Source organism: Manacus candei, unplaced genomic scaffold (genome assembly GCF_025592945.1).
Source record: "Manacus candei isolate 608988 ecotype Guabito, Panama unplaced genomic scaffold, ASM2559294v1 h1tg000017l, whole genome shotgun sequence".
Classification (NCBI taxonomy): Eukaryota; Metazoa; Chordata; class Aves; order Passeriformes; family Pipridae; genus Manacus; species Manacus candei.
Window position 1 is genome coordinate 951,071 of NW_026138065.1, and position 138,291 is coordinate 1,089,361.

Consider the following 138,291-nt stretch of genomic DNA (forward strand, 5'->3'; position numbering starts at 1 on the left):
GCTGAGGGCCCAGAACTGGACACAGTACTCCAGGTGTGGCCCCACCAGTGCTGAGTCCAGGGGAAGAATCACTTCCCTGGACCTGTTTGCCACACTGTTCCTGATCCAGGCCAGGATGCCATTGGCCTTCTTGGCCACCTGGGCACACTGCTGGCTCATGTTCAGCTTCCTGTCAGTCCAAACTCCCAGGTCCCTTTCTGCCTGGCTGCTCTCCAACCACTCTGTGCCCAGCCTGTAGTGCTACATGGAGTTGTTGTGGCCAAAGTGCAGGACCCGGCACTTGGCCTTGTTGAACCTCATCCCGTTGGAATCAGCCCAATTCCCCAGCCTGTCCAGGTCCCTCTGCAGAGCCCTCCTGCCTTCCAGCAGATCCACACTTCCCCCCAGCTTAGTGTCATCTGCAAATTTGCTGATGGTGGACTCAATCCCCTCATCTAAATCATCGATAAAGGTATTAAGCAGAACTGGGCCCAACACTGATCCCTGGGGGACACCACTAGTGACTGGTCACCAATGGGATGCAGCACTGTTCATCACCACTCTTTGGGCCTGGCCATCTGGCCAGTTCCTAACCCAGCACAGAGTGCCCCTGTCCAAGCTGTGGGCTGCCAGCTTTTCCAGGAGTATGCTGTGGGAGACGGTGTCAAAGGCTTTGCTGAAGTCCAGGTAGACCCCATCCACAGCTTTCCCTTTATCCACCGGGCAGGTCACCTGATCATAAAAGGAGATCAGGTTGGTCAGACATGACCTGCCCTTCCTAAACCCGTGCTGGCTGGGTGGGGGGGAGGGGGGAGCACCCGCTGGGTACTTGAATCAGAAAGATGGCTACTGAGAGGACTTCTAGGGCTGTGTGAAAGATAACACTGCTGGTAAATGCAGCAATGTGTTCTGTGGCTGCTAGCCACCAGTCCGAAGGGATATGATTTTCATAGTCCACTGAGTCCCTGGAGTCCCTGGGAGGGGCTTTCCAAGCTGCATGACAAGTTAACAGCCTGTGAATACAGTGCCAAACCTGCCCCAACAGAATTTGGAGAGGCATCCACCACATAAAACCTGGCTGACCTCAGGTGCCTGCTAGAGGAACAAGGTTCTGCATCACGCTTTACACCAACTCCATGCCTACCCCCCTTCACCACCTTCTGAAGACCTCATCTAGGGAGGAGACCATGTCCCAGCCAAATAAGGTTTAGGGCTGTTCAGTCTCTTGTGTGGAGCCCAGTGAGCTGCAGGAGCAGGATGCGCCTTGTGCATGCCCTGGTTTACTACTGAGTGACACGACACAACAGTCCTCTGGGAAGAGCCACAGCCAACCCCTTCTCTCCTCAGTGCAGAGCAGAGGTGAGCACCAGCATGGACAGGCACTGATCACAACCTTACAGGAAAGCCACTGGAGGATGGTGCTGTTTTCCCTTTAGGGCTTCCCACCTCCCCTGGGAGAGGGGGAGAGATGGGATAGGCCTTATCAGCATCCAGTTTTTCTCTTTCCCTGCCTCCTGCTTGTGGCCACGCTGTACAGCACAGTGCTTTGGCCTTGATGTGCAGTGCTCCTGCTGCTCCAGCCCTGAACAAAGACAGCCATTCAGTCCAGACTGTGCAATGGCTTAGTGCTACAGATGAACATCTACCATTGTTGCCAGCACTGCAGCCCAGAGAAATTAAATGCAAATTGTCTTTGTTCCCGAACACAGACACCCATTTCTTCAGCCCCAGCAGCCAAACAAACACCCTCTGTGCTCCCCATTTTTTCCCTGCGTATCACCTGCTTGTCAGCTAATACCCGGCTAGGCTGCAGGATTTAGCCTTGGGCACAGCCTGCTCATGTGCAACAGCATACAGATAATCTTCTAGGGCTGTAGCTGCGCATATATCTTGTATGGTGGGATGTGTCTCAAAATAAAAACATCAAAGGTCAGACAGGGGTCAGCAAGCAACACATCTAAAAGGCAGCAGGTTTCCTGCTCGTAGGGGAAAAGCATCACTGTTTCGAAAACTGGCCATCCACAAGTCCACAGCTGGGGCAACAGTAGTATCATGCCTCCAAACCTTGATGCAAGAAATCATACTTCTCCTGCCATTGTCCCTTGTATCCAGCAATAAGAGGATAAAATTCAGCCAATGAAAGTCAGGCTTGAGATCAAAGAAAAATTCCCATGACATTAATCTTTAAAGGTAGGAAATAACTTCCCGAGGACACTGAGAAAGCCCCGGTTTTGCAGTGTTTAATCCTATGACAGAAGAAAACAAACAGCATACAAAAAACCCCAACTTTTGACACAATAGGTGACACACCATACAATTTAAAGAGCTTGGTTTGCCAAAACATTTCTAACATAACAGAGGCACTCATCCTGTGAGACCCCTGAATACACAAATCCCTGGATCCCCACTACAAACAACTGGATTTCTGGCAAACACAGTCTAAACCCCTGCCTACTGCAGCTCTGTCTCCTTGGGACTGGATCCCAAATACTATTGAGACAGTTCAGTCTCATGATAACAACAATGTGGCCCTCCTCTCACAGTTCAGATACTTGATTAGTTGCTACAGTTCAAGAAGATGCTGCTTATCTGCCAAGCTGCAGCAGCAGACTGCACACACACTTAGCCTACCACAAAAGTGAGATAAAAATGTATTTGCTTAAATCTTTTTCATTGTGGCTTACACAAGCATGCTTTACCTCATGTTTGGTCACAGTGCTCTTGCCTGCCTGAGCCTCCAGCTCATAGCAGGTTGTGCTTTTAGATCCACAAATCACAGGTTCAAGCCTGGGTGATGATGATGATGATGATTAGGCCTAAGGCCATGATGTTATAACAGTGAACACAAGATCTGCACAGAGCTGACAGCAAGACTAAGGTTTGGATTTTATATCAGGCTTATCACCATGGTATCTGATCAGCTCTATCCACTACCAACTATCACCTCTGTATAGGAACAACATTCAGGTCACCAGCTTTGCAATTTGTGAGCAATGAGGCAGACACATCTCTAGAACAGATGAACATCCAAATGGCTGATGCATAAAATGGGAAGCTTTATTTAAAACAGCCAAATATGAGTTTTCCCCTCACATTCAGAAATCTTCATCACCTGCACATTAGCTCACTGGCTTCTTTAAACACACACAGATATTTTCTCTCACAATGCATCAAGGGAAAACTCCTTTTCCATGAGTCAGCTCCTGGTAGAGAGCACAGAAAGCTGGATAGTCATCTGCCAAGAGGAAATGATTAAAGCAAAAATCAGCCAAAACCATACAGTGACAAAACGTTGGGGTTCCCCTCCCTCCTCATAAGGGCAGGGCAGAGTTCTTGCAGACATTGAGAATCTTTCCTTGGCTACCAAAATGCAGATTAGTACATTTGATTAATTCTTAGTTGTGGAAATACCCAGTCCAAGACAGAAGAAGCAAAAGGACGAACACAGTAGCATGGCTTAATGCAGATGGCATACCATTAGACTGGCAAATGGCAGGGCTTACAATTTTCATGCTGTTGCAGAAGACCCCCAGAAGCTGTTGTCAGCAGAATAAGAGAAAAAGAAGGTATTTTGGAAGGTGCACATTGAAAACAAGAGCTGAAAAGAGAGAAGGTGAAGCTGCTCAGTGGTCTGCTATAGAGGCTGGCTTCCCCTCAAGAGGTCTTACATTCATTTTTCAGACAGTTTAAGCTCTCAGAAGCCTGAGAGTCATGGACATAGGTACCACATCTGGCTGGGGGAATATTTACATGCTCAGTACTGAGCTGCAGCTTTGCTTGTATTTAACAATCACAATAACAGCCTGCCTTTCTGGAACCCAAGGAATGCTGTCATGCAGGCAAAAATTATTTCGGTCATCACTATGCAAACAGAGGAAGTGCATGAAGGGGTGAAATACTGTACATGCTGGGACAGAGCCCTTAGCAAGGAGGATAAGATGCCTGACAGAGATGACCTGGTCCAGCACCAAAGATTAGAACCTAGGCAAGATGAAGGCTCATGAGCCGAGGTATCCACAAAAGCTGAGCACAAATCCACCTCAGCCTTTGATCAGTCAAAGAGCAGTGGAAGACATCACCTTTAATAAAGTCTACAACACAAGGAGCACACACTTAACATTCCAGCTTATGCTGCCACAGTTGCATGGGGCTCACATTCAGTGCTAAACACTTCAACAGGGAAAAGTAGCACATCCTGTAGGAATCCAAAGCAAGAAGAATGGAACCACCCACACTGTAACACATTCCACAAAATCTTCAAGACCTGCTTTTCAAAGCTCTGGAAATCCACCACTCCAGCTAACATCAGCTGCAAGAAGTTAGTCTCATTGTGGCCTTGCTCACCTGCAGCCTACATTGGCTCCAAAATTAAAAGATGACAGGGCTACTATAGCTTTTTTGTCTTAACCCATCCCGTTCCATACTGCAATTTCTATCCCAGCTGTCTCTTGGAAAAACAAAATAAACACATTCTTGAAGTAATACAAATAGAAGCAGCGGGGCAGACCTTGCTTTGAACTGAGCTGGACTGAAGATTTTTTTTGCGAATTGGTCTTTTGACTTGAACAATTCCTATGAGCTTTGAAACAAAATGCTGAAGTAGACTTGCATCTGAACTTGTGAATGTTTCCTTTTAAGATTGTCCAAAAAGGATGGACTCCCAAGCTGCTTGGTTTGAGACAACAGGGGTGTTATCACTGTACCTTAAAGTAATAAAGCCTTAGTAGTTCATCTCATTCAATGACCCGGGCTTAAAACTCAGTTCTAGCTATGGAGAGGAAACTGCGTCACAAGCCCTGCAACCATAAACTTAATTTTGCTCCAGCCCAGTTTCACTCCCTCCTTTCTCTCCTGCAGCAGAGTCTGAACAATTCCCATGCTGCTCTAAGAAAGAGAATCCACTCTTGTGCTGAAGTCCAAGGCAAGGCTTTGAAGCCAAGGAACGCATGTTTGCTTTGCCATTAGAGGCGTAACTGCAGTGCTTCTGGCTATGCTTTGGCCAGCTTTAAAGAAGGTATTTGTGATGGCAGCATCTGTGGTGCCAGGGTAACAAGGGCTAAAGGGAAGACAGCACCCCCCACACCTTCAAGGCAATTAGTGACCAGGATTGAAACATCACTTTTGAGCTTTGGCAGCTGTGGGAAACCAGTTGAGAGATAGCTTGACTGCTGGTGCTGTGAGTGCCTCCATCTGCAGCACAGACATGATACAGGGCAGAGTGGGAGGTCTGTGACAGGGCTGAGCTCCACTCTGAGTGTGCGGGATCTGGGATTTCCAAGGCAGCTCCTCTTAGTTGCATTGCCCTAGCTGCATCCCTTTCAGATACCCCCTTAAGTTTCATCAGCCATGGTTGTCCTGCCTATGTGCCAAAAACCACTGCCCCACAGCAGGGACCAGAGAGAGCAGAAGCGTGTTACATTCTCTGCAATTCAGCATTTTATTTTTAACCATTGTCCCCAGGGGTTTGGGGTAATGGCTCAGGCTCAGAGCTGCAGGGTCTGAGGCAAGACCACAGCTCTGCTCCACTGATGCTGCTGTGGGGGAAGTAGCCTCCAACAGGGTGCAGTGAGATTGACACAGCCCAGCACCCCTTGGGTTAAACCAGCTGAAGCTCCTCCAACTGCCAGTGGAGGGAAGGGGGGGGGGGCACCATTCCTGTCAAAGTAAATAAACTCCGGTCACTTCTCAGTGCATGTGTTCATCTCACCCTGTCCCTTCGCAGCCTACAGGCAGTCCACGGCAAATTCTAGACAGCCAAAGGGAGCAAGGGGAAGAGATGAGCTCCTCTGACAACCGGGCAGGTGGTTAGGAAGGATCCTTGCATTCCTATCACCCTGTCCTGTCACAAACACTTCTATTTTAAGTCAAGGTTTTATTCCTTCTAGACTTCAGACTGGGTTAGCTCTCCCAGTAAAAGAGGATGCTGACAAACATCTCCCTGGTCTGACAGAGTTTGAAAAAAGCTGTGGGAGTGTCAAATCCACATTAGCTGAAAGAATTCTTACAAAAAACCCCAACATGCTCCATTTGGCAAGCCACTTTCCATCAAAGTGGCACAGGTAGACTACTTGATCTTTAATTTAGGAATTAAGAGATATAAGAATGGGCTGATTCTCCATGTTTAATAAGATCTACATTTGAGAGTCATACCATTTGTCCTATATGCCATCAGCAGTAACATTTTACTCCCTTACTGCTGTATGGAGATCAACTTACTGCCAATCTGCACTGCTGGAGCACAGCTTCTACCTATGCTGGGGTTCTTTTGTTACAACCTCCTCTGCTGCATTGATGAGCCTTCCCAGTATCTGGTCTGTTGCCCTGAAAAAGTGCATACCAGAATTGAAAAGCCACCACTTAGTCTCCTTTCTGAAGGTTACAGTTCATATATAGTGGCTGGCTTCACAGTCAAAAAAGAAAAAGGAAAACAAAAACAACTTCACAAGCTTAACCTATAAAATATTAATAGATTTTATTGTAAGAAACATTACATTCCCTTGTTGTTGGTTTTTTTTGGTGTTGAAATTGGTTTAATAACACTGCTGAGAAGCTCCACTTAAAGCATGGACAGAATACAACTCCTGCCCTGAAGAGCTTAATGTCAAAAATTTGGCTTCGTGGAAGATGTGTTGCAACTACCCACAGGTTACTGGGTTCTCTACAGCAGTAAGTATATCACACTCAATGGACTGTGATGTGATACACTAGAGGTCTGGCAAGATGATCTAGTAGTCCCTCCTGGTCTTAAGCTCGTGAATCTAAATAAACAAGACAGGAAGAAGACAGAGGTGAAATCACTTGGCAAATGGCAGAGCACTGCAAAAATCACTAAATTCACGGTGCAGCATCACAGCCACTAAGTCACCAAGTCTCAGAACTGTTTTGGGGGCATGTCCTTGTTCAGAGAAAATCTTTTATGTCCTTCCACCAACATTAACTGAGAGAGTACAATCAAAATTGCATCTGTATGATGTATTTGTGTGTACTTTGAGGGCATGACAGGTAACGGTTGAAGGGTAAAGATGGAGAAGGAAAGCAAGATTTCATTTGCTTTAGATGACAGTTTTCAACACCTTAAACTCCCTTACATAGTCTTCCATGACCTTCCTTCACCCCTGCAACTTACCTACTGTGAAAAAATCTGCTAGATTATATTGGTTCTTATAAAAACACCTAAGACATAAGCATATGTAAAAGTCAAACATTCATATAGGCTTTTTCCACCTTGCAACTGCAAGCTATTTTCATGTTCTCCTTTCCAGCAGATCCAAGTCATCCATGACCTCCTTTTTTGCATTTGTGTGTGTGCTAGCATAAATGTTACATAGATGTGCAATTCCATGTAGGTTAGGGGAGATGGAAGCAAGAAAGGCTGCACAGCTTTCAGCTGGGAATTGCAAGGGTAGGTGGAGTTACACCTATAATGAAATTGCTTCGCACCTTTCATAGCAAAGCTTTATTTGCCTTGGTCTTCTGTTCTCATCATCCCTGTTCCCTTTCATGTCTTTGCTATTAAAGTTATTAGGAAAATTATTCATTCAATTGCTTGTAGAAGATAAACACATTCAGCTTAATAAACCTTGTTAGCAGGATAGAAGGGGAGAATGCCTAATTAATGTATTAATAATTATAATCCACTTTGAAGATGAAAAGTGCTGGGAGCTCTAAGGACAAGTTTCTGCCCTCCAAAGTCCCTAGGAATCATGTGCAGAAGCTAATTCTAAACATTACCACTGCTACAGTGTGGCAGGCAAAAAGATGCCCATACCACAACTACTCCTCAACACCGTAGGTCTGGATGCAGAGGTTAACTTACCTTCCAGATACTGCCAGTGTTCAGACCAGACAGCTACATATTGTCCTCCAAAACCAGGAACAAAGGAGTAGTACTATTGCAGGGAAAGGGCATGTGGGTCAAAAGAAGTTTCCAGATGGTGAAGTTTCCATGGCTCAGGAACAAAAGTATTTCACCTCCCCAGGTTTCTCCTTGTCAAGACAATAAAGCACAGGCTGAGATCTGAAGAATAGATTTACCTCTTGCTGCAGTAAGAAATCTTCCTTTACAGCAAGGGAAAATAAGTTACTTAGAAAGTCTCTTAGATGTCACTGCACAAACAAAATACGAGCTGCTAATAACAGGCTTCTTAGTCCCACTTCCTTTGCATATGGTACCAGGAGGCACATACTGTAGGCTCTCAGTATTATGGGCTTAGGTTATGAACATATTTTAGATTTCAGTCTGAAGAAATCAGGTACTAGCAGCTCACATTTGCATGGCTGCCTCCTAAAAACATTGAACAATTTCAATAAATCCTAGAAAAGAAAGTAAAATGCACATTAAACAGTAGCAAGTTTCACGTATATCTGGTGAGAAGACAAAAGGAGCAGAAATTATGCTGTCAGTCAATGTATTTTCTGGTTATCACTGGGGATACTGTGAATCAACTAAGCAATGTTGTATCACTCACCTCTGTAGCTGTTAAAAAAAAAAAAAAATCTCAGTTCACTCAGGTACCCGTAGAGCATTAAACATTTTGCAAACTGCACAGATCCCTTACAGGGAAGACTCCTGTCGGTGTCAAAGGCCAAAAAATGTAAGTGCTCAGCAAACAAAGCCACAGGTGACCCACAGCAGATGCAAGACCAAAGCCCCAAGCTTTACTCCCAGCCATTGGGTTCTCAAAATCAGCTGCACTCCTGAGCCTTGAGAACAGGAACAAGCAGCAGCCACTTGCACTCGGACAGACCAGCTGTGCTCAAGTGGCAGTGTTTTTTTTCCAGTCTAAAATCAGCATATGTTTGTTCTAGTGTCTCTCCTCAAGTGATAAGCAAGGATAGCTACTTTCTCTCCAGGGGATTATGGGCTGACAATTACTGGATGAAGAGTAATAAATCAGCCTTCCCTCCATGAGCTAATACACTCTCTGATAAAGCTGAGGCTTTGTTTGCGCTGACCACATAATTTACCGGTGGCAGTATTGACCAAATTGTCTATTATGGATTTGTCTGCTTGTGACCCAACAAGAAAGTTTGATATTTTTTTTGTAACATGGTCCTTTACTCTTCCTTTCTTTTCCTGAGACATTAACAAACCCCAAACCCAAGAATACTTTTCCCTGAGGTTACTGGAGGGAACTCCCACGTCCTGCTCTAAAACTGGCGTGAAAAACTAAACACAAATCAATCACTTCTTCCTACAATGTTGTTTCTTCTCCCACCCACCGTCTCTCACACCTGGCAGTGTGTTAGGACAGCGAGTGCCTGCTCACAGTTCACTCTGCTGCACACATGGTGGCCCATCGCCCAGAGAGGTTTCTAGGTGCTTGCAGCACATCAGATAAAGCAATGTGTGTTTAAGATGCACTGAAAATCAGGGACAGCCTGGTTTTCCAAACTGCTTTGCTTTCAGTAAGCTGCTGATGCCCAAAATCAAATAATTAACAAAGTCATCTCACCAGCAAGGAGCCCTGGAAATAGTCTGACTGCATCCCAGACCTCCATTCCTGCTCTTTTTCTTCTCTCCCTTCCTACAGCAGAAGCAGTCCATCATCATCATCCTTAGGACAGCAACGTGTCAGCTTTGTGCATACTCCTGAGCAGCCCCAGCACAGCTCTGTAAAAGCTTGGAGAACCAATCCCTCAAGAGGCGGCTGTAAAAATAAAAGTAGGGGTTCCTGAACCTAACAGCAGACTCAGATGGATGAATTAACAGGGGACCTGTCCCCAGTTTTTCTCTCCTTTTACTCTTTACTTGCTTTCCAAACCCTCTGTTCCACCTATCAGCAGAAACACTCCTGTCCTCTCGTTGTGGGGAAGAACTGAAAAGGCATTACAATGACTTCCTAGCTGGAAAAAGAGGGCCAGGGCTCTGCAGCAGTCTCCAAAAGAAGATGTCTAGCTCAGAGCAGATCATCTGTGGAACTTCTTTCAAGAAGCAATTCTGAATCCAACATCTACAAAAAGTAATCAAAATAATTACAATTGCTTTGGGGCAGACATTGGTCTACATCAATCCTAAGAGAGAAGCCTCAGAATCACATGTCAAAACAAGGCTCTCCTGACATAACCAACTCTACACCTAGAAAGGACCAAGCAGCCACCAGTGGAAAGTCATTGCAGGCCTGTACCTCTTGCCACTCTATGCTTGCATTAAAAGATGGCTAAAAAGACAAAATGGATTTTTAATTTTCGTTTGTTACCATCTTTAGAAATAGGTACAAAATGTCAGCATCCTTCTTTGGAAGGACAGGTTAACAATACAGCTTGGGCACTTGGTGTGCATTTATTTATTCTTCCCAAATTCTCTCAAAGAACAGTCAATAAGTTTGCTAGAGGGCTGTCCTAGACTAAAAGCTTTGAGAAGGTCACAGGGACACACTTTCTTTCACAAATTTTCCAGACTTCAAAGTCAATTAAAGAACAAAAAACCTCCTTTCATATTTAAAAAACCAAAACAACATATGTGACTACAAATCAGTACTGCTCCGTAGCAAGTCAGGTTTCACTTCCAATTGCCTGTGACATAAACATTACATCATAGGTACAATAAGAAAAAAGGAGCATCTTCCTTTTTGGAAACTTTAACCACTTGCAGAATATGTCACTGATCATTCAGCAGCAAATGTCAGCACTGCCAGCAATGATACAATGGCACTTTTGTATGTTTCTCATTGAAAAAACTCAAGCAGTCATTTTGCTGGGAAAAAAAAATATTAAAAAATTGTCCAATGTTGAAAAACCCACTGCTTCCCTGGGGAGATTACTCCAATGGCCAATTGTTCTCACTGTGAAAAATTTTCCTCGTGTCCAATCGGAATGTCCCTAGGAGTAACTTCTACCATTACTCTTTGTCTTTTTTATGTGAATCCTTGTAAAAAGGGAGTTTCATCTTCTTTGTAGCCACCCTTTAAATACAGGTACACAGCGATAAGGTCTCCCCCCAAAGCTTATTTTCTCAAAGCTGAACAAGCTAAGTTCTCTCAGCCTTTCCTCCCTTGGAAAGCTTCCCAGTCCTTTGATCATCACTGTGGCCCTTCCTTGGACCCTTTCCAGCCTGTCCACATCTTTTTTGCATAGCCGGGACCAAAACTGAACACAGTATTACAGGTGTGGCCTGAGAAGCACCGAGTAGAGTGGGATAATGACTTCTGTATCTCTGCTAGTGATGCCCTTGATGGGATGGTGTATCCCATTGGCTTTCTTTGCCACAGCAGCACTTCTGTTCACTCATACTGAGCTTGTTGTTCATTGCAACCCCAGGTCCCTTTCCACAGAGCTGCACCCCAGACGGGCACATCCCAGCCTGTGCTGCACTCCTGGATTATGTTTTCCCAGGTGCAAGATCTTATGCTTGTCCTTGTTGAACTTCACAAGGGTTTTTTTTCAGCCTATCCAGGTCTTCTTACAGCTTGGCAAGTGTTCACTTCCCCATTCAGTTTGGTATTTATCAGCAAACTATTATCACTGTAGACATTTAATGGAACAGTAAATAATAGTAAAGAAATCTCTCAAAGTACTCCATTATCCATACTATTATGTTTTAACCCATAAAGGAAGCTTTGGAAGGAGCCTTTCCTTATCCAGAAGCCCCAGAGCTGCATCAAGAAGTAAACAAATAGGAACTTTCTGGTTCATTTCAAACGCAAAGGAAAGTACTCGGTACATTGTCTCCTCCCAGCAGGTATGAACAGGAAAAATAACTTTCTAAACTAGCAAAATGATTTCTACCATATCACACCATCATGTTTTTTGACATTTCTATCCACAACAAGAAGATAAATCAAGCATCAAGCCCCAGGTAAGTAGAAAAATCAGCTGATTTTCACAGCAGTTACACAAAATAAGGAGTAAATAAAACCAGAGATATTTTTTTTTATCTTGACTGTCTTTCTTGCCCTTCCTATTTCTTACTTGATATTTGAGCTAGTTTTGGCACAGCAGACTTGGACACTGCCCATGCACGAGTAACAGACACCACACACAGAGTCACAGGCTGAGCCAGTGGCACAGCCAGCAGGACCCTGATAATCCCAGCCTGTGAGCTCTGCCTACAGGAGGCATTTCTGTTCATGCAGCAGCAAGAAAAGCCCTCACAAGAGAGGCGCTGCATCAACAGCTGGAAATCTGGCCAAGAGTAACTGTTGCAGAAGCCTGTAAGGCTTTTAGGTTCACTTACACAAAGCTAATGCTCAAACTAAAAAAAGGTCGCAATCCTGTCCTTTATCCCTGAGACAGTGCTTCTTCCAAACCCTTTACCTTCCTGATGTTCAAAGCTCATAGACTAACCCAGCATATGAGGAAGGGCTCCAAAAATGATTTCAGATGGTGCTTTGTACCCTTGCAGGATGGCCCCATCGTGTGACAGCAGAGGAACACTGCACTCACTGGGATTGTACTCAGGAACACAAAGCTGGCTTTCTCAGCAGGTGGTCCTCTGCCAGTGACTTAATTTATTCTTGCTAAAAAAACCTCCGGAGCAGTTCTTGGACAAAGACCTGGGATTAGCAAATGAAATACAGCCTTCTTTTTAACCCCTTTGTCACTTCTACACAGAAACGCTGCTTTGTGCTTCAGAACTCCGCTGCTTTGCCTGGAGAAGGAGGAGGGCTGTGGGATAAGTGGCAGTCACACAGCACGTTTGAAATAAAGGTTTAACTGTGACAGGGTTTCAAGTTTTCATTCATTCAAGCACTGCATTCTTTTTATAGTAGGAATTTGTTATTTCCATCACCCCTGCCCATGTAAGTCGGTTACAGGTTTTCATTTCCAAACCAAGAAGTTAAATTTGGTAACATTTAAAAAATTAGCATTAATGCAAAAAAACTCATCTCAACTCAACTAGTTTACCGTCTTTAAAGCGATAGCTAAGATGTTATTTACTCTGTGGTCTGCACTCGGAAGCTTCTGAGCTATGTGTGTGGCTTGCAACCATATGACTACATCAGGGGAGCCTTGACACTTACACACCAGAGATGCTACCTCACTTCCTTCCTCCCCCACTCCAAACCTAGCTCATTTTTTCACTGTTCTTGCTGTTCTTTCCATATCCTCCCCCAGGGTTCATAACCTTCCTTCACTTAACTGACGCATTAATTGTCTTCACCCTGCAGAACTCCCCACTTTGGTGCTCATTTGGCTGCCCCCAGCTCATACATGTTTCCTTTTTGGGACCTACGTCACTGTCCCACTGCCTGGTGGGGCAGCAGTAACTGCCCCTCCCATCACTGGCCCACATCAGCTTTTCAGCTCTGAAATAAAATACAGAAGTGGCACAGTGGAGCACAGGGTCCAGCTTGGATGGCGTTAACTTGCATTGTGGCAGCCCAGAAGGTGCTGTGGTTTGCATTTGTGGCTAGAACAGTGTTGATAACATACCACTATTACTACTTCTGAGTAGTGCTTGCACAGTATCAAAGCTCTCCAAGATGCTTTTTCAGGATGATTAGAGTCATCTTCAGTCCAAAGGATGAAGTTTAGGCAGCCTTCCTCACCTCCCTCATCTGAGCCATGTGGAATTTCCTGCCCCGGACAAACTTCATCCTTTGGACCTTGCCATGAGGCAGATGGACCCAGTAAAAGTGGTAAGCCACATTCCAGTCTTCCCCTGCCCACCCCCTACCTATGGATTAAAGCAGATAGTCATGTGAGAGTACTGAGCTCTTTCTACTAACTCCATGTATCTGTGAAGACTGTTTTACCACTTATACAGAAATTTAGATCTTCAGTCTCTATCATTTTCAAGCAAATAAATTTCTGTAGTTTAGCTAATGAAAGGGAGTTATTTGATAAAGCTTCTTAAAGGCTCAAATGTGATTAGTTTACTACAGCTTATTAAATTATTGTCAGCTGAGCTGCAATAAGTCTAGGGCTTGCTCTTAACCTAGAGTGAATGCAAAGCAACAAGGCTCAGCTTAGACCAAAAAGGTCTCAGATAGTAACAGTAGTAATTAGCATTTGTCACAAACTAAAAATGTACATTCACAGGGACCACAGCTCAGATGACTAAGTGTAATTGCTTAATAACAGTAAATCAACCAGACCTCTAAGCAGTCAGTCTTTTTGATTATCATGAGATCACAGGATAATACATTTGGGAAGGAAATTCAATAGGTCAGATCAGGTTGCCCAGGGCTGGGCTCAAAAGTAAAATCAATGACACAAAGAGATACAAACTTTCATATTTTTTACTGTTATTTCCACAGTTTTGCACAGTAACCTACTGCACAGCTGTGTAACACTCACAGATTTCTTCAGTAACAAAATGTAAAATAACAGGTTACAAAAATAAGCACTTTAACTGCTTTAATTCTGCTTACCATGTAAGTGAAAGCAGGGTTATATCCCTCGCTGGCTTTTACACCAGACTATTGCTTCCACCGTGATGTGGCAAAGGCTGAAGCCTGCCATCTGCTGCCAAAGAGCAGTGAGCTCCCCAGCGCTCCCAGAGAGTTCATCAGGGGGCCAGCACAGGCACAGTAGTTCTGCCACTTGTGGCACACAGCAGGACCAGACCAAACAGCACATCCTCCCTCCCCGTACCCTCTTCCTCATTATGAAGCCAGGCAGTATAGAGATAAAGGCAATGTTTATGACCCTCTTCAGATTTGGTCTTACTAGTCATCCCAAACCAAACAACGGCTGACGATGTTCTGAGCGCTGCAAGGTCAATTCATGACTGGTCACGCAGCACCAGACAGGATTCATCATGCAGTGTACTTTTCCTCCCCCTGCTTTTTTGCTTTGTGGTAGTGGTTGTAATCATTATACAGATCCTTAAAGACCTCCCTTACGCCTGCTGGTAATGATGCATTTAAGAATTTGATGTCCCGTTCAATGCAAAGGTCAAGGATGTGATATATTCCTTCTGTGAGATGTGTCTTCACAGCTGGGTGCAAAGTCACCTATAAGAAGAACAAATTGCATAAAAATTGAAGACAAAAAAGGCAAGAAAACACCATTTCCACAGTCAGTATATACTAAATGCTGAAAACAATTTATTCAGTGCATCAGACCATCTGGAACACCACCTTAGATAAAATCCAAGATTTTGACTTGTGCAGTATTGTCCTGATTTTTGCAAACATGTTTTGCAGAACAAGCACAGCCCTTGCAATAAAATCTATGAGAGTACTACTATATACATTGCCAGAGGCAAAGACATATCCTGGAATCAAAATTAAAAAAACCTACAATACTTGCCCTGATTACACATTTCAGTAGAGCCTGTATGTCTCATACAGGCTGTATGCTTCTAAGTCTCAGTTTCAAATGAGCACTTCCTTTAGGCTGCCCTATCATTTACATTGAGTAGTCAAACAATTTTAACTTATCACTTAATAATTTGATACTTATCTAAAAATTTTTATCTGAAGACTTCAGTGTACAAGCCTTAATAAAAGAAGCTTTCCAAAAGCTCAGGAGATGTACATTTCCTTAATCTGTTTTAACACTGGGAATCAGGCATCTTGTCTGAAGTCATGCAGAAAGTTGAAGGAATACAAAAAATGACTCAAGATTCCGTGCCCTGCTCCTGACATTACCCCTGCTCAACCCCACAACCAGCAGAACTGCCACTAAAACCAGGAACATCAGTGCTGACTCTGGAGTCCTCTGGTGCTCCAGGCTAATTGAAATTTGTCCTGTGCTCACAAATCACTTCCTAAATACTTCACTGCCTGAGACAGTGCTGGCCTCTGGCATAATCACGTTATTTTTGCTGCAGAACCATGTCTTATCTTTGCTGAATCCCAAAATTAGCTTTATGCCTCCAGATGTAAGCCTCTTCACTCCAGGCCTAATGAAAATTACATAAAAAGCTGTCATTAAAATTCAGGGTTCTTTCTTCCTTAGGCAACTAATAAACTTTCTGCTAATGAAGTGCACTCCTAATCACTGTGACAGGCTCCTGCTCTCTTTCTGCCCTAAATGTGGAACAGCTAATATATTTTATTAGGCCCACTAACATAGCTAGGAAAAACATATAGCAGGCATTAAGGCATATAAGCCTTTCTTTGGATCTGTGACCCTGAAGAGTTTGCAATCTAAAAGGTTGTAATTTTTTTTGCCTCTCTATCAGTTGATCAATTGGTTGGTTTATAACAAATGTTATTTCTCCCTACACCATGCTTAAAGTAAGAGAACAGTTGAGCATCACAGCTCCCAGTGAATGCACTAGGCTGGACTCTCCCCTCCCAGGGCAGAGAAACGACTGCAGTGAAAAAGGACATGAAAACCCACAGCTATTGACAATATGGACCAGATGGCCCCCTTGGGATACAGAGCTACCTCAGAGCTGCAGTTAATGGAACTGCATCCCTCAGATCACAAATTCATCTGGATCCATGCCTTATTTGGGCCATTCTCACTTTGCAGTTTCCTATAAACACCAATAACACCATGGGAAGCAGAGCTAAAGATTTAAACAGCTGCCACTACTGGCTGGCAGTTAATTATACTTGTAAGAGGTTTATGGTCTAAATAGTTAGCACAACCAATTTGTCAAGCATTACAGAGCTCTTGATGTGAGACATTAAATGTGTGAAGAGGTATTTCACTATTGCTGAATTAAGCAACAGCTCATAGGCAACAAGCGAAAAGCACTGTCAACAGTATGAAAGAGATGCCACCCACTCCAGCAAGGAATCTTTCTAGATTAATACAAAATAATTCATGATATAAAGAGGAAGCACTGAGGGAGCCGTTACACAACCACTTTAGGAGTAAGTGACTATTTAGGCCAGTAGCTTTCATCAGTTCTAGTTTGCAGACCCTTAAAATGGTTCCAGTAAGTGTGAAGATGCCCATATAGAGACTTAAATCTACAAACATGTTTTCTCAGTTATCTTTGATGGACCCCCCAGGATCTTCAGATCACAGGCAGAAAGCCACAGATCCAGTCTCAGAAGACATGAATAGTTGAATGAGTTTTTTTCTCCCTCTGCAGAGCAACATGAAAGATGTGTACATGCCCCACTTAAGACAGGCTGAGGCTTCCCCTTCCTCTGATATTCATCAATTCTCACCAGTCTAACGAGCAAATAATATATATCATCAATAAATCATCACCTACTTGTGATCTATCTGCTCTGTCAGACAGAAAACACTCCTTTGTCACAGCATCTAATGGCTCACTACACTAATTCCCCTTTACACGCCCAAAGGTTCCACTGCATACATTACTGATCTGTGGTTTCACCTATCATCCATCACTTTCCATTTCCCAATGAAAGTATTGCACAGAACTTTCCTAGAACTCTCATGAGACTTTGTACTCCTGTTAATACTGAGGCAAGTGTCCTTTCAACTTAAAAAGGTCATTTGACGTACACTCAATGATGAACAGATTACATAGTTCAGAGATGGTTAAGGAGAGCAGTAGTAGTCTCAACAGCAATCTCCCCCTTTGCTAAACTACCATGTTCACTATGTAAACAGTAACCAACTTATCAGGAACACTACATAACATAGCTAAAAACTGACATCTCCAATTGTTTTGCTCCCAAACCTTGGAAAAAAGATAAGCAATAAAAAAGGCAAACAAGTTTAACTTCTGTAATAACCTTTATGGTTAGTTACACTGGTTACACCATAATCCTTCAGAAACATAGCACCAGTTGGAATATATTTTTTGCAAGAGGGCGTAAAAACAAAGACTAATATTCCTTTCTGTATTTCAGCCCATGCCCAGGCTGAAGCCACAAATAATCAATTTGCAGGTACTTGCACCACAAGCAGCATTCAAACCCTGGTGAAATCTAAATCCATCAGGCTGAAGAAAATTGCAAGCTGAACTTAGGTCTGAATGTGAGAAACTACTGACCTGGCTCTGGCATCCATAGTAGCAGTAGTAGTTGCTTTCAGTAAGAATTGCAGTGATAGCTTTGGTATAGAAGGAGAATTACTGAAAAGCTAACAATTCTTGGCTTGGTAACATTTTTTCCACTCACTTAATCATTTAGATCAGAATAAAAGATATTTTCCACGAGAATTTTCCACCATTACTTTACCAGATGGGCCCCTAACTGCTATCAATCCTGCACAAATAAGACTAACCGGGAAATAAATTTAACTACCAGATGTATAAAGAAGCCATGGTTAAATTCTGGAACAGGCGGCCCAGAGAGGTAGTGGATACCTCATCCCTGGAAACATTCAAGGCCAAATCAGATGGGGCTCTGAGCAACCTGATCTAGTTGAAGATGTCCCTGCTCGTTGTAGGAGGTTTAGACTAGATGACCTTTAAAGGTCATCTTTCAGCCTTTCAACCCAAGCCATTCTATGATTCTGTGAAGAAAGAGCAACATCCAAAGCAGTTCTGTAACTGGGCATTGCATTGTTTAACCTTAAAAAAACCCCACAGTCCACACCTTTAGAAAGTTTTCAGGAGTTTGGTAAGAAAGATTCTCAGGAACTCGTGCTCAAAATAACAGTCTGGATCAAACCTATATCTCCATGAACCAAAGCAACTTTTGTAACTTCACAAATTTTACAAAATTTAACACAGTTGCCTTTGGAATAGGAATGCCAAAGCCAGCACAACACTGTGGCACTTTCAAGATGGATGAGAACATACCTTCTGCAGTTCAGTCACATACTGAGCCACCATGAAAGCAGAAAACACAGTAAAGTCCTCCATTTCTGCGGCAATATGAGTATACATCCGTTCCACCAAGTGTGCACATTGCAGTATAACTTCAAACTCATCTGTGTTGCCTAAAACAGAAAGTGAGATGCAGCCTGGCATTTGAGGCTTAAAAACACTAGAAAAAAACCCTTGAAGAATCACCCACTCTTCCATGATTCTTGAACTACATGAGGCCAAGGACAGCTTGCCATTTTATCTTCTTTTCTCATGAAGCCACAGATACAAGGCGTCCCACAACACACAGTACACATCTCTCAAAATGGCTATTTTGTAAGAGCACACTAATTTTAAGTCTATGTGCACTGCAAGGCAAAAACTATTTGTTATAGATGTTAAAGTGCTAAAAGCAGTAGTTATGGTCCCATCCATGATTCAGTCCCAACTAGCACTGTGGAGGAGAGAAAAGGAGACAGGAAAATTATATTCTCTACCTACGGAAAATCAGAAGACATCTCTCAGAAAGAGCATATTAGGAAAGCTTTCTGATGAGATCTATTACGTGGCATATAGCAGCAGAAGCCACATCACTGAAGATATTTAAAGTGAGACTGGTGAGATCAGCTGAGAATTTACTCAGTAGGCAGTGAATGAAGAGAGCCAACACAAATAAGGGAGAAGGGAAATCCAGAAATTACTTTCATGTTATCTCTTACAAAAACAGAAAAATCCTGCAAAGGTAAACAGCACGTTTTTCAACTTGACAATGCTGCATATCTGTAAATTTCCTGTGATCCTTGCCTTATGCAAACATATCGCAGAAGCAAGCAAATTCTCAAAGTTTGGCACCAGTTTAACATACCTTTTCCTTTATCACTGAGCCTTTGCTACTATATTCTTCCATGACAAATACATACACTTACATTTGCCCACAACTGTGGGCAACATATCAGCTGGGATAAACCTGAACATGGCATAGGCTGTGGGACACCAGTGGAAAGCCAGGATACAATCAGTTTCAGGCCATGAAGTCAACTTGTCTCAGCAACTCACCACTATTAATGGCAGGGTATTTGTGTCCTGACCAGTATAAAGCACAGAATGATTACCTAAATCACTGTGAACATCTTTGACTTGGCTACTTTAATATCTTTTTTTTTCCTTCCTTTTGGGATATTTAACTACATTAATTCCAAGTCCTTAACCGTACAGATATATCATCTAACCCCAACTGATGCTTCAGATATGTATAATGTTCTGGCTTCATACTTAGCACAGAATGGTGACAATTCAGGTCTGTAGTAAACATAGTTGCAGTCTTAAGAAACTCCACTTAGTAGGATCGATTTGGGATTATAACTCACAAATAATAGCATGCATCACCAGAGTTCACAGCCACCATGCTTTCAGGCACAGGGGTTGATCGGAAGAGCAGAAACTGGGCACAGCAGCCTTACTGGTTCCTGTCTACTTGCCAGCCAGTCAGTGAAGAATAACTTATTCACCAAAAGCAGTACTGCTGGCATGCAGTTCCGCAGGAGCCCCAGTTTTCTTCATAAGCCCATGACACCACAAAGCTCATCTTCATTTTAAAAAAAAAGGACGGACAGGGCTCATAGTTTCAATGCCACAGCTAGGCTTTGAGGACTTTGATTCTGATGTGCCCTGTTTGGCATCTCCCAGTCCAGAACACATAAAATTACAGTGTATATATGTATCATAAAGGTGGAAAAAATAAAGTACCTCTGTCTCCTTTCTGACGTCCTTCATGCATGACAGAAACAACCAGACGATGGAAACTGTTCAGAAAAGATGGTGCTGCTTTCAACAGCACCTGCAAAAGACATGTAATAAAACCATCAGATTACATATTAAAGGGAGTGAGAGAGTAGAGGTAGACACTATCTTTTCATTCTGCATCCATAGAGTGTTTAGCACATGAGAATCCAGGAGTAGGACCACATTCCTAGCCATAATCAAATATAAATAGCAACATCATATTAGAGTTACTTCAGCTCTCCAAGGCAGCATTTCATTTAACAGCCTAATGTCTAGGGCATTTGTCCTTGCTGGCAGAGAACCTGCATAGCCAGACAGATTGACAGAACATGGGTTCCAGTAACAATACAGATCACTGTGTGAAAACAGCCTGGATAGGCAGCTTTCTACCACGGGGTTTTTGTAAGGGCATTTTAGCAATGCATACTGCCTTGCTTTTAGAATGTGCCACTTCCCCATCTTTAACTTTCCCCACTCTCAGTCCTAATACAAATGCATGAGGCCCCTTTCCTTTTTTTTTCATCTCTGCCTACATATTCCATGTAGGAGTATCTCCATCCCCGTGCAACTCCTGACACATCTTCCCTTTCCCATGCCAGAAGGCTGACAAGAATACCAGGATGGTACAACATTTGAAGGTCTAAGCCTTGTTTTCAGAGCACTGCAGAATCTTGACCTCCAGTGAGAATGAGGTCCCAGAGCCTGAACCATTTGTGCTTCTAGAAACCAATCATAGAAAAAGGAAGTTTTATTCTAATACCTTGTTAGATGTTGATGAGAAATGCACTGCCAAAGAACAACACAGGCATAAGCAAAGTAGAAGAGTGACTGAAATTATGTGATTTTGAGATTCCCAGCCTTTTAAATAAGAAGTGGTACAATGTACTTTTATACTATCAGGACAAAATATTTCAAAACAACTATTAAAAAAATTCTTATTACTGTTATGTGGGTTGGTTTTTGGATTTTTTAGGCCTTCCTTAGCAACGGGAGTCAGAAATCTAAGGAAGTATTCCATATCATCCTTTAGCGTAACACAATATAGAAACAAGGTGGAGATAAGAGAGCTTGCGCTTTTCTCTCTTCTGGTGGCTGAAGATGACAGGTCTCTCTGCAGACGGTCTTTGCTTGTATGGGCCAAGGCCTGCCTGCTCAGACCTGCCATTATCTCCAGTCCCTCTGGGAGGCGTGGAGGAGTTGGTTGGTGCTTCGCACGGTTCTGCTGTCTCGTTCAGGGAAGTATTTAATTCGGGTTTTTTTTATTTATTCACTAGCTCTCTATTAACGGTGTGTATTTGGAGGATATTTGTTTTGGGGTTTTTTAACCCTGTTTTCCCCCTCCCTTTTCCCTTTTTTCCCCTCGGGAGCTCCCTATTGTGTGTACAATATATTCAAATTGTATATATAATTGTAAATATATGTAAATATATATTTTTGATATAATCCTGTTTCGTTAGGGCTTCTTTCAGTTTTTCTGTGCTTTGGTTTTTTTTCCTCACTTGAAAGAGCAGGAGGTGGGAGGGGACAGCTTAGACTTGGCAAGAAAGCCAGGCCAAACTGATACCATACCTTTTTCCTCTCCTCCCATCCCCTCACAGACATACCTTTGGATGACACTGCACAATAGAGAAGAGCACTTCATGGACTCCCAGGAAGACACCACTATAGTCTTGTAACTTCAGATGATCCAGAGGGATTGTTAAGAGAATGCTGAATGCCAACGACACATGATGTGGATTCACAAGAACCCCTTCTCCTTGCCTTAGCAGAGCTGCTACAGTCTCTAGAATAGGTACAACTATGATGGAAATCAGTGATGGGTCCTGACAGGCCTCTTTGGTTTGCATCTACAAGAAGAAGAAACAGATAAGGAGGAGAACATCAGCCACCTATATCAGTGTTCGAACACCAGAGAACCGTAATGCTCTGACTGGAGCCAAAGGAACTAGACTGGTGCAAGCTGGACTGGCAGGCAGACTCCTGCACCTGAGCCATTTTCGTCCAACTGCACCCTGGGCAAGGATGCCTGTGATGCACTTCAAACTAACACTGCAGTGTAACTGGAATTGCAACTATTCTCCAGTCCCTTGACCAACTAGCACCTCTTTGCACCTCCTTAAACAAATGCACTGACGCAGTTCAGTCCTTTACAAGCATGCAGACCTATCAAAAAAAGGGCAGACACTGCATGCTCATGATTCCCATGCATTGCAGAGCCAACCTCTGATAAATTCTGGTCTAGAAACATCATCACCACAAGAGGAGAAAAACCTGCATCCCTAGGTTTATATGCTGTACAAATGAAAGACAGGAAACTTGGGTTTGATTACTTTCCATCAAGTTTTCCTTTCATAATTCAGTGAATTATTTTTTTTTTGTATGAGCACTTCTTTATTTTGTTTTGCTGCTGTTGGCTTCTGCTGCAACACATGGCTGACAGTTACCTTCTCCTTTGGACAGGAAGAAGTTCAAGACACTCAGACTGTCTACTCTGCAGTCTAACAAGTTTCTCCCAAGCTCCATATTATATGGTGCAGATCCATAGAATTACTGTGTATAAGAAGTTAATGACCTACACACTGCACTTACAGGAGATTTACTTGAGGGAGGCAGAGACATGGATTTGTTCAGTATCCACAATGTTTTTGCTCTTGTGTGCCTCTGTGTACGGTACATATAACCGCTACAGACTCTAACAAAGGAATAGGTAATTAAGTTACAATGAAGAGATACTTACCGCTAAAGCTGTGATTATCTGTGGGCTGGTAAACCAGAAAGCTTTCACTTTGTCTCCACTTAATGGGCAGTTAAGCAACAATTTAGTTAGGGTAACAGCTGACAATACTTCCTGCAGAAAGCAGAGGATCAGTCACTGGTACTAGGCGCACTGGCTCCTTTCAAGCACAGAAGAGCCTTTTCAAGGCCAGTGGCACTTTTGAGCATTACCAGAGCCTTGACACATGAAAGTCCTCCCACCAGTACATCTCTTTGGAAATTGTGAAGTAAGCAGCAGTTCAACAAAATTCAATATGCTGAGCAGCACTGGCCCAAATGTACTTCATGGCACATTTATTTCAGAATTAACTTGCTGTATAAAAAGGCTTGCGTGATTTTTAAAAAATGAAAGCCTTCTCATACAACTGCCACTAGATAACAGAGGGAGGCAGAGGGAATACAGGGATACCAGTCTACTATAGACTAAGAACATTGCATTTGGTAGCAGGGCTTTTTTTACTTGCTAGTTGTTTATACAGACTGATAAAAGAAGCATATTGCAAGCTATACTCAGGTGGCAGGAATTATATGCACAGTACAGAAATTCTAGATACACTTTGAAAAAGATATATCAAGAATTGAAGCAGTATATTTGTGTCTCTTTCTGACAAATAAGACAGAGCCAGACAACCCCCCCAGGTATAATCCAGGTTTCATTCTCAAGTCACTGAGCTTTCTACAGAGCATACAGCTGGTGTTTTTGCCAAAAGTGTTTCACAAGTCACCACTGCTGCTTAAGCTGCTCTGAAGAAAGGCACAGAGCTTATAAAGCTACTGAGTGGTATCTGATTGTTACTGAGTAGTCTTTAGAGACAACTAACAAAAGCATAGGGGTAGTTTTGTTTTTACTGAAAAATGCCAGCATTTCTAAAAGTGCCTTTAATCTTGTTAGGAAGATCCACTGACTGCTAGTATCTGTTGTGCAAGAACTTGGAGCAGAAAGTAGAAAAGAGCTTTCAGCATGGCCTGTAACATCACAGCTGTGTGATTTCTGTTGACAGTACATGGAATTAAGACTGCAGAGTCCTTAAACTGGACAGAAAATTTTTCAGGTAGGTTTCCATGATCTTTCCACCTCCCTCAATTTATATCCATAACGTATTTCAGCAGTCACCAAGCTCTTATCCATACAAATTAATATGTCCTGATTACTGAACATAAAGCAGGAAGAGGAAAAAATATTTATCAAATGTCATTCAGCCAACAGGTTTTTTTCAAGGTACAGCACACTGAAGAAGGAAGCTGACAATATAGTAAGCTCGTGCCTTACTTTAGCCTTCTGTTGCCAAACATTCCTCAGTTCCAGTCCCTGTAGCACCAGCCTCATTATGGCATAAAACTCCTCAACAGAGCAGTTTCCCAGCAGCTGGACAAGCACCTCTGTCAACTCCATCTCCATGCTTTGGATCACCTGGGTTGTGATTGCAGGATCTGCATATTCAAGAGACAAAAGAAATCAATTCCCAACACATAGACTTCCACAGGTAAGAATAGGGCAAATTGAAAATAAAACAGCTCTATGGGTACCTTTTTAACACTCAGATTCACAGAGGGCTCCCCACTTTACCTCTTTCCCCACTAGTGCAACGATTTGCTGACCTCAATTATTTCCTACCCTCGGGTTCACAGAGCAGCCATCATTCCAATAAAAAAGCCTTCAGCAGTACAGAAATACCGCACTAACGCAGGTGCACAAGCCAAGGGAGCAGGCTAAACAAGCTGCAGGGCTTTACTAGATGGTGGCCAGAAATCCATCACAAATCACAAAAACATTAAGCTGACAAAGTTAGGTCTCTGCTGAGCCTAACTCACACTCCCCACTTACTCAATTACTACTACATAGACAGTCTTAGACTAGCTCATAAGTCAACTGATTTTGACGGTTTGTTCTTTAGTTCTGCAAGTATCCACAGGATCTGTGGCAACGCCAAAAATCTTCTTCAACAGGAATTAATATTTCATTTTATTGAATACTCTACTTATTCAATGGAAATTATTACAGTTTTTTGCAGTGATTCATTATGTCTCCAAGCTAAAGAACTTTACCAATCTTACACTAATAATATGAGGCACAGAATGAGACAGAGAAAAATCAGCAGAAAAATTACAAAAGTCAACACATCCTCATCTCCATTCCATGGAAAGCCGTGCTCTGTTCTTAACTACTTAATGCCAATATAAACACTGAGATCACAACTGTAGTTCACTTCGACAGTAGCCTCCCCACTAGGGTGCACTCCCTCAGGGTGTCTATGAGACAATTCATTGGGATGTGGGAATTATAAATAGAGTATCTTTAATAAAGCATTAAAAATAGTGTTTATTTCATCTTTGTCTCATGCTTTTTATACTCTTTCTATGTGTATGTTTTGCAATGTACATAGTATACCACTAGAGCAGTATGTGTATATAATTTATAAGTAAATATATAGAGGCTGCATGCTCAATCTTTAATTTTAATGATAGGTATGCACAATCAAAAATGTTTGGAGCATGACACTAGAGCATGTCAGTAACAAGTCGGATAAATTCCGACAGCTTGAAGAAGTCAAAGAGAACAGTTACACCTGTGCTGTGTTCAGCTCTCTTTCTGAAAGAGACACTATAAAGGAGTCATTAGCTCCCACAGCCGGCAGAAGAGGTTTTTCATGTAATTTCTAGCCCTGGCTCTTTATTTAATGAGGATAAAGGGACAGACCTGCCAATCTCCCACAGACTTTATCAGAATTATGGGCATTCAACATCCATAGCAGTTAGGTAACTTCCACTATTCTATAACCTCACCTACCAAAGTAGATGAGGATTTTACTGTAAGATCCCCAGATAGGACATTTCTGATCCCCAGATAGGACATTTCTGATCTGACCTGGGGCACATCAGCTGCTTCAGTGGTGTCTACTACATCGACTACACAAGCAGGACACTGCATCTTCAGCCCTACATCCAGAAGTGTTATCATGTTCCAGTTACTGTCAAAATGCTCTACAGGGATAAGTAATTCAGGACCTGAACTTTAATAAGATGTTTACATCTTTCAGAAGATCATGATCAAATTAGATGGTGGCTGTGGTCCATGTACCACAACATTGTCTCCTTGTAAAGCTTCCTGTTATGCATTTATAAAAGGACAGCCTGCTGCTTTAGCACGAGTAAACAAATCTGGACTTTTCAAAAAGCTGTATGCTTTGCTAAATGGCTTTTAACTCGCCTCTGCACTGCAAAATTAGCAAAGGAACTGGAGAAAGAAAGTTTTCATACCAGAAAGAAGTTTTTTTATGGTAAAACCAACCATGACCGCAGTTTCTTTTCCAGGATACAGCTCTGGCACTGAGCAGAAGACCGTTAGGAACTGCAATGCAGGCTGAAGGAACTGCAGATTATGTCCTGCACAGGGCAGCTCTCTCAGTATCTGAGAGTAAAACTCTTGGTACAGTTTAATACGAGGTTGCTCCAAAAACTCACTGGGCTCCTTCTGCCAGCCCCTCCTGACCGGATGGCTCAGATCTGCTTTGAGGAGAGTAGTGACAGATGGTATGAATGCTACAGGCAAAAGCTGGTTTGGGGTGCTACTCTGAAGACCATGTTCAACAGTTCTGACCATCTGCAGAACTACGGGCTCCAACAGAGCAGACAGCACATCTGCAGAATGTAGCTTCTTTTCTGGTAGCTGCTGAAGGTAGAGCGTGACAACGTGACATAGTGTGGTGAACGTCGTGAGCAGTAACTGCTCAGCTGCAGGATTCCAGTTTTTCCGGTCTTTGCTTTTGGCTGCACCGGTGTCTGGTTTGCAGCTTACCAGGAAAGATATGAACTTTTCCAAGTTGAGCCTCACACTTTGTCGTCTTTCAATTACCATCTGAAGAAAGTCTTCCAGAAAAGCTTGGAATTCCTGGAGATACTGTGCCCAAAGAGGAACAGTCAAAATATCAGAGAAGAATTTGCTCGCTGTAAACTGGGAGGTCATGACAGCCTCAAGAACATCACTGGCATGTAACACCTTAAAAACAGAGTTGGCATTCCTGCCAGCTTGCAGGCACCTCAGGAGGTGGAGGCAAGTACTTAAAAACTTCAGCAATAACAATTTGCTGCAAGAGACACTAGCCCTGGTATTGGCTAGCAGGGACAGCAGCACCAGAAAACACCGAGTACAGTCAGAGGGAAGAAAACTGTCTAGTTTCAGAAGAGAAAAAATGTCTAGCAAACCCAGGCAGCTTTCTAGCTGACTTTCTTTCAGGGTGACAGGGCAGCCACTTTTTGCTAACTGTACTATACATTGGGCAACTTTCTCCAAAGTTTTCCAAGACAAGCTGAGCTCATCCTTCGGCAGTTTGGTTTCTGATGGTACTTCCAACAGGTCAAGAGTTTTGCAAGGAGCCAGGATTTCTTCATGCCAAGGGATATTACTTGCAAACAGCTGCTGAAGTGGCAGACCTACCGGATCCCTGGTAGCAGTGGGCAGCACCGTAGAAAACTTAATAATAAGTCTGGTCAGAAAAGTACAGTGTAGGATCTTCATTTCTGGAAGAAAGGAGCTGTGCATCAAGCCAAGAGATATCTTTTCAGTGCTGATGGAAGGCTCCTGGTCCATGGCAGCCTCCTGAGCTTTGGCCAGCATTAATGTCTCTAGAAGCACATTTGCAACATACTCTACATCTTCTAAGGAAATATACGGCAACAGGATAGTCAGGTTGGACACGACAAGGTGCCAGTGTGCTGTGGGGTAAGTAAGATCACTTATCACACTGATATCTCCATCCCATGGTTCAGATTCTCCTCTGCTCATGGTGGATCTCCCAGACTCCAGGATGAAAGCTGCAGCATGCTGCAAGGCCTGTAGGTCAGCTTTGGCCTGCATTAAGATCATCTTCATTTTCTGAAGTGTGAGAAGTTCTAAGCAATATTTACTAGGGGAGGCAAAACTATTTGCAATTTCCATAACTCTCTCCCAAGACTGTTCCCTCAAACCAGGGAGGAAAGCTGAAATGCTAAAATGCCCCTGCCTTGCAGCAGGTTCAGTAACAGCACCAGCAATTTCAGCTGTTGGAGACACATATTTACTGCAGCTAACACCAAAGAGAGTGTCTACCTCAACCCAAGTGTAAACAAGGAGGAGAGCAGTGTCACTGGCCTTTCTTAGCCAAAGGTCTGACTTCTCTTCCTCTCTTCTAGGAACCTGCAGTAGCTTCATCAGTGGCTGAATTATTCCCTTCTGTATCTTTGCCAACAGATTCTGAGTGCGAAGCACCACAGGGAAAGGAGTGACATCATCTAGGCTCCTCATGTTGAACAGAAAAGCATGCAGCACTGAGCACACTGCCATCAGCTTCAAGGCCATGTCAGCTGACCCTTCAACTGCAGGAATGATAAGGGTCTGGCATTTCTCCACAAAGAGACACAAAATGTCCAGAATCTGGTTGGGTGGAAGTTCAAGGAGGCACTCACGAAGCTTTACTGTCAGGCCAGCAGAGAAGATGGGTGGCCTCAGTTCATCAACAGCTGGGCGGCAAATGACTGTCAGCACCTCCTCAAAGAGCCGTGGGAACTGTCGCAGCTTGGAGTAAGTCTGAAACATGGTGTTGATGAGAGTCTCCTGGGGCTTCTTCGTACGTGGCTCAGAGGCCTCAGCATCAATCCAAGCTGACGACACTAAGTCATCCAGGTCTGGGTCTACTATAAGGTGGTTTAATGATATCAAGAGTTTGAGACACCTGAACCAAGCGGGGATGGAAGCTTGGGAGTGTGTCAGCAACATCTGCGCCAGCTTGCGATAAAACCCAAACTGCACCTCCTTGTGCCGGATACGGTCACTGGCGACATTATAGATATCACTGCTGAGCACCAAGCTCAGAAGCTGCTCCAAAGCAAGCAGCTCTGTGCTCCAGTCCACAGGTGAGAGCATATCTTCCCTCCCTCCCTGTTGTAGGTCAGAGAGCCTGAGACAGCCAAAAAGCCTGCTGAACATGTGGAAACACACAAGGTGGTTTTCTGCCTTACAGTATGAGTCCAGAAAGAGCTTATATAGCAGGGACACAGAACCAGCCACAACCGCTCCATGGAGAGCAAGTTCACAAAAGTCACTGCTCAGATTGGTCTGCACTGTGTTGACTGGTAGCAAAAGACTTTTAAAAGCTCCTTTCTTCTTCTCCTGGACTTCCTGTTCTGGCAGCAGCTCCTCTTTGTAGGATGAGAAAAGCTCAGCCTGGAACAACCCAGCCTGCAGCAAAGTTTCTATTTGGTTTCGGATTTCCCTGCTCAGGTGCTGACGCACATGGTTATCATCTGCTTGTGTCCAAGCCCTCACAGTCAGCAAGTGCCTCAGGAGCAGACATGGCTGGAGCAAGTGACCTGTCACTTGTCCAAACACACGATTTGGGTTGGTTTGCTGCCTCTGTATCAGGAGGTACTGAGCAAAGGTAAGCTGGAGGACGCTGAACAACTGACAGCCCACAGCATTGTCAGAAGACAGCTGCTGACATGCCAGCTTGCACAGCTTGCTGAGGAGATCAACCAAAAGCTCACACTTTGCTGTGTAAATGATGCACAGTGAAGGAGTAGAAAGGATGCCACTGCAGCAGTTCAGCACTGTGCCAATGTTCTGCTGTGTTTTTTGAGAACAAGCCTCCGATAACCTTTCGTTTATGACCTGAAGTTGGGAAAAAAGAGACAAAAACAAAACCAAAACACCAGTCAATTTTGCATACAAAGATCATAATGAACCAACAACATCTTCCATGAGCTCTGGCTGCAACAAAGAAGCACCAGGGACTTGCCACAAGCTGCTCCTGTGCCTCTCACATCACAAGTTCCAAACCACAAGCTCTGCTGTCCCTGCATTTGTTTGCAGCACCAGATGAGGAAGGAAGCCCTCACTTGGTATGTCTGCTACTGGCAACAGCATAAGACTATCCATACTGGTTCTTATAGTTGATCCTGCAGAAATGGAGTAAGGATAAATTTCTGGCCTTCTTAAATGCTGCCAAAAATTATGCTTCAAACAAACAACAACAAACCCACACACAGTACAGGTCCCCCCTCTGATCCAGGTAGCTTATTCAGGAAGAATGTCCATGACTAAATATCATCTTTATATTTCAAAAAGAGAATTTCCTGTCCTGATATCTGGAATGCAAAGGACTGTTCTCTTTTCCCTTTGAGGGATACAGAGTTCTAAAGAAATAATGTTTACTTAAACTTGCATTTCTCTTCCTTTTTTCAAACTTTGTGTTGATTTCCCTATTGTTTTCTCCTTTGATCCCCTTTTTATTTTCTCCCTTTTCTCACCTCCAGATAATCTTGTCTGTGAACTAATTCAGTAGCAATTTACAAATCTGTGTCTATTTCAGTTAAAAAACTCACCTGCCTCCTTGGACCTTACTGTGGATGGTTCATCTCCTCAGCTGAAAACCCACTGGACTAGAACAGATCAATAAATTCTTTCCACTGGACCCTCTAACACCTCTGTCCTTGGTCTTTAGGGAACCCTGTCCTGTACCTCTGATCTAATCTTCAACCAGAAACCAGGTTTTAATACCCAGACCATGTTTAAATTTGGCACACTTTCTGCATAACATCTCTGAAGCACAGATTCATCCAACCATTTCTCTGTACTTCACAATTCAATTTCTGCAGGTAAAGACAATCTTCTCTTGCTTCATTTCAACCTGATCACAACTAAAAGGGTCCTTTTCCAGTTATTTTCACTGCTTTTGCAGCCATTCACTATTTCTGCTATTTCTTTAACCAAAAAGCCAAAAAAGAAGTGTTTAGTTCAGTTCTAAACTGTAACTGAAGTCACCTCCATTCACTTTCAGCTGAGGCTAAAATAATTATATGATTAAGATGCATAATGATTCAGTGCCACCACCATTCAGAGTCATCATAAGAAGCTGCAGGGTCTGCTGAACAACACATCACAGTGCACAAATACTCAAGCCAAACACATGATGAGCCCTACAGTGAGAGAAAATCTGTCTCTCCCTAAACTCCCAAGCAAAATGGTATTACAAGCAGTAAGTAATACAGAAGAGCAACATACGAAAGTGAGCCTTTATTTATCTATTTAAATACTTAAAGCAGTTCACTCTGCTAGTCTGAAGAAGTTAAGATAGAGAGGAAGATTATTATTAGGACGCTCTACCATTTTTAGCCTTAGTGCTGCACTAATATAAAACTGTATTGCAGGACAGAAATAGAGGAACTTTTAGTAGAGGTCCTGCAAGCCATCAGATTAACTATTATATATTTCAAGTAATACCTGAAACTGTGAGGAAGAGTCATGTACTGTAGAAGATACACACTGCTACCCAGTATATTACCAAATATCCACAGTTTTAGTTACCTGTGCAATTGAAAAACTGAGACCAATCGTTTTCCCACTCTTTAGGAGATCCTGTAGTCTTCTACTATGGATAACATTGTCTAGGTATGTCCAGAGTTTCTCAACAACTTCATCGTTCAGTTCCAGTTTTTTGTTGTAATTTGAAACCAATGTATGGCTTACCCAATCGAGTAATACCTGTAAACAGAAGGGAAGTAACGTTTAATAACCCCCATACAAAAACAAAAGTAGTACTTTTTCACAGCTACAGCGTTTGTGTCTTGAGAACTGTGCTACTTCCAAGCAGAACAGGCTCTGAACGAGCAGAGAAGTCTACCCCTGTAGCTTTCAGTTCCTGAGAGCTTTCATTCTAAACCTAATGTTGATCCTGTGCTCCCCTGCACCACTTCAAAATAACCTTCAGGAGTCAACATCCTAAGGTCCTTTCATCAGGGTATAATTCTGACAAGTGATAGCAGTTAGCAAGCGTAGTCTTTTCAATCAAAGCTTAGAGAATCAGACGGTTTTCACTTCCTGACAATTGCTATTCTGTTCACATCCTCCTCTTTATATGTCTGAATTCACCATCTAGAAATTCAGGCCTAGGAATTTAGATATGTGCAAACTGGAAAAGGTTGAAACCTACTAATTTAAATTACCGATTTAAAAACAAAAGGATAGTATGTGGCTAGGTTTAATACTCTATGTAACTGAAATAACAAGAACCCAAAACGCAGGTCTCAGACAGTGCAAACCCTAGACCCCGCAATACTACCAGGGCTGGAGGAGCAGGACAAGATATCCTTCACTTGAGGAAACACGGCACAGACCTTCGGTAAACAGAGGCTTAAGGGGACAGGGTGGGTTCCATGAAGAGAACACCAAATTACCTTACAAGGTGAACCCCAAGAATCCACTGTGTGCTCTTTGCTCACGCACAGGTTCAGAGCACCAGAGACCACACATCTAACTACAGTCAGTTCTCCCACTCTGAACTTCTTGTTCTTAACTATGATCAGAAGCATCTGACTTTGGAGTGTCCTGTACTGGATGTAATAACCAGTGGCAATGACAGTTCTGAAGACATCGATTTCTCATCTTTCCGGGAGATAGAACACACAGACCACCCTCTCTATGCGAAAGCCTCTTTCATCCTGCACTAATACAGGTCTTTTTGCTGAGGCTACTTGAAAGATGATGTTATAAAACACATTTCATATAACCACAGAGAAATCAAGAGCTGCCACAATCGCAAATCAGAGCTGTATTTGCACTACTGTCTATGGTCAAAAGCTAGATCCGGGTTTTATGAGTTGATTCGCTATCGAGGTTTTCTTCTTTCACTGTCTACCATTAAAAAGTACTCACTTGCTCCTTATTAGGCAGGAAGCACTGGTGAGAAATCCACGCGAAACGAGCCAGCTTGAGTTTGTCTTCCCAAGAAGTCTTGGCGCTTTTCAGCTTCAAGTAAATCCCGGAATAGATCGCGGCCATGGCGGGGACACGTGGGACAGGCGGACAGACAGACACACCACTGGAAGAAGAAACGCGGACCCAGGAGAGGCGGTAAGGTGGGCAGAGGCGGCCCCGCACCCCGGCACCCACTCACGCACCCACACACGTGGCGCCGCTCGGGGCCCAGCCGCCGCCACAACCACCAGCCCGCCGCCCGCCCCGGCTCCCCAGCGCCCACTTCACCCTCACCAGCCCCCCGGTGGCACTCGCCTCTCCCTCCCCTCGCAGGGCCCTCGCCGGCCGCTCCGCGCCCTCCCGGTCCGGCCGATCCCTCCCACCGCCCCCCGGTCCCGCCAAGCCGCGCCAGCCGAGCGCCGAGCGCGGGAGGCGGCGCTGGGGGAACCCGCGCCCATTGGCGGCCCGAGGGCGCCTGCGCGGCCCCGGCCCCGCTCCCGCCCGCCCCGGCGTGTGTCAGCCGGGCCATGGAGCGGCCGCCGCCGCCCGCCGGGCCCCGGGCAGCACCGGCCGCGCCACCGGCACCGGCCCGCAGGGGATGCGGCAGCGGCGGCGCGCTCATCGGCAGCGCCTGGCGCCGCTGGGCGCAGTGACAGCGCCCTCCCGGCCGCGCCGGCCCCCGCCTCCCTCCCGCCGCCTCCCGCCGCCTGCGATGCTCAGTGAGTGGGGACCGGCCCGAGGCCGCGGCCCGGGGCCCGGGGCCCGCGCGGGGGGTCGCGGGAGGCGGTGCCGGCGGCGGGAGCGGGGCCCGGGCGTCCCGCGGCCGCCTCGTGGCGGAGGCCCCGCAGGCCCGGCCCGGCCCGGCCGGGGCTCCCGGGAAGCCGACGGGGGCACCCCGGACACGGGCGCGGCCCTGGGGGCAGCCCCGGGTGCGGACGGGGCCGGGCGCCTGCCCTGCGCCCGGAGGTCGCTGGGGGGGCTCTGTTCCTCATGCTCTTCTTTCCCTTGGAAAGTGCGTGGGTTTAATGAGCAGCTTCTTATCGCGCCGTCTCTCTTCCCTTTTCTTTTTTTTCCTCTTTTTTTTTTTTTTTTTTTCATCCTGACAGGGGAAGGCTTTCACTTTTCGCGTCCCTCCAGCGAGCGCACTTCGGCCGGCAGAGCAGCCCCGGGGGGGGCGAGGGGCCCGGCAGGCTCCCGGCCCCGGTGTCCGCCCGCGGGACCCACATGTCCGGCAGCTCCGCTCGGCCGGGGAAGGGCTGGGTGGTGGAGCTGAGCCCAAGGTGGTGTGAAGTGGGCTGGAGTAAAGCGCCCTGCCCGGGTCGCGCAGAGGAGATCGGACCGGTGAAGCCAGGCGTTCTTGGGCACCGTCTTTGAAGCGGGGGGAAAATAGTGGAATGGGCAAAGCTAAATTCATGGACGGCGAGCTACGTCTACGTCTAAATGCAAATGGATTCTTCTAAAATCACAGCTATTCCTTCTCTGCCTCTTCACGAGTGCCACTGCTCAGGCAAAAGCTTTCTCCGTAGTTCCCGCTATCCTGTTTTCCTCTTTTGCACCATTCCTATGCTGTGTCTCCAAATTAACTTGTCATGTTTACTTGCCCGTTTTTTCTGAATTGCAGCCACTGCATGTGCAACATCCCTTGGCTCTAAGTTTGTGGTTATCTTCGTATTAGTTTATCCTTATCGTGTTTACGCTGAAAATTTTGTAAATCTCAGATTACCCTAATGCCATAAAGTTAAAAATTTGGAGTTAATATTGTTGGTAGGCCCCAAATTTCACCTGTAGTAGTAAAGGATAAAAGATTGTACTTCCCCATCCACAACTGAGGCCTGAGACACAGTTCTCGTTGGAGAATAATCAAAAGCTGCTTCTGTTGTTTTATTTTTTATTGTTTGGGTTTTGATGGGGTTTTTTGGGGTTTTTTTTGGTTTTGTTTTTTTTTTTTTAGATTGCTTGTCCTTGGCTCTCTGTTCACAGGTCTTTCCACAGTCTGTTGGAAGAAGTCTGTCTGCTGTCCCAGACTCACAACAGGAGTACAGAGTCTTTAAAAGCGGCATTTCCAATGCTATTTTTCAAGCTCTTTTTGTAGAGTCCGTACTGGGATTTTTCCAAGCCATGGAATCTGCCTAAACGTGTACCTGAAATGTAGCATAGGCAGGAAATTTATTTCCTTGGCCCGATGTTTAGTTCATTTCCAGATTTTTTAGGAAGGAGGAACTTGTGATGTATTTTGTACGATTAGCCTCTGCTCTGCTTCGGTGGTTTTGATTCCTCAAAAAAAATTACCTTAATATCCTTTTTTTCTGTGCTCCAATTTGCAGTATTGCAGAAGATGCTGCCTTGTAGCTGTGCAAAGTCACAATGTGATCTTTCCTCTCTTTCCTTGTGTATTTTGCTTATCAGTAAAAACAGTTAATGTGATTAGTATTTGTTGTTCTCTCTGGCTGTTTGAGAGAAATGAGGCAGCTGAGACTTTAGAACAATTGTTTCAAACTTTCTGCATTTCATGGACACAGAACTCTATACACTTTCAGTTTTCATGTGCTTTTCATATTTTGGAGATTATCTTCAGTGATGAGAAGAAGAGTCTTAAAATTGATGGGAAGTTAAAACAGCAGGCTTGTCCTTTTATGCCTATAAATTCTGCATCATTGACCTGTTGTGAATTGGCTCAGCTTGAACCCAGCTGAAGGCATTTTGGCAAGCTGTGCATATATTTACTTCATGATATATTCTACTTTTGATGAAGGGCTTGATACAGAATATTTGCAGGAATGTTGATTTTGCTCTTGCACTTTTCATTAATACTTTTTCTGCTTGGGTGACATTGTTCTTTGTAATGCTGAGGGTGCGGTATAAAGGCAAAGTGAATGAAGAAGCCAAGACTGAAATTAAACTAGAGGTGATAGTGTGTCTGATGCCAACGGGTGTTTCTTGGTGAAGATGCATTTCTTGTAAAGTAGTTCCTGTGCTATCGTCTGAGAATAGGGAAAGAGATCTCCATGAGATACTGCTGGTAACATGCACTACTGTGACTGCAGGGCAAGAAACTATACAGATTGCATAATTCAGCAGCAAACACCACCTTGCTAGTCTTGACTGAGGAAACTGGGGCTTCCCTGTTTTTCCCAAAGCTCCAAAGAAGCTTGGATTTGAATCAGCTGCCAGCAGCTGCTCCTTTCTCAGGCTCTTCTCTGTTGCTGCTAAAATATCTGATCCTGATGTTAGAATTTGAGACTACTGGGTAACCTACTGCTTTTTTGCCTATCATTTAAAATTTGCCATTTTCTCTGTTGGTCATTGCTCGTTCAGCAGCTTGAAAATGCTGATCACGGTGCTCTTCTTGTTTGTCACTGTCATTTCAAAGGGTCTTCTGGAGTTCTGCATCTTTCACCAGTTTTTAGTTTCTCCAATCCATTACGAGTTTGGGGTATCATCTGTACATGTATGCTGTGCCATAATGAATAAGGGTTTTCTTACCAAATCTAACCTAGCCTAAATCGATCCTGTAACTGAAACAAAAACACTATAGGCAAGGATATTTCTAAATGCTCCCTCTTTGCATTTGAATCACTGGCCTGAGGCTATTTGCACAGTTCTGACTGGCCAAAACTGCTTCAGAAACATTAAGTTGATTCTGTCCTGTGCCATTTTCCTTTGGATTATAAGATAAATACAACAATCTGGATGCAAACTTTCCAAAACAGTTTCTAGACCTAAAATAAACGTTTAGGAGAGCATCTCAAATACAATTAAGTTCCTACCCAATTCTAAACTGAATGCCAGAGTGCATGTGGAGGCATTTACTTGCACCTGGGCAAGTCATTTGCACATGAGTCTGAGCTGCTGGCTGAAATGCAGGATGGTAACGTAATACATTGTGAACTTTAGTTAAGAGTGGGTTTAGATGGTCCATCCTTGTCTCCATCTTTCTTCATGGCCTTCATTAGAATTCTGTCTTTGTCACAGTTTTGTGCAGCAGAAAAGATGTTATATTTGAGACAGTGTCTCAGATATAATTTCTTTAGTTTCAGGGAAGATGAAAAGGAAATTTATTTTTGGAGTGGAAAAAGGTGTGGTTGAAACTCTATTTTATTGGGTCTATCTGGAAATGCTTTGAGAACTCCACACTTGTTGATGACTCCACCCTCAACAGTTACTTAACCTCTGAGAACAAATGGGAACCTTTTTAAGGTTTTCACCAAAGCATATGGGCTTGCAATTCCATGTATCTGTTGGAAGTAACTTTTGCTGAAACCTTGCATCCCCATCCACTTGGAACTAACTTCACAGAAGGCTTATTGTTCTAACAACTGGGATAAGCACTAAAGTGTGCATGGGTATTAGCAAAGCCTCATTTATGATCATATTTTTAAAGCTGTCCTTTTGTTAGGAATATGGTTCTTACAAGGAGGGAAGGGCATCTTTGTCTATCTCTCTCAAAAGGCTGTTTCATCAGATTTAGCTGCCTAAACCAGAAAGCATGTGCACTTGTGAAACACATGCAGGTCATTGGTAGCGAGACTGTAAGGTGTTGAACTCTATCAAGGTAGGCTTTACCTAGTAGTGTGACAGAAAAAAATCCCTGTTGTTTAGTTCTGCTTTATTTGAAGCCTTTTAGGTAATCTAAACTTCTGTGTAAAATCGATGGCTATTGTGAAGGATTGGTGGCAGTCAGGGACTACTCAAATGGCAAGGGAGCTATTGCATTCATCTTACTGAGGTTCCTTTATTACAAGCCAGGGGCTAAAAGCCAGCAGTGAACTCCTTTTGCTTTTGAGATACTAAAAGTGGTGTTTGTGAGGATGGCTTTCAAAATATATATATAAGATAAACCTTCAAAAGATTCTTTTTTCTTTTTGACCTTTGTAGGACGTAAGCCTAGATAGATGGAGCCAGGTGACAAAGGCAGAAGGTTCTGCTTTTGTTGTTATTTCCCTGGGGTTTTTTTGGGGGGACTTAACCTGAGCAAAGTGCCAAAAGTTTGGCTCTAACCTTTAAGTTCAGATGATAAGCTATTGCTTCCTGGACTACACAAATAGGTTTGGTATTAAAAGCATTATGTTTATGATATTTTCTTCTTTGTATGTTAGTTTCTCATTCCCCTCTATCTTCTGGAGTTGTTTTGTTGATTGGTCAAGCAAAAGAACCAGAAAATGATTGAAGAATACTTAAACTGCTACTGTAAAAACACGAGGAGGAAAAACATTCCCTTTTTATGAGCTATTTTTAACAAAAACAAATGCTTCAGCTCACCACTGCAGTTTTAGTCCAGAATCCTGTTTTTGATTCCTCAGTGAAATTAGCAGAATTAGGCAGCAAAACATCTTCAGGGATCTGATACAAAGTCTCTAGGTATGCCTTAGTACTGAGAGGCAAATGCCGGAAGGTTCTGTTTCATACTTCAGTAATGAAGTTGTTTGACTTCAGCAATGAAAATACTGGGCTGTTTGTTTTCTATCAGTATTAATACAACTGTGGTGTAAGTTGATCTTAGCTTATGGTTGCACAGTAAGAGCCTCATCATCTCTTCCTTTTCTTTTGAGGTCATGAAACGCGTACGCACAGAACAGATTCAGATGGCAGTGTCCTGCTACCTCAAGCGCCGTCAGTATGTGGACTCAGAAGGTCCCCTAAAACAAGGGCTGAGGCTGTGTCAGACTGCTGAAGAGATGGCAGCTAATCTCACAGGTAATTCTGTCAAATCTTCCACGGGTACTTGGCAGAGTTGTGTGTATATTGGCAACTGTGTGAATTTGTCTGCGCATATGGACAGCTCTCCTTTTGAAATAAAGAAATTTCTCAGTGTGAAGTTGGCCTGAGTTATGAACTTTTGAATAATGAAAATGTGGATGAAAGTGTAACAAGGTGACATTCATAGTCAGTGAAAGAGCAGGCTGAAATACCAGGTTAGGGTAGTGGAAAATACACATGTTGTATCCCAAAGAACATGAAGTCTGGTGAGTACTGCTGCTTTGGGACAGAGGTGAGAAGAACCTAGATGAAGAATTAAGTAGAAGCAGGAAAATCTGTTGTACCTTTGTTATATCATGTGAAGTGGAAGAGATAAGGCTGTGTCTTTTTCTGGACTAGTCAGCTTTGTAGTGGTGAAAGCACTACTCTGTCACTTGGGGTAAAAAAATCTAAAACCTTCAGTGGAGAGACAGTTTATTTCCCTGCATGCCCTTTCTCCTCTTTCTTAAAGGCTCTTGAATCCTGCCACACCACCTGCTTTTCAAATTGTGTCTGTGACAGTCTGTGTTGTAGTTATTATTTTTGTTACAAGAAATTCTGCTGCTTGAGCACATACAAGTACCAGAAGGATGCAAGCAATGTGGAGGTTATAGAAATTAAATTTACTAGTAAAAGTAATAGAAAGTGCTGGGATAACCTTTGAGTGAAAATGTTTTCTGTTAATGAAACTGCTTAGATTGTGACAGTATCCTAGGCTAAACAGAGTGGTGGAGACCTTAGTTACTTGTGGTACAACTTGTTTTGACAAAACATAAGTTGCTGTATAGCTCTCTTCTTGTGGCTATGTAAGATTGGATGCCAAAATAGCTTTTCCCACCTCTAGACTATTTTACCATAGTTAACAATCCAAAGATAAGTGACTTGTGGGTAAATGTTCAGGCTGACTCTCTCAGGGGCCTGAAGGAAATTTGGTAGTATTTCGTTATTTAGAAGTGACTTAGGTCTTACTAATACTTTTCATTTCCTCGCTTTTTTCAGTGTAACTATCAGAAGTTTGTTGCAACTCCGTGAAAAAGTACTGGGGGAAATGGGGAAGGAATGAAACCAAAGTAAAATGCGGACTTGTTTTTTTAGTGGGAGATTTTATGTGAGAAGTGGGTAGAAAGGTCAGTGTTGAAATGGGCTTAGAATGTGATACCAACCATACCAGGTGGCATCATGCAGAAAAAAAGTTTCCATAAAGAGTGTGAATGAGTGTGTGTTTGGGTTTTGTCTTTTTACTATCTTCCACCAAATGTTATTACTAGATTTCATATTAGTCGGTATCCTCTAGCCAGGGTGCGGGTTTTGTGGATGGTGATTCAGAATTTAGTCATCAGTTTTCAATAGAACTGAAAATGGTCTGCTCTCATGTATTCAGCTGCTTACTACTTCTTGTCAAACATGCTCATAATTAGCTGTCAGCGAGCATGCTGCAGTTCCATGAATGACTGTTGAAAAAGCAAAACCCAGCTTCTTATGCTGACAACAGAGGCAGAAAATACTTTTTGCTGCAGTCATCTTAGTTTTGCAAACTGACTAAAAACTGAGCAGACTGTAAAGCCTGCATTGCTTTATTTTGGGGACAGCGATCAAATATGTTTTTCTGAAAATGTTTTTGGTTTTTCCATAAGAAAACTCACCTTGCTTTTTGTGTTCAGGTCTTTTGTTTGACTTTTAAATTAACTAGCCTGTATAAATGGGAGAGTTGCTTACTTCAGGCTTCAGTTCTGTGATTTCTCTTTCACAGTGTAAAGTGTCCTCAGTTTTGGAAGTAGCTTTGTTTTTCAATTTTACTTCCACATTTCTTCCTCAGTCTCTTCAGTTCAGCCCTTCTTCAGTTCTTCATATGTTTGCTATATCTGTACAGCTGTTTTCACAGAATCACAGAGCAGCCCAGGTTGGAAGGAACCTCAGAAGATCATCTGGCCCAAGTTTTTTTGTGGGAGAGGTAGCCCAGAAGAGATTATCTAGGACCCTGCCCAATCACATCTGCAGCACAGAGCTTCCTTGTGACTATCCTATATTTCTGTGGAAAAGTAGAATAATATTTGAGGACAGAATGAGTGACCAAGGAACAGGTTCCTCTAATATTGCCCATAGGACTGTCTGAAATAATATAAAATTATACATCATCACACTCACTCAAAAGACAAATCAGTTGCTGTTCAACTGCATTTACAGTAGCCACACATTTGTTAGCTGAAAGCAAATCTGGTAGCAAACACACAAAACCAGGAGGGTACTGTCTGTATCCCTGAGTTAGGAGTGAGTTCCTTTCAATCTGCTATCAGGTCACATAGCTGGCTCCACTTACTGGAAGTGAAGTAAAGGAGCAGATGTTTCCAATAGATGTTCCTGTGACCACTGGAGAAGATGAAAAAGAAGCTATGGTAGGTTTATTAATGTATGAGAAGGATATAGCCAGTGTTTTATTTCTACCAGGAAGAAAATATGCTTGAAATTTTACTCTTGTTTTGGAATCAATTGAGCTCTTGATCCTTTTTGCAATTCTGGTTGGTGCAAAGTTTTGGGAAGGCAAAGACTTGGAATGTAACTTGTTACAACTGTCTGGTATGTAGGGCTTCATTTACCATTTGCTGGATGGAAATGAGCTCTAGCATTGTTACTGAAAGAATAGGGCATAATGATTGTCCAGTCAGACTATTTCAGGATAGGTAACCAAAGATGGTATTTCGCTTTCTGAAGCATCAAGTACAGCTTCATTTTGGAATTAAGTTGCTTATGCAGAGAAAGTTGTGACACGGAGGGAACACTTCATAAAGCCAAGGCCAATGAATTGTGCTTTCATGGAGTGAGCAAGGTGTCAAGTCATTCCCATTCCTGCTGAAATGAGACCACCAGAACTCTGAGGAGTTGACCCTTGTATATAATCCTGTGACACAGCATGAGATAGGCTGCCATATTTCTGTTTTTCTTTGCTTTTATAGTGAATAGTATGAGTGAAATTGAAAATTGACACTAAGCATTCTTGAGTTACTACATGTGCATGCCGTTTACTTTTTCATGCTAAATATTGATTATATTAAATTTTAAGTCCAAATAGCAGAGCTTTTTACTTTAGCTGTTAAGTACTACAAATATGTGAGGCTGGAGTTCTTACCAACTTTGAGTTTCAGAAGCAGACAGGCTGTAGAAAGCTCATTGTAGCTGTATCTTTCAGCAAGTTATATTTATTTATTTCCAAACTAATTTAAGATACAGTAGGGTATTGGTGCTGGAATCTGTTTGGGGTTTTTTCCCAAGAGGGAATGATGAGCACAGCCCAGCTCTCTGTTTCAAAAGCTGAACTCGGCTTGCCCTTGAGAGTTGGTAAACACACCTCCTATGTTTACATAAGCTGAAGGAAGATAGACCTGTGTCTTACCAGAGAGAGAGGGGGAAGAGAATAGCAACAGGCTGCCCCTGTATACCATGTGCTGATCTCTTTCTAATTAGAAGCATTGAGATGAGCTGGAGGCTGGCCTATCTCTCTTTAGCATGTGAACATTTGATTATGTTGTTTATAGACTTCCAGGGATGTCAGAGCTGTGCCTGTGTGCATGAGCCAAATGCTGGAATAAAAAAAAACCCCAATTGCTCAGAAGTAGAAAGACAAAGAGAGAGGATGGAAAGTGGTACAGGCCAGGGGAAACTGAAAGAAATTGAAGTGAAAGTAATAAAAATAGTTTGTGGAGCGAAAAATAGTTACGAATTGAAAAAAAAATATGAAAGGAAAATAGTGAAACTGCTTACCCTCTTGTGCTCTTGAAGGGAGGAACTTGTGTTTCTAATCACCGGTATTTCCATATGCTTGGGGTATGTTCATGCATGTCTGTAGACTTGCACAAAGTCCCCTGTTGGATTCCAGGCAGTTAGCAGAACAGCAAAGGTTTACTGCCAGAGAAGGAGAAGCCAATTCCATTTCTAAATAGTTCAGAACCACTTTTACCAGAGTCAATACTGGTTCTGAAAAACAGTTTAGCACCATCTCAGGAGACCACACCAACTGGGTTTGTGGTCAGTAACCAGCTACCCTTTAATCTAAAATCGTCAGGGAGGAGGGCACGTTTTGATTAAAAACTACTAAGTGTTTGCTTAAAAATTCAGTGCATTTTTACCACCATATCCATGAGACTTAGTAAATTATACTGACTATAATTTGTTGTAAACTATAATGACTGGGACAAGGAATTTGAGAATCTGAGGTAGTGTCACTGGAAACCTTCTGTTTAGGACAGTTGGTGGGACCCACTGATTAAGAAACTATGTTTTGGAGAAACATAGATTGTAGATTGCTTTCCTCATCTTTTTTGAGTGCAAAGTAGTAAAACTACCGAGTTGTAAAACTGTTAAAGGATCTGTGATGGTGTTAGTCTGAATTTCATGGGAACTTAAGGTTGTATTTGAAAAGTTTAAAAGGTATTCTGGGTGGAGTGCATGAGTTGCTGAGATTTTTGGGAGGTGGGGTTTAGCTTTCATTATACTTTCTCATTCATGATCTGTGTAGGTTGTTAATGCCACATTTAGATGGTTTGGACTATGTCATACCTGGGTGGTTTCAAATATGAAATGTCATCTGAGTGGCTGCGTATCTTGAATTTTATGAGAAGCTTTCTTTCCAGACACACATACAAAACTCCTTAAATCCCCATTTAATTTTTACTTATTTTATTTCACAGTCCAGTCTGAGTCTGGTTGTGCCAACGTTGTGTCTGCAGCTCCCTGCCTGGCAGAGCCACAGCAATATGAAGTACAATTTGGACGATTACGCAATTTTCTCACAGGTAAATATGAGGAAACAAGGAAGAGGACAATAGCTGATTTTTTTTTGTCATTTCAGTGAGTAAATATAATAAAATTCAAAATCATGTCTCTAACAATGTTCTGACTTCTAGTTTTGATATTTCAGTTACTACAAATAGAAATGTTTGATTTTTTCGTATTTTGGCTGTTGTCTGTGTGCTGAGTAGCCTTGAATTTTGTAGATGTCTGCTCTTTCTTGTTCAAAGATTTGGCCTTTTAGATCTTCTAGACAACAGCATACATACACAGGACAAGAAGGAAGATTAGTGTTTTATGTGAAAGGCAGGTAACTTAGAAATGAGTGTAGTTCTCTGCTGTCTCCTAATTTAGGAGTTTTAATTTTATCCATAATTAGCTTATTTTTATGGTGGTCTGGATTTTTAAGGGAGAATTTGTTCCCTTAAATTTGTACTGGCTTTGAGACTGGAGGGATATGACAAAGTAAAAAAAATTCTCACTCTGTGGTGATGCCCAAAACAATAATAATTTTTATTTTTTATTATTATTCACTCTTTTTTTTGAAAAGGTTCTCTTGGGAATCTCCTTATTCTTCTACAAGTCTCCAATATGGGAAGAAGAAAGTAGGCAGAATTTTTAGAGAATAATACCAAGGAAAGTGAGGTTGTCACTCCTCCTGCCTTTGGGCACATCAACATTTGTCCAGTGTAGGGATTTGATCCCACTGTGCATAACATCAGGATTAATATTTCTGATAGTTGTTGAAGGGAAGAGAAGCACGCAGGCAGGAAGGCAGAGGCAGAAAATAATGAAGTCTTAGAGCCTTGCTGCCTGCAGCAGTTACACACCTTTGCACTTGAATATTTGAGGTAAATCCCTGTGGTTTAATAGATTTTTTGAGAAGTATGGTGGCTCTGTTCGGTCACTTAATTGCTTGAGGAAGTGCTAGGCATGGTTTTGGTGTTCAGGTTGGCTGTTTTCATCTTTTTTGTTGTCCCTCTTGCTCTGTTTTGATATCTAACATGTATGAGCTACTTCTTTCTTCATGGGAGTAACTTGCCAGCCAGCCACCAGGCAGAGCAGGACACTTCCCATTTCTGTGATGCCTGCGCCACCGAGGAGTGGGCAGGGGATTAGGGTCACTGAAGAACTAAACTAACTAGTCTCTAGTTCAACCAACCGCTCAAAGAAGGGCAGGATGAGAGTTTGATCAGGTTGCTCAGAGCCTTTTCCAGTCAGGTTTAGAATATCAAAAGAAGGTACATATTGCTCTGCACCTCTGGGACCCGGCTGCAGGGCTGAGCAATTTGATGAGAATTTCCCTTGCAGCAGCTTGCCTAATGTCCTTCCACTGAGCACCTCCGAGGAGAGGCAGGCTCCTTTTCCTGTGTAGTGTCCCACTCTGTACTGAAGGCAGCAATTGGATACCCCCTTGGTCTTCTCCAGACTAGACAGACCCAGCTCCTGTAACATTTCTTCATATGTTCCTAGGGAATGTTTTCTTCATTCCTTTTTCTGCCAACTTCCCATCTTTTCCCTTTTGTCCCCACTGCAGAATGAGATCCTTCCTCTTGTTGCATTTTTGGACTAGTGCACCTAGAGAGAAAAGACCACCTGCTGGCTGCTTAGAGGTTTTACTACATCCTGACCACTGTTTTCACTGGCTTTGTCCCAGTTTCAGTGGGACAGGAAGGAGAATGATGCTTAAGTATACAAGCATGCCAGACCTACTCTATATTTGCTCATAGAAATGAGAGAGAGAGAGGCACAGTATGGACCAGAGAAAGTCTGGAAGAGTGCTCAGCACAGAGGAAAAATAACCTAATGGAAACGGGGGGAAAAAGGGTATGCATTGGTGAGCGGCAGGAGAGACGAAAAAGCTGAAAAGCAGCAATGCTTTTTCCATTTTAAGAATCGGCAATGCCTATTTGTTTTCCAGTAATTTGGACCATTTGCTCCTCTGGTAGTAACTCATTGCGGCCCTGTATGTTGCCATGGTGTTCTGCTGCAGGGCTCTGCCTCCTCACAGCTTCCTGTAGCTGGCAAACAGCCCCAAGAAGCTGGTGAAGGAAGGGTGGAGCTGTTGCACAGATCAGTCTCTGCAAGGTACAGCACGGCCTAATCGGGGGTTTGTTACGCTGTGTACTAGGAATTACTGCTGGGATTTGCCTTGGCAGAGAGAGAGAAAGCGTGTACATGGGCAGACACAGAAATAAAACAAGAGCATAGCATATTGCAGTACATTTTGGAAACTGTAGCTTCTTTTCCCCTGAGGACAAATTAGTTCCATCCGAAGTACCACATGCAAGTTTTATTGAAGCTAAGAGAAAAAAAGCCAACAAAGCTGAGGCCTTAGCAAGCTAGGTAAATAATTTTGACTTAAACACTTAAATACTATTTTAAATATAATGAATAAATTTTCCAGTTCCTTTATCGCAATAAACAAAGGGCATAGTTTTTTCCTCTTAAATAAATGGGGGAAATTCAACTGTCATGTGTTTTATGAGGTGGTATATTATTAGGTATCCCACACCTAAAAAGAGTTATGAAATCTCTGAATTTTGTTCTGACAAGGTACCTCACTGACTTGACAATCTCTATTGAGGTCTGTAATAGGTACTGTACCGCCTTTAGGTGACAGAAAAGGTTTATTTGGATGTGCCAACAAAAGTCTCCTTTTGCTTGCTCTCTGATGCCACTGTCAAGGCTTTCTCAGTAATCATCCTTGCTCTGTTTTATTCCCAGTAGAAAGAGGATTGAGAAATCATTCAAAGTTTGTTGCTGTTTTTTATATAGATTCAGATTCTCAGCACAGCCATGAAGTGATGCCTCTTCTATATCCCCTCTTCGTCTACCTCCATCTGAACATGGTCCAGAATGGCCTAAAAAGCACAGTGGACAGTTTTTACAGCCGCTTCCATGGCATGTTCTTGCAGAATGCCAGCCAGAAGGATATCATTGAACAGTTGCAGACTACCATGACTATTCAAGATATCCTGTCCAACTTGAAGCTCCGGGCTTTTCTGGACAACAAGTATGTCATCCGCCTTCAAGAGGACAGCTACAACTACCTTCTTCGCTACCTCCAAAGTGACAACAACAATGCCCTGTGCAAAGTTCTGACCTTGCACATTCACCTGGATGTGCAGCCTGCCAAGAGGACTGACTACCAGCTCTATGCTGGTGGGAGCTCCTCGCGCAGCGAGAGCAACGGCCTGGAACCCAGCGATGTGCCAGCTTCCATTCTGCAGAATGAGGCAGCGCTGGATTTATTGCAGGACAGCATTAAACGTGTCAAGGACGGGCCCCCTTCCTTAACGACCATCTGCTTCTATGCCTTCTATAACACAGAGCAGTTGCTGAACACTGCAGAGATTTCACCAAACAGCAAGCTGCTCGCTGCTGGGTTCGATAACTCGTGTGTGAAGCTGTGGAGCCTGCGTTCCAGGAAGTTAAAATCTGAGCCCCACCTTGTTGATGTGTCCCGCATCCGTCTGGCTTGTGACATCCTGGATGAGGAGGTCTGGATGCCCTTTTGTTTTTCCCCTTCTACCCCTTTTGCTGGGCTATTTTGTATGAGCGTTGTGAAGTATCTCGTAATGTCTTAGGAGACTATGAGGCTGTTCCACAACCTGTCTGCCTTGCTGATGCACAAATTTTATAGCCTAGTCTTGTCCTTATTCTTTCCTGGAGTGGTTGTAAATGCTGCACTAAGGTGCAGTGAGTTTGTGCATGGGTCATAGTTGGCTAGTCCTGGGTGTTATCTTCCTCCTCCAGCTGTCCTTGAACAGATGACAGTAGACAAGCAGCTAAGTAAGGACAGGTGACTAGAGAAGGCTCCCTTTCCTTAGGAGCATGGAGCCTTCTTAGGGGTGGGAAGACGAGTCAAGGAGATATGGACAATAAAAACACAGCACTGAATGAAAACTAGAAGGAAAATAGCTCAGAACAACCAGGCAGAAGGGTGGAGACACAGGAAGAGGAAAATAAAGACAAAGTAAGGAAAGAGCCAAAAGAGTCTGCTCCAGTGCCTAAGTGCAAAACTGCATTTGAGGCATCACCTTAACCAGAGGTGAAGAGTTATCATGGAAAAAATATGCAGAATGTTAAGGAATCCAAAGTGTAGAAACTTGAGAGGCTTTCTACTCTGGAGTGCTGGAGACAAGGTCAGGGATGTGTATACCTTCACTTTCGAGGCCAGATAGCATCTTCTAATTTGCTTTTTTTTTGCCTTCTAGTTACGCCCTTCCTCCCCTCTTGACACAGCTGCCTAAGTAGCATCTTATATCTGGTTAGAGATCAAAATTTGTGACTCTTCTGTTTTTTAATCACTCCCCTCTTGAAAAAAAAAGAAAAGCCTCATTTGTTCTTGTGTTGAGCATTTAGCAGTAGAAACAGCTTTTTTTCCACTGTTTTTTCTTCTCCTAAAAATACTTAGTGTCAGGGTTCTGTTTATTTTGGAAGAGTGCAGAGAGCTTGGTGTATGCCTGTATGCAGAGATATGTGATTAGGGATTGCTTTGTTAGTCAGCTTGAGAACAGGAGGCAGGTACTGAGGTGAGACAGCACAGCAGCATGTTTGCTGCTTCCCAGGTTAACCCTTTCTGCAAAGTGAGCAGGTAAGTGGGCCAGACTAAACCAAGGTGGGACTATGGATTTGTTTTCATTATAACCTGCAAGAGTTCGCAGGACATGTGGCTATTGTCTGTCTTGGAAACCAAATGTCAATAGCCAGCAACAGAGGAGAATTTGTCTGATAAATCAGTGGGTCACCTTTGGCTCTAGACTATAGAATGAGATAATGCCAGGTTATCGAGAGTGTGTGTATTAGGTTTTTTTGGTACGTAGGCACATACTTGGGTATTGTACCTGTATTATGAAACAGCCATGGAAGCTTGAGTGCAAATGGCTTTTGTTGGCTATTTGATATTTCATGTATCCTGCAGATTTTGTGCACAGATCTAAAATCAAAAACTGGTTGAAGACCAGCAGGGGTCAAAGTCATCATTGCCCTGAGTAACTTCCACCACTAACAAAACAAATAGTGACCTGAGCAGGACTTGAAAGTTAAGGACGGATACCAGCCTGAACACACTGCTGGTTACCAAATGCAAATGAAACCCCTTTGACTACAAAGGAAATAAATTCCATTGTCTGGGAGCCCTAAATGAAAATACAGAGGCACCCATAGGATTGCAGTTGGGGACAGACCAGTACTTGCTTGGGTGCCATGGGAGTGGAAGCCACAGATACTAAGACCAAACCAGACCACCTCAACTGGGCTGCAGTTATCAGTCATGCAGCTCAGTGTGAGCAGGGGCTGTGTTTCAGACTGTCACTGCAGTCTGATTAGCAGCAATTCAGAGGGATAAATCTGATGAAAACTTTGACAAAGAACAAAAATCTTGAATGTGCTTTGACATTACTTTAGTGAGTTCTATAGAACAACTTGTGAGGATGTTAAAATTTGGTTTGGTTGACTTCTGTGTTGTTTAATTAGCTTTGGATATTGTATTTAAATAGTAATGCATGAAATAATTAGTCTTTATCTTGGTTTCTGTTTGCTGCAAACAAATAGGTCCTTCTGTTTATGAAATTATAAAGGTCTAAAATTATGGTAGTTACAGTGGATCTTGTTCAGGCTGGCACTAAAGCTATACCATTGGGTTTAGTTTATTAACTCTTTTTCTATATGTGTGTATACACACATGCACATATGTGAGGTCGAGACTTGGCAAAAGTGTTAAGAGAACAACATTTTTTCCTAGTCCATGTAGAGCCTTTGTGTCACTAAGGTCAAAATCATTTTCTAGGCATAGTTTTAGTGAATTTTACTCAGTGTGATGCTGCACTGTACTTCACCAGTGTTGTCTTTCCTCTCGGAAACAGATGAGGCTTACTATTTTGGGATACAGTAATTCTGTTTTCTTTATAGTAGCATCTCACAAATGCCACTTTTTAGTCTCTTACTTAAGGTCCAGTATAAAAATGTAGTTTTGCAGCTGTCCAAATGGATTTATTGTCTATCTCTGCAATTTTGCCATGCTCATCGCTGGTACTACATAACAGCAGAAAATAATGCTCGGTTCCAAGCCCCAAGAGTGGCATCCTTTAAATCCCGTGAATATTTAAGACTTGACCCTTTTTAGCTCTGCTTTTAAGGTTTTGCTTTTAAGTGGCAGTGGTCCTTCAAGTGGTAATGAGCGGGGATGATGCTGACACCTTGTTCAGTGGCAGATGGGAGGGAATTCTGGAAGGAGCAGTAAGAAATGTCTTGCAATGAGAGCCATCCTTCCCCATCTTTTCCTGCTAGGAGATCTCTACTGTAGGCAGGTAAGAAATCTTCCCTTTTGACATCTTAAGAGCACTGGAGGATGAGAAAGAAAAAAAGGGAGTGGTGTGAGATTTTGTTTTGGGTTTTTTTTTGAGGATGTCACTGTTGTTTTTTGAGGCTTACTCATTCCTTTGAGGCTTATGCTGGGTGGAAGACCAAGATAATTTTTGTCAGCTAGATAATGTTTGCTGCTTACATGGTTAAATGTATTAACTATAAATTTTTCTAGGTCCAAGTGCAAAATCCATTACTGATTTAAGCAATAGCTGAGGATTTGGGCAGTTTGTCCATAGGTATGTCATTTAGAAGGTGCTCTGTGTAACAAAACATGCCAACATTTTTGCTCTTTTCAGTTTCTTATTAATATAATTTTTTGGAGTCTTACACTTGCTCAGGAACATTTTCTGTTCAGTGTTTAAACAGTAAATTTTTTAGCTCACTTCAGTAGTGTGGGTAGGCTTTCCAGTTATATCCTGTTACTTAAAATCTGTTTTGATAGTTCTTTTCAAAATAGGTAGTTCAACTAATAAAATGTAGCTGTTTGTGTGTGTGTATGTGTGTCTGTAGGTTATTGATTAACATAGACTTATTTAATTTAATTTCTTGTCCATTCCAAGGAAATACAAATAGTTCATGCTAACCTGCAGCAGCAGCCACTTCAGAAGGAGCTGATGGGATCTGGGTATGCCCAGTTGTTTATTATATCCAGGAAACACATTCAAGGTGTGAAATTGAAATCCTGAAAAAATATTATGAAGAGGGATTCCCTGCCTCCCTGTTGATTTATAACACAGATTGCAATCTTTCTATAGCTGCTGCAAATGCACACCACAATGGTGGTAGTAGCTGTGGGATGCAAGCGTGATTGATCTGGTGAAGAAACGTAGCTTGGTTTTGCAAGGAAGTAAATTAGTGGCTGCACTTGCAGCTGCTTTTGTTAATAGGGTCAGCAGATTAACTTGAGTAGGGAGGAAACAGAAAAATGTAGTGACTCAGAAGCACTATAGGTGTACTGTCTTCAGTGAGCAGTGTGCAGTTGTTGTGCTAAGTGGGTGTCAAACAGAAGTCAAAGATTTGCTGCCTGTGACCATATAGGAATGTGGGTTTGAATGCTGCAGGAGGTGTTGTCAAATCAGCTGCTACTGTAATACAAGGAAAGAAGAGGAAGTGCGAGTAAGAGAGAAAGAGTATATGCTTGCAGACAGCCTGAGTAGCCTTGTATTACTTCAAATGCATAAAATTAAGTACCCGGACTTGCAAAATTTACAGAAACTGTAGTGCAGTATAGGTAATGGGCTTCCACCGGTAACTCGTCAGGAATCTTATGGTCATAATTAAATAGGCTGATACCTGCAGCATTTTATACTTTCTCCTTTAATGTTCTCCTTTAATAGCCTAGAGATGCTGTAGATTCCAGCAAGCAATGCTCTATCTGAGGTAGAAAAAGCAATTTGAATATGAATGGGGCTTTGCATGCTGGAGCCTGCAGTTTATCTCTGCCTCACCTCCATAGCAAAGATGAAGTTGGCTTCCAGCCACCTCATAAAACTCCCATGGGCACTGACTGCTCTGAAGAGAATTAGTATTGCTAAATGCTGCTTGCTGCCTACTATGTAACATGCCACTGAAATGGAGAAAGACAAGGAGGTAGCTCAGTCAGAGTTTGTTCACTTTTGACGTGAAGTCTGAAGCCAAAACTGTCTGTGGGTCCTGAGGTCAGAGGGATGGGAGCTGCTCACAACATGTTGACTTCTGCTGGTCAACTGCAGTCCAGCAGCCCTGGGGAACTGAGTTTCCTCTCGGGGCAGGAAGTGCTCCTTCTGCAGGAAACAGGCCAGTTCACTCTGATAATAGTTAAAGGGGCTGCTCACAAACAAAAGGGCATTGTGTTGAATTTGATGTGCAGAGATTCTGTCAATGAGTGTTACTGGTTCAGTACTGAGAAAAAGTGCCTGCCTGACAGCCCTGAGGAAAGGTGGTCTCAACCTACTACACAGGTACACCCCGAGCCATGGTTATCTTGCACTGTCAGTGAGACCACAGCTTGTCAGGCAAGGACACTCTCTTGAGATTTGTTGAAACTTTTGTAGTTTGTAGCCTTTGAGCGTCAAGAGGTGCTACCTGAGTAGGCTTTCAGAGGCTCTTACCCATCATGTGGAGATTATCTTAGCATAGCTCACTGAACAGTCTTTAAACATGAAAGCCTTTACTTACCTGCCCTGGTACTTGAATTAGAGAATAACAGGATAAAAAGGTTTCCAGTGCCATCATTTTTGTGATTATTCATCTTTTCCTAACCCAAAATGGATACATTGACCTAAATAAGCTGCACACATTTGCAATTCTTGAAGGGTGTTCTTGAATGGTGAGGATGTGAAAGTATCCTGATGGAGCTTGCACAGGGAAATAAATGTTACAGCCTTACTGGGTTTCTATTCACATGTGGGTTTAAGAAAGAATGTCCAACTTGTCAAATACGCTTTGTCTTGCCATATCCTGCCTTTTGTTTAAGACATCTGTGATTATTTCCCTCTACTGTGAGATTCACTTCCAATAATGACTGCACCAAAAGAGTAGATGCCAAGATCTGTTTCAACATCTTAGCCAAATGTTTAGTATAGCATGAATAGGGACTATGCATATGTTTTTAGCAAAAGGAAAAATGTCATTAAATAGTTATTTTTTCCCTATTTACATGCAGTCCCAGGTAAGATGCCTTCTGGATTGAGCATGAGACCACCCAAAATGAAGATAATGCCATTATAGAAAGTCTTGTCTCACCATCTCTTCCAGCATTCACTTAGATACAGCAAATGCACCAGAAATGTTTGTGTCTCAGAGTTGCACAAACTGTGTGTGCCATGTCTAAAATAACTCCTTCTGTATTAACACCCACCTGTTTTCCTGATGGTGATTCCTGTAGTTGTTGAACAGATAAACATGCTTTCCTTTCTTGTTCCTTTTTCTCCTCCATGACCAGGAGGAAGAGGATGACAGCACAGGCACAGAAATGAAGATCCTGAGAGGACATTGTGGACCTGTGTATAGCACAAGGTTCCTTTCAGACAGTTCAGGACTCTTATCTTGTTCTGAGGACATGTCCATCAGATACTGGGACCTTGGGAGTTTTACAAACACTGTGTTGTACCAAGGGCATGCCTATCCTGTGTGGGATTTGGATATTAGCCCCTGCAGCCTGTACTTTGCCAGTGGTTCCCACGATCGCACTGCGAGGCTCTGGTCGTTTGATCGGACGTACCCACTGCGAATATATGCAGGCCATTTGGCAGACGTAGACTGCGTCAAGTTCCACCCCAATTCCAACTACTTGGCGACGGGCTCCACAGACAAAACTGTGCGCTTGTGGAGCACTCAGCAGGGCAATTCGGTGCGTCTTTTCACCGGGCACCGTGGCCCTGTGCTGGCGCTTGCGTTCTCTCCCAACGGTAAGTATCTGGCATCAGCAGGCGAAGACCAGCGGCTAAAGCTGTGGGATTTGGCATCAGGAACTCTTTACAAAGAACTGAGGGGGCACACGGACAACATAACCAGCCTTACTTTTAGCCCTGACAGTAGTTTGATTGCTTCAGCGTCAATGGACAATTCAGTTCGGGTCTGGGACATTCGGAACACGTACTGCAATGCCCCTGCGGATGGGTCTTCCAGTGAACTGGTTGGTGTATATACCGGGCAAATGAATAATGTACTGAGCGTACAGTTTATGGCCTGTAATCTTCTTCTAGTGACTGGAATTGCACAAGAAAATCAGGAACATTAATTTTTTTTTTTTTTTTTAGGGAAGTGGGTGGGTGTATTGAATGTCAGAGTCCATTGCAAGCTGAGATTACTGACTGTGAAACACTTTTCTTCCTTTACCCCTTGAAAGGCATGTTCAGAGTAATGCAGATGCTTTAAGATGTCACGAAAAGGCCTGTGCTGTTGAACAGAATAAGGAAAAAAGGAGAAGTGATGAAAATACGTATACGTTCTAATCTTGTACTTGTAGGAACGAGAAAAAGGGGAGTAAATCCAGTAGCTTGGGGAAACCAAAAGCTTGGTCCAGACAAGTGAAACTGCCAACCAGATAAGCTGCTGACCTGCACTTAAATATCCTGCGTTGATTGATGGGCACATGTTACCTACTGTTAACTGAGGCTCAAGTGTGTGGAGAACTACTGGCCCAGTGTTTTTTGTTTTGCTTTTGTTTTCCCGGTATTGCAGAGGACCAGCATTTTTAAGACCCTTCTATTAAAAGAACATTGTGTATATTCTACAGTGATAGTAGTCCTAAATACTACAGCTCCTTATAGCACTTCTGGAATATTTTGGACTAAGTAAGTAGAAAATACGATTGTTCTTTTTTGTAAGGGGATGAAAATCTGACCTCAGTTGGGGCCCATCTCTGCATTGTCATTTGGGTTTGATTCCTGATACTAGCTGTGATATTTGTATTTATGTTCCATTAATTAGGAAATTTTCTGACTCTGGTTGCACTGTGTTTTGAGGATGGGAGGACAGTGGGGGCACAGCAGTGGCTTTAAGGGTAATAAACAACTTGCCTTGTCTGGAGGGAGGGCACACTAGAAATAAAGTGGCTAAGTTTGGACTCCTATTGGAAACAGGGCATGTCAATCCACCACTGCACCTCACAGAAATATTTCCATAAATGGAAGTTGGCAGTCTAGGGAGAGGGGGATGAAGAGAGACACACAAAGTGACATGGGAAAAAATAGTCTTACTAAATTATTGTGTGTACACAGAGGCAGCTCTGCCAGTGTTGGATTCTTCTCAGATGTTGCAATACCGGTTTCATGAACACTTTGTGAGATAAATCATCAGCATTTACAACAAGGATCTGCGGAAAAAGCACGTTCTAGTTTGTCATTTGGAGAGATTAAATATTTCTGCTTTCTGGAAAGAGTTATTTTGTATTTTGTTTTCTATTAAAAGCATTTAGTTTAAAAAGAAAAATAAAAATGGTTTGGTCCCTTTCTGGGAAGTTCACTCCAACTTGCATGGGAAGAAAGCAGCAGCATGTTTCTACACTGCTTGAGCCAGAACCCAGTTGGCACTTGGAGGCTGAATCTGGTGGTCTCGCTCACTTGGTGCATGCTGTTTTGATGTCCCCCTACTGGCTTTCCACAGAGCTGATGTGACAGATCACAGAATAGAGTGTTGTAGGTTGGCTGAAATGCACATGTACAGCTTTACAGGTTGGCTGAAACCCACATGGAAGATCTAGGTACCCCTTGAGGTTGACACTATGCACCAGTACTGCTGCATGACCTTTACTTTGATGTTTTAAAGTGCCTCTTTTGAGCAAATGTCTTCTAGACAGGCTGTTAGTATTAAATGGGAATTCCCTTCAGCTTCCCTCAAATCTTCTGGATTTTCATGAGAAAATTCTCTTGCGAACACCTAAACAATCTGAGAGTTTGGACTACAACTCACAGTTGCTTTTTTTTTTTTATTTTATTGTGTACTTATGCATTGGCAAACCAAAATATTTTATCAGAAAAGTGTTTGACCTTTCTGAGATTAATAACAGCATGAGCTGTGGCACAACTCTGGGAGCACTAGAAACCCCTCTGTACACTTGGAGATAAATGGCACTGCTAATCTCCTGACAGCTGCACATCAAAAGTGTCAAGCAGCTTAACAATCCCAGACCAGCACCAGGAGTTTTGAGGGGGAAAAAAAAGGGTCATGGTTGTATTTCTGGTTCTTCGTGCTATGCACGTCTCCAGAGAGACCTTCTTCTTCAGCTCTGTTGAGCCAATACTGCTCTCCAGACCAGACACATGGTATTCTTCAATCTGCAGTAATCTTTCCAGTTCTTTTGAGTAGTTTTACTTTGTATCCCAAAGGTTTCATTGTGAAATTACTCTTGGCTGAATGCCCATGTGAATACCTAGGTAGGATGTGGCTCATGAGTGCTCTCTGGAAGTCATTTTGCTGTTTGTTGCCAAATGTCCAGAGCAGTGTTTAGATTTAGAGCAACGAGACTTTCAGTCCTGAAGTAGAGCAAACAGAAACCTGTAGTAGAGCAAAAAGGGGGGGAGTAGGGGTGGAAAGAGACGGAAATAAGAGTGAGATGGGCAGAGAACAAAGTTTCTCTTTAACGTCTTACTTTTCCAGTAGAATTGGGCTTTTTATTACTTGGATTACTGTGAAGTATTTTGCATACAGAAATGACAAGAGTAAAGATGCTTGGGAAGAAAATCCTGTTATATGTACATAGGCTGAAAGATGTAAAAGTGATTTCTGAGGTGTTGGAAAAAATCACTAATTATGAGCTTCAAGCCTGTAAATTTCTATGTACAGTGTGGAGAGTTTTTTTGGTGCTTGTGAAACATAAATGTTTGAAGGAAGGAAGCCAGGAAATAATCTAGGCTATTAAGAAATGTTTGCAGTTGATTGACAAGCTGAATTTTAAGGCAGAACTCAGAGAAAAGTATGAATGGGAGGAATACCGTTAAGTCTAGGAAAATTTGGACTGTAGCCTCTATTAACTATCTAGCAAGCGCAGTTGTGTGGAACACTTCCTTATTCTATTTTAAATGTATATCAAAAACCACAAAAGCATTTAAGCTGACGTAGTTAAGCACTCAAATATAAGTAAGCATCATAGCAGGGATCTTGCAGCTTGTGTGTCTGTGCATAATGCTTTCTCTGTCGCTGACTGGGTCCTCCTTCCCCTGTAAAGCTCTGTTCACTTCATGTGCCTCCTGGACAATGCCCAGTGCACCGGGCACTGCATGGTATCAGCCAGTGGCTATCAGTAGATGCTGAGAAAAAGAGGACAGTGGACAGCAGTCCTTCCTTGGTTTACACATTCCTGTGTTCTCACAGTTATGGTTTGTTGAGTTTTGGGATTTGTTATTATAGTAGACCACCAGAACTGCAGCCTGTGTGTCTTTAATAGCTGCTGATGGATTTAGTTTCATCTAAATTAGTCTCATCTCTTTTATTAATCAGCTATATACTTGTACTTTCCACAGTTTGGTGCAGCAAGAAGTTCTGCACCTTGTTTTTATGAGGGGGAAAAATATTTCCTTGTTCTTGACATTCGTTATCTGATAATTTTGTTCTGTTCCCTAACCTCTTGAATTGATAAAGACAACAAAGAGTAAAACACCCTTTCAAAAGGTGTCAGGTAGTCCAGGCCACAGTAAATACAGACAAAGCTGAGGTAAAAGTCTATTTTTAGTCACTGAATACTGATGAAAGGAAAGGGTATTTGCTCTAATAAATTGCTACACCCATTCACAGGTCTGTACTGAAGTTTCCCTTCTCACTTTCAACACTGGCATCTCCCGTGCAGTATGCTGCCATACTGCTCAGTCAAATGTCTTAATTTCCCAAATGGTAAAGTTCATCCTATTCCTCCCCATTCTGGTTCCATTGTGAAAAGACTATCTTTTACAAGACTGTCTCTTAAAAGTGTCTTTTAAGTCTAAAAACATTTAAAAGAAATGGTATTACCATTAACAGATCCTTCAGGTTTGCCAAGAAAAATAAAAAGGATTTTGGGCCATTTTGTTAACCTTGTTTCAACACTTGCTGACTTTTGTTAGACCTGTGGGCTCAGTGGGTTCTTCAAGAAACTCCTGAAATGGCCTTTCTTCTGAGTGGTGTCTAGTCATTTGTGATGAGCCAGGCTCTAAAACTGTACCGTTACAAGATGCCAACGTGACAGTTAAATTAACTGCCTGGATGTCCCTTGCCAAAGACTATCCTGTCATGCTGCACATTAGCTATGGGCTTTTTGTTAAGGTACTGAATAGGAACCAAAACTGACTTAAATAACTCAACAATGTTCTCCATGCTTAAGATATTTCAAGTACAAAATATTGATAAAATTTGTCTTTGGACTAGTAATCTTTTTTAACAGTTTCAGGCGTATCTGACTTTCTGTTTCATGGACACTGCTATACAACTGCACCAATCAGCATGTGTACAGAGATGTTATGTTATATACAGGGATATCTTGAACACCCTGCCTCTACCTTGGAAGATGGCAGATTAGACTCCACTTTTACACTTGGGTAAGTGGGCTGCCTAGACAGCAGTGAGTGAGCGCTGTGGGTCTGTTTGGAGGTGCAGCAATACTGCTGCTGAAGCATCCAAAGGCTGGGTTGCACGTGAGTCTCAGGAAGTTTCTAAAAGTGATGGATAGAGGAGAAGCAGGTGGACACTAAGTGGAGCAAGGCTGCTAGATAACTAACTACTCCTGCCAGAAGGAGTTTCTTGTTCTCTGGACAGCAGTGATAGTACCTGTCCTCTGATGTCTGCCTTAGACCAGCTCCGGGCCTGGCTCTGCAATAGCTACTGAAGCTTTGCAGTTCATGGAGAGGGACAGGGCAAATAAGGGCAGAAACTCCTGCATGCTCATTGCAGTGATAAACTGAGGTCATGCTGTAAGACAACCCCAGACAAACAAGTGCCAACTGCATGTGGAGAATGGCCATTTGTCTGGCATCCAGAAAAGCATAGCAAAACTTGTGTACTGACAATTTGCCCTTTAGAACTAGCACAGATCCTTCCAGAGCTGCATGTACTTCAACACTAGGAATCGGCCAAGCCCTAAACATTTGTTCCTTAGGACTGGAGTTGTGAGTGCACATGTGACTTTGTAGTTAGATTAACACATCACAACTTCAGCACAGATTTTGTTCTTTTTTTTTTCTTTTTTTTTTTTTTTTTTTTAGATATGTGCAGGACTGCTGTTTTTGCCGTTTTTGCTTAAGGCAATAGCAGAGTAATCTGCACGTGAGAGACTGGAAAAGAATAGCCAGAATTGTATGCACTCTCTTCCCTCCTGGCAACTCCACTCCACTGGTTCAAATATTTCATGACCACTTAGGATGACTGTATAACCATATGTGAGTTTGGCGGTGGCTGTGTTTTTATATGTTATTTTTTCCCCAGAAGCAAAGCCTAAACCAAAGTGGAGCGTCAAGTTCTGCTGCATCTAAATTTTCCGGCACCTTTGCCAGTCAGATCTCCTTGTCCTGATGAAGGTAGGGGGTGCGTGGCTTTCTCTGTTCTTCTTAAAATTATTTATCCATAATTCTTACTTCTCCAAAGTCTCTTCAAAAGAAAACATCCTGTGTTCTCAAAAGCCCTTATCCTGCAGCCAGCACAGGAAAGACACAAGCACTGAGAACCTGCCTTCCTGAAGCACTGTTTGTGTCTCCATAGATTGTTTTATTGCATCAAGAGGTTACTTCACAGATCTCAGTGACATCTACGTGCAGAGATGCCAGAGCCCCACCCTGCATACCTCACTGCTCAGGTGCACCTGGCAGTGGGAACTGTATGCTTCAGTCAGGTTTAATTTCACAATGTTTCATTTTCCTCCAAATAGCACTGTGGAAGAATGTGTATTGTGGGATTTCAATGCTCTATGTTGCTTTTGTACTGCTTGCTTTGCCCCACGCAAGGACTTTTGTCCTGCAGTGCCTGGCTTTTTTCTCCCTGAAGACAGGCTACAAAACTATTTCAGTATCACACAATAACTAAAGAGAAATTTAGTATTTGCTTTTTAATCTACAGCTTGTAACACCATCAGCTTTTATGCACCCAGTCAGATAACATGGGGACAGCACAGCTTGGCCAGGACAACCTGCAGCACCTGAAGCTTCACTAGAAGACATAAACTCACATCTCTGCAAACTTTCCTGAGTATGCCACTCTTGCCATGCTTTCTCCTGTATTCACTGGGTTTCTCCTCTGCACCTTCCAGGATCCTGCAGGAGCAGGGGTCCAGCACTGTGGCAGGTTTGGCAAGACCCTGGCCCTCAGTACTGCACCCAGGCTGGAGGTTTGCTCTCTGTCCTCTCTCAGACCCTAATTAATCCCCAGCCTCTGGAAACGGGGTGGCCAGCCAGGGGCTGGTGTGGGGAAGGTGATGCTGACTCCTGGGGTGCACTGTGGCACAGACTGCAGTGGCATGAAGCTCCTTGGGCCACAACAGCCTAAACTAACCACCACGCTTATTTAAAAGTGCTATTTAATTAAGTGTTTCTCCCCTCTCATAGGCTGTCTTGTGTCATCATCATGACTAGGGTTCACGAGTGAAGATTTGGGATTTGGGATATCTTGTGTAGTGTTGCTGCAAAACTACACTAGTAGTTTGCGTATTAGTGTTTTCCAAAACCAGGTTGTTTAGGCTGGAGAAGAGGAAGCCCAGGGGTGACCTTATCATTCTCTACAAGTACCTGAAAGGAGGTTGTAGCCAGGTAGGGATCGGTCTCTTCTCTCAGGCAACCAGAGACAGGATGAGAGGATGTAGTCTAAAGCTGCAGGGAAGGTTTACAATGGATATTAAGAAGAATTTCTTCACAGAGGGGCTGATTAGACATTGGAATGGGCTGCCCAAGGAGATGGATGAGTCACCGTCCCTGGAGGTATTTAAGGAAAGACCGTATGTGGCTCTGAGTGCCATGGTCTAGTTGACGTGGTAGTGTTCGGTCAAAGGTTGGACTCGATGATCCTAGAGGTTTTTTCCAACCTTTATGATTCTGTGATTTTGTGAAAACGCTCCCGTTTTTCCAGGAAAGGCGGGACCGGTCGGTGCGATCCCGCCGAAGGGCGCTCCCCCGGCCCTCCCCTGGCCCGTGGGAGATGGCCGCGCGCTGCGCTGTATTTTCCAACGGGACACAATTACCCAAAAAACGACCCTAACACTGGGCACGAGGCGAGTGCGGGTCAACTTCCACACACGAACTCCGCCTCTCACAGGGCGGGCGGCCCGCCCCGTCCCGCTCCTTGCCCGAGGGATCGATTGGTCGCGCCTCTGTTCCGACGCAGCCCGGGAGGAGGCGAGCGCCACAAAGCGCACCCGCCCCGGGTGCTCTGCGCGGGGAAGCGGCGCGAAAACACGGCCCTGGCCCGGCGCGGCGCGGGGCTGGGCCCTGCCCCCTGGCGGCACCCCGGCCCCGGCGCTCCGCAATCCCAGAGGCTGTGGCTCCGTGAGGCACCTCGAGCGCTGGGAAAAGGTCACGGGATTTCCATTGCAGAGACGGCTGAGAGGGGACCTCATCGATGTGTATAAATATCTAAAGGCAGGGTGCCAGGAGGATGGAGCCAGGTTCTTCTCGGTGGTGCCAAGCAATAGGACAAGAGGCAGTGGGCAGCAACTGATGCACAGGAAGTTCCACCTGGATATGAGGAAGAACTTCTTTACTGTTCAGGTGACCATGCACTGGAACAGGTTGTCCAGAGAGGTTGTGAAGTCTCCCTCACCTGGAGATATTCATGAACCATCTGGATGCAATCCTGTGCCATGTGCTCTAGGATGACCCTACAGGGAGGTTGGACTAGATGGCCCACTGTGGTCCCTTCCAACCTGACCGATTCTGTGATTAAGTATATGGTATATATATCATATCCTCCTGCAGTGCCCAAGGGCGGCATTGGAGAGGGCAAGGAGGCTTCCTGTGGGAAAGGAGGAAACCCAGGCACCAGGGTGAGGTTGCTGTGCTGTCTCCAAACATTCCCGCATCACCTGAGGGCTTTGAGGAAGGTTTATGCTAATTCACTCAAATATCAAGGGAAAGGGCTCTAGTGGTTTTCCCAGGATGAGCCTCCATCCCTCAGCATGCTCACTGGGTGTGCTAACCCCTCAATTTCCCTAAATGCTGGGAATTTGGCTATATGATTTGCAGTAGCAAAAGGCTGTTCAGGTTTTCTTGTGATCTTTTAATACAAGTTTATTCATTTACAGTCTTTAAAGCACGGTTGTTCAAACCATTCTGGCAAACTAAATCTCACAAACTGATTTTAACTAATTCACAGAGAAGCTTGACCCAAAAATTTAAAATTGAAGTGTAGGTATCCCTATACTGAGCACTCCAGTGGGGGAAACAGGTCAGTGGGGTCAGTTCCATGCTCTGGCTCCCAGTACTGTGTGGCCTCAGAAAAGCTGTGGCTCCATTTCCTTTTCTTAAATCAGGGTTAGGGGCAGCAGATTGTTTGGAAAATGGCTCATACCCCAAGAAGTAATATGTGAAGAAAATAGTAACAATGAAAAGCTGTTCATATGGATCATAGAATCATAGATTGTTAAGGGTTGGAAGGGACCTTAAAGATCATCTCTTTCCAAACGCCCCCTGCCATGGGCAGGGACACCTTCTACTATATCAGGTTGTTCAGTGCTCCATCCAAACTAGCCTTAAACACTTCCAGGGATGGGACAGGCAGAACTTCTCTGGGCAACCTGTTGCAGTACTTCACCCCTCTCACAGTAAAGAATTTCTTACTAATATCTAACCTAAATTTCCCCTCTTTCAGTTTTTACCCATTACTCATTGTAATCCTGTAGGCTCTAGCCCGAACATGGGCACAGATCCCGCAGCCACCAGCCTGAGCACGGGGTCGGGCATCTGGTGTCCCTGAAAGACAGCTCTCCAGTGGCTGGAGGTTTTCCCTTGTTCAGACCACGACCAAAACCATGGACAGGCAGGATGCGCTGTGGACACGGGGGGCTAGTCTGAGATGGTCTTCCCTGGCGTGACCCTAGCGGATCTGGGACGGAGGAACCGGGGAAGGGGCGGAGTCCCTCCCTCTTTATCCCGGCTGCCTCAGGCCCCGGTCCCGCCCGAGGCGGGAGTCTGCCGGCGCTGGGCAGGCCAGGCTCACAGAATCCCAGACTTGTTAGGGTTAAATGGGACCGCTGGAGATCATCTTAGTCCAAGCCCCCTGCCAAGGCAGGGTTACCCAGAGCAGGTGACACAGAAACGCTTCCAGGTGGGCTCCCTCTCCCTCCAGACAAGGCGACTCCACGACCTCCCTGGGCAGCCTGTTCCAGTGCTCCGCCACCCTCAATGTAAAGTTCTTCCTTATGTTGAGGTGGAACTTCTTGTGTTTTAGTTTATGGCCACTGCTGCTCGCCCTGTCGCTGGGCACCACCGAAAAGAGCCTGGCACCATCCTCTTGGCACCCGCCTTTGAGATATTTATATGCATTAATGAGATCCCCTCTCAGTCTCCTCGGGCGCCATTTCAGCAGGCCGCGTTCCCTTCCCCAGGCCGGGCGGCGGCAGAGGGCGCTGGCCGGGGAGGCCGGGAGGAGGCCGGCAGCCGCAGTCTTATCAGCGTGCCGCAGGCCGGGCCGGGCCCGGGCGGCCGCGGGTGCCCGGCCGCCGGCCCATGGGCGGCGGCGGTGGCTCGCAGGCGCCTCCTCCTCCTCCTCCCGCCGCAGACCCGGGCTGCGGGGACCGGCGGCAGCAGCAGCTCGGGTGTCGCGCCGGCCGCATGGCGGGCTACGCGCCGCGCCTGCCCTGGCTGCTGCCGCTGCTGCGGCGGGCGGCGCCGCCCCCCTGGGCTCGGGCGGCCGCCGGGGCCGCCGCGCTCCGCGTCCCGCCGCGGCCGCTCGGCAGGTGCGGGGCGGTCCCGCCGCCGCTGCTGCTGCCGCTGGGCTCCCCGTCCTGCCGCCGCCTCCTCCTGCCCGTCCCAGCGCGCTCGCTGAGCACCGCGGCGGGCACGGAGCCGCCGGGGAGGGCTCCGGGCCCCCCGCCGCGCTTCGAGGCTCGGAGGCTGCTGGCCCTGGCGCACCCCGAGCGCTGGAGACTGACAGGTACCGGGGGCCGCCCCGGGGCTCGGTCCGAGCGGGAGGGGGCGGCGGGCGCCCCGCCCGGAGGGGCTGCCGGGGCCGGGGAGCGCGGCAGGGTGCGCCCCCCGAGCGGCCGCCGCCGGGGCGAAGGGAAGGTCGTGTGTCCCTCGCGAACCGGCATCCGAGCACAGCGTGGAACCTCCGAGCGAGCGTTCCGTACCTGTGAAAAGCTAAAGACATGCCTTCTCCCCGCCTCCTCCCCTTGCCATCTCTTGATCTGTTGGTTTTTGAAGGGAAAGTAAAAACTTTTGGAAGTTACAGAACTCGGTTCCGTTTGTTTAATGCCTCTGTGCGTGTTCAGCATTGGCTTCACAATCAGCCTGCAATAAATTCGGGCCCAACACTCTCTGGAGTCAAGTAAAAATGGGAATCCGAACTTTTTTTAAAAAATTAATTAAAATTCTGTTTCCCAATAATTTTTTTGTTTAAAGCTTTTGTAAGGTGTTCTGAAAGCTATTTATTTTTAGTGACTATACGGTGAAGTCAAACACAGTGGTCGTGTAAATTGCACCCTTAGCACTGATATTATGAACAAAGAGTAGAAATGAACTTTTCTTAACATTGCTTCTTGTGGGGTTGATAGGATAATAGCTGATAGTAAGGAAACAATATTAAATTATTATGTGGTTTGGTTTTTTTAAGTAATCTTTTTTGGTGGACAGCATGTGCACTATCATGGCTGTGTGAGGCCTGTAGTCCTTTGCAGAAACTTGGGTAGTTCCTATGGAATGGGTTAATGGTGTTTGAGAGAAGAGAGGCGAGATAGACTTATATAAAGAGATGGTTTGTGAGATGCAAAATACTTTGCACAAGGTTTATTCACAGGGGATATTTACACAGTTTCATTACATGTTGGTACTACATAGCCAAAATAATTTGGATCCAAATGAATTTTTATGAAGTTTAGACTACCTGCTGATTTTGCAATGATCTTCTGTGGTTTTCTCATTTCGATTTAGTTAAGTAAATAAATCAGTTATTTGAAGGGTGGCTTTTAGGACCCAAGGCTCCTAACTGAGAATTTAATTTAGTTCCTTTAACTGGGCACTTGCTGTCAGCTTGTTTGTCACAGGCAGGGTACGGTATACTTGTTTGTAATTATGTTTTGAAATAGAGCAAAGAGGCTTTAATCTGTGCAGTCTGCTGATGGTTTTATCAAAGTAAATCAACTATCACAGTTCCTAAAAATCAGCTACATGCAGCTTTGTCTTTTGAGATAAGAAAATGGCATGAATTAAAGTTTAAACAAAACCAACACAACAACATGATGCTATCGAGTCATGTGGATGGAAAAAATATGCAAATGTGACAACTGCTTTTCGATGTTCTGTTGGTCTTGGTTCTGGGAGAGGAGGGAATTTATGTAAAATTCTTATTTACTGATGCCCTACTTTAAAGAAGACTTTTGTTGTTAAGTTGTAATTAAGTGGGAGGATGGAAAAGCAAACAAGGAAAATACTTCGGGTCATTGTGGAGTGCAGGAATAACAAATATGGACAAAATGCATTGTAGGTGGTTGTAGGAAATTGCATCTACCCCATTTTATCTAATATATGTTAAAATATGCTGCATTTTTTCCTCTTGCAACTTTGTACTGAGAAAGTAGTCCTTAAAAGCTCAGTATCTCTGTTTTTCCTGCATTCAAAGAAAGAGGAAGGTTAATGGTTTCGCTGTATGAAACAATGAACCAAGGATAAAACACTTTATTTCCTCTTCAAGTACCCATAACCAGTAAGCAAATGCTGTGTGATCTCTTCAGAGGCTTACACAGCAAATGCTGTGTGATCTCTTCAGGTGCTGTTTTGTTCTACAGGAAGGTTGAGCTCTTCCAGGTTTTTTGCAGTTTATAGAACCAGTGGTCGGTAACACAGGGGTGTAGCATTACCACCTTGGAGTGCTGTATGTATTTTCTGTAATTCTACATGGCAGGACATAGTCTTCTCCTTTCAGTTGTGCATTGAAATTCACGGTCACAGAAGGTAAAGTAGTGGCAGTGAGGACAGTGGAAGACAGTGGAAGCAGAGGGAGATTTATAAGGAATTTGAGCAGGACTGGTTTCACCCGTCATGGTGTGCTGGGGAAATGGTGTCAGCTGATGAGGTGCAGGTACAGAGACAAAGGTGACCTGCTCCTGTTGTGACTGGCACCAAAGGAGATAGTTGCATCTTGCTCTGTGCAGAGCCTCTTCACCATCCCCTGGCTCAGGAAGAAGTGGTGTGCTCTGGCCCGGAGTTCTAGTGCGCTGGCACTCAACACCTCTTGCAATGCTCTCCTCGCAGAAGGAGCTTCTGACCCTCTGGAGGCTCTTAGGAATGAAAATGGATGTAACAAATGTCATACAGTTCAAAAAAAAATAAGAGGAAAATAAATATCAGTGTAATGTGTTCCATATCCAGTTACTTCTAGAGCAGGGTAGAGCTGCGAATATATTTTAAATGGGACGTGTGTTAAATTTTGTTGTTCCTAGTTAAAAGTGGTAAAAAGAGGACTAAACACTATGGTGGGAATTCACCCTGTCAGTGACCACAGTTTTGTGTAGTGGAATTTGGAGTTTGTAAATCCTGTAATCCCTCCTGGGTTTATCAAAGGAGAGAAGAAATCGCAGGAATTCTTTGGCTGATGTGGTGCAGTCAGGTAAACCTGCATCTTCAGTTAAATTCAGTTCCTGGGGAAGAGGACAGGGCCATTGTTGAAATTATTAAATCCTGCTGTGTGTGTGAGACCACAAAAATGCCTTTACAAAATGATCCCCTTTATTTCCTCCTGCCTCCTTGTTTCTCCCTGTGAGAATCTGTCTGTTTCATTTTATCCAAACCACACTCAAAGGAAACAATAGCTCTATTGAATTTTAAGTAAGCATAAGAAAATCTAAAATTTTTAATCCCATAGCAAAGTGTGCCCTTTCCCTGTATAAAAATTCTTATACACTGAGCAGGAAGGTTTGTTTTGTACAGAGATATTCTCTAGAGATGTTCAAGAAATGGTATTTCATAAGTTTTATTTGGTAATAAATTTTGGGCAAATTTGTAATAGCTGCTTTCCTATGGATTAAAATTTGCCATTAAATCAGAAGAACACCGCCTTATTCATAAATTGGATTCTTCTGTGCTTTAAAATTATGCCAGGTGTTCCATTTTCTTGTCCTTCATTGAGAAATACTGGATTGTTGTAGATTCAAGGAATAAATGTCCTTGAAAACAATTCTTGGAAAAGTCAATTTTAAAAAAAAAAAGTTGTACTTAAGACTACATGATTTTTTTAGGTGTATTCCTTGTAATGTAGTTCAGAAACTATTTTAGTAATTCATTTGATTGAGGTTGATTGGGGTAGTGAGCAACTCGAATGTTTTTGTACAGGATGCAGAGTGAAATGTAGAACACATCATCTGTGAGCAGCGCTACTAGAAAATCATGCTTTTGGTTATTTGTACAAGCTGACGTTTCTTAGATCAATACTTGAGTAGGAGTATCTTGGAAAACTTCGGTTATTTTAGGAAATTAAATTGGAGAGAGAACATGTGTTTATTTTGTAGTAACACTTAATGGTTTCGTGTTGAAACTGTTGCTCTTCCAAGCATTGTAGCATGAATTTGAACATCAGGAGGCTACTCACGCACTGTTAAGGGTATGGTTTCCCCCCGACACCATTTAAAAATTAATTAGAAGTCAGGCAAGGGGCATCTTTCTGAAAAACCCGGTCCATCCTTGACAGTGAGTCAAATGAATTCTGTAATGTACATAATGGCAAGGAAGCTAGTGGGAGCAGAAGGGAGCCTTACAGGCACTAGAATGCCCATCTCTTTGGGACCTCAGTTGAACCCTAGTCTTCTAAATCTTGCTATTTCTGTGCTGTCACCCAGTAGCTGGGAAATTTCTGGCCAAAATTTACCTGGCCACTGTTTTTTGTTACAGTATTAGTTAGTGTAAAGTGATTCTGCTTGTCTTAAAGTAACTCAACCATCACTTGATTTTTCTGAGGCCAATTCTTGTGGTTTTAAAATTCCTATTTATGTATATGCAGGGTTAACTTACTGATTGTCTTCTCATTTGCAGTGTGCCAAAAAATGTAGGCTGCATGGTTTTTTTGTGGTTGTTTCCCACCCTTGTTTTTCATCGTATTTTGTCAGTGTTTGGTGTGACACTCACAAAATGTCCAAACAGCCTTGTAGCTTCATCACAGAAAGTGTGCTTTTCTCTGGCTATTCGTTAACAGTTTCTTATTTGAAACTGGTGGTGAACCATTAATGAAGCTACTTAGCTAAGACATTGCAGAAACAGTAGCTCCTGACCAATGTAATCAGTTAGGTGCTTAGAGATTAATTTATTTGGGAAATGTTTTTGCTACGTTATTTGTGTGAATTGTGAAGATAGAAGGAATAATAGCTAGATTGATCTGACATAAAGACTATCTTCTACATGAGATAAAAATGAACCAGTTAAATGCTTTAATGTGAAATGCACAGTAAAAAAAGTGGTACAAATTCATTGGACCAGGATTCACTAAAAGGAAATGGACTTCACTCGACCAGTAAATACAAAATTTACCAGTGCTTCTTTTTCCCATGAAAGAAGAACTGAAGAGCCTGATCTTTGTTTATGCACCTGATAATGTGGTAGATTTTATTCATCACTCCAAATGCCCTTGTGGAAAGCCAGTCAGTGTTAAGCTAAAAAAATCCCCATGTATTAAATAAAACTGCACAGATAACTAGTAAAGGATAGATTTTCATGGTTCCTGGTAGAAGGACACTTCTCCCAGATCCAAAGCTTGTTTCTGACCTGCCAGCACTGCTCTTTAAATAAAACTAATACAATACTTAAAAGATTTCAGGAGTAACATTTATAGCTTACTGAATAGTAAAAACTAGCTACTGTGCCCTGTTGCTGGGTTACTGTGCACTGCCAAGTATCATTACCTCATTTTTCTGTCTTTCATCCCTGATTGGCTTGAATGATCTTAATTCATCTGAGGTCAAATCTTTATGTATTTGTCTTTAAAACAGCCCATCCCCCAACAGGCTTTTTGGCTTTGTGAGCAGGGTGCTCTGGTAAGAAGCAAAATTAGAAACGTTCACTCTGCTGTTGGTATTCTTGCATGTAGAAATGGTTTATGTCACTTAGTGCATATTCTGAAGAGAAGTTTCTGATAGCTCTGCCTAGTTATTGCTTGTAAACATCCTGGTTTATCAGTTGGTGACCAGTTCCTTGTCCTTGAATGAAGTTACAGATCTGCTGTCAAGAAGCAAGTCCACGTTAGCCTTAACAGAGAGCATATTGATCTTAACAGTGGTAAAGTTGTCAGGTTTTGCTGCAATCTAGATCTCTGTCGAAGTAGACAAGCAAAGTGTTTGCCTAACATTTCTAAGAGGGCTGCTCAGCTGCTGCAGCCAGCTTGCCTTGTCGTTGCTTCTGTTGCCACTTCGATGTCCTGGTTTCATACGTTCCACAGATCTGCCTCACATTTTCTTTATTGCCATCTCATAGCCTACAAAAAGAGATTTACTGTAAAAATTAAAACTTCCAAAATACACTATTTTGTTTGACACAGTTTTCTGGGTAACAGAATAAGCTATGGGAAACTAACACTACAAAGTTTACTCTGGCCTTTTTTTCTGTCAGTAACAAATTTCAGCATCACTGAAGTGTCTCCATATCTGGTCACTGAACACCTTGTACTCCTCCCTTTAGCCAGTTATCACAATGACAGCTCTTCTTTGAATGAGGAGATAAAACATTTTTGCTCATTCCTATTTCTTGAATTAGGCAGCATTTTAAAACAAACAAACAAAAGCAACCACTTGATATCTGTGCAATTTTCTAGTTGTTCTGCTGGTATAATCAATGCAATAGTTTTAATTAGGGAATCTTATTTTGCATGTGATTTCTAATTAAATTAATAAATACAGGTGTATTGCTTAAGTTTTTCTGTAGTCTTCAGTTTGTTTTAGGTACTAGCATTTGCTTTTCATTCAGTTAAGGCTGTTGGAAGTAATTACAGTGAAACCCATGCTAGTTTGAATGAATAAGAGCTGAAGGTAAATCCAAGCCAGAAAGGCTGTACCATTACACAGAAGCATATGGGGGTTTTAGCCATACAGTCCTCTTCCCTCTGGGAATATTTATATCTGCAGTTCATATGTCCTGTTCCATCCATAACTGAGAAACTGCTTGGGTTAATGGAGACTGAGCTGCCATGCAGCACTGTGTTTATAATCAATGCTTTTGTTCATCTCCAGCTGCCTTGCAGAGCAACCAGATTTTCCTGACGGGAAATGACCTGGCTTTTGTTGGATTTTTCCCTGCTGTTTCACAGCTTGAGTACACTAGCCAGCCTGTTAATAAGGTCACTCATGAAGTTTTAGCTAGCAAATATGCTTATGAGATGTCCCTATGGCATGGATCACATAAGTTTGCAGCAGGAAGTTTTTCACTTTCTACTATGACTTCTTACAGTTTCTATAGCTTCAAGTTAAAGATCCTAGTCCTGTATCTTTCATATGCTTGCTGGCCTGAATGTGAACCAAGGGAAATATAGCTAATAAATCTTGAATAAGAACCACAGGCTGCAGGTTAGATGCAATGGCAGGGATAAAGCTTGTTTGGGCAGTGTGTGGAGCTCTGGGGCACTGCAGTGAAAGTGCAGAGAAACGTTTGCTTGAGGTGATGAAAGATATGCAATTTTTGTACCCTGAATTCTCCCTTATAAATGTACAGCTGTATTTACACTTCAAGTAAAAACTGAAACAAAGCTTTCCACTTGTGTTGTGGAGGTGGTAAGAGGCATCAAACCATCTGCGTCAGGTGTTAGAAATATTGCTTACAGCAGTGTGCTGCTGAGAGGCTGCTGCTGTCTTCATCGTAGAAGGTGATACAAGAAGCTTAGTAGAACAGAACTAAAATTCAGGCAGCTTCAGGACTTTCAGCACAGTGTGTTTTTGCCTTCAAAGGCATTATCTGCTAGTATTTTTGTAGGAATCCTATGAATGGTTGCTTTAAGTACGGGGTTGGCTGTTGGAAAATTATGGTGTATAAATGTCATTGTTTGTTGTGGTTCAGTGGTTTTCATATCAAGTTTGTTCAGTTTTCAATTAAGATGTGGGTTTTTCCTAGCTCTCAGCCTTCCAAGCTTGGCTTGCCTTTTTAGAATTAAACTGCGTTCTTGGCTCAAGAAATTTCATTGCAGATTAAAGTTCAAAAGGCCAAGTCTTGGTCCAGTGTGACTTTCATTCTCTGTGATACACTTTCAAACAGTTACACAGGTTGTTCCATGGATGATGCTGCAACTAGAATTCAAGAGCTCTGCTCATCGGCAAATGTACTTCTAATGAAAGCTTATACTATTTTTCTTTTAGACCAACAGTAGTAAAGAGTAAAACAAAATTAATGTTGTCAGTCAAGAGAAATTAAATGGGTTTTTGTCCTTTTTTTTTTTCCTCAATAAATTGCATGGTTTATATGATGCTCAGATCAGATCTTTACTTCAGTCCATTGTTATCTCAGAAACAGACAACTGAAAGCTTTTGTAGAGTAACAAGCATGAATAATAAAACTCAAACCAAACAGGATTTGAAGGCTTGTTTGTAGAATTTGGCAACTGTTAATGCTCTTTAAGGATGACATCTATGAAAGGTTAACCTTGTTGGATGGTCATGTGGAAGGTTAGACAAGAAAAGCAATTCCAGGACTGTGATTGTATACAGAGGCTTTCAGGCTCTTAAAATGTACCTTGCCTAAATTAATTTATACAGGGACTTAAAACACCTTATTCAGAACTAGGCCTAAAAGATTAGCGGTTATTTCAATTGGCACTTACAAGCTTAATAGAAATTTGAAGTGAGAAATTATTTCATTTGTACTATTAATGATCTTGCAAGTTCAGAATAATTTTCCTTTTCCTTGTTGATTTGCAGCTGCTGTTGGCTTTCTGGCAGTTTCCAGTGTCATAACCATGTCAGCCCCTTTCTTCATGGGCAAAGTTATTGACATTATTTATACAAATCCCAGTGAGGATTTCACTGACAGCCTGACCAACCTGTGTGCCTTGCTGAGTGGAATCTTTTTATGTGGTGGTGCTGCTAATGCTACTCGTGTCTACCTCATGCAGACTGCAGGTAAAAACAGAAGCAAAAAGTAGTACTGAGAGTCATTATGTCTTTTACAGAGTCATGATATCCAATGATCTTAAATAAATTCTTGGCACTGCCTGAGAGGTCCTATTGGAATCAGTAGCTTTTTTTTACCAGGTAAAAAGTAAACTAATAGTGTAAGGATAAGTATGCTGGAATAATTTTTCATTTTTAGTTACTGTTACGTGACATCTTAAGGATTACTCTTTTCTAGTATATTAAAACCCTGTAATGTGACTTGTTCATTCCTGTGCAATCCTGTGATTTTTATATTGTTATTGTTTATATTGTGTGTGTAAAGTCTTGTGTGACATGCTTGACTGACTTCTGTTTCTGACAGGACAAAGAATTGTGAACCGTTTGAGAGCAACCATGTTCTCCTCTATTCTGAAGCAAGAAACGGCTTTCTTTGACAAGACCAGAACAGGAGAGCTGATAAACCGCTTATCTTCAGATACAGCCCTCTTGGGCCGTTCAGTGACCGAAAACCTTTCAGATGGGCTCAGAGCAGGAGCACAAGCATCTGTTGGGGTTGCAATGATGGTATGGTGGTCTGTTCCCTGCTTGGCACTTCTTGTGGTTTCACATTGGTTTCAGTGCTGTTAGGTAACGTATGAGTGCGAGTCAGTCCTGGAACAGTTGTGTGTTCTTGGACATGGGTGTATTTCACTGATTATCTAGAATAGATGCATAGATTATTGCAGTAGATGATGTGCCTGTAGCCAGTTGATGTTTACTCACAAGCAGAATTTGGAGGATGAAGGACTGAAATTAACTGCTGTTGATGCCCAAAGTTATCAAGCAAAGTGTAGTAGGCAAATAGCTTAATTGCATTTTTACTGGAGGTATTAAAATCAGTGATGACATTCCCATGGTTGTAAGTAAAATAAGGTGTGAAGAGCCTGATGAAAAAGTCATTAAAGTTGGTTGATTCTAGTTAAAGCCTAGGTGAGCAAAGGCAGCACTGCATATCAAATCAGTGCTGAGGATTTTTACAAGTATTAGACTTTCTGCCTTAGTCTGTCAGTAAGGAATATATTTATGAAGGAAGTGTGCTAACGAAGGCTTCAGTGAAGTGCATTAGTGCATTCCTTGGTGGTCAGTTGGTTCACATAAAAATCTGACTTCTCTTGATGTTTTTTGTGGCATTAGTATTTTTATGCTTATCTGAGAAAAGATGCATTGGTTGCAATTATCTTTAATGAAGGTGGAGTAGTTTCTGCTGTCTACTTGGATTTAAAAACAGATAGCAAAAAGCCTCCTTGTAAAAATAAGCTTCCAATATTGACATTGTTAGAAACTGTTAAGAGTTTCCACTATGAAACTTTAAAGCCTTAATATTTTGCCACTGATAAGAATTATGACTTTCTGTATTTGTATAAGCAAAGAGAGTCTAAGGTTAAACAAAATAACTTTATATAAGACATTCTGCTCCGAAATACTGCAATGATATAGTGCTAAGAGGTGGACTATAAAAGCTTGCCCAGAAAGAAGACATTATTATGAAATAATTATAAAACCCATCAATTATGTCAATTTTGAATTTTTCTGGAGATTTTTGTTTTCAGTACAGAAAGCAAGATGAAATTAAAACATGTTAGATCTAATTTGAGTAGATCATATGAAGAAAAACTCTTTAGGAGCTTTAATGATGATCGTTACAAGTGATAAGGTTTGCAGCAGTAAATACATTGTTCCACCCATTTGTGGGTGCTAGGGAGTACCGCTGACTCCATCTGTTCCTCAGTTACACAGAAGTAGTGTATGATATTTCTCTACTCAAACTTTCTGTATTACACAATCTATTTAAAAGTTGTGAAAGCACTTTATAAACTGTATATTAGCTTATGTCCTTCAGCATAAGCAAGAGATTTCCTGGTAGGCCTGTTTACTGGCAAGTTAACAAACTTGACTAAGACCACACAGTGGACCAGTAAGAAAGCTAGAAATGAAATCCAGACCACTTTGCTTATAATCCTTTGTTCTAACCATGGGATACTTCCCAAATGCTGTGGAGGAATGGATGTTTTGCCTGGAAAAAATAAAACAAATGAAACCATGGCAGCACTAAATTACAATGCTACTAGTTTTAGAAAACTCTAGCAAGGGAAGTTGCACTTCAGTACTCCAGTGATTATTTTTAATCTGATTACTAACCCCTGACACATACCTTTGTCTTCTAGTTTTTTGTGTCTCCTAGCCTTGCTGCATTTGTTCTGAGTGTTGTGCCACCCTTGGCTGTCCTGGCTGTGATTTATGGAAGATACTTGCGAAAACTTACAAAAATTACCCAAGATTCTCTTGCAGAAGCAACACAGGTAATCTTTTAACAGATGCTTTCTAGTTAATTTCAAAGTTGCTCTAGTATATTTAGGTTAATATCTCTGAAGTTATAGATCTTCTGAAGATAATTGTACTGTTCGTTGCCCTAAGCCGTGCTGAGCCTGTGGTTTTGCACCTGAATATGAAAGATAAATATCAGTAACACTTATTCATAGATCTCAAAAACAACCACCCTTTCATTGTCCATAACAATATCATATGGAAGTACTAGGCCTTGGTAATTGGAAATGTAGGAAAGGGTGAGGAGGGTAGACTTTAGCTTTGTGAGAGCATAAAAAAATGCTCTATTAAGCCTATTGAGTTCTGTGTAATTTGGTATCTGGGTTTGAGAAACACTTTTATTGGATTACAGTTATGAGTTTGAAGCCATCAGAAGCATCCTAGATGCATGCTTGCTTTGCTAGCAAATCCTTCTCTGGAGTGCATCCCTGACGTATGACCTTATTGTCATCTCTTTAATGTTTACGAGGCTTGACATTTCTTAAACTTTTCTGGGCATCTCAGCACATACCCAGATATCTGGGAGGAAAGTAGACGGATCTGTTGTTTCTGAAGAGGCTGCTGCAGAGGGCCCTTCATTGTGTTTGCTTACCACTGAAATATTCCGAAGCACTACCAGAGAACAGTAGTGATAGTGACCTTTCCGTCAAAGGCTGAGCGTGAACATCCATCATGAAAAAGCATAGAAATATAATTAGGAAAGATCTAGTTAAAATAGCCACAGTTGTCAGCTGATATGAACTTGGAATGTCCTTTGTAGGACTTCTGCAATTTGACTGTGCAGAAGTCAAATTGTTTGTCTTCTGTTTGTCTTCCTCATACAGTGTTGAAAGGAAGCTCATGCCTTTGTAAACCATGTGTGGGACAAGCAATGAGCAATTCAAATTATGAGGTTGAGTGGGTGATGGAAGAAGGAGAATTATTTTTTTTTATATTGTAGTTTTACATACAAAAAAGGGCCTTGGTTTTTATAAGACCATCCAAGTGTCACAACATAGTCTAATTGATTACAATAGATGTATTTTAGAATTACTACTTTGCTGTTTAGAAGTTAAAATAAAATGCTGAACTGAGACATTAGTAGATGGGCTAAATTAATTCCCAGCGTTGCTTTGATCAAATGAGTGGAATTGTTTTAAGAAATAACTGTAGGCTGTTTTACATGCTTTAGTATAGAATAGAATATTAATATTCTTTATTTTTCCCCTCCCCACGTCATTATTGCAAATTATTGTGAGTAGTAATTTCTCCCATAGGGAAATTTTTTAACCCTGCTTTTATATTTTTCTGCCTCTGCTGGCATTTAAGACAATCCTGCAGTTCTTTTTAAACTGCCTGGGCAGTTTAAAAAAGGGGAATGGGGTGTGGAGAAGAAGGCATGAGAAATTTTTCTATGGTATCCCAAGATATGGAGATTAGTGTAGTGATATTGATTTAACTTTGATATGTTCTGTAGTATGAACATTTCAAATTGTGTGTCTCTGTGTATTTGTTTTATTCTTTGCTTTAATGTAGTTAGCTGAAGAGCGTATTGGAAACATAAGAACAGTTCGAGCTTTTGGGCAAGAAGTGGCTGAAATGGAGAAGTATACAAATAAAGTTGATTATGTGCTACAACTGGCTAAAAAAGAGGCACTAGTTCGGGCAGGATTCTTTGGAGCAGTAAGTATATTTTAATTAAAGGAAGCCAACCATGTTATGCCAAGTGCCAATTATTTTAAAATTCATGAGGATACTTCAAAATCTGCAAATAAATGGTTGAAAATAATTTGAACCTGAATAAAACTGTGGGAAGACTGGACTTAAATCAGTCTAAATTGCTGTGAAACTGCATCTCAAGATACAGTGGTATGATAAAGTTACTTTAAGCATCTATTTCTGCCCCATACCCTTAGTGGGGACTACTTATCTGAGGCTACACCTCTTATTCAAGGAAGTAAACCTGTGGAAACCTTCCCCCACCCACTTTACAGGTTTGACTCCCTGATGAGATGAGCTTCAATGCATAGAAAGCTCGGGACTGTGCAGGTGTGGGAGGGAGGACAGGGAGGGTTGGACTGCTTTTTTTCATAACTTAATTGCTTAATTGTATTTCAAAACTGTAACATAAGTGCAGACAATCAACTCTTCTTCTTTACTGGTGATTCAGAATAATGTCTGACATTCCTTTCCATCTTGGGAATTAAAAAACAGAGTTGCTTGCTTTTTAACCACTTTTTGGATAGCACAGTGCAGTGCCAATGGATGTCTGGCTGGCTGTTGGCTGGGTTTGCTTTAGAATTGTTGAATTTAACTCAGTCCTCCAAAAGCCTAGATACCTATAGTATGACAGTTCTTTTTATTAAAAGGAAAATTCTGAAACAACGTTTTAGAGAATGAAATTTAAAATGTATGTGACAAAATATGCCTTTTTCTCTTTTTCCTTAGACTGGTCTTTCTGGAAATTTAATTGTCCTCTCAGTCTTATACAAAGGAGGATTACTAATGGGCAATGCCTACATGACAGTTGGTGAACTCTCATCTTTCCTAATGTATGCTTTCTGGGTTGGAATAAGCATTGGAGGTATGGAACGGGAAATTAGATTTTCTTCACTTGAAAGCATTACAGTCAGTATGGGGGCAGTAGGGAAGAAGCTCTTAAAAGATCTGGCTTTCTTAAGAGGTCTCTTCCACATGATCTTCCCAGGAAATCATGCTTTCTTTTTTTCTGAAGAGTTAATGAAAATAATATTTTTTCACTTAATCTTAATGTAAACCTTCTGTTTTCCAAAAAGAATACAGAGATTATTTTTTTCAATGTGTGCATGTGACAGAGACATATTACTTTAATTTTGTTTAGCTCTGAATTAAGATAAATTACATATTGTGTAAAGAAGTAATACTTGTATTATATTTTTTACAAAATATGTGGGTCTGCGTTAAACATACTTTATTTAGAAAGGCACATAAAATTTAGCTGTAATTCAGTATACAGTGTCCTGAACTGGAAGAGTAAACAAAGTGCCAGCAGAACACTGCACTCTGGTGCTAACCTTCTGGTTTTCCTTACTGACTGACACCTCCTTGAAGCTCACACTCTGTAATCTACTGGCCCAGAAACAAGCTGTTCATCTTTTTGACAAAGCTGTCTTCATGGCTGCATACAGGCAAAAATGAAGATAAAGGGCTTTGAAGTTTGACAACTTATTGGAGTGTTCTTTAAAATGAGCCTGTTACTTCTGATAGACAGGGAGGGCGATGGAGCTTGCCTGTGCTCTTCTTTTCTAAGACTAAGCCTGATATCATAGATGCACCTGAGGGCAAAATGTACAAAACCTGCTTCCTTGTATATAAAAATTCCAGTGGCACCCATTCCAGCTACCCAAGCCGTTTCTTCTCTGCTTAGCTCATCCAAGTTTGGTACATGGACAGATACCCAGCACTTTAAAAACATGGAACAAACTAATGTTAAATAAATGAAGGTTAGAAGCACTGCTAAAAATGACATTGAATTAACTTTTATTTCCTATAAAAACATCTTTATAAATTCTGCTAAAGATTATGGAGAATGTAGATCTGCACAGAGCTCATTCTCATGGGGACTCTGAAGCACAGGTGTCTTGCCACAAAAGGCCTGCCTTTCTTGGTGCCTACAAGGCATATAAATCTTCCAAGTGCTAAGTCTGCTCAGTATATGTCACCATTAATACATATAGGGGTTCATGCAACTCCATGAGTGGTTGTGAATTTGCAAACCTCAGTGCTTGAGTTTCAAGGCACCCTGTGAGGCTTACGCCTTCCCTGCTGTTCTAGGACATAGATGCTTTGGCTCTTTTTCCCAAGCAGACAACTTGTCACCATGGCTAGTGCCTTGTGTTGCAAGCTTTCAGATAGTCCTCAGCAGCAGCATGATGAAATGCCCTGCCTACACTTATGGACTTGTGACCTTGAGCTGGACTTGTTGCTCTGCAAGCATAAACCAGTAAATCTGTTCTAATATACTCTGGGTTTTTTGCCCTGCTGAAATCACTCTCAACACTGTAAGCATTCTAAGGTGTAAGTATGTTTATTCTGTTGTAATTCAGAGATTTTGAAATTGGTGCCTTTTTGTTTTGAGAGACAGACAAAAAATAAAGAAATAGGACATTTTATATTTATACCTTACTCCATTTTTAGTTCTACGTCAGTTTTCTGTGTTTATTTCAGCTGGAAAGCCCTTCACCCAAGCTACCTCCAAGATGATTCACACAGCTGCTAAGAGCTGGGACCCAGTACTATATGCAGGCCTTGTCCTTAGCTTTTGCTTTCTCCAGTAATGTTCGAAGCATACTGATGTGGGAGACTTTTTCTTTTCCATTGTCCATTCTCCGCAAAGCTTCTCAAGTGCCAGTTCAGCCTGCAGTTTCATGCCGTCTCTCCTCTGTGGCTGACTCAGTGAGGCTCCCCTGTAGTAGCATAAACCTGTCTGACAAAGAAGGGTATTCAGAATGCTCCATTCTACTGCATGATTTAGAACATATGGCTGGTTGGATGCAAAGCTATTTCCCAAAGCTGATGCTGTTCCTCCTGACAGATGACTGAAAAAGAACATACACATGATGCTAAGTGTATTAACATTTTCTTCAGAATTATTTGTTTTACAGATATAAATAAGAATGGTGAATGAGGGTTATTGGTAGCTCTCAAATGAGATTTAAATCAACATATTTGACAGTCTGTTGGAATAAAAGGTCCCCTACACATCTGATCCTTCAATGCTGCTGATGAAAAGTATAATGATAATTTTATCTCTCCTATGTCTTCCATTCCATATGGATGCATAATACTGTACTGTTTTTTGTTTAGGTCTAAGTTCCTTTTATTCTGAGCTAATGAAAGGACTAGGTGCTGGTGGACGTCTTTGGGAACTTATTGAAAGGAAGCCCCAACTTCCATTTGATGGTGGGTTCTTGGTTTGTTACTCTTCATAGGTTGATTTTTCTCTTATGGGTCAGGAGTACTTCAGAAGGGGGTGCACAATACTTAAAGTTAGTCATCACCACTTCCCCTTGGATCAGCTGTAGAGTGAAAAGACTGGAAGGAAGCAAAAAGAGAGGAAGGAGGAGCTCTGAGATGGCCGTGTCTCATATTTCCACTGAAAGGCTTACTGTGCTCATCTCTAATGGCTAAGAAATGACCAATCTGAAAAGAGAAGCTTTCGAAACCAGGTGGTTTTCATTAAGAGTATTTCAAGCTTAAACGTTTCATACTGATCCAGCAAAAACAGATCCTTAGTGAAACGTGTTGATTTGAAACCTAAATTGCAAACACAGACAGTTTGAGGTGTTTCAGCGACATCTACCAAACTGAATTTTCAAGTTCTTCTGCCATAGGAATGAAGGCATGATTGGGGAATAAAAGGAAGGAAAGGAGGAAGGCTGATATGGGAATCCTGCTTCTTGGGAGAATGTGGATGTGCAGCTACAGCAGGCGTTGCTTTTGGAATGTTATGCACCTCCTTCCTCACAGTAGTACTACCCACATTTCTCCCTTACTTCGAGGGGCAATGTCTTGTTTTCACAGAACACTGGCTGTTGCTGGTGACAACAAATATCTTAGCAACAAATTATAATGTCTCTTTTTCCTGCATCTAGAATCCAAACATGAAGCAAGTATATGGCTTTTAGATATTTCTACAGTAATATATAGAGGAAAGAGTTGTGGTAGCAGACTTCCTATATTGCGGTAGATTTCAGTGTTTCAGGCCCCGGAATAGACTGTGCAATAACTGGAAATGAGACTTAAGATAAGCAACTACTTGTTACTGTGGTAATAATAAGGATTATGCTGCTAGCACAGGATTTAGCAAATACATTTCTTTTCCCAAAAGGAGGTTTACAAATCATTGTGTAAACAATAGAGTTACAGTGTGTATGTCCATAGGTTAAAGTCAAGGAAGGAATCTGGAATTGTATGCTCTTGCCCTTGCCATTTCAATGATACTACCATTAAAATGAAAACTTGGAGAAGAAATGGGAATCTGGGGGGGAAAAAAGCAAAATAAATTATCTGCTCTAGAAACAGCGGAACTAGTGAAATCTTGATTGCTGCTGGTGGGTGTCTGTGTTCCTATCCACAGTTACTGTTTAACCAAACATGGGCATGTGCTACCATGTGCCCTGGTTAGTTGGGGGTTACTTGTGTGCTGCATCTGAAAAGAATTAAGGGGTTTGAGTTGCATGTCTCTAGCATGAGCAAACATGATTCTGGTGTTGCTCTAGTCTGCCAGTTTTCACAAAACTGGTAGGAACTTCGTCAGTGCAACTCAGTCCTTCGGGATTGCAGCACCACTGTTCAATTAGTTTGCTGTGTATGGATATGTATCACTGGGATTTAACAGAGCTTGGAGAAACTGTGTCTTTGTCTTACCTATTTATAAGCTTCTTTTAGTAATTATATTCTTTTAAGATAATTGTTTCAATCAAATGGTGTGCTCCAGAAAGAAGCTGGTTTTATTTAACTTTGGCAGTCTTGTTCATTCATGGTGGATTGTTACAGTATTTCACAAACTGAAATTTTTATTTCAGTGACCTGTAGCCTAAGAGTCAGGCCTCTGACTGGCATTTGAATACACTGTTGTCCTGAATTTATTAAATGTACTTTCCACTTAAGAGAAAAAATAAAACTAAAAAAAAGGCTGTTAGTGCAACAAACCTAGCAGCACTTTATTCCAGTGACAGCCTCTGCTTAAAAGCTACCCAGTTAAGAGGTAGTGGAGAAGAAACTGCTCTTAATCAAAGAGGAGAGTGTTTCAGGTGAGTTTTGTGGCTTGATGAAAGGGCAGCAAGTGATTTGCAACGTTTATCTTTTTGTGTTCTATGGTAACAGGACTTTGGCCTTCACCAATGCCATTTATTTAATTGCTCCTAATTGACAAAGTTTAAATTGTTTATAATATGTTTAAAAATTCAGATAATTCTAGGAGAGGTTATCGTTGTTAGTTGTTAGGTATTGCAAGATGCAAATTCTCCCTCTTGCTGTAGGTAGCCTACAGCTTCAGTGGTGGTGAGCAACCTGAAATTGCATTCAGGTACAAGTAGTGTACCACACTGATTCACTCATAGCTGAAATATAACCCCTGTGGTCCTGAATTGTGGCTTGCAGCTACTCATAGATTGAATGTGGAGGTAGATATTTCTATTAAGTGTCTGTAAAGCAAGTTCTAGGAGAGCTGAGCTAATTGTTTTTCTGTTCACGTTCTGTATTTTATTCTTTGTCATATAGAGGGAATCACTTTAGGCAAAGACACATTCAGAGGTGCTTTGGAATTTAAAGATGTTGAGTTTGCCTATCCAACACGTCCAGAAACATCAATTTTCAAAGATTTTAGCCTTTCCATTCCAGCTGGCTCTGTTATGGCTCTGGTTGGCCCAAGTGGTACAGGGAAATCAACTATTGTATCCCTTCTGCTGCGGCTGTATGATCCTATCTCAGGTATGTTTTGTGTGTTGCTCTCATTTGTGACAATTAATGCCTTGCATGTCAAATACACCTTAAACAGTTGGGGTTCCTGTGCTTGAGGCCCATGTTTCCCCTTGGGGTGTATGGTTTCCCTGTGGTGGTGCCTGTGTAGCTGTATTGATCCACCAGTACAGTATTTGATTCTTCACAGGTCATCATTGTCAACTGTTCTTTGTCTCTTTTCAAAATGTGTCAAACACACTTCACTTTACTGTTTCTTAATTTAAGGTACTATCACCGTTGATGGCTTTGATATCCGCCAGTTAAATCCACTGTGGTTCAGGACAAAGATTGGAACAGTAAGTCAGGTAAGGAAGAAATAAAAAATTCCAAGTGGATGAAATAATTTTGTGTGATCAGCTAGCTTTACTTCACTTTTCTTCTGTCTAAAACTGTATAATATTGCTTCCCAGTGAAATCCCTCCATCTCACCATAACTGCTGTTGCACATGCTTTGTTCTAAAAAGAATATTTAAAGCTAGTCCCATTATTCTGTAGTCTGTTTTTACATAATCATAGAGATTCAAATGTTAGCTCAGGAGAAAAGTGCACATGGAGACTGGAAAGTATATTGCTATAAATTGTATGGGTATGACCATCATGATGTTTGCTATAATTTGTTGAAGAAAGTAACACAAAGCTTAACACTTAATTGCCTTTCATATGAATGGAAGTTACACAACCATATTTTACACAACCATTTCAAAAAACTGACCTTCTATGTTCTGTGTTATTTCCAAGAAAACACAATTCCATGAGGAAAGCATGAAAATGCAGCATGGTTGGCACGTACTCTTACAGTGCCACCTCCCAAACAACCTCCAAATTCTGGAAGTACAGAGAGATGTTCAGTGGTGTCTTAAAAATAAACTACTTGACCAATTAAAATATTCATTCCCTTGTCTCCCCAGATGCTTCACAGTGCAATTAACTGTTAGGCTGATGTTCTGTTTAAATGCATATGGGTATCTGGATATTTGTTGCATTTCAAAACAACTTCTTTATGTAATAACGCCACCAAAAGCTTTTGTGCAAATACTATTTTCCCGTTTGCACATTAGCACATTTCTTTTTGACTTAATATATTCCATTTGAACTACCAGTAGGAGATTCATACTGGTATTCATACTATGTAAGTCTCTATTCAGACTTACCTTGTTTCAGATGTTTTCCCAATGTACATCACTTGTCCTATCTCACAGTTCTTTGTTGCAAGCTTTAATATTAATTAAATGCACAAAATACCATCAAATCTGTGTAGAGATTCAGAGAAGAATCATCATTGATGCCAGTCATAGAACAGTTTGTGTTGGAACGGACCTCTAAATGTCATCTAATCCAACCCTCCTACACTGAGCAGGGACACCTTCCACTGGATCAGGTTGCTCAGAGCCCCATCCAGCCTGACCTTGAATGTTTCCAGGGATGGGGCATCAACCACCTCTCTGGGCAACCTATTCCAGTGTTTTACCATCCCCACTGTAAAAAGCATCTTCCTTATGTCTAATCCAAACCAACCCTCCTTTAGTTTAAAACCATTACCCCTTGTCCTATCACAACAGGCCCTCCTAAAAAGTCTGTCCCGATCTTTCTCATAGCCCCCCCCTTTAGGTACTGAAACGCCACAATCTGGTCTCCTTGGAGCCTTCTCTTCTCCAGGCTGAACATCCCCAACTCTCTCAGCCTTTCCTCACAGAAGAGGTGCTCCATCCCTCCCATGATGATGATATGTAGCAAAGTACAAAAGGAAGGTTTTCTAATGTTTGAATGAATGTATGACTCTTTCTAAACTCTTTCTAAAATATTAGGAATTGAGAGTTGTTTTGTCAGTTAAAAAAGCAACTTACTTTTTAATTGGTTTTCACTGCTCATGTTGATGTTATGAAAGGGGTTTTTTTATTTGTTTTTAATTCATATAACTCTAGCTTACATATTCTTTGTATGAATATTGTGAGTTCTTGTAAGTGGGATTTATGTTATTTGAGATACAGACAATACGTGTATATAGTTACAGATCTACCATATTAGTTCTGTGTTTGAATTTTTCAGGAACCAATTCTCTTCTCCTGTTCTATTGCTGAAAATATTGCCTATGGTGCAGAGGATCCTTCCACTGTGACTGCAGAGGAGATTCAGAAAGTTGCTGAAATAGCTAATGCTGCTAGTTTTATCAGAGGTTTTCCAAAAGGGTTTGACACTGTAGTTGGAGAAAAAGGCATTTTGCTTTCAGGTGTGTCTTTATGTTGCTTATTTTAAAAATCTTGATGCTATAACGTGAAGTAAAAATTCTATTATTTTTTGTTACCACTTTTTTCTCCAAGTCATAACCTGCCATGAGTGTTAAAAGAATCCCCCCTTCATTTCCATTCCCCCCCTAAAGTACATGGGCCTAATTCTGCTGAGCCCAGTATTCAGTTAAAATTTCTTATGTATGTTTTCCTATTTCAATGAACGGATCTTTTCCCCTAGGTGGACAGAAGCAACGAATTGCAATTGCTCGAGCTTTGCTCAAGGTAAGCCAGCACCCAAACAACTATTTAACTACTTTTTGGGGAGAGGCAGGAAGCATTAAAAAAGAGGAGGTCTTTCAATGGGAGACATAGAAAAATATTTTTAAAAAGAAAATTGTATCTTTTTTATTAATGAAATTGGAAAGGGCTGAGTGGCTTAACTAAAGACAACTTACTTCAGTGCTTCTTCCTATCTTTCAGTCATGTGTTTTGATAGTTCTTGCCAAGACTGATGTTCAATCACTGTATAATGGCTCACTTTTATAAGGATGAAGGAAGGCTTTAAGAATGTGGTACTAGTAAACTCGAATATGATGCTTCTGTGTTCAGATCTCTGTCATTCATGGGTTAATTTCTCTGGGTGGCAGTTTACTTGTACTTTAGATGCCTTGTCTTAGCTGTGAGGGGAAGTGGCCTGGATTTGGGACAAGATAATATTTCAGGCACAATGTTGTAACACTTTTTTTCTTCAAAGATTGATATAGATCTAGCTTTAGGGCAGGCTCTGTGCTGCACAAATTTGAGAGGCTTCTGAGGATGAGAAGGACAGGGAGCTTGCAGGGAGGCAGTTTGGTGCTGATGCTCAACTGGAAGTTTTGATCCTTGCTGAACTCAGTTTACATTCATGCTACGCCACACAGGTCTCCATATCATCCTAGCATGCCCAGTTCTAATAGATTAATAAGAATTTCATTATACCAGTTCTCTTTTACCACAAATGTTGAAAAGCTGACTGTATTTCAGGTCATGCATTTTATACAGTTCATGGGATTAGAGACTTTATTTCATGGGGAAAAAAAGGCTGTAAAAATAAATGAGTAGTGGATATACTGGGGTAGTTGGGGGTGCAGTAGAGTTCCTTTTCTCCCAGATAAAGTATAAAGCTTTTACTCTCAAGTTTATTAGGGAAGTTTGGGTTATGTACTGTAATTCAGAAGTGAATTCATCTAAGGGATTTGAGTGCTGGCAGTTTGGTTTTTTTTTTTTTTTTTAAAAATCACTTATTTGGGAAGAGTTCTTAAATGCTAGTTCATAACTACTACGTATTTTATCTGTGGGTGAAATACTGCTTGTTGGTAGGGTTTTGTTAACTTTTTGTTACCAGTTTTATATATCAGGCTGACTGCAAGCAGAGTGTAGCTGAGCCTCTGTGAAAGGAAACTGAACTTTTGACCACAGTGCTGCCAAGTATGCATTAAAAATCATCTCACGCCTTTAGTTTGTATCTTTCAAATAGTTACCTAGGAATAGTATTCTATTGGAAAATTTGAAGTTGAAAGAGTGTTGTTTCTGATTTGTCGTCTTAGCATTTAGATTTCTTAAAAGTAATGCTTTCAATTCTTTTGATGAAGCAAGTACTCTTACTTGGAATTTTAAGCTATATGAATCCTGTTCTTTATGATATAAATATTCATATCTTGTTTAATTATTATAACCAATTTTACTTTCTTCTTCAGAATCCTAAAATTCTTCTGTTAGATGAAGCAACAAGGTAAGAAAGAAAAGAAATAGAAACTTAGAAATTATGTACCTGTAAAATTCAGATTTGGGACCCCTTCTTTCTTTCTCTGCATGCCCTTGCACAAACTCTCTAGCCCCCTTACTTTTCTCTACCCAAAAAAAAGAATGTGCCTTCTAGAATGTGTGACTTGATTAGGAGACCTATGATGAAAGCTGTTTATGCAAAGTGTAAGGGATAGCTGGTAAATTTGTAATATGTAACTTGATTTTGAAACTCTCCTTAAAGCTTTTTTGTATCTTTAATTTAAATTTAGATCTTAGTGTAAAAGAGATATAATTATTCTGCAGTACAACTGGTTTTTTTCCCACTGAATCAATTTAGTGTTATTTCTCCATGCTTATTTTTGAATGTGAGAATTGTAATGCCTATAACTTGGATGTGAACACTAAGAAAATTCACAAAACTTCCCTGCAGTTCCAGTAGTTCATCTTCACTAGCAATAGAGAGGGTTTGCAATTTTGGTAAAATAAGCCTAATGCAGACAAAACTAACCTGTCTTAAAATAACAAATATCCTCCTCTGTCATGTCCCCACCCCATTTCTTACTAGTGCTTTGGATGCTGAAAATGAATATCTAGTGCAAGAAGCTCTGGACCGCCTGATGGAAGGGAGGACAGTCCTAATTATTGCTCATCGTCTGTCTACTATTCAAAATGCCGATTTTGTTGCAGTCCTTGGCCAGGGTAAAATTCTTGAATGTGGAAAACATGAGGAACTACTTGCAAATCCAAATGGACTTTTCAGGAAACTAATGCAGAAACAAGCTTTTCTTCAGAACAGTGATACTTTTGCATTAGATTTACAATCCAGAGAAAAGAATATATTAAAAGAAAATGTATGAGAAGATGTATGAATAATGGAAGCTTACAAACTACAAAGACTATAACTTATGTTTCAGTTATGTAAAGTAAATGTTATATTTTTCCAAAATGTACAAAATATTCTTTTGAAACTTAAATGTGTTTAAACTTTTTATTGAAAGCTTTTTAATAATTATTGCAACTTTTAAAAATGTTTATCACATTGAGATGATTTCAGTGTATAGATTTTTCTGCTTTGTGTTACACTGAGAACATTTAGAATCTTATTTGCTATACTGCACTGTATGATTATGTGCTCCATTCTCAAGTAAGTTCAGTATTTTAAAGATAATTAAATGAGAAATACTATAATTTTCATATTATTATCTCTCTCTTTTCAAGGAACTTTTGTATTTTGTGCTTGTCAGTAGTCTTACAATGCTGGAATTCAAAAATGCATGACACTAATGGGCTCTGTAAGTTCTGTCTGACTTCCACTGCACTGTCCTTCCAGTTACCATTTGTTCTGAAATGTGCTTATGTGTTCTGAACTTGATTATCATCCCCCTCTACAGTTACTGTAAAGAATTACATACAAAAACACATTTTAGAGAGTATGAAAGCATGAGTTGGAGGAAAGTTCTTTAAAAAACCAAACCCAACAAAAAAAGACAACCAAACAAAAAACCTGACTTTACATAAAGACAAAGAAAATATATTAGTAAATGAAGTCAGCATAGAAAAATCTAAAATTTGGTATGCATTTTCTTCCCTTCTCTATTTTCCCATTTCTTTAGTTTCACTTACTTTCTAAGAAGACATCCAAAAGATGCCCTTACAAATGTATGTTTTTGTCCTTTTTTAAGGCATATGTCAGTTTTGTATACTTAATTTAATTTTCAGTCATAGAAATCATGAGTTTTGCCTGACTACTTTTTAAAGAACAACTAGTAAACTACCTTCTCAAGGACAACTGTTAAAATAGGAGGATTACATTAATTTAAATAACTGCAGGAGGATACATTTGGCAGTGATTCATTTGGCTTTATGATTCTAATTTAAGAATCTCTTTCAGTATAATCCCTGAAGATGCAAAACCCCACAAGGTGATTTTAAAATCCACCAGTTAAGTCTCTAACCCTTATCAGCATAAACTATTTCTTTGTTGAAAATGAGATTTAAATGTTGAGTTGTATCCTCCCTCCTGAAGATGGAGATATTAACACAGGGTTGGGACAACAGAAAGAAGCCGAGTAATTACCTGATTAAGTGTAGCTATGTGTAGACAGGAGTCAATCAGCAAAAAATGACTGTTCAAGCTACATTGCCTTAAATATTTTAGTGACAACAGATGAAGGGTTTTTAAAATAATTTGAATGTCACTATTCATTGATATTGGGAAGTGTGGATGTCAGCTTGAATTTTATTCAGGTTTTTCCCTGTATGCTTGTTTATGTGTGCAGTTCCTGATTTGGTTTGTTTTTCTCAATGAAGTGACAGAAGCATGATGATTTAGCATCATCTGTATAGAGAAGGCTATACAGAAAGATCCTACATTCATGTAATAGTATAGTGAAGCTCCACTAGATCTTCATATTTTGCTTTTCCCATAAAATCAAAGCAAAAGGAGATGGCTTTAATTAAAAAGGCAAAGCACTTAAATTGACAGGTACCTCATATTTCAGTCGTGCCACATTAACCATCTCAAGTTTATCTGCTCTGCATTTTGGGTTCTGTCATATTGGACCACGTCCCACACAGAAAACCTAACAGACCTGACTCTTTAATCAAAGAACATGTTTTTGGAAAATTATAGGAAATTTTTGAATGTGCTATTTTTGGTTAATTTTATTGTTAACTAATTAGTTTTATTGACACTATACATGCAACTCAACTTCTTCCCCAAGTGGATGGTACCTACCTACCTTCTGAAAGCTCTTTTTCATACAAGCCAATGCCGTTAAGTATTTTCTTTCAGTGAGGAAAATTTAGTTCCCCTTGAATGCTAAAATCTTATTTCTATACCATTGAATAGTTGTAGTGCGTGATTGTTATTTACCACAGATGTGAAACATACCACCTTTGCATGCTCCACCTGGTTAGTGCCAGCTAACCGTGTGAGTTCAGTGAGACACGGCACCTAAACCCAGCCTTGGGAATCCGGGACAGGTATCCCATGGGAGCAGCCCGACGGGTGCTGCGGGATTTCCATCGCTCCCCGGCAGGGGCCGCGCTCGGCTCCTCCCAGCGCTTCCCGCTCCGCTCGTCCCTCCCGCCCCGCCCCGCGGTGACGCGCTCAGCCGGCGCCGGGCGGGAGTGCGGGCTCGGCGCCACTCCCGCATCCCCAGCCATGTTCCCGTCGGCTCCCGCCTCGCCGCGGACCCCCGGTGGGTCAGCCCGCAGGACCCTGGGCAGCGCCGCCCCCAGCCCTCTGTCCCGGCCGGGCGGCAGGAAGAACATGCCCGTCGTGGCGGCCGCCGCCTCCCCGGTGCTGTTCTCGCCGGCGGCGCGGAGGAGCGGCTCCCTCTCGGCACGGTGAGTCCTGCCCCGCCTGGCACACCCTGCCCCGGGGCTGGATGCTCGAGGCACTGGAGGTTGCAACGCTGCTGTTTCGCGAAGGCGGGTTTACCATTTTTGGGTTTTGGTTTTTTGGGGGGAATGTACTCTGAGATAATCTGTATTCGTGGTTACCCATAAATCTCTTTCCAATAGTGTGTTGTTTGGTCTTTTTTGTTTGCGGTGTCCTTTTGAAAAGTGTGCGTGCTAGGTCATTCGAGTACGCAAGAAGCTCTGTGTGGAGTCGTCATGATGATGTTTTATGTTTTGCCTTTTGTTCCGTTTTAGTAACTCAGAAGTTCTGTTTGCTGTTTATCCTAAATAACACTGTACTGTCAAGACACTATCGCTCTGGAAGTTGGTTTCGTTGAAGATACTGCTGAAGATTTTAGACATCAGTATGGATTTATACAATGGAACCTTTCCTCTAGTGTATAAATTAGCCTTTCTTTATTATTTTTGCTTATTACTTTCTTTTATACAAAGTTTGTTCTACAGTAGGACTTTTTTTATTATCTCCCAGCTGGATTTATTTAGAAATCTTTGATCAGGGATATTTTTGAAACGTTTTTGGCAACTTAAGTACTTAGTATTTTCGGGTTTGTATTAAATGAATTTGTTTTTCCAGAAAATTCTGATAAAACTGTTAGGCATGATTTTTTTGTGTAACAAGGGAAGAAAAACAAAACCTATGAGAGTTACTAAACTACACTTACTCTTTTTTGCTCACTGTCCTGCTGGAGCAGTAAGACTTTCTTGGTCTATGGTTTCCTGAGTGTTCTCAGATTCTTTGTAGGATATCTGTTATATTCTGTTCTCATGATAACAAATTCTGACGAAACATTTCATAGTTGAATGGTTTCAAGGTTTTTTAAAAGTAGTATTGTACATTAAAACTATAACTATAGGGTACTGCATGTTCAGCATTATAATTTATTTCTTATTAGCTTTTGTATTTGAGAGTGCCTCAAATATATCCCTGTATGAAACATGTGTGATATATGAAAATAATAGGAACCTCTGCATTTAAAAAGAGGATAAAATAGTCAAAGTTTAGGCATTTCACACCCACCCACCTTACCCTTCCCTTCCTCCCCCCTGCACCATGCTCCCAACTTCCTCTCTTCTCTCTTCCATGTAAATCAAAACTGAGCAACAACATGAGCCTCAGATCAATTTCAGAGGGATTCAGAAGCTCTTTTCTCAGGAGCATCTATTTGTTGTTGAGATAAACAAGATGGCCTGTTTTCAGTTTTTGGAGCTTTTACTTCAGGTCTGTTTAATAATTTTTGCAGACTGGATTTCAGGCTTGTCTTTAGCTGTATATCATCATCTCTTGCCATTTCCCACTGGGAGGCCTGTGACAGCATTTCACTTGTGAGAAGAAATAAAACGAGGGCGTTTTTCTAAAAGCAGAGAAATTTGCTCATTTAATCATGTTCAAAAGACAAGACCCGCCTATGCTGTTCTGGAGATAAAAGGTGGGGAAAGATGCGAAGTAGCTTTTATAAATTATGTTATGAAACAGATAAGAATTGCACTCTCCACACTAAAATAAAGGCAGTAGAAGTGCAGTCTGATCCAGGCTGCCATGAGTGTTTAAAGTATTGCACAGTGCAACAATTGTTGCCCAGCAGTGTCAGAATTAGGGGTGGAAGTAGGCCCTGCAGTCAGAGAAGAACTTCTATTAAGCTTCTCCTGACATTGTGGATAGCTTTATTCTACAGATAACCAGAATGTAGAGAAGTTGAACAGTGATTCTGTTGTTGGTTTGCTTGCATATTCAGTGTCAATTCTTTAAAAATAAAGAATTTGATGGCAGCTAGCAACTTGTAAGGAGGCCACCAAATTACTGCTTTAGGTGGTGCTCTCACAGGGAGCATGTTTATTTTACATAAATCTATTTCTAAACAGATACTAATGAAGTAAATGTCTGCTGAAGCTGATGAAGAAACAATAAAAAGCTAACTGTGACTTTTTGTTTTGTTGTAGAGCAACTCCTACCAGAGTTATCCAGCTTCCTACAGCAACTGAGACTATTAATTACGATGTTCAGGCTTTTGGATCCTCTCTGCCTGTTAAGGTTATGGAAGCCCTGAAGAAGGCTGATGGTAAGAATTTATTTTATCTTCTGGTTTTTTTAGGAAAATTGATAGGTGAGGGAAGTGTTAACATGCCGTTGATGCCATTTAAATCCTGACTTTACAGTGGAAAGTGAAATGTCTGTAACTTGCTTTGAATCCGTGTTGGTTAAGTAACAATAGTTGTAATAGCACCTATGTGGGTGTGAATGCATGGAAGTATCTTTCAGGTGCTGTCTGAACCAGTATACTGTAAAATGCAAGGTTGTAAAGAAAGCTAATAGAAGGGTTTTAGGTAGATAGGAGGAACCAAATATATATCTTAAAAATCATCTTAAAAATTGCTGAGTGATTTACAAAGCTATTATAATCTGCTCTAAATTGATGGAAATAGCTTCTAGGATTGTCTTGCTTTTCAATCTCAAAAGTTGAGTGTTTGTCAAATGGATTTTTAAACTGTATGTAGTAATTTGATATCTTAATCAAATAGATGGAAATTCTTATATGGAAACTAATTTAATGTAAAATATTTCTTATTTTCCAATGAGAAAGAAATTTTACTGCTTTAAAGATTGCTCTGTAGTGTTTTAAAAATCTGAATGTTTTAAAAAAATTACTTTTTTGTGTAGCTGATGACCAACTGAGTGTTCAGGTGGATGAAAGTGGATGGGCCTGGCTAGTCCATAAAGAGAGGCTGATTATTTGGAAGATTGGTCAGTCTGCAGTAGCTAAGGTAACTGAAAGGTGAAAATGGAAGTCTGTATTTTGTTCTAGCTGAACAAGTTATGCAGTTGTGAGGTTTTGGGGTTTTTTTTAAACAAGATTTCTTTTATAAACCGGAGTTTGTCTGGTTTCCCCCAGAAGCAGCAGGGTTGGTATGAAGTCATGCTAACAGTAACTGAAATTCAAGCTCTTCAGTTTTAATTGTCACCTTGACACTAAGGTTAATTCTTTGTATTTTAGTAGTGTGGCTCTTTTGTCACATTGTCTTGATAAATCTTATTTTGGTAGTTAAAAACTAGTTATATGTTACAGATTGGTTTAGATTATTCTGGGTATGATTTTCAACTTGTCAAAAAAACCAAAAAAGGTTAGTTTCAGAGGTGCTGCACATATGTTTCATCTAGATTTCTGAGGTCAAGAATTTTTTTTCCCCCTCTGGATAATGTTTCTTTCAGCAACATTTCAGTGAATAGCAGTTATAGTCAGAGAAAATCTGTAGCTACAAAATTAGTATCTTTCATTTAGTGCAATATAATTTAATTATACGGGTCCTGCACTTACAGTGGAGTGTCAAGTATATGCATTCTAGTACTTGTAGAGATTTTTCAAGGGATTAGAACTTTTCTGGTCGTTTAACTTCAAGAGGGCCTAGGGGAGGAAGGAGTGTTTCCCCTCTCTATTCTGTTAGTACCTAGTAAGCTTTCTCAAGTGCTTCTAGTTTAATTTTTAATTTTAATTTTTTGCTGCCTTGTTAGAATATTGTATTAAGGAATACAATAATAAGGAATACTGTATATATATATACACACTATATGCATATATATAAGGAATACTATAATAAGGAACCTAAATAACTAAAGAAAACCAGTTATATTTGAAAATATACAAATACAAGTAGATGTTTTTTAGCTTTTGTGACAACCTTGCTGAAAATGTCGTGTGACGTTCTTTTGGTTCCCTTACGCAGTATCTGGGCTAGTTGAAATTTAATTTTCTGGAGAGTAAAAAAGTCTAATGGCTTTGTGACAGAGGAACAAATTCTTGCAGTCTCATATTTATTATGACATCTCTTTCTTTCTTTCTTCCAGTTATCTCTGTGCAAGGAGCTGCAGCTGCCACCCAGTGACTTCCCATGGAGTTCTAGTTTAGCAGCTATATCTTGTCTCAATTCCTCGGGTGAAGCACCTTCCCTGCAGGTGACCAAATTTTAAATTTTAGTTGTTTAAAAGCACCTTTAGAATAACTTTGAATATATACTTTTTAATCAAATACTTATTTGAAAACATTTGGTGGTATGCTATCTATTCAAAAGGTCAGGTTTGATAGTTGGCAGTAAATATTTTTGAAGTAAAGAAAATTCTGTTAGTCCTTTCAAATTACACCATTTACATTTTATAGGATCGGATTAAATAGTAGTTTTTGTAAGGATTACTTGACATGCTTTCATAACAAACAAAATTACTGAAGACTAAGAGGTATTGTGGGAACAAACACAGGGGCAATCAAGTATGCTGTCTAAGCAAGTGCAGTTAAAATGCATGCTGGCTGAAAATATTGTTCAGCAGTGGATTAATTCTGAGTACACATAGATGAGAGGCAAACACCAAAAGAAATTTATAAGGAAGTAATATGTCTAAACCAAGATATGTTTTTTTAAATGTAATTCTACAGGTTGTGAGCTAGACATGGATACTATGATTTTAGAGAGTGATATAGAAATGCTAGTGTAGAAAATATTTCACTAAAATGAAAAATATTAAATAATGTGCAGGAATCACAAAGGACAGTGCACTCTGTGGTGTTTTTTAAATTATTATGTTTATTAGCCAACTGCTTTCCTTTATGAAGGCCAGTGTCTGGTCAAAAATCAGTTAGAAAACTCTGAGGAGCTCAATAACAACTCCCAGCTACAGTTCTTCTATTGTTCTGTGATTTTATTTTTTTTTTTTTTAAACAGTAGATTAGGTACAATGCTTTTTGTCCAAATCTCTACCTGAACAGTCTCTGGCTTCATGCTTTGAATTTTGCACCTGGGTGAATTCCTGAGTTAGAAGCCTTAATGTTGGCACTCTATAGGCTTATGTCTTTATGAAGAGAAAAGCTACCATGTGATTTGATATTTCACTTAATGACACTAGAGCAGTTTCTCTGTTAAATTACAGTCTGCATTTTAAGTCTTCTATAGTAGCTTGTAACTCTTGGCATCTGAAATTCCTCACAGGCTGTCTTCTGCCTTGCATCTGTAAGTTTTGCTTGCATTTCAGTAGCAGACCCTGAATCAGAAAAAAGAACCAGTAGAAAACATTAGCAAAATAAGCGAGTATAACATTCCCCGCATGAATTAAGTTTTGCTGCATAATCTTTTTGTGATTCAGTTCCAGATTTGTCAGTGTGCATCCATTTGTATTTACTACTTTTTTGTTTGTCACCCACAGTCTTGATATGTCATATAACGTATTTTAGTTAAAGCTGCAATCTGATTATTATTGTCTTGCATGCTCTGTTAATTTTTTTTTCACTTCCAGTCTCTGGCAATAATGGTTGCTACCAGCGAAGGTTCTGTGCGCTACTGGCCCAATCTTGCACATGAAGGTTCCTATACAGACACTTTTACAGACTTTGGAGGCTCTTTGTGCAGTTTCCTGACAGCAGTAAAGGTAATAATAAACAGTATGATTTATATTAAAATACTTGGTTTATTCCTAATCTAAAAACAGAAGAGCATGCTCCATGTTACCAGTCCTAAATCTGCAATATATGTTGCAGATTTTTTTTCATTGTTTTTCATTGCTAGATTCCAAGGATTATGTGAGATATTGGTTCTTGTTTTTAACTGAAATTGAGTTTCATGGATAAAAATATCATACAAAGCTAAGAAAATTAGTCTCTGCCAGTGCTAAGTACTAGTCAGATGTTTGTCTTTTTCTTGACATAAATGGATGGAAGTCTTGCTATGCAGTTCACTTACATTAGTGTCCTCTAGGATAAGATGCTACTGAATAAAAAAGAAAAGGTTACGGTGTGTTTAGTAATGCTTTGAGTTTTAAATGAACATGTGGAAGTTCAGTGTTATTTAATAATAATTAATCATGGGAATGTTAAATGTAGCAATGCCTGTGAGAAAGAGATTAAGTATATTTTATTTTAATATTTTTTCAAAAAATACATTTTAAAATTTAAAAAGTATACTGTAAACTGTGTGCTGCACTGATTCAAACATAGAGAATAATGAGGAAAATTAAACAGCCTTTTATGTGATAAATGCTTCTTTTTCTTTGTTAGCTCTAAAGTACTAAGGATGCCTTGTATCTTGTTCTTGTTTAGTGTTTACCCTTATGAACTGACATAAAGATTATTAACTGAAAATAGAATTTTTTCAGGAATGTGATTTTTATTTTTTTAATGTAGTTGCTTTTTCTTTTTGTTAGGGAGGAAGCTTTATTTTATCATCTTCCAGAGGTCAACTAGTCCGATTGATACCTGATAGTTCTGGCAAGATTCAACAGCATGCCCTGCCACACGGTCAGGGTGTGTTTTCTGGAATTGGTAGAAAGGTTTCTTCTCTTCTGGGTATATTGTCTCCTGGAAATGATGCTCTGGTAAGCTTGAAAAACATTCATCTGTTTTAATCTCTCTGTAATTTCTAGCTTCAGTGTTTAAGAAAGGAAAAAGAAAAGATTTTGTAAGGGTGTATGATGACCAAAAAAGGTAAGACTCAGCTCATTTATGTTGCTTATATTTCTTTGGAATTTGAAAGACAGAAACCAAAAAAATCTATATGCTTTGTAAAGGTGATTGCTGACTTGCTCTTTAAGTCTGAATTAAAGGAGACTTTGAAATAATAATACTTCTTGGGTATATACTTGGGGTATATGCCATGATTCTGAGTCCTGCCCTTTTTAGTGCTAGCTTCATTACAACTTGAAGAAACTAACAATAACCTGTAATTCTACTTTTCTGATTTAGACTTGCCAAGGGTTGATTGTCGCGTTGAGTTTTGTCAATGAACTCCTCAGAAGCTGGCAGAAAATAGGAGAAATGTACTTACTATAGATGTTGTTATATCTATAAAATAAGACTTCTCTTGGAAGTTATCATAATACTCATCTTGGTTGTAGCTTGTGTACATTGGCCAAGGAAGTGATTTTTTTTTTTTTTGTGGACCGAGAGTGGTTTAGATTATTCTATCCAAATATTAAGGCTTTGCTTTAACCTTTTAGCTTTGTTATTTTTTAAAATACAGATTTCCAGTGTTCTTTGGGATAGAGAGAGATCAAGCTTTTATATGCTAACAAGTTCAAATCTAAACAAATGGGAGATTGATGATTCATCAGAACGTTATATTCTCAGCTGGGATATCAGCAGGATCCTGAAAGAACATATTACAGATGCAATTTGGGTAAGAGCCAGCTCACCTGGAAGGGATTTGTATGGTTTTTTAATTAATTAAACCTGTTTACATATCATTAAAAGACATATGTATTGGTTTTTTAGGGATCTGAGAGTAACTATGAAGATATCAAAGGAGGAGTAAATATACAATACATGGATTTGCAACAGAATCGGTAAGGAAGCACACTTGCATCTGGTAAGACCTACATTAATGAGATGAATCTGTTTTCTTGCAAAAATTTCATGTAAGTAATTGCAGTTTAATTTTACTGGAGTGGCACTGTTCATAAAATAAGCCAGCTAGGTTTTTATCCTATACTTCATGCCATCATTGTCTTTTTAGCATTACAGATTCTTTACCCGATAGTAATTCCATTCCTCTTTTTAGTGTCGTTTTATCAGGTTTGGGTATTTGTTTTGTCTTGATATTACAAAGTTAACAAATAAGCAACTGTAACTTGTTCCAGCAAATGCAGAGAATTCAGTCTCTATTGTATTTAATTTATTCACATAAAATTACCACTGCCTTGCTTCAGTTTTTTACTGCAATATGAACACTGTTAATTAATAGCTTGGAAGAACAAATAGTATAATTTTTCTTTCTAAAAAACCTACAAGACTGGAAAATATTTAGTTTAGGTTGTACTTAGATATCTTTTTTTCGAGTGGTAGAGTCTTAGCAAGTAAAATATGTAGTAATAATCTCTCAGTGCTGTTATATCTGTTGTTGAATAGTGATGGGCTGGTCATACTTGCTGCAGCATGGCATCCTGGAGATCATCCATGTCTTGTCTACTACACTCTGATAACAGTAGAAGATAAAGGCTACCAGATGTCTGATGATGTCGTCGTGGAAGTCACACAGTATAATCCATCTTTTCAGGTAAGCTAATGAAGGCTCTGATACTGAGCTAAGAAAGCACAGTGTTTCAGAGTATTCCTGTACATAAATTATCTGACAGATTTTTGTCTAAAGGAAAATAAATGTCTCTTGGAAGTATGTGTTCTTAATACTCTGAGGAAAATGTGTACCAGCATCTCTTTAAGTTTAATACTAACTGTATGTCAAGTTTAAGCTTTGCATCCTAAAGTATAAGATTAAAAAGTCTAAATATCTGACTCCTACTAATTTATCCTAATTTTTGTCCTGTCTGTGAAAGTTTCTACAGACTAATTCTGTGGTATGTTCTTGCAATCCATTTAGAACAGATCTCAGACTCTGTTGAGACTCTTGTCTCAGGACAAGGAATTAAGAGACCTGTGTTTTGGTCCATGCTAGGCAGCTGGCTTGCTGGGAGGGGAGGGCATGTTGCTTGTCTGTAGAGTACATTGGTTGTGCTGTGTCTTCTGGAAGCATAAACTTGGGCATTACCTTTCTTTGGTAAACATCTTCCACTCTTCCCCCTCTCCCAGCTGCTTGTAATGGCATCTTAAAACTCTTTAAGATGGAAGGAGAATGTGAAAACTGTAGTATAATTGATCCGTTTAGTTATCTCTCTGTGTGAAATTAGCAAGAATATACTATATGGAAGGAAAAAACCCCTCAGGATCTAAAGTTTTAGGGGAAAAAAGGTGATTTTGTTAGGGGGTTTAAGTTGTAAGTTGCATCGATATCTCATTGTTAAAAATTAAAACAAATTCAGGCAACTTGGATCAGCATTTAAAATTTTAGATGTTTGTTTTAAGATATTGATTATATATGTGATATTGTTCATATTTAACACTTTCAGTCAGAAGATGAAGTGTTATGCTGTCTGGTAGTCCCAGATTACTTCAGCCATGCTGCTTACCTTTATAAGGAAGACGAAGTGTTTGCTTGTTCCACTGGAACTGGAAGAATTTCTTTACCACAGGAGAAAATCATATTTGGCATACAAGGTAACTTGCTAGGGAGGGGAATCACATTTTGTTGATACCTTCCAACTGAATATTTTTCCAGTATTTGTATTTCTCAGAGAGCAATATTGTATTTATGGTCTTTATTAAGTGTTTCAAGTTGGGAATTTCCCTTGAATGTATGGAGAAAGTGCTGATGTGACATCCAGTATTGTTACTCTACGTGTTTCAAATGAAAACGAAGGTAGATCCCCATTCTTGGTATATTAAAGGATGAGAAGGTTGTTTATGGGACTTTTACTTCCCACCCCCCCCCAATATTCACTGTGAGGGGTTTATTTTTTTCCTTGAAGTTAACTTTGTGTAGAGGCTCAGCCTAAAATTCATACTAGGTGTCTGTATCAGATGTCTCTAAGTGTGTCATCCTTGACCTTCAAAGGTGTTTTCGAGTAGGACAGGCACATCAGTCCCTACATAGAATTTGAATTTTTTTTTTAATTTTTTTTTTTAACATTTGCAGTATCTGGAAGTCATATTCAGTAGCAAATAGTTCCACAATTTCTATGTCAGGTGCAATTGTCAGTTACTGTTCATTGATGACATAAGTTAATAATTGCATATGAAACTTTTTTACATGTTTTTTCTTAATTAAAGTGTTGTTTATATGCTTACTTTTCTTTTTCCTCTTCTCATCTTAGGAGATAGCATTTTAGGAGCAGGTTCTTGTAATAGCCTCCCCATCTTCTTTGCCAAAAAAAGTGGACTTCTTGCTATCTTATCTAGAGAAAACATTTCTGTGCTTCCTGAAGACCTTGAAGATGCCCTGTCCTCTTCTATTGCTGGACCAAGAAGTGAGGTAAAGGTTATTTACTTGACTGGTTGAAAACAGCCTAGAAATAAAATGTTTTTCTGTCACCTTTTAATTTTCACTGTGGAAATCCTGACTTGTTTGAGTTTCAAAGGTTTTTTTTAAAATAGAAACTCAAACACTTGTAATGAAGGCAGTTTCGAAACCCAAGAATTTTTACATCATCTGCCAGCTTGGGTAACTTTTTTGTTTTCCTTTGTTTTGAAGTTGAAACTTCTATGAAATTTATATTTTTTTCACATAGATGTATTACTGTCTGTCGCTAGGCCTGAGAGAACACTAATGCAGAGACTCAGACGATGTTCTTCCTTTTTGATCAGAATGGCTTCTTCAGTCTTTTTTGTCTGTTCCTTTGTGTATATGAGAGACTTTTTTCTTATCATGCTTGGGAGGCTAAGCTGAGAAGGGCTATGTAGTGACTAAATATTGTTTATTCCCTGTTTTATATACATATTAACATAATCTTATTAAAAAGTTATGACAGTGTTTTTATTGGTGTTTTGTGCAATATGGATTTATTAAGCTCTTGCTTACAACAATTTAAAATGTATGTGGAATTTGTTGCCAAGTTGTCCCTGGAGTGAGAGGGGAAAACAGAGAAGTTGTTACAGTACAAAATAGAGAATATTTGTATGGGGTAATAATGAACTTCAATCCTTATTCCAATTAAATCACATTTAAAATCACACTAGTTATTATTAACTAGCATTTTAATGGAAGACTTTTGTGTGATTGCTCAGTTGGAACTGTATTTCTTTTAATGAACTAATCTCTAGTTAGGTTTGTCTGCACTTAGACTGTTATTGTGGATGACAGTACCTTTTAAATTCTGTCAGAAATGGTGGGTTTGAATGTCAAAATAATTATCATAAAAAATCTGACTGGTGGAATACATTGGTGAAAGTTTCTTTGCAATTGGTGAGAATGTTGGTCAAACCTCTGTGTGACTTTCATTGTAATGTATCTTGGAGGCTTATATTTGACTTAAACACAATTGCTTCCAGGTGGAAGCAGTTTCATTTATTTATTTATTTATTTGAATCTGTGTTGTTACTACTTAGAAAAATTGTTTTCATTTCATAATGAAAATTAATATTTGTCTTTCAGCTGAAGTTTTTACTTTGTATTTTCAGAGTCCTGCATTTGACAGCACCAGTAAGCTAGAAGTTATAGCTCAAGAAGATAAGACTAAATTACTGAAAGCTGCTTTTCTACAGTACTGCAGGTAGAAATTGCACTTGGCCTTTGAGATTTTTTTTTTTTTGCTATTTTTGAAGGTGCTCTGATACTTTAGTAGATTGCCTTGGTAAAGAAAATCTTGTGCTAATTTAAATATAGCTGTTTTAATGACACACATCTTCATTAGGAAAATGTTAAATACATCTTGTGGTCTAGTGAAGAAGTGATACGTGCTAGAAAGGAGCAGACTTCTCTAATTGCAATGACTTTTCACTTATTCTGTGTAAATTCTATTGGTACATTAATGCCAGTGAAACAACTTTCAACTTTGCATTTTGAGTTCTTTATTCTTTAGTAAGTGGTGTTTTCTTGTTAAAAAAACTTTCCTTTTCATCTTCATTTTTTATTCGTGTAACTGTTTTCAGTAATACTTTTGAAGTTGCTTATTTACTTATTTATGTGGCCATGAAGATTTAAGCATGGCAGACTTTGTGCAGGATAATATCTTCTTTAGATTGAATGATATGAGGAGTGGAAGGAAATACACTGTTTGTCGAACTATCCTGATTAAAGCAATTGGACTGTGGGGAGGCATGCAATGCCTCTGAAAGGTTTGGTGTTGGGGTGAGTCATGTGAACAGAGGAGGAAAAGGAGAGAGAGGAAGATAAAGAGATCTGTAAACTTGGATTAATTATATTTAGAGGGAATTTTTTCAATATATGCTTATTAAAAAAGCCAAAACAAACAACCCACAAACCCTCTTAGGACTAATCTCCTTAAAGAGTCTTAAAACTTGGAAAGAACAGATTAAAGATAACAGGAGGTAGGAGTACTTTTGAAATAAAGGTAATGTGAAGTAAGAGATAATAAAGGGGATTAGGCACACAGAACAGAGGATACCAATGCAAGATCTGAAAGCAGGCACAGAATTTAGACGAAATCCATGTGTATTGAGAAGTGTCATTAAAAGTGCTGCTGAAGATGGCTGTTGGTGACTGGAGTAGCTAAGACCTGAGAGCCTTTCAAACATAAAGGTTGATGTCATTGAGGATGTGAACAAGGGGGTTGGAAACAGAAGAAATTGGGAGGTAGTAAGGAAAACAGTGTGATACAGTATGAAAGTTTAACGTTATTTTGACTGAAGTCTGGATTAGAATTATAAAACTAGAAGAAAATAATAATTTTATGTGTTTAGTATTTATTCTGATTTTTTTCCAAAAAAACCAGTATGGTAAAATGAGTGGAGCAATCTCCTACAGAACAGATGTAGCAATGGCCTGTCCAGATGGCCAGTGAGTTGCTGCAGAGCAAATAATGGAAGGTTGTGCAGTCAGTGGAAACGTTAAGTCCACCAGCTGTGTGGTGAGCACAGGCAGCTTTACAGACCTAGTGATCTTTATAGGGGATGGGAAGTTCTGTGGAAAGAGCGAGTTGACCTTTTTGATGGCACATCATGGTTTGAAGGAGGTAATAAAGTACCATATAATTTCCTTAGAAACACATGTCCTGTAGGGTAGTAAAGAAGAGACTTTCTTCTTTAGTAGAAGATTCAGTATATTCCAGTTTTTAATAGTATTCTTTGCTTTAGTTTACCTTTGTGTGATTTCTGGATGCAATGCTGTGTTTTGGTTTTTTTTATTTCAAGACACCTTGGTCATGTAAGTGTTTAAACTGAAAGTTTCCTGAAAAATATAAGTATTGCCAATATTGGAATCACAATATCCCTTCTCAGTCAGAACACTTCAATTTGTTAGTCACAAAATCAAATCTGTGGGGTTTCTTGTGTATATTGCTTACTTCTTACATTCTTCAGTACAACTTCAAATCTAGGAGGTTTAAGATTTGGATGCTTCTTGCTCTTTTACTTATTGACGTGAATAAAACAGGATTATTTGAAATTACAGAAAACAAAATAACGCATTATATTTGCTGAAGCATTTTTACAAGCTGCACTCTATTGCCATTAGTGGGAGGGATTATGTGTCCTCTTGAGAGAATTTTAAAGCAAGCAGTAGAAATTTCATGACTTCGCTACCGGAGACATCCAGACTTACCTCTGTATGGCAAGTCTTTCTCTTAAATAGTAATAATGGGAACAGTAGAATAAAATGTGACTCGAAACACTTCCTGGCTTGTGCTTTTTTGTTTTATAGGTCATGTAGTCTACTTGCTTTAAAAGAATTCGAATACCTTTTATCTATAGACTCAGAATGAGTGCAAAAAATGCTTGATGTTTATAATCTAAAGCACTTCACAAAAAACCTATTAGAAAATCCTAACTGAGGGGCTCTTTCTACTATAATCCTGTCTAATGAGTTTATTTCACATACTTTGTGTTTCATTTATTTCAGGAAAGATATAGTCAATGCACAAAGCATGGTAGTTGAGGTCTTTCCAAGTAATGTGGATCTGGAATCTGATACTGAGCTGGATAGGGCAGTGACTCAGATCAGTGTGGACTTAATGGATGACTACCCTGCCTCTGATCCAAGATGGGCTGAATCTGTACCTGAAGGTAACTGCAGTGTGTTGTCCTGGAGGTTTTCCTTTTTCTTTTTTTTTTTCTGAAATAACATCTCCAATGTTGCAGATAAAATTATAATTTAAACTTTGCAAAAAAGGCACAGGTGTCCCTTGCCCTCTGCCACCACTAGGTACATTTCCAGGAAGGCCTAAAGATGCATCTTATGAGTCTACCAGATAAACTTGCAGTCTAGTGTGGTTAGTTCTTGACTTCATATAGTAAACACGAACAGCAAGGAAAACGTATTTCTGAGAAGGGTACTTTGTGCAGAGAACAGGTGGTCTCACTTTAGTGTTTCTGTGCTTCCTTGTATGGTTTTAAATTATTTTCAAAAAAATAGATGTGTTAAGAGGAAGAGCTTATTTGTTCATTCTTAGCCTTTTTGTCAGTGTGACTGCACAGCTTCTGCTCGGCATGGATCCTGGGTAGAGTGAACTCGTATCGCTCTGGGACAGTGGTATTTATGTCTGCCTGAAAGAGGACTAGAGAAATTAATTTAGGAGTATTTGTTGTACATAAAGATTTAAAAGGATTAAAGCAGACATGCTTTTATCAAGAAACTTGTTTGTTCATGCTTCCTTCTCTCTTACAAATAGTGTTCATTTGTAAGTGGCCCCAGCACCTCTGGGCAGTAGTTGCCATTTACAGAGCAGAGGCTTAGTTTGAAAATTCATGTAAATAGTTACAGTTGGATGATGCTTCCTGCTGTTGTTTCTGTGTTGCAGCCGGTTAGAATTTGTCAGGCATCATATCCTTGGTATTTTCTGAATCAACTTTATTTTAAATTTGGCAGCCTATCTGTGTTTATTCCTGGCAAGAAGTGAAAATTGATGGCTTCTTGGAAACAGTCTTGCTAATTTTGCTCATAGTGATAGTTCTTCCAAGTTTTTTATCTTGGTATTCCAAGCACACTTAGAATATACAAAAATTCTGGATGCAAGGTCAATTAGATCTGAATGCCTATTAACACTTTAGTTTCTAGTAGCTGTGGTCTAGGGCATAGTAAATTTAGCAATAGCTACTCCACAATGAAGATAAAAATTTGAATCTGAATCTTACTAAATCTAGAGTAAGCTGATGAGGTTCTATTTTAACAACATAATTAATTGAGTACTTAAGAATAGTACTGATCTAAAGATACTTTATTTCTTCTAAAAGCTTTACTTCAGCTATATGTAAATACGTATAGATGTATATATAGATAGAGTTGAAAAAACACAAATAGCATGGTAAGCAGTCTATAAATGTATGTGCTTATACTTAAAAAAGTACCAGTGTGGTAACGCTGTAAAAATTTATAGAAATAACTTTATCTCAGGGGCAAAAAACATAGTTACCCAGAAATTAAGATACCAAGTGCTCTAAGATTTTTCTCTTTTTAGAAGCAGCTGGTTTCAGCAACACATCTCTCATTCTCCTTCATCAGCTAGAGGATAAGACAAAAGCACATTCCTTTTTCATTGAGTTTCTTCATCAGGTAATTTCTACTGTTCTTTTGGTATCAGCACACAGAGATTATTTCTTTGTCTTAAAGTAGTTCATCTAGAACGCTGTTTGAAGTGCATGTGGTGTTTTGTTGTTTGGTTTTTTTTAATGAAAGGTTGGTGTATTTGAACGTCTGGACAGTTTTCCAGTGCGAGGGATGCCAATGGCAACTCGGCTTCTGCTCTGTGAGCACGCAGAGAAACTGGCAGCAGCTATTGTTCTCAAGAATCACCACTCCAGGCTGCCTGATCTAGTGAATGCTGCTATACTGATCGCATTAAACAAAAGGGAGTGTGATGTTCCACCGAGTCTTACCCCTGCTGATGTGTTCTTTAGAGAGGTAAGAAACCTGTCATTTCTGAATTATTGTATAGTACTGCATGTAGTAAATGCAGCAGTGCTTTAATGTATACTTTGAAACTTTTCTCTGTAAAAATCAATTCAGTTTTACACAATTACCCTTTAAATTGGAACGGTGTGGTAGTACTTCCCTTACTTTAGTGCATGTACTTTATTTTGTCTGCAGCTGAAACATAAATTCTGACAAATTTCATATAGCAGAAGTAAAGTTGTTTTAATTTCCAGCTACCCAACATGGATAAGTAAGGAAAAAGACAAGTGAAATTCTCTGCCACATAAGGAGATGTATGCCAAGTTATAATTTTTAAGGAGTGGACTGAAGAGTATGAAGCTTTCCAGATAGAGCTGCTTTCATGAGCTGTCCTTTGATGGAATTGTATCAATTTAGTCTCTCATAATTTTTGTCCTCTCTAACATTAGTCAAGCTAAGCTAGCTCTCAGTTCCAATCGAGCACTCTGTCTTTATATCTTTTTTCCTTCTTGAGAAGAACTATGCACAAAACATTTATTCTTAGGAGGTTTTTTCCTGTTGAGGACAGTAGTTGCTAATGGAGAAAAATAAATATGAAAGGAAATAGAAATAATAGTTTAATGCTATCAAGTATACTTTATCTAACAGAGATTCTGCTGCCAAATATTTCAGAAGATGATGGAGGGATATGTTTAATGAAAGTCTGTGGAGTTGCCTTCAAAAATGAGGATTTTTTTTTTCCTTCCAGATTTAAGTCCAGAAGGAAGGCATTTTTTGTAGTCTTAAGTATTGTATGAGACATAAGCTGGTGATTTCATTATCCATTAGAGTAGTTATACTTTATAATATTTTTAGCTATTTATGTGGTTTCTACTAATATGTTTGTTTTTCAATACAGCTCTTAACTTGGCTTTCAGATATCAGCTGATAATGGACATGTTTGTGTTCAGAGCAATTTTTCCTTCTGTCTTTAAGGTGTCCCAGATAGATTCCATCTTTGAATGCTTATTAGAAGAGGAGGAGCAAATCCTGAAAGACATGCCTATGGAATCAATTGAGTGGGCCCAGATAGTTGTAAATGTGAACAACATCATTAAGGTATAGAACTGCATTAACCAATATGCTTGTGGGAGGGGAAGATAAACGCTGAGTAACACAGAACAAGCTGAATGCAGCCCATCTAAGTTACTGACACGAGAACAAAAGTGAATGCGCTTTTCACTTATCCAATTATATTAGGAAGTAAAAGATAGCCTTGTGCAGAATTAGCAGCATTCATTTTCCTCCTGAGCTACGGTTAAAGAGAATTTGAGAAGTTGCATCTTTATTGGAAGTTGTGAAATCATGAATATGTAGCAAAAAGTGAAGATCTTGTGCTTGAGCACTGAGGTTTCTTGCATAGGTGAGGAAGTACAGAAAGTACTCACCTTGAACACTGTGTGCAGTTTTGGGCACCACAGTATAAGAAAGATACTAAGCTCTTAGAGAGCGTGCAAAGGAGGGCAACAAAGATGCTGAAGGACATTGAGGGGAAGCCGTATGAGGAGCAGCTGAGGTCAATTGGTCTGTTCAACCTGGGGAAGAGGAGACTGAAGGGAGACTTCATTGCAGTTACAACTTCCTCACAAGGGGAAGAGGAGGCGCGGGCACTGATCTCCTCTCTGTGGTGACCAGTTACAGGACCCAAAGGAATGGCCTGAAATTGTGTCAGGGAAGGTTTAGGCTGGATGTTAGAAAAAGGTTCTTCACCCAGAGGGTGGTTGGGCACTGGAAAAGGCTTCTCAGGGAAGTGGTCACAGCACCAAGCCTGACAGAGTTCCAGAAGTGTTTGGATGATACCTTCAGGCACATGGTGTGACTTGGGGATGGTCCTGCGCAGAGCCAGGAGCTGGACTCAATGATCCTTATGGGTCCCTTCCAACTCAGGATATTCTGTGATTCTGTAGAAAGAATGGGGATATTAAAAGAACATCTCAGAATTATAAAAGACAACACCTTTTATGGTCTGTGTATATGGAGGTAGACTTTAAAATACTTACATCCTTGCCTTTAAATAGGACATGCTACAAGCTGCCTGTCAGTATCGTCAGTCTAGAGCCTCTTCATATAAAACAGGAGAGCTTCCAGAAAGAGAACCTGAATATATTCCATGGACAGGTGAGAAATTATTATTACAATTTTTTAATTATGAAAAAAGCTAACCAAAAAGCTGTTTTCGTAAGTTTCAGAACACATGAATTTCAGTCTGAATTTTAAACTTCCTGTTAAAAGCTGCTACAGGGTTGTCAGTAAGGATAAGAGAAGCTAAAGTTTTAATTTAGGGAATGAAATGGAATGAATCAATGAACACTTATTTTGTCCAGTATTGATGATAACTTTTTAAAACTTGCATTAGAAATTTGACTACAAAACTACAAGTTTGGGAAACAAAACTGATTTTATAATTTTTATAATTATTTTTTTTATGCATTGGTTCTGATTGGCAGATCTGTGGGATACATAACATTAAAATAAATCATAAAATGTGATCTGTAACTGTTTTAAAAGGACTGATGGTTCTCCATTTCCCTAAGTGTATTTTGTTTTGGTAGTTGAATAACAGGAAAATTATCAGAACAAGTGTTTGCAGAAGAAAGCATTTTCCAGTTGGTGCTTAAGCTTCCTTGTGGCCTGTATGTCTAAAACACACTTGTTTAGTGCTTCCAGGATAAAAATCTTTTGAATAGCAGGACCCATGCCACTATTCTGGTCTTATGTTGTGATGACTACACCGAAGTATTTAAATCCGGTTGAAAAAAGTTGCCTTTTCCTTCTGTGTATTCTCTTACTTTGCTTAGAGTTCATGGAATTGATTCTTTTCTTCTGGAAAAAGAGCTAATATTGATACTTGACAGCATAGATCTGTGTAGTTCAGAGGCAGTTTTTTTGTTTACCACATCTTGGCCAAATTTAATATATAAAGGTAGATGAGAATAGGTGTTTTTTTGGGTATTGCTTTGATTTTTAAAATTTAAACATTTATTAGCTTTTTTCCTTCTATTTTTTTTTTTTAATTATAAATACTAATGTTTTTCTTACACTTCAGGACAGATTGCCGTGGTGCTAGGGTTGTTGTTTTAATGTTCCCCCTGTTGTGTTCCCAAGCATCCAGCGGCGTTCGTGCAGCAGTAACGCGTCAGCACGGAATCATCCTGAAGGTGGTATATCCCCAGGTGGACAGTAACCTCCGCAGCGTTGTGGCTGAGCAGCTGGTGGCACTACTGGATTGCTTCCTGGATGGCTACATTTCTCAACTCAAGTCTGTGGATCGCCTGGCTGATCAGGAGCGATACAGCAATCTGGAAATGGAATATGTCCAGAAAAGATCGGAGCTCTTGTCTCCTCTCCGTAAGTACTGTCTGTTTTCTTTAATGCAAGGATTAAATGGTCCATTCAGTGAGGAAATGACACAAGTCTGATAGAGTAAATGACCTCTGTGTATGAATTCTATTTGTTCTATGCATTTGCTTTCAGAGTATAAGTGACTGTTTTTATGATTTAATGAGATATTTACAAAATAAAAACAGATTACAGGATTGCATCTAGGACTGCATCCACTGCAGTATAAGAGGTATACGCCTCTTATTAGACCTGTTGCTGCTTTGAATTTTTTTCCTCTGCTAACTTGTTGTATTTTTCTGGCAGGATTTTATCATGGATGAAAATAGTCTATAAATGGATTTTGAAATGTTTATATTGTTGCAAGCTGCGATAAACTTATATGCCTGAAAGCTTGTTTAGTGTTTTTCAGGGAAAAGTTACTTTTGGAATCTTGATTATTTAATAATCATATCCATTGTTTAATATGTTGAATGTTATGAAGTCTTTATTGAATAAGTGACTGTCACGTATTAACTTGGAGTAAATACATTTTAATTTTTATAGACTAAAACACATTATATGAGTGTAAGAATCTAATAATCATTCTTGAGCATTCTTAAGAAAAGTTTAAATTCTTATTCTCCCTTTTACTGACATTCATGGGCTCTGTTAGCTTATAATACGTTTTGTATCATTATGTTAAATTAAGGCTTATATTTCCTTGCAAACAAAATCGAGTATTCTTCTAACTCTTACCTATTTAACTGAACCAAAAGGAAGGATTCTAAGTAATATCTTTTTAATACAAACCCAGTAGTCTTTATTTGTTTTGTTCTTTATCAAAAGCCTTTACCTGCTGTTTCTTCACTTTGTGTAATTAAGTGGCTGTTATTACAGATATTAAGTCATGGGTGGGGTCCCCTCTCCCAGTACAAAGAGATGATGCTAAGTTTCAAAGACAATGGAATATATATATACTGAGCATTTAGTATTCCTTTTGTTCCTCTTGTATTGTGGGACAGAGGTGGTAGGTATTGAGCTTGCATGTGCACAGGAGATGGATGCAGTAGGGGAATGTTTCTTTGGGAACGTGTAAGTATCTCCTCAATGGGAACACTTGAAACCTGTTTTTGTTTTTCTGGTTTCTGCCCTGGGTCATTCTCTTACAGACAATGCTGAGCATGTCTGGTATAACTTCTTTTTCTTGGTTCCTTAGTTTCCCTGGGACAGTACCAGATGGCAGCTGCTTTAGCAGAGAAGTACTGCGACTTTGATATCCTGGTGCAGATGTGCGAGCAGACAGACAACCAGGCCAGATTACAACGTTACATGACTCAGTTTGCAGATCAGGTAAGTCTTTTTTTCTGTTTCCTTTAGATAGTGTTTTATAGTAGGTTTGCACCTGAAATGTTGCAAAATTTATTGTTTGTTTTTCTGGGGGGGAGTGGTTCTGTGGTTTTTTTAAGCATATGTATTTACATATACATATAGGGGTAATGTGAAAAATTGAAGTCAATGTTCACTGTAAAATATTCAATGGAGTACTTTACCCTGAGACTGCAAAGCAAGTCAGCAGAAATACGGGTACCAACTGCATGGGTAGCGGCTTTTGTGGCATAGTGCCTCAAACACATAAACTCTTAACGTTTTTCAGCATTTTGTGACTTCTCAGAGATGCTGTTGTTTTATTTAACTAATGCAATATAAATTTAAGGATAATTTCCAGAAAAGAAGATTGTTTAATTTATAAATAGAGAAGTAGTTAATGTATAAATATAATGTTTAAAAAGCAGTCAAGAGTAGGGAGGTAGGGTGTTGTTTTAAGGTTTCTTTCGTTGTCTTGCTATGTACTTGTTGGACAGCTTTTCCAGTGTCTGTTAAAATCTAGTGTAAAATCTTATAAGTGTGCTGAAATATGGGAAAGCTTAAGGAAAAGGCAGTAGGGATTACTTGAAGTGAGTGGGACTGGTACAAAAGGTTCTTAATTTGAGAATTGGTGAGATCGATTTGTTTAGATTTCCACAACTGCTGTCTACATGTTTTCTAAAAAAGACAGTACAGAAAGGTTGTTTTAATAAGAAAATACAAAAGTAGCAGTAATGGACAGAAGTTATAGCAAACTTTTTCAACAGTGAGGCTTAAATATTTAGAGTGACTGCCAAAGGGGATAAATTACCTTTTTATTTTCCCTTTTCACATGCTTTATTTTAAAGGGGAGATTTAAGACTTCCTAAAAAAAGATTAGTGTGGTTAATGGATAGACTATCAGACTGAAGACCTCTTCAAACTTAATTTTTTCAATGTAGCATTATTCTAAAATTATCCTGAAAAGACTAAATTAAATCTCAAACATAAATCCTGATTAGTTATTTCACATTGAAGTTTTTGAAGATAAAACAGGGTGTTTTTAATAAAAAAAAAAGTTTTTTAACAATGCCTGAGGGAGTAAGATTGTAGATTCACTTGGAGATAGGAGGGAATGTTTCAAAAACATTGACAGTGGACGTAAATTTATTTATGAAAGGAAATAATAAGATGGAGTTTTCAGGGGGGCAAAGGAACAAGTATAAAAATGAAACTAGAATTGTGATTGATGTGATACTTGTTTCTGTTCTTGTGTGTTAATGTGAAGAATTTACATTTGGTATTTCCTTTGCTTCCATTGAAGGATTCTGTGTTTATCAGCATCTATTACAGAGTAGCTTATGAATTTAAACACTAGTTCTATCAGGGCTCTTATGTTTTTTCATCACCACTGTATTTTCTGTTGTGTGTCTGGTTTTATCAAGCAGGTTCTTACTACTTTCTGTCCAATTGTATTTTATAAAGCATTATACATATATATATATATATATATAAATAAATGTAACTTTAAAAGTGTTCATATTCCTTTTATTTTCAGAATTTTTCAGATTTCCTGTTTCGCTGGTATCTAGAAAAAGGAAAACGAGGGAAGCTGTTATCTCAACCTATTGCTCAGCATGGACAGCTGGCCAGTTTCTTGCAAGCTCATGAACATCTGAGCTGGTTACATGAAATAAATAGTCAGGATTTGCAAAAGGTAGGGTTTCTTAAATACAAGCAAACTGAAATATCACATGTCAAACAGGTCAAATACATATTCACGTAGGCAGGTTATCTAGTTATGACTCTTCATCATCAAAAGACAGCTTATCTTACATGAGTTTGGGGAGAGATGACACAGATAGTTAATGGAGTACCAAAAGCCTTCCTTCAGGAACCATCTAGTATATCATCTAAGCCACTGCACCATGTAGTGGGAGTTAGGCATGCTCATCCCTTGTTGGTGGCTAGTATTTTTTACCAAGGAAGTTTGGGTTGGCTGCATGGTCACTAGTTCAGTGGAATTGGGGTTTTACAGTGAATATCAATAGCATTATAAGATTATCTGTTGAGGGAAAAACTGAAACTTCTGTTTCAAGACTAATTTCTTTAAGCCAGCGAATTTGAAGGTGTCACAAAAGTAAAAAAGCTATTGATTAATCACTTACATGCATAGTTTAAAAGTACTTTTTAATAGCAAATGTGCATGTGAATAGATTAATGTGACATTGTTTTAAACGTGATCCTTTGTTGCCTTCTAAGCTGTCCAGTTATTCTTTTTCCTCTTTTTGCTGGTCAGTCTTTCCTTCCCTCTGCTAGACTTATGAATGTATTTCACTTTAGCAATTAAACTATTTCAAAACAAAAATGGTTTCTTTCAATCCACCTGCACATTTAAGCATGCAAAGCATGGAAATGTTTATCCCACTGCAAATTGTAAGTTGATAATGCCATATGTCCCTTAAACAAACAAAACATCCCCCCCAAAGCCCAGCCAAAACCAAAACAAAAAAAACCACCTCCAAGAATATTGTAATACTCTATTTGTGTCGATGGAGATTTTCTGAGTTACAGGAAAGCACTATGAAGAGGGGGCAGGGATTCTAAAATATACAACTAGTTCAGTCTAGATATTTTATTTCTGAGTAAGTGCTCAGAAACTTTGTTCTCTTGTCTGATAGACAAATAAATTCTTGCCTATCTATTTGTTTACTGCAACAGTTATACATATAATTCTATTTTTTCAGATTCCCAAATTAGCAGATAAATCAATCTGCATGCAAAAGTGTTCTGTCAAAGCATATTTGCCTGGCTTTTATTGCAAAGCCTTAAATTAGATCCTTAAATTAGATCCCAGAGATACAATAGATGAAGTTGCAATTTATCCTTTGATCATAAGGTAGTTTTCCTTGATCAATACTGAAAGGATTTTTTTTTCAGTAGTATTGGAAGGGAGAGACCTATGTCTCTTCCTGAAGAGTATAATGCAGCTTTATTATGCAAACGGTACAACTTTTAAAAATAAAGGTTATAGTATATATATAGTTATATTTATAATAATAAATACCTGTGAGACTGCTGTTCAGATAAAATCCTTGTCTGTTAACCTTCTGACCTTAATTTATAAAACTGATTTACAGCATCTTTATTAATTTTAGGCTCACAGAACATTGCAGACTTTAGCAAATATGGAGACAAGATATTTTGCAAAGAAGAAAACACTTCTTGGCTTGAGCAAATTAGCTGCATTAGCGTCTGACTTTTCAGAAGACATACTGCAAGAGAAAATAGAAGGTGAGAAATAAAAAGGACGAAGTAAGTTATTGAATTAGAATCACGTTAATTTTTCAGATTGTTAATTTGTTACGTTCAGGGCTCTAACAATGTGGTAAGAATAAATGGACTGATGATTTTGCTCATTTTAGGAAGCACGAGGAAGACAGCATGAGGTAGTAACCTCAGTATTCACTGTCACCTACGACTTAGGACTACAAGAATGGGAAATTTGTACCTTTCACTTTTTCTGATAACATGTAAAATATTGGCATCAATAGCAACCTACATAGTTCTTTGAGAAATTAGACAGTTCTGAAGTGACTGAAACTTGTAAACCGTTCACGCTGAATATATTTTCATGAATCTCCATTTTATATTTCAGATGCAAGGTAAAAATTATTTAATTTCTGTTTATTGAATGGCATTCAACTTCGAATTCTTCTCAAGTCCTGAGGCTCACAGTCTGTACAAGGAAATATAGTAACTGTGTTGTATTGCAATTATGAACCTGCAAATACATACAGTTGTGATCAAGAAGTGCTTTCTCAGCATCTTGATCTCTGTATCTAGAAAAATTACCATGACAGTGCTTCATCGTGCTCTAACTGAACAGATGTAAATGGGAAAATTAGGAATACCTATTCTGCTTCAAAATGCAGCAGTTTCACTGCTCTGCTATTCCTATCCCTTTGGAAAATAGTTTGTGCAGGACATGTGCTGTGAATTTGTGAAAAGGCACCTCTGCACTACTAGTTAAAGGATTCTGGCCACCAGGGGGAAGCTTTGGAATATGACTTGAGGTTACTGCTCAAGCTTACTTCCATTTAGCTGTGTATTTATCTCTCTGTGTTATGTACAGTTCTTAAATCCTGTTTAGAAAGCCTTGTAATAATTATGTTAACTAAGTAGGCTCTACAAATTATTTTTAGCTCATAATAGTAATAATAATGTATTATCTACCCTTTAAGTTATAACATTAGATGAAATCTTGAAGTTTAAATTTATTTATTCATCACTTTGAAAATGCCTCTGCAGATGTGAAGAATCTCATCTTTAAATAGGAAAACTGTAGAAAAATGAGAAAATCAAAGCTTTATTTCAATAGGCTGGTGGACTCAAGATTTCTTCTGGACTTTACTCTGCTGCACATTTCTGTGTGGTACATGATACAGTTTTTAAAACTGAAGGTCTTTGTGTATCAGTTTCCTATTGATAATGTAAGAATAACTATTCCTGTCACATTTTGCTTATTTCTTTAAACAGATAAAATGCTCCTTAGAGTTATTTTCCGCTTTCTGCTGTGCAGTGGAATTGAGTGGGATTGGGCGAGGTTCTTATAGTGTGGCTGATGCTATTCCATTTTGATTGTCTCAGCCTAATAAGTTTCTGGCCCTGAAGCAGATCATGCTGGCAAATATAAAACAAATCAAAAATTGAACAATTCATGAGATGGAACAAATCTATGTTACATGTCTTCAGCCAAAAGGTAGTTCTTAAAAATTGCAACCAACTTGCTTTCCTGCACAGTACAACAGCTTCTGTCCAATCCTATGTATTCCTTTCATAGTTTTGGGAAAAAAGTAGTTATCCATCTTCACTACACTGGGAACCTGAGTGGAAAGTAAAAACTGGTTCACCAGGATGGTGAAGTGGAAGTGTTTCTCTGCTTCGGGAATGTAGCTTAGCGTCCAAACAGAATGCTTCATAACAAACACTTGTAGACTTGAATAATATTGTGAGTTGACAGTTACTATTATGCCGCAGAATTTATTATTACATCTTAATAACATGAAACATTCATTTCCTTAAATGACAAGAAATAGCAGAGCAGGAGCGCTTTTTGTTACATCAGGAGACACTTCCCGAACAATTACTGGCAGAGAAACAGCTGAACCTCAATGATATGCCAGTGTTGTCTGCATCTCAGCTCATTGATGTAAGTATCTAATGTTTACTTCATTACATAGGTAAAGTTCCAGTATGTTTTCTGCCTCTATTGATAAAATAAACGAGAAGATCATGACTGCCTTTATCCCTCATATGACTTGCTAAGCACCTCAAGATCCAATGTTTGAATTATTTTAACTTTGCTTAGTTTCTGCCAGCACCAAACTTCAGAATTCTGGTTTTTAGTTCAAATTTCTTTTTGTTGAATGTGTGCTTTAGAGTGCTGCTACAAGAAAAAGCAAATCAAATCAGTGCTGGAAGTTGATTTATTGATCTAAGACAGGTTTTAGAGGTGAGACAGTTTCTACCTTCATTTACATTTTCAATAGGGAAGAACTTGGAAGGCAGAACGAACAAAGAATTCTATGTTAGTGGAGAAGGATGCCACAAAATAGAAAAAGGAAGGACTAGATGCAGGAAGAGGCTTTTGGTCACCTGTTTCAAAGAGGCACCTGAACTGTTTCTACTTCTGTTTTCTTTTACAAAAATCTAACCCATAATGAAACAACATGAACTGCTCCAGTGCTGGGATCACTAATAATGCTGACTTCTTTTCCACACCCCTTTCTGGTGATAGTCTGGAACCAGTAGCCTTACTGTTTCTGCCTTGTTGGCCACGTACTTTTAGCATCCAATGATGCGCACAAAAAGTGTTCCATGAATAAAAGCAATACATTAAAAGAAAATCAGGTCCTGTCTGGGTGTCAGTTTTGCAACTCCTTATTTTTCTGTAATCCTGTGGAAAATCCAAAGCATGCTTGTTTACGTTCTCCTCATTTTCTTAGAACAGTGCTTACAGCAGGTTGTGAAGTCATTACCTCTGTCTTTAAATGAGGCTACCTGTGGAACTAGGGAAGAGTAGGTAGTGTCACTCATGACTTGGCAATCGCTGACACCACGACAGTTTTTCTGAATTCTCTCTGTTGTCAAACCAACGTTCATACTTGCTGCTTGCAACTCAAGAATGAAATTTGCAAAGTGTGAATTAAAAGAGTGTTAGTGTTAATTTTCCTTTGAAGTACTAATTTAGAATCGGAGTTTGTGAAATACTGATAGCAAACCTGTTGTTTTTAAAAGGAGAAAGGCAGCAAATGTGCATAAGTACTGCTTTGAGCTTGATTACCAAAATAATTCTGAGAGCTTATTTGTGGAGCTGAGCTCTGGCTACAATAGTCCAGGAATGTTACAGCCTTAAATGGCATTTAAATTTGAAACCTAGCAGCCTTATATCCAATATCGTTTTTCCACAGACCATTGTCATGTAGGTGGAATGCTGCTCTAAAACCTTAAATATATTCCTTGGTATAAAAATACTTGCAGTTGAATCAAGACATATTTTCATGAGAGGGTCATGTAAACGGAAAATACATGGTGGTCTTCCCACAGTGAGTTGTCTGTGATACCGGTTACATTAGTTTGTAGGCTAAAAATAGTTCTCCATGTTAATCTCTCATATCATAGATGTACATATGTGATGAGAACAGAAGAGCCAATGAATATGACTTCAAGAAAGCACTCGATCTGCTGGAATATATTGATGAGGTAAGAAAACTTTTTGAGGGATTTCTAACCTAGAGTCTTATTTATTATTATTTAAGTTAGGATGGTGCATCTGTAGTTAAATAACATACTAGCTTAGTGTATGGTAATTAAAACAACCCCCAAAGTATTTTCTCAGTTTGTTTTTAAGTCACTGGAGACTTAATGCCAAATGTGGTTTAGATAATTTAAGAAAAATGACACTCTTCATCTTCACTTCCCATTTATAGTATATAGTTTCTTTCTTAGGGCCTTGCTTCCCTACGGGCTGTCTCCAAATGACACAGAGATTGTCTGTTTTTAGTAGTTTAATTCTTGCGTCTTCCCTCTTGGCAATTTCGCTGATTGTCATGAGGTAACGTGGGATAGTCACCAGCTTTTTAACATGTAAATAACATTGAACCACAGATTTGCTGTCTGCTTTTTTTCCCAACTATTTTTTTTGCATCTAAGTAAGATAAATGTCATTCTAAACCCATGAGATTTCAAAATTATTTTTTTTACAGATATTTAAGTTTGTAACAATTTGTGTAGAACCATTCAGCACAAATTGGAGATGGTGGTTTAGAGTCTAAAAAACAGCTCTTTTCCTGTTTTCCCTGCTTTTCCCTTACAAAAGTGTAGCGTAAAGTTGAGACCCACCCTTTGGCTTCCAGGCTTTAAAATTCAAGTGTTCGTGGTTTCCCTTATGGGGGGAATTTAAAGTAGATGTGATGCTTCAGGACATCAAGAGCTGAAAAAAACCATATGGTTGTTTTTCTGACATTATATTTCAAAAGGGGCTTGACAACAATTACCTCGAAGTTTCTGTGCAGTGAAGGGGATGCCTTTCCAGATCAAGTGTATATCTTTGAAGTCATTTACTGTTATATTCATAAAACCTATATTCTAATGTGGACACTAATGCACACTAGTTAGCTTGGCCATGCTGGAAAAAGAACCATGACTTCGGTTGCCATTTAGCACATCGTAAAATAAAACTTGTCTGGAATACAATATTTTACAAACTGATATTTTAAAATATACCCTTTTTAAAATCGAGTTAGTTGGACTTCAGCAGTCAAGTGTGATATGGAAAGTCTGAGCCGTGATTTCAGATAGAAACAGTGTTTGGTGTTTCAGCAGTCCGATCAGATCATCTTTTTAGTATGTGTTAAAAACTATGTTCGGTGATTGAAGGGTCTAAGTCATTGGTGTAATCTGTGTGACAAAGTGATTATTTCTTTTGTAAAAAACCTTAAAATTTTAATTTACCTGTTTTTTTTCTCCTTATATGAATTGAAGGAAGAGGAAGTGGATGTAAATGATCTTAAACTTAAAATTCTCTGTAAGGCTCTCCAAAGAGATGGGTAAGTATGCATATAAGATACTGGGAGTATTTGTGACATAGCTTCTCCAGAATTACATTTTAGTGTACTATTCTCTAACTCACTAAAAAGATTGAATTTTGTAGTATAAGGTTAGTAAAGTATAATGTATCTTCTTATTTGTAAAGTGAAACCCTAGCAAAAAAAATCTGTAGTACTTTGTTCGTTTATCTCACAGCAACCTACTATGCATTCTTGGCACTTGACACAAAAATGTAGCCATGCAGCTTTTATACTTGAACCCTTTCCTAAAGTAAAAGAAGTGACCTACACTGAAGTTTTTTTTTTCATTTGAGGCATCTCAAATAAAAGCTCTCTAATAAGAGCAACATGTGCAGAGGTCACTCCCTGCAAGCCTTTATTCCACTTGGTTTCAGCCAAGTGACAAAAGTTCATGATCAGTTGACAAGGTCATGATCTTTTAGAGTTAAAGCTGCATTCATGACTGGAAGAGATCGAAGCCTAAATACTGCTTAGAAGAGCCACACTTAAGGACATTCAAAACCAAATATAGGCTGAAACCAATTGGTCCCGAAAATCTTCTCCTCCAACAGTGGCACTGTTTTCTCCCAGCTTAAATAACTCAGATGGCATTTCCTCCCTCTTCTTTTTAAGTTTCAGAAGTCTTTAGCTTTTCTAACTCCTACCTGTGTTCCAAGAGGGACTCAAGAAAGGATGAGAATACATTCCAAATGCACTGTGCCATTTGTGATTAAAACTGAAATAAGCAGCATTTGCATTCACACTTGTGCATAGGATAGATTCCAAAGGATGGTAGTTTCTAGAAAATAAATTCCTAGTTGCATGACTAAGTTATTGCCACATACGACACAAATAATATGCAGAAACAGGTTCACAATATTCCAAGTGTCCCCTTCCTATTATTTTAGAGACAGAGGAATCCAGAACTCCTGCATGGCACCAGTCCAGTTATTGGTTTATGACCTATCTTCCCTGGGCCAAGAACAGGATTTTGAATGTAAAATTTTACTGTTCAAACATACATAATGCTGACAAGATTTTGGGCACTCTGGTAGCTAACCAGAGGCAATTTGAGATGACTGAACAGTGTTTAGAAAACTTGATGTCCCAGTTGAGTTTCCAGTCTAGCGAGGCTCACAAAGGCTGTACAAAGAGGCTGATTGCTGTTTCAAAAGAGGTAGTGTTGACTTTCATCTGTGTGCAAAAGTAAGCATTCGCCATGTTACAGAACCTACTTTTAAGGATGGCATCTGTTTTCTAGGTTAAGGGCTACAGGTGGTGGTGAGGTTCTCAGGTAGGATGGAGAGCCTTGCTGGATGTGCTCCTAATGTTCTGATAGAGTCCTCACTATCCTCCTCTGTGCCTAAGAGGAGAAAATCCCTGTACCCCCTTCCCTCCCTCCTTTCCTCACATTTTTCCCAGTAGAATTAAGGATGAAATCCTAGACATTTAAGAGTTGAAGTGACATCCAGGATAAAACTGTGGTTTCAGTGAAGTACAGAGAATTTGTCAGTAATAGGTTCTGGGAGCCAGGTCCAGATCTGGTGCAAGCACGTTCGCACTGGCCCATGATAGTTTAGGGATTGATATGAGAACTGGTTTTGTCTGGCAGCTTAACATTTGGGACAGGAAATTTTAACAACTGAAAGGTTAGAACCGCAACAAAACAAGTTAGGTTGGTGTTGACTTGAAACTGCTACATATAAAGCTCTGTAAGGATGAGAAATTGTCATTTAAAATACTCTTTCTCTTAGAAAAATCTGTTTGGGGTTTTTTTGTATCACAGGTGAAACTGGCTCTCATGAGTTTTAACATTTAACACAAAGGAGACAAACTTCATTTTGTGTCTGTGTGTGCTGTTACAGGCCTGCAGCTTAGATTTTACAATGGTTTTTTTCTCTTTTCTCAGTGTTTGCTTTTTGTTTTGGTTTGAGTAAATTGCTTCTTTTATTCTACAAAAAAAAAAGAATCTATACTTTCATAATCTCAAACATAAAATATAATTACTGAGAACAGGTAATTCTTATCTTGATGGACAATAGTTTTATTTTATCAAAGAAATAATGTTGTTTGTGGGGGGTTTTATGGTTTAGAGGAAGGGAGACATTCCTATTGTCCTCCTAACTAGACGACATTGTAATTTCATTGCAATTTTACTCTTGGAATAAAAAGTTATTAACAAAGATAGAAAACCTCTTGCTTTGAGCTATAGCCAAGTGTCTTCCATGAGGACATGTATTAATCACCTTTGATAAAGTATCAAATTTTCCTGTGTTTTTTGTTCTTGTTAGTTTTAATTTTATTTCATCTGTGCCATTCTTTCCCCAATTATTCTTTGACTTGCAGATGGTCTTGTTCAGATGGTAGAGATGATCCAATTGAAGCATCTAAAGATAGTATATTTGTGAAAATACTACAAAAGCTATTGAAAGAAGGTAAAGTGGACTTAAATGTAATTGAAGGGTCTGAAATTTAGTTGTTTCAAAAGCTGCTTAAGATGAACACTAATATGTAAGAAGTAGTGACAAGAAATTCTCAGAGTAATGAAAATGCATTCCACTAGACAATTAAAATCATATAGAGCTAATTCTATCTCTGTAAAATGTTCAGGCAGGTAAGACATGAGCAGATTTCTGGGTTATAATCTGGTTGTAATCCTAGTACCCTCAAATGATTTGCTCAGTAAGGCACCTACCAGATTTTTAGCGGTTTCTTACAGTACAGTAAAGTAGGTCTTCTGGAGTGAAATGCATATCTTCTGTAGGGTACAGGATTAATAACTAATTAACTGTCACTCAGAAGAACTTAATCTGTTTAAGCTAAAATGGTTTTTGCTTTTGTGTTCTCTCTCCAAAAGCAAAAAAAAAAATATAAAAATACTTCCCATTCTCTAGTTAAAGCTGACCATAGGAAGTTGTGACCATGGAAGTTACAGCTGGAGGAGGGAGTGAGAGAAGGAAAGCAATTGAGACTCTAAGTCTGTTTTAAATATTACTGCATATGAACTTTTTCCAAAACAGAGAAGGTTCCATGTGGAAAATAGAAAAATGAAGTTTTTCAGAACAGTTGTGGTTTTGTGTGTCTGATCCTGTCAATGTCCTTCCTCTTGTAAGAGTCTCACAGCCCAGAATGAACTGTTGCACCTGATACATGTTAATTACTTGACTGAGCTTTCTTTTCTCTTTCCTTTTCTTTCTTTTATTTATGATTTATTTTTATTTTGTTGAAGTGTTATGTAAAGCTTGGATTTGAGGTTAATCATTAAATTACTGAGCTCTGTTTAAGTAAAAATTATTAACTTTTTAAACTCAGTTTTACAGGCTGCTTAAACTTTATTGTATTTCTTGATGTGTATAATAGAATTAGAGCTTCCCAATTCCAGAAGAGTAATTTAACTATGAGGCAGGAAGAGGTGTTTACTTAAAAATTATCATAACTACTAATGAAGCGTACTTTTATCAGCGTTGTAATGAATGGTTTTGTGTTGTAGGAGTCCAGTTAAGTGAATATTTACCAGAGGTGAAGGACTTGCTGCAAGCAAATGAACTTGGCAACTTGAAATACAATGCTTACTTCGAATTTGTGTTAAAAGCAAACTATGAACTCTACGTTCAGGGACAAGCATGATTCTCACTGTTTTTTTAAATATTTTTTCTAAAGAACTCTTGAATGCTTTTATACTTTTTTATGTTTTGTTTGGTTTTTTGCTAGCACTGTGCTAAAATCTATGTGAGTAGTAATATACTTGGTCTTAAATGTATAGACATTGATGCTTTAGTCAGGGGAGCCAGAGTTGTGTTTTCAGGCAAAATAAAAATAAAGTTTTTCCATGCCTTTCATAAACTCTCTGTTTTGTTCTGTATCTTCATTACTATGAGTCCTGCCTGAGACTCAGAAGATACACAGACACCCAGCACAAGAGGGTTTTCAAAACATTAAAATGTTTTGAAAAGGTTTAACCTTACAGATATAAACTGAAAGAATGGTATATTTACTGGACCAGAGAACTCTGAATGAGAACTGTACTTTATTCCTTTCTGTCACAGACAAACTGAGTGATCAGTAACAAGCCAGTTATCCTTTTTGTGCCAGTAACCTCTAATGCAACATTGCAATTAGCCAGTTTCTACAGCAAAAAGTGTTGTACAGAGTGGAGTTATCCAATGGAATAACCAGTTGTTTCTTAAGTAAGCTATGCAGTCATCCAGCATTAATGTTTCTCCGAACTGAAATCACAGCCCCAGGTGTTGACAGTAGCTCACCATGCTGTCATTCACAGGAACTGTTCGTGCCTAGGCTCAGATGAAACCTAGAAAGTAGTTACCATAGTGTGGGAGTCCAACAGGATCTTCCTTACTCTGCACCTTGTTCTCTACTGATAGATGGTACTAATTTTCTTTTTTCTTTTCTTTTACTCCACTGCCCCAGTTAGTTATCTCTGACATGGGAAAAAAAAATTCCATTTAACTTCTCTATTTTAATTTCAGTGATTGTCAGCATTTAATCTTTAAATAAAAGTTAGTGAGATCTGATGTGTTGCACCTTTCTTTTGCATGTAGCTCAAGAGTCAGTGACTGCAGAGCAACTTGCATGCCCTTATGTTTTACTTGTCTGGCTCCATGCCTGCTGCAACAACTTGATCCAACAGCTGAGAAGGTCAGAAGTTAAATTGGTTGAAGAGAATCCAGTTTCTAGTTTTAAAAGCACAGCTCCCCTTCCGTGGCTTCCCCTCCTCCCTGTACTAATACAGTAAGCTGGGCTGAGAGTCTGAACATGTTTGGAAGAATAGATTTATCTAGAGGTTCTAACTAATATGGGAAAGAAATGCACTAGTAGTCATCTTCTAAGATTGTTCTAAGCAGCAAACTTTGCACTTCTGCAGTCTTGCATGGCTGAGAAGTGTGAGCATAACTCCCAGCTATGGCTTCAAAGGAGTGGGTCATTTAAAGCCTTCCACTTGTTCGCTTAAATGTCACTTTGAGGATGGTTTCATGTTGATGAACTTAACAGGGGTTTGGGAGAAAGAGAATTATAAATGATTGCCACCCCTTACTGAACTATGTTCTACCTGAACTTCTACTAGACTCGTATATTTTGCTTGAAGAGGAATCCTTTTAATTGACTGTCCACCATAAAACATTCTGGGGATATATCATCCCTTCCCCGACTGTTCACCAGATATCTGTACTCTATAAGGAGTGGCGGGGCAAACCCTGGAAAGCTTGCTCCAGAAGCAGGCATTTCTCTTCATTCTTGACTATCTGTCTGTTTCAAAGTGCCTGGCTTCTCTGCTGGGATGGGTTTAGTGTGGTTGGTGTAGAAGCATTCTCCAGGTTTTTGGGAAACGTAGGCTTTTCAGCTGCTTTACTCTACTGCTTGGTTGGGAGGCATTTGGCATTAGTACAATGGCTTTCCATCTGACTATTGCCAAAACAGAAGGCTACTTGCAATGAGTTTACTTAAATAAAGCCTCATTAAAATAACTTCCGTGTCTAAGCTGATGTTTAATGTTCTTGTACTAATAATGTTGAGCTGGTTCTCTGTTCTGTTGGGAAGTTTGAAGAGTCTGGGATTCGGGATTATTCCTTTTCTCTGTCCTCTGCTTCATTATGTAATAAGCTGTGCTAGTGCAGAACTTCTGTCTCAGATTACTGCAGAGGGAGGATGCCTTCATTTACCACTGCTTACAGAAGGTCATGCCAGAGCTCTCGCTTGTTTCCAAGTGTAACAAAAACAAATAAACTTGGGACAACAGCCTAAGGAGCATGGATAGCTCCTCTTGAATAAGGAAGTGTATGTTGTTTTTTAAATAGTTATTTTCTCAGTTTTGAAAAGCACGCACAGTACAGGACGTATGTACTTCTATCCTTTGTTGTTGCCAGAGTAGCAGGAAAGTTTATCAGTTAAAATTTGTGATCAAATTCAGAAGCTACACATAGGGAATAGTGATCTTAGTGCCAGCTCTGCACTGGAAACTAACTCCAGTTGTTTTCTGACTTGGGACAAAACCCACATTCATTTAGTGAGTCCAGATAAACATCAGATCTACCTGCAGAAAATGATATTTTGCTCAGAACTGGAAGAATTTAACATTGCCATTTGGGCATTTTGCTGTAAACTAGATTGGGGTAGAAAGAAAATAAAAGGGAACAGAAGGGATAGAGAGGGTTTATGCTTGCATTATGTTTCACTGAAGAATTAAGAATGTTTATCTTTCAGCTACACTAGGGTTTCTGTTACTTGATTTCTGATTCAACACAGCTGACTGTATTTTGGAAACCACAATGAAGCTCTAGAGTTCTGTAAATAGATTTGGTGCTGCGATGCCTTTAAGTGCTTTCAGACTTCCGATTTTTTTTACTGCTAGAACTGAAGAGTAATACAAATTGAGAAACAGGATGAAAGAAAAGCACTCTTTATCCTCAGCGTACTTTAATACAATAACTTCACAGGAATTAAAAATCTATAGCAGAAGGAAATAGAGAGCTGCCAGGCGTAAAGAGAGATGCTGCTAAGCTGCAGGATGCAGAAGTTAAACAGAGGAGAAAAAAAATTATCTTCTCTGTTGAGCTATCTGCTGTGCCTTGCAGTGGAGGAAATCACCTGCAGAAGTACCCTCGCTTGCAGGAGACTCCTCACAGCATGAGTGCCTCTGGCCTGCTATTCCTTCTTCCTTCTCTTCTGACTCCCTAAATTTTAAAGGGATTTACCCTTGGCCAGTTGTGCTGTCAGAGAAGATCTTGAAGGTTGGTTTATATCAACATAGTGTCAGGGCTGCAAATCTGCTTGCACTGCTGCCTCTTCTTTCCATTGGTAACCGAAATGTCTCTGTAAAATCTCCTGAGTGTCCTGTATGGAATGTCTACTTAAATACCTGTAGCTGTACCTTCAGCTCATCAGAGATGACTTGTGGGTGAGACTATGCTCCTTTTGGAAAGGGTGAGCCACAGGGATAGCTGAAGGATTCCCGTGTTGCCCGGCCGAGCTCAGAAGCCAGCAATGAACACTCGTAATGGCACCAGCATGCACAGCTACGTCAGGCTGCTGGGATCAGACCAGGATTAATGCTTTACCGGGCTTCTCTTCAGGCATTTGTCTGACAGATGTTATCCTGTGCATTTATTTTCCATTTTTAAACCACAGCAAAGAAACGATGCACGGCTTAACTTGGCGTGTAAAGCTGTGGCTTTTGCATGGGCTGTTGCCGAGTACAGCAGTATTACCTGCAAACCACAGACCTGCCTTGACACTTTGCCTTCTCTCCCAACTCCCTTTCTCCCGTGGGCTCACCTGTAGCAGCAGGCAAGACCCATAAGGGAGCTCTCCCCTTGGCAGCCCCAAGCCCTGGCACGTGGTAGCCACACAGCCGATGACCCCTCGCCTCCCACCCCGCCGAGCCCCGCCGGGGCTGCCGGGCCGCCCCCACCTGCTTTGCCCTTAACGGGCCCGGTGGTGCCGGGGGATTATTTCGGCCCCGGCCGCGGGCGGTGGCAGGGGGGGCTCAGCAGACGCGCCTTATACGGCCGGGCCCGGCTCACCTGGGCCGGGGCCAGGAGCGCCTTCTTTGGGCACCGCCGGTCCGGGGCCGCGCCGGGCCCGACACCCAAATATGGGGACGGCCGGGGCCGCATTCCTGGGGGCTGGTCGAGCCGCCGCCCGCCGCGATAAAAGGCTCGGCGGCGGCCGCGGCGGCCACGAGTGACCCGGCGAGGAGCGGGAGCCTCTCTCTCTGCCCGACGCGGAGCCCGCAGCCAGCCCAGGTAAGCCCGTCCCGCCGCCCCTGCCCGCGGATGCCGCCCGGCCGTGAGGCTCAGCCCCTGCACCCTGTGCCCCGCAGACACAGCCGACATCATGTGCGACGAGGACGAGACCACTGCGCTCGTGTGCGACAACGGCTCCGGCCTGGTGAAGGCTGGCTTCGCCGGGGATGATGCCCCCAGGGCCGTGTTCCCCTCCATCGTGGGCCGCCCCCGCCACCAGGTACGGCGCAGTGCCCCTCCGAGCTTCCCCTCAAGCCCTGCCACAGCTGTGGCAGTGGATCCCTGCTGCCTCCCAGCGCTTCCCATCCTCCTGTCCTGCCGGGAAGCCCGGTGCTATTGCCCGTGGAGAGGTTGCTGAGCCCCCGCTTTCCTCCCCTGCAGGGCGTCATGGTGGGTATGGGTCAGAAGGACTCCTACGTAGGAGATGAAGCCCAGAGCAAGAGAGGTATCCTGACCCTGAAGTACCCCATTGAACATGGCATCATCACAAACTGGGACGACATGGAGAAGATCTGGCACCACACCTTCTACAATGAGCTGCGTGTCGCCCCAGAGGAGCACCCCACCCTGCTCACTGAGGCCCCCCTTAACCCCAAAGCCAACCGTGAAAAGATGACCCAAATCATGTTTGAGACCTTCAATGTCCCTGCCATGTATGTGGCCATCCAGGCTGTGCTGTCCCTGTATGCCTCTGGCCGTACCACTGGTGAGTGTAAAGTCCCACTGGCCCCTCTTGCCTCAGCAAGGACACCCGGGACTGGTCCCCTACAGCTGACAAGTGCTCTGCCCCCCAGGGTAGGACCTTTTGTGGGCTGCATCTCTCAGGTGGCTGCTTCTTGTTTCCCCAGGTATTGTGCTGGACTCCGGTGATGGTGTGACACACAATGTCCCCATCTATGAAGGGTATGCCCTTCCCCATGCCATCATGCGCTTGGATCTGGCCGGCCGCGACCTCACTGACTACCTGATGAAGATCCTGACTGAGCGTGGCTATTCCTTTGTCACCACAGGTAAGCACTATTCCCTCCTCCAAAAAGTCCCCCCCACACTTCCAACCCTTGCACCTTCAGGGATGCTGCAGCCTGTCACCCTGTTGCAAGCCCCATGAGCCCTCCTTTTTGGGAGTTCACGTGTGGCTGGGGGTCTTGAGTCCCAGTAGACCTATGGAGGTGGTGCAAATGTTCCGGGTTCCTCCTCTGCAATCACTGATGCCTTTGCTCCCCCCTGACAGCTGAACGCGAGATTGTCCGTGACATCAAGGAGAAGCTGTGCTATGTGGCGCTGGACTTTGAGAATGAGATGGCCACCGCTGCCTCTTCCTCCTCCCTGGAAAAGAGCTATGAGCTGCCTGATGGGCAGGTCATCACCATTGGCAATGAGCGTTTCCGCTGCCCAGAAACCCTCTTCCAGCCTTCCTTTATTGGTGTGTGGGACCCCCTCCCTCTCTCCTTCTCTGACAGCTCTCCCTTCTCTCCTGAGTCGCTTTGCAATTAACTTGTGCCTGCTTGTTTCTCCCTCTCTGCCCCCAGGTATGGAGTCTGCAGGGATCCATGAGACCACCTACAACAGCATCATGAAGTGCGACATCGACATCAGGAAGGACCTGTATGCCAACAATGTCATGTCTGGGGGTACCACCATGTACCCAGGTATTGCTGACCGCATGCAAAAGGAGATCACAGCCCTGGCCCCCAGCACAATGAAGATCAAGGTAAGGCTGGAGCACAAAGGACCCGGGCATAGGACCAGCCTTCCTTTGCCCCGCTGCGCACAGGACTCGGGGCTATGCACACCCCTGTGCCTGCCACCTGTAGCAGTGGCTTGTTTACTGATCTCAGCTCTCTTGGCTTTTTCCAGATCATTGCCCCACCTGAGCGTAAGTACTCTGTCTGGATCGGTGGCTCTATCCTGGCCTCCTTGTCCACCTTCCAGCAGATGTGGATCACAAAGCAGGAATACGATGAAGCTGGTCCATCCATTGTCCACCGTAAATGCTTCTAAACATGTTTACATGATCACTTTGCCAACCACGCTCAGGATGACAACCTTCTAGGTTGCAGGCTGCAGAGGGCCTGCAACAGCCATGTAACTTTCTATTTTGTAACGATTTCTGGTTACTGTTGCTGCAAAGCTCCATGTGACACAGTGTATGTAAAGTGTACATAAATTAATTTATTTTATCTCGTTTTGTTTGTTTTTAAAACCAATGCCCTGTGGAAGGAAACAAAAAACTTCAAGAAGCATTAAATCATCAGTCATTCTGTCACACCCCTAATGTGGTTGTTTGTGGTCATTTGCTTGGGTTCTTCCATCACTTGCTGACCCAGCGTGAGGGCAGTGGGTGGTGGGGCTGGACATCCCCAGACAGGAGCAGGACTGAGGAGGGGGCAGGACCACAGCCAGAGGAGCAAACTCCTTGGGACTTGCTTGGGGTGCAGACTCCTCGGTGGCACTTGGAGCAGTCTGGGGGTGGCTCCATCATACTGCTACAAGGGGGATGCCCTAACACGCTGAAAAGTACTTATCCCTGACCCAGGCAGGAAAGGGTTACCTGGAGCCTTGGCTTGAAAAAGATTTCATTTGGCTCAGCCTGCCAAAAAAGTAGCCCTGGTAGACTCCCGAGGAAGGCAAGGCTGAGACTGAGGGCAGGTGGCGGGTGCAGGTTAAATAAAGAGCTTTCCACTCCACTTATGGGAAACCCACCTGCCATCATGTTGTCTCTGGGGGGATGAGGGCAGCCAGGGCCACTTCCTCACCCTGCCTGACACGCTTGCCCTTGCCAGTGGTCATGCATGAGGGGCTGCCTGCCAAGGGACCACCCTCTTCTCTGCCCCACTAAACCACCCCTTCCAGGGATCAGATCCTTTATTCAGGAACTCCCTGGGAGCCTGAAGGAAAATCCCAGGTGCTTCCTCTTGCTGAAGGCTTTAGCCTGCCCTGTTTGCCAATGAAGCAGAGCAGGGTGGGAGGAGGGAAAGCTGCCCCTGCCTGTCTCATTTCTCTGGGGCTCTGGGGCCCCCCTTTGCTACCAGTATTCACACACACATGCATACATACCCCAAGGGCTCCACTCCCTCAGGGAGCTACCCTAAAGTGTTGCCAGATTTGGCACTTCTCCCTGGGCCAGTGCTCATGTGCAGGAGTCATCAGCCTTTGAAAGAGGATGACTCCTGGAGCAGAGGGCCTTGCCATGAAAGCAGTCCCTGAGTTTTGGAATCTTCCTTTCCTGTGGGAGACAGCAGTGCTGGGATAAAAAAGACGATTTTCAGATAAACTTCCATCCCAGGAAGGTTTTTTGCTATGCTGTGGCTATGCTAAGGGTGCACTTGTTTACCTGCATTGAAGTGAGACATACATGAGTACGCTTTTTTCAGTCCTATATTCCAAAGTAAAAGCCTGTGGGAGGAGCTGTCCTGGTCCTTCCCTGGTATCTGGGGACAGAGAGTGCCCTAGGGCAACCCTAAGAGCTCCTCAGTTGAGATTTCTCTCTGAGTGACTAGAGTTGGACTGGAAAGTCTTCTTCTCAAAAAAACAGTTACTTCTCAAAAAACAAACACAAGCTTTTACTTGCCATTTGTGTGACTTGTGTAGTGGCACATATTTCATCTGACAGATCCATGTTGGGTTTCCTGCTTCTGTTATTTGATTAAAAGATTGTTTCAGAAGCACAATAAGCCTTAACTTAGAAGAGCAGCCTCGTGGATTAGACAGCACTTGCAGACTCCACTTTTTCCACCTGCATAATTAATTTAGGATCCTAAACCCGCAACAGAAGGGGCTGGTTTTTTTGGGGTGGAGGAGAGTGATGTCACTCTCCTCCAGTCTGATCAAAATCCATGGGAGCAGGAGATCCTTGCCCCTTCTGAATAAGACCTACATTTTGCAGTGTCAAACTTGGGTTTAGGAACTCTCATAAGCACAGCTGTGGGCAGAGGGCAGTCCTCCAGCAGCCACAGCATTGCACAGGGCACTGCCTTGTGCAGGAGGCTGATGCTCCCTCTGGCATCTCACTGTCTGCTGTCTCTAACAGCAGCATTTTGTCGTGTACTAACCCACAGCATCAGGTACTCACGGTAGCCTCAGCGCCAATTTCATCCTGTTGAAGTTAAATGCCCAACAGTACATTTTTACAGCAGAAAAAAATGACTGATTTGTTGGTTTTGTTGCTTAATCAATGAACTTACAGGCAATGAATCTCAAGCCTACAAAACAAAACCTTTTCAGGTTTTAATTTCAAACTAAAACACATTCTTCATTCTGAAATCAGCCTTTTATTCGAGCTTAGGATTTTCCTTGTGATTTTCAGCAACTGAAGACACAGATTGTTTGGAAACAAGTGAGTTGGACTTTCACATGGCTTACAAGCCCCATTACTGGGAAGGTGTTTTGGAAAATTTTGCTTGCACACAGTGGTCTTTGTTGAGCAGTTTTGGTCTTTGTTGAGCAGCTCTCAATAATTTCACTACTCTCTCTGCATCTGTAACAGTACTGTTGGCAGCAGGACCAACATCCTCTGTTTTGAAAAAGGCAAAGGAATAAATGGGACCTCAGAGAAGTAAAAGGGGGTAGAAGGAAGGATGCTGGACACTCATGTGCTGTGGAAGGGAGGGTAATGGCAGAATGGCTCTTGTCTGCACCAACAGCATTCTCTGGGACTGCAGGTCACTACTTGCTCCACAGCCAGCTGGATCTGGGCCTGAACCAGTGCAGGACAATCCTCTGTAGCTTAGCTGCACAATTGCATCCAGTAGGCAACACAAGAAACTGCCCTGGAAATACCAAACATCACCAAGGAATGGAAAAATCTGGAGAATGAAAGAGTCCTTGGGAAGACAAAAATTATGTGGAGCTGTTTAGATGAGCTTTGGGGGCACAGTCATGACTAGGTTTTGATGTAAGCTTCCCCAGGGTCTGCAGATGCCTGGGGCATTAACACAATTATTTAAGAAGCTAAGGAACAGGGAAAACCTGGGTTCTAAGGGAAAGTCTTGAGGACATCCCTGAGCAAAAGAACAAAGGGAATCCTGGAGAAGATGAGGGCATTGGAGGGGCTTCCTAATTTCATATTGATAGAGATTTTGTTAATGTGAAAATCTGCATTGCACAGAGAGCAAAATGTGGCCCAGGATGGGCTACCTCCCACAAAAGTCACAGCTCTGTCCCCCATTTGGGAAAGGGAACTGGCACCCCAACATGCTTCTCTCCTTGGGTTCCAAAACTGCAAAAGCAAAAAACACTTTGACCTACAGAATGTATTAGGCTTGGCTTTGCTGAGAGGACCTGAACACCCCCTCAGAGTGGACATCAGTGCAGCTCCACAGTATACTTAGTGGATTGTGAATCTCCTGTAGGCATTTGGCCAGTAATAGTTATTCAATGAGATTTATTTAAAGGACAAAATAGGGGCCACTTGAAAATTATCACTTTTCACAGTAAGCTCCTAAGCAACAAATTCTGTGGCAATCTTTATTTCTGAAAGTGAAGCATTAAAACAAAGCCCTTCAAATCTTCAAACACTTATTTTATAGGAATATTTTATGCTGGTTTTATTTCACTAATCCACAGGAAAAAAAAAGTACTTGGATGGAACATCACCTGTTAGAGTTCATATGTTTATTTATTTATTTTTTAACCAAACAGGTATTTTTCTATTAAAAAATTAAAAGAGAGCTATTGAGTTGTATAGATTTCTATGGCACATCTCCTGGGGCTATAAAATGGAGCACATGGGGGTGACTGTAACCTATTGATCAGACGATGGATAACTGCAGGCAGTGCTGGTGTGCATGGTTCCCACATTGGACAGATGCCAATGAGGGTGGGGAGATTTAGCAACAGGACCACTGAGAGTATCCTGCAGTCCTGCATTCTTTCCCAGGAACTACTGGCAGCTTTGGGGATCCTCTTCAGACCCTCTTAGCCAGAACAGATTTTCAAGGGACCAAAAAGCACTGGCTTCAGGCTTTGGGAATTAGTTGTATTTGCAGCTGGCAAAGGCTCTCTTTTTTCATTTGTTCAGGATCTGAAAAATAAGGCAGCGTATGATTTTGATGCAGCAGGGAAACCTGGAGCATTGCTGGCTCTCACTAGGGATGTTCACTGTGTGTGATGGAGATGAGCAGATGCTGGAGAAACCTTTTATTACCAAGAGTGTCTCTCTCTTCCTCCTTCCTGTCAACCTTGAAACTACGCTGCCCTCTGCAGAACTGGGACCAGCAGTGTGCAAATTTCCAGCACTGTGGTGACCCTGGGCAGCTTATACTCTCTGCTTGCAGGGACCACAGCCAAACCCCATCTTTCCTCAGCTGCTCAAGGCCACTCTCTGAAACTAAAGCGTGCAGCTTGGAAGCAGTTCTGGTTGTTGATGTTCAAGGATTGCCACAGGCAGCCCAGGAATGAGCCTCTATGTAACCCCACCTCAGGGAGTCGCGTATATATAGATCCTTGGAAGCAGTTTTCTTCCTTGGCACATCACTCCCACCCATAACACCTTCCAAACAAACAATCCTTGCTCCGCTGTGCCCTCACTGCTTGGCTTCCAGCAGCTTCTCTCTTTTCCAGGGAAAACAAGGCTTTAAAGCTGAGAAATCTCATTACTGGACAGAAAAGGGGGAGGATCCCCTTACAAGAGGGCTCTCACATACTCAGAGATGAGCAGCCCAAAGTCAATGTTAGCAGGCATCGGCCCTTCACCCTGCCTCATGAAGGCATGAGGACCTAAGTAAGCAGAAGTGCTGTGAGTAGGGCTTCTGGTACAGGTGTGTAAGGAGACCTCTGTATGGATGCAGCTCTGTCCTTTCCCAGAAGAGCTGTCCTGGTGCGTGATACATGCAGGCTTGGACAAGGGTCCTCCCACAAGCAGCTCTGCAGTGGTTGCAGGAGAGTGACCCTTCATCTCACACCTATTGGTTCCTCAAATCCCACAGATGCAGACATCACCTAAATAAAGCGAGTTTACATTGCCATTAACGGTGGCCAGTGCAGAGCTCGGGTTGCTGGTGTTGTGTTGGGTAGGTCAGTGCTGGAAAGGGGACACTCAGAGAGCGAAGGAAGGGCTGGTTGCAGGAGTGGTGCAAGAGCCACAGCTCTGCCAGCCGCGCTGAGGGAAGCACACAATGACAGAACAGTTCTGCCCTTTCCAAACCTCCTTGTGGCTGCAGGGAGAAGGCTACCTGCGGAGGGGAAGATGGAGGACCATGCAAGTGGGAGGAGGTCTGAAGCAGATCAACCCAAAAGAACACAACAAGGTTTCCCAGGTGACTGTATCTGCTTCTGTGAGGCTTTTAAATTCTCTTTAGCAAAAATAATCACAAAAAATGGTTAAAATAATAGAGGCATAAAGTCTAAACTGGCTTGAGTTTGTTAGCATTGAACAATGCTGTCACTGGGCTATCTGCCTGTGGAGCACAGCCAAAGGGCACGGTGGGGAACTCTGCCTGCTTTGTACTACATTCTATGCTGAAAATAAGTGAGGTCCAGGTGCTAAGGCCATCTACTTTCTTGCCACAAGTTATTGTAGAGTGATGTGTGGGGATAGAGGCACTGTTCAAGGGCTGTAGAATAGGGTATTTCCCCCATAAGGATTGCTCATTCTGGAAACTCTTACCCACCCCAGCCCTCAAAAAAAGATCAACAGAGAGCTACCAGAACTCCCTAACCCAAACAATTTTGCAGTAGTGATGGTGTTATTCCTACCTAATGCCAGCAGCACTCCTATAGGTGACAGGCCATGTTTCTGTGACTGCAGGATCTGAGCACTTTACACTCAGAGGCTGGTTTTCTTTCTCTTTTCTTCTTTTCTGTACCAAGTCCGCCATGGTTTTCCTCTGTGACATGAGCAAGTCAACATTCATGGCTCTGTTTGTTGCCAGCTAAGTGTCTTTTCTATTTTCCATCTCAAAGGAAGATAAAGAGGAATAGCTAATGCTCTTGAAGGGTTTTGAGATGTTGTCATAGAAGGTGTTTGGGGAATGTGAAATACTTGTGAACCTAAATTTAGCTCTGAAAGTCATGCAGCCCTGTTTCCTGGCACAAATAACAGAGAAAGTCTTGAAATCAGAATGTTTTCCAATTGTGGCCACAAGCTGGATGCTGCAATAGCCATTGGCTGTGCCAGGAATCCACAGCTGCGGTTCCAGCGAGTCCTTTGCCTTGCCGAGAGTCCAGACCTCCCACTTCCTTCCATGCTGGTCCCACCAACAACCAAAACCACCAGCAATTTCTGTTCTTGCTCTGGCTATGATGCCTCCATATTTGGCCTGCAAGAGCCCTGTGGGATAAGAGTATTCCTCAAACCTAATTTAGGAGAATTTAGAAGAATTTAGGAGGAGGGCAAATTTAGGAGAACTACAATGTTCTAACCAGTCAGTTGAGGGAGAATATAAGAAATCTGTCTTGGGATAAATGTTTTAGGAGAAATATGGCAATGTTTCTGAGACTTATTCCCTCTTTCCTTAATTTCTTTTAGCCCACTGAAGCCAGCCCATTCTGGCTGAGACTGCATGGTTAAGGGGTCATGATGCCCCTGTTCACATGTAATGGGTTAAATGCCAGATGGGTTAATAAAGAAGATTGGTTCTACTTAGACAGCAAAATGTGGCATTAATTATAATGTGGAGCTAAATTTCAAAGTCAACTTTAAAAGGGTATAATTTAGTCCTTGAGGTGTTTAGGCTGTGCTGACACCTTGTTTTATTATTTTTAGTGCCTGCTGCACATACTCCTCTGTGGAGAAAAAACTGTTTGACAAAAAAGTTGATGTAACTCCTGTCACATAGTCTTGATCAGAATCCAGAAAAAAGGTATAGCTCTGCCCAAACTGGAGGTGCCTGTTTTCTTCACTGGCTGCAGCAGGACTGTGGGCAGCTCAGAAAGTGCACCTGCTGAACGTGCATCATAGTTTAAAAATAAAAAGGGGAGAGAAAAGAATAACATGGAAAATATTGCTAGGTCAGCAGATGGAAGGGGGAGGGAGGGCTCGTGCCTGGGCGAGGGGGCTTGGGGAAGGGTAGGACAAGTACTGGGACAGAGGCATAGCCATGTAATGAGAAGACGTATGGGATGTTCTGCAGTGCTCTCGGGGTACTGCAGTGACATTACACTCAGTATTAATTTGTACTACTTGTGCAGGTTAGATTGGGTCTATTTTGGCATTGCAGCAAGGTTTCAGCCCATGTACCCAGCCTCAGATACCCTCTGCTGCAATGCAATGGAGTTGATTCATGCAAGCGATCCTCACTGAAGCCAATGGAAGGACAGCAGATTTGGTTAAAGTGCTTGCATCACCAGATCCCGGGTTAAGAAACAAAGTCATAGCAACAAAAACTATCACATGAGGAAGCAGAAGGGAGAAAGTGGGAATAATTAATTTTGTTGCTGTAAATCCAGAACCTGGTATGTCTTGAGGCCACAAAATGATCAGCAGGAAGAAAAAGATTAGAAGAATATTTGTTTCCTGAAATGTGTGAAATGTGTACATTTAATCAATTGCCTGTTCTGCAGAGATTTTGTTAATTTCATAATTCACATCTATTTTTCTCTATATTCTGTGGAAGAATCAGTCTGAATTAAGGATCAGTTAAGCAAATGAGGATATATAAGAAAACTGAAAAGCAGTAAAACCCAAGTCTGGACCATAAATATTCTGCAGAAGTAGTAGTTTTGACAAATAAGATACACAGGTGAAAAAAAAGCATTTAAGGAGAAAATATTGTATGACATAATTGTCATCCCATTGACTTTGTGCTGGGAAAGAGTTCTGAGTTGCAGAGCTGGAAGTGAGCACGGGCTCAAGTTCCAAGGAGGTATTTTACTTTCTGGCCCTGGTTTGTGTCTGACCAGCACAACAGCAAGAAGCTTCTGAATTGTTTTGGAGAAAGTAACATAAATATACTGACTGCATATGGGAAGGGTGTTTTTATATGGTAAGTGTAACTGTAAGGAGGGTTTGGTATTGCTAAATGAATATTTAAAGCAAACGTGTGATAAGTTCTTCACTGGCAGTTTGACTTGTGAGTCATGTTGCACAGCCCCCAACCATGCCCCTCTCTATTTATAAAGTCATGCCTTGCTATATCTGACTTGCCAAATAAGCCTTTCAAATTGTGGAGGGGATTCTGGTGGCATGTTGTGGGAACCAGGGAATAATTTAGAAGAGTGAGGGAAGTTAGAAAGGACACAACAAATCACCGCATGCTGGCTGCCTTCTGAAGAGCAGAGAAAATGTGCTGTTTGGCTTTTTCACCATGAAAATATCCAGGAGACAGGGGCTGATGACTTCAGTCTGCTGGGTGCAAGGTGGGGAAAGAAGAGTAGGGCGAGGGTTTGTCTGACCCGAGCCCCTGTAAATGTTTTAGGATGGGTAGAGGAACAGGGGGAGATTACCCCAGCTAGTGGGAGTTCCTGCTGGCATCTGCCCAGGGCCCTGCCACACAAGAGAGCCCTTTCCGGGTCACTGCCCACCAGCTGGCTGTCGGCAGTGGGGTGCCTCAGTGCTGACAGGGCTTTGACATGCAGGAGGGGGAGCAAACACATCTCCAGAGCTGTGCCCTCCTCCCCAGGGCTCCAGCTGGAGCTGGGAAAAGAGCATGTTGCCAAATGCTGGTAACATAATGTGCTATCAAGTAGGTGCAGAGGAGGGGAGATGAGGCAAAGGGATATGAGGAATTCAGTGGAAACTGTACTGGGAAGCACAGCAGTGGTGCCACTAAAGGCAAAAAGATGAGTCCTGACCTATTTTGACCATATCCTCTTCACAGGCAACAGGCAAAGAGGAACAAAGATGTGCAATTTTTTTTTTCAAAGGGTGGTCCACCATGTTTGTAATCCTTAGAAAGCAGACTGATGGGATAACAGTCATCTGTTTCTGAGACTTTAGTGACTGAAGGTACTGGCTTTATTCGTGCTCACTTCTTTCCGTGTGCCTCCAGGAGCTAACTGTTTTCTGGTGGACATGGTTTGGCTCTAATTGACTTCACAGGAAGGCAATTTCTTTCCTACCTAGCTCAACAATACTGGGCTGTCTTAGTGCTCATTCAGCTTTCCTGAGAACCTTCCTCCACAGTGGTCTTGGGGTAGGCAGTGGGTATGAGCACCATGGGGACACTGTATGGAAACAGTCAGGTAGGGCTGTACAGCTACAAATGAATGAGTATTTCATAGCCAGAGGAAGATGTTGCTCCACCTTTGCAGGGAGTGGGGAACAGGAGCGTGGTGATGGCAGGGATGTCCACACAGCTGTGGGAGTACCAGGAGCACAGGCTAGAGTCCCAGATTCCCAGTTTCCTCTCACAGGAGTAAAGCCACCCACCTTGTCAGCCACTGGTAGCAAAATGCACTGCTCAGGTTTGCTCGTGGTTAATGCTCGTTTTTTCTCTCAGCAAGCATGTAGCTACTACTGAACTCCTCCAGTGAGCTTGGCACAGTGCAGCTTTTTTAGTTCCCCCAAGTTTCCTTACATTGTCCATCACCCCTGACGGAGGGTAGGTGGCACGTACAACAGGAATCATTTCTTTCTCACTGGGGCAGCAGGTGAACGTTATTGATGGTGCAGGAGCCAGCAAGCTGCACAACCAGCTCTTCACTGCTCCAGAAACAGCCCCCTGCTGCACCCTTGGCCCCCTTAGCAACAAAACCAGCACATAATTCTCCACAAGTAGCCCAGCTGACACATGGAGTGGTGTTTCTGGACACCGATTGTTCGTTTTGTGTGGGATGGCAGGGGCAAGGAGGTCAGGGCACCATGGTGGTTTTGTGCAGGGAGAGGTCTGGTTCACAGGCAGCTGAGGCTGGATTCACACCAGCAAGCTGGGGAGATGAAAGTCAGCCTAACACCACACTCCAGAGCCAACAGGTTCCTTGTGCCGAGTAGATAATTCATTATAAGCAATATATGCAGATGTCAGCACTCTCTAGGGGACCCGCTCTCAAGCGGTGCACAGGTTTTTTTCTAGGGCATCCATTTGTCAAAACCATTCTCAAGATAATTTCTGGTGCCTCGGAGGGATGTGGTGCTTCAAGCACTGGGCACAGGTTGCGCTTGCTCCCCATCCTCTCAGAACCGAAAGCCTGATGCCAAGCCATGTGATGGCAGAACTGAGGTACTCTTTTTGTAGGGACACTGCAGGATCCATAGCTGCTGTTTGATTGTAGCTGGCCATTTTGGAGGCTATCCCTGTGAGGAGGCTGCTTTGCTGCAGGGCGTTAGGATGGAGAGCACTAGAGGAGACAAACAGGTGTCTGGAGACAAATGATTAAGATTTTAATCTGAAAAGACATGGAGAAACGGCTGTAGTGTCTGCTTTTCTGTATTTTAAGTCAGTACTCTGTTTGTTGAACTGGTTTTTCTCCCAGGAAGCAACAATGAAACCCTTAAGACATGATGGGAGATTTTACAAAATGCTGTGTGGTGTGAGGGGCTGCAGATACCACATATAACCCTCACCCCCACCAAGTTGGGCTGGTGGTTTAACTACAGAACTAGAGTAGAGCAGGGCTGATGGGTGTGTGTTCCCTGTTGCCCATGCAGCAGGGACCATGGAGCGCAGGGCAATGCCAGACCACAGGCCAGGAGGGCTGACATTCAGCCCTGATGGCTTCACAGTGCTGCTGACAGCAGGGCTGAGTCCCCGCCACAGGGCTGTCCTGCCTCTGGCAGCTACCAGCAGGTCACCGGCACGCGCCTCACCCTCCCCAGGGTGTCTTGCATTTCCTTGCCTTTCAGCAGCATTTCTGCCTGCTCCCTCTCATGGGTAGAGCTGGGGGATGCTAAATTTAGAAACCCAGACTGAGAATGGCCCTTTCCAAAAAGAAAACTGCAAAGCTGGTGAGCAGTCGGTAGTGCTTAGCACCTATGCATGCGCTGGGGTTGCTACCTAGGCAAAGGAAGGAGTATGATAAGACTTTAATCTCCCTCCTCTGGAGGATAAATGAACCCTGACTACAGTGGCATTTCCCAGCCCGGTAACGAAATGGCTGATCACACACCTCTCACTAGCTGCGGAGACCTGCTTACAGGGAGTATGCACATCTGCAGACTCCAAAGGGTTAAAAATAGATCCCACCCTGCCGATGGCACATTTTATGTCCATTTAAAGGTGTGCCATGCATTTCATCCTAACAGTCTCTGTGAGACCTGAGAAAATGCCTTCATGTTGCTGACATTTTGTTCAAGGTTCTTTCTGTTTTTTAAGCCTGTGGCTGCCTGGGCTGTCTCCCCATTTGGAGAGCTATTTCAGGGGGTCTGCATTTGCCCCTGGCTGCCCTGTTCTGAATGAGCAACTGCAGCGTGATTGCTGGCACGTTTGTGGTGCTCCCCACCGCAGTCCTGCTCCATCACATAGTCAGCAGCTAATGAGTTTATATCTCTAAGCAAGGCGGGGACCTGCTCGCTAAATGACTAAAATGTTTTTCTTCTATTTGGTTTTTTGGGGTTTTTTTTGATGGGCCAGTGAATACTTGTTAGAAGAGGGCCATCCTTTCTGTCATTTATTCACATTGGCCATATGGGATGATGGTGCTACTTTTGGGGTGGGCATCCCAGCTGGTATCTGGTACATGTGTTCCTCCAAGCATCCTCCAGGTGTGCTATAGGAAACATCTGAGGCTGGAGCTCTGTGCACCGGCCATCCCAGCTCATGTGAGACCCACCCCTGGGCTGGCACCCTCCCTGAC

General features: G+C 41.4%; 5 protein-coding genes across 9 annotated transcripts; 4 read left to right on the plus strand and 1 right to left on the minus strand.

Annotated features, from left to right (window-relative positions):
* Positions 1 to 14,144: 14,144 nt before the first annotated feature.
* URB2 (URB2 ribosome biogenesis homolog) lies at positions 14,145 to 33,232 on the minus strand. Of its 2 annotated transcripts, XM_051783508.1 has the most exons (10): positions 33,156 to 33,232; positions 32,799 to 32,964; positions 31,452 to 31,628; positions 26,372 to 29,756; positions 24,384 to 24,544; positions 23,076 to 23,186; positions 21,943 to 22,185; positions 20,303 to 20,393; positions 18,551 to 18,690; positions 14,145 to 14,879 (listed from the first exon to the last, which is right to left on the minus strand). In XM_051783508.1, the coding sequence occupies exons 2-10, from the start codon at positions 32,922 to 32,924 to the stop codon at positions 14,682 to 14,684; spliced, it is 4,632 nt and encodes a 1,543-aa protein (XP_051639468.1). In that variant the 5' UTR covers positions 32,925 to 32,964; positions 33,156 to 33,232; the 3' UTR covers positions 14,145 to 14,681. The 2 variants fall into 2 exon arrangements, with proteins under 2 accessions (XP_051639468.1, XP_051639469.1); XM_051783509.1 differs by lacking the exons at positions 23,076 to 23,186; positions 33,156 to 33,232 and having other exon boundaries at positions 32,799 to 33,010.
* A 122-nt stretch (positions 33,233 to 33,354) lies between these two features.
* Positions 33,355 to 54,591, plus strand: TAF5L (TATA-box binding protein associated factor 5 like). 3 transcript variants are annotated; one of them, XM_051783522.1, is made up of 5 exons: positions 33,355 to 33,559; positions 38,390 to 38,534; positions 43,259 to 43,363; positions 46,137 to 46,861; positions 52,654 to 54,591. In XM_051783522.1, the coding sequence occupies exons 2-5, from the start codon at positions 38,393 to 38,395 to the stop codon at positions 53,449 to 53,451; spliced, it is 1,770 nt and encodes a 589-aa protein (XP_051639482.1). In that variant the 5' UTR covers positions 33,355 to 33,559; positions 38,390 to 38,392; the 3' UTR covers positions 53,452 to 54,591. The 3 variants fall into 3 exon arrangements, with proteins under 3 accessions (XP_051639482.1, XP_051639483.1, XP_051639481.1); XM_051783523.1 differs by lacking the exons at positions 33,355 to 33,559; positions 52,654 to 54,591 and adding an exon at positions 49,903 to 52,643 and having other exon boundaries at positions 33,751 to 38,534; XM_051783521.1 differs by lacking the exon at positions 33,355 to 33,559 and having other exon boundaries at positions 33,780 to 38,534.
* Positions 54,592 to 62,812: 8,221 nt separating this feature from the next.
* Positions 62,813 to 86,445, plus strand: ABCB10 (ATP binding cassette subfamily B member 10). The gene is made up of 13 exons (XM_051783514.1): positions 62,813 to 63,254; positions 71,200 to 71,400; positions 71,756 to 71,958; positions 73,599 to 73,733; positions 75,274 to 75,420; positions 76,186 to 76,321; positions 78,583 to 78,678; positions 81,001 to 81,210; positions 81,466 to 81,545; positions 83,287 to 83,467; positions 83,707 to 83,750; positions 85,205 to 85,239; positions 85,819 to 86,445. The coding sequence occupies exons 1-13, from the start codon at positions 62,828 to 62,830 to the stop codon at positions 86,108 to 86,110; spliced, it is 2,187 nt and encodes a 728-aa protein (XP_051639474.1). The 5' UTR covers positions 62,813 to 62,827; the 3' UTR covers positions 86,111 to 86,445.
* A 228-nt stretch (positions 86,446 to 86,673) lies between these two features.
* On the plus strand, positions 86,674 to 121,392 carry NUP133 (nucleoporin 133). Of its 2 annotated transcripts, XM_051783511.1 has the most exons (26): positions 86,674 to 88,604; positions 90,618 to 90,736; positions 91,336 to 91,439; positions 92,518 to 92,625; positions 93,955 to 94,086; positions 94,858 to 95,028; positions 95,673 to 95,828; positions 95,924 to 95,994; positions 96,557 to 96,704; positions 97,552 to 97,699; positions 98,356 to 98,513; positions 99,659 to 99,750; positions 102,057 to 102,220; positions 103,612 to 103,706; positions 103,830 to 104,054; positions 105,021 to 105,143; positions 106,103 to 106,202; positions 107,190 to 107,432; positions 108,622 to 108,755; positions 110,308 to 110,466; positions 111,908 to 112,043; positions 113,843 to 113,961; positions 115,434 to 115,514; positions 116,796 to 116,860; positions 119,207 to 119,295; positions 120,351 to 121,392. In XM_051783511.1, the coding sequence occupies exons 1-26, from the start codon at positions 88,246 to 88,248 to the stop codon at positions 120,485 to 120,487; spliced, it is 3,636 nt and encodes a 1,211-aa protein (XP_051639471.1). In that variant the 5' UTR covers positions 86,674 to 88,245; the 3' UTR covers positions 120,488 to 121,392. The 2 variants fall into 2 exon arrangements, with proteins under 2 accessions (XP_051639471.1, XP_051639472.1); XM_051783512.1 differs by lacking the exon at positions 119,207 to 119,295 and having other exon boundaries at positions 120,351 to 120,491.
* Positions 121,393 to 124,508: 3,116 nt separating this feature from the next.
* On the plus strand, positions 124,509 to 126,895 carry ACTA1 (actin alpha 1, skeletal muscle). The gene is made up of 7 exons (XM_051783530.1): positions 124,509 to 124,620; positions 124,698 to 124,840; positions 125,002 to 125,326; positions 125,469 to 125,630; positions 125,852 to 126,043; positions 126,150 to 126,331; positions 126,478 to 126,895. The coding sequence occupies exons 2-7, from the start codon at positions 124,712 to 124,714 to the stop codon at positions 126,619 to 126,621; spliced, it is 1,134 nt and encodes a 377-aa protein (XP_051639490.1). The 5' UTR covers positions 124,509 to 124,620; positions 124,698 to 124,711; the 3' UTR covers positions 126,622 to 126,895.
* Positions 126,896 to 138,291: the final 11,396 nt, after the last annotated feature.

What these genes read in the sequence shown, in the direction of transcription:
- URB2 (XM_051783508.1), bottom strand. Translation starts at nt 32,924, where the DNA reads ATGGCCGCGATCTATTCCGGGATTTACTTGAAGCTGAAAAGCGCCAAG. An exon ending in CATAAAAAAACTTCTTTCTG is followed by an intron (nt 24,545 to 26,371) that starts GTATGAAAACTT and finishes TTGAATATGCAG; the next exon opens with ATCCTGCAATCACAACCCAG. An exon ending in TTGTGCAGTGTCATCCAAAG is followed by an intron (nt 20,394 to 21,942) that starts GTATGTCTGTGA and finishes TGTCTTTTGCAG; the next exon opens with GTGCTGTTGAAAGCAGCACC.
- TAF5L (XM_051783522.1), top strand. Translation starts at nt 38,393, where the DNA reads ATGAAACGCGTACGCACAGAACAGATTCAGATGGCAGTGTCCTGCTAC. An exon ending in GATGGCAGCTAATCTCACAG is followed by an intron (nt 38,535 to 43,258) that starts GTAATTCTGTCA and finishes TTTATTTCACAG; the next exon opens with TCCAGTCTGAGTCTGGTTGT. An exon ending in ATTACGCAATTTTCTCACAG is followed by an intron (nt 43,364 to 46,136) that starts GTAAATATGAGG and finishes TTTTTTATATAG; the next exon opens with ATTCAGATTCTCAGCACAGC.
- ABCB10 (XM_051783514.1), top strand. Translation starts at nt 62,828, where the DNA reads ATGGGCGGCGGCGGTGGCTCGCAGGCGCCTCCTCCTCCTCCTCCCGCC. An exon ending in CTCTTGCAGAAGCAACACAG is followed by an intron (nt 73,734 to 75,273) that starts GTAATCTTTTAA and finishes GCTTTAATGTAG; the next exon opens with TTAGCTGAAGAGCGTATTGG. An exon ending in TTGCTCGAGCTTTGCTCAAG is followed by an intron (nt 83,751 to 85,204) that starts GTAAGCCAGCAC and finishes TTTCTTCTTCAG; the next exon opens with AATCCTAAAATTCTTCTGTT.
- NUP133 (XM_051783511.1), top strand. Translation starts at nt 88,246, where the DNA reads ATGGGAGCAGCCCGACGGGTGCTGCGGGATTTCCATCGCTCCCCGGCA. An exon ending in AGCCCTGAAGAAGGCTGATG is followed by an intron (nt 90,737 to 91,335) that starts GTAAGAATTTAT and finishes TTTTTTGTGTAG; the next exon opens with CTGATGACCAACTGAGTGTT. An exon ending in ATATTACAGATGCAATTTGG is followed by an intron (nt 95,829 to 95,923) that starts GTAAGAGCCAGC and finishes TTGGTTTTTTAG; the next exon opens with GGATCTGAGAGTAACTATGA.
- ACTA1 (XM_051783530.1), top strand. Translation starts at nt 124,712, where the DNA reads ATGTGCGACGAGGACGAGACCACTGCGCTCGTGTGCGACAACGGCTCC. An exon ending in TGGGCCGCCCCCGCCACCAG is followed by an intron (nt 124,841 to 125,001) that starts GTACGGCGCAGT and finishes CCTCCCCTGCAG; the next exon opens with GGCGTCATGGTGGGTATGGG. An exon ending in CTATTCCTTTGTCACCACAG is followed by an intron (nt 125,631 to 125,851) that starts GTAAGCACTATT and finishes CCCCCCTGACAG; the next exon opens with CTGAACGCGAGATTGTCCGT.